The sequence below is a fragment of the Pseudonaja textilis genome, chromosome 1, assembly GCF_049901715.1.
Source record: "Pseudonaja textilis isolate UNSWEBS1 chromosome 1, rPseTex1.2, whole genome shotgun sequence".
In the NCBI taxonomy this organism is placed as follows: Eukaryota; Metazoa; Chordata; class Lepidosauria; order Squamata; family Elapidae; genus Pseudonaja; species Pseudonaja textilis.
The window spans coordinates 96,874,124-97,018,302 of record NC_141990.1 but is presented as its reverse complement, the minus strand read 5'-3'; the positions used below and the strand labels follow the sequence as shown (position 1 = coordinate 97,018,302).

The 144,179-nt window shown below is 37.6% G+C and overlaps 3 protein-coding genes and 1 long non-coding RNA gene across 5 annotated transcripts in view; 1 reads left to right on the top strand and 3 right to left on the bottom strand.

The window, feature by feature from the left end:
- FRK (fyn related Src family tyrosine kinase) overlaps nt 1–51,472 on the bottom strand; it is a 60,162-nt gene extending 8,690 nt beyond the window's left edge. The window contains exons 1-5 of the mRNA XM_026726587.2: nt 50,549–51,472; nt 21,023–21,144; nt 17,700–17,863; nt 10,399–10,567; nt 4,070–4,228 (exon numbers count right to left, since the gene is read on the bottom strand). Coding sequence (XP_026582372.2) covers nt 4,070–4,228; nt 10,399–10,567; nt 17,700–17,863; nt 21,023–21,144; nt 50,549–50,931 — 997 coding nt within the window. The 5' untranslated portion in view covers nt 50,932–51,472. The remainder of the gene's footprint in view (nt 1–4,069; nt 4,229–10,398; nt 10,568–17,699; nt 17,864–21,022; nt 21,145–50,548) is intronic.
- A 17,310-nt stretch (nt 51,473–68,782) lies between these two features.
- NT5DC1 (5'-nucleotidase domain containing 1) lies at nt 68,783–143,967 on the top strand. Its single transcript, XM_087912742.1, has 10 exons — nt 68,783–68,989; nt 70,137–70,243; nt 73,364–73,443; nt 74,739–74,820; nt 122,198–122,372; nt 124,362–124,459; nt 132,564–132,682; nt 133,163–133,321; nt 136,300–136,468; nt 142,266–143,967. The coding sequence occupies exons 1-10, from the start codon at nt 68,898–68,900 to the stop codon at nt 142,364–142,366; spliced, it is 1,182 nt and encodes a 393-aa protein (XP_087768868.1). The 5' UTR covers nt 68,783–68,897; the 3' UTR covers nt 142,367–143,967.
- On the bottom strand, nt 76,075–85,350 carry COL10A1 (collagen type X alpha 1 chain). Of its 2 annotated transcripts, none has more exons than XM_026726585.2 (3): nt 85,253–85,350; nt 84,599–84,761; nt 76,075–78,700 (listed from the first exon to the last, which is right to left on the bottom strand). In XM_026726585.2, exons 1-3 carry the CDS (start codon nt 85,256–85,258, stop codon nt 76,893–76,895), a joined length of 1,977 nt encoding a protein of 658 aa, XP_026582370.1. In that variant the 5' UTR covers nt 85,259–85,350; the 3' UTR covers nt 76,075–76,892. The 2 variants fall into 2 exon arrangements, with proteins under 2 accessions (XP_026582370.1, XP_026582369.1); XM_026726584.2 differs by having other exon boundaries at nt 84,599–84,834; nt 85,253–85,327.
- LOC148127734 (uncharacterized) lies at nt 90,375–103,834 on the bottom strand. The gene is made up of 4 exons (XR_015741052.1): nt 103,775–103,834; nt 99,675–99,743; nt 95,655–95,829; nt 90,375–91,152 (listed from the first exon to the last, which is right to left on the bottom strand). It is a non-coding gene; the product is annotated as an uncharacterized LOC148127734 (long non-coding RNA).
- Nucleotides 143,968–144,179: the final 212 nt, after the last annotated feature.

The following is a 144,179-nucleotide window of genomic DNA, read 5'->3' as shown; positions in this document are numbered from 1 at the left end:
GCACAGCTGCTGCAGCAGGAACTTACCCTTTGTAGCTCTGTTGCCACTTTCTCAACAATCTTCTCTAGAAAGGAAAAGGGAAGTGACTGGACTCTAATTATGTAATAGAGCTGGGTCCAATTCTCCAAATTTTTCCAATAAAATTATTGGAGGTTTGTATTTATTTATTTTATTTAAAACACTGTCCCTCCTATCTCCAACTCTAGGCAGTTCCCAATCAACAATTAAAACACTAATAAAACAAAATAATTCATATATCTAGGAAAACCATAAATATTAAAAACTGGCAGCAGAGTTAAGGTTCCACATGCAGTCCCTTGTTAAATCTTCAAATCCACCTCACCTTATCCCAACGCTTGGTGGAAAAGTCAGGTCTTAAGGTCCCAAAGTGCTTCTTCAAAAAGCAACTGGATTTTGCTTTTTCCTTGAAGATGTTTCACTCCCTGAACCAAGAAGCTTCTTCAGAATTGAACTGAACTGAACTAGTTTCTTGGATAAGAAGCAAAATGTCTTCAAGGAAAAACAAAGTCTAGTTTCCTTTTGGAAAAGCACCTTTGGGACAAACAATGACCTGGATAACTGAGAATCTCCACAGACATCTAGGTCTGAAAGGCTTTCAAAAGGCTTAGAAGGGTGGGCCTTTTCATAGGGCTGGGTCTGCCATGGAAAAAGCACACTTCCTAGATCCCACAAAACGGCAATGTTTTTATCTAAAGGCTGTTGCTGAGGGTTTACTGCACATTTTCCTTTTTCACCTAGCCAGACTAAAGCAGCAACAGGATGGTTGTTCTTTATGATGTTTTGTTTTTTAACTGCTGAGGGAAAGTAGAACAGCTGGGAGACAAGAATAGACATGAGTGATAAGCACTGTAAGTGTTTCAGCAGATATCAAAGGCTAAGTAGCAGAAAGAAGGCATTGTAATCACCAACTGCTACTGTTCCTTGAGATATGGGTACTTGCTTTTTCCCCTGACCCTTTTTTCTGCTGCACTAGAATTTGTTTCTTTCATTAATTCTCTTTAGTGAAAGCACTGCAGCACTTGCTTCAGCTTCACCCAATTCTCTGAATAACCAGATGCAGCCATCATGTTAATACTACAGCTTGGGAGGTGAGAAGGAAGGTGGACGAGGATTTGTGGTTTTAAGAATCAGATGTTATACTCAAGTTACAGTATAACAGAACTGAAGATTAACTACTAAGAGGATCTTACAACAGTCCTATTGTAGTATGCAGTTGGGAGGGAATACGTTGGGGTAAAGTAATACGTTGGGGTTAAGTAACTGATGAACATTGTGCAAACTATCCCACTGTTAGTATTGCAAGTCAAAGTGGGACTGAATTTTCCCTGCTATTGAAAGTTGTATTTCTATCTATTAGCATCCACTTTCTCCCACCCCCCACCCTCCAATTTTTTATGGTGTAGATCCCCATGGATTTAACATGTTCTCTTTGTATTGTATTTGTAAAGTCCCACTATACTTCTTTTAATAGATGATCTAAAGGCTAGAGCTGGCAAGGAGGAAATGAGAAGCTTGAGACTCATCATGGCTGTTTTGTAAACATTGCCCATCTACAGCCAGGCTAGGGTGAAAAATAGAGTACAAACAATCCAAAAAGCGCGCGCACACACACACACACAAACGTGCGCGCGCGTGCACACACACACACACACACACACACACATATAGAGGCTTCAAACCTCAGAGAGGTGGTGGTGGTGTGTGTGTGTGTGTGTGTGCGCGCACGCGCGTGTTTATGTGTAGTACTTCTCCTGGGGAGAAAGCCAGTTTAGTATAATGGTTAAGACACCAGGCTGGAAATTAGGAGACTGTGAGTTTTAGTACTGCCTAGGAACAAAGCCTTCTGGATGTCCTTGGGCCAGTTACTTTCTCTCAGCCTTAGGAAGAAGAAAAGGGAAAGCAACTTTTAGTATCTTGCGAAGAAGACAGTTGCCAGAAGTCAACACTGAGTCAAAGACACAAATAACTGTCCATCTATCATCCAACTACCGGTCTGTCTGTCTGTCTATTTACCTGTCTCATGAGATATATCTATGAAATGTATCTCATTCTGAAATGTTAAATCAGGTGAGGAAGAGTCCAAGAACACAATATGGATCAGAAAAGCCTGAATCGGGGCCTCTTTCCAGTCATGCAGTTTTCTGGATAACTTTGAAGCAACCAGATTCATACACTGATCCAAAGTAAAGATTGCTGTGAGGATGGTCTACCCTTTAATAAACTTCTAATATAATACACAGCAGGGCTCCTCAAACTTTTTAAACAGGGGGCCAATTCGTGGTCCCTCAGACTGTTGGGAGGGAAGGCTCTAGTTTGATCTGCCTAATCAATTTTGATTTGTTATCAGATATGGAGACAAACAGACATGCATCTGCATAAAAATAACATGCAAAGTTGCATCCTTTTTCTAGAAATCCTTTCCCATATATATATTTAAGTTTACATAGCATTTTTCAGGCTTTCTGTGACAGCACATCCGTATATTAGAAAGAAAAAGAAAGGTATCTTCTTCAGATTGTATGGGAATGTCCCTGGGACATTCAAAGAAAGAGTTTATACTATGTAGAATCTGCTGTTGGATAAAGGACTTTCTTACTAACAGACCCCAAACAGTTAGGATTGGCAGCTATTTTTCCTCCACTCTTGCTCTCAGCACTGGCTCTCCACAGGACTAAGTGCTGAGCCCCCTTTTGTATTCACTCTACAACTATGACTACACTCCCTCTTGTCCCACTAACCCTATAATAAAATTTGAAGATGACACCACATTGGTGGAACTCATATCAGGAGGAGATGAGACGGCCTATAGGTCAGAGGTTATCAGACTGGTCTTGTGGTGCAAGAGTCATAACCTCACCCTGAACATCAAAAAGACTAAAGAATTGATTATAGACTTCAGAAGATGCAAAGCAGAGCCTCTCCCACTATATATCAATGGAGACTGTGTGGAAAGAGTTCATAGTTTTAAATTTCTAGGAACTCATATTTCCAACAACCTCACTTGGTCGATCCACACTATGGCCACTGCAAAGAAGGCCCAACAGCACCTGCACTTTCTGAGGTTACTGAAAAATAGTTGTCTGGGTGAGAAGTTGCTGGTTACTTTTTACCATTCTACCATCGAGAGCATTTTGGCATACTGTGTGTAGTATGCTCTGCAGTAGATAAGAAAATGCTCCAGAGAGTTATAAACACAGCACAAAAAATCATCAGTTGTTCTCTTTCTTCTTTGGAAGAGATTGCAAAGACCAGACTCCTCTCTAGAACACTAAAAATCTCCACAGACCATTCTCATCCTGGACATTCATATTTCGAACTGTTACCATCAGGGAGGTGTTATAGGTGTCTTAAAATGAGGACTAATAGATTGTGAAACAGTTTCTTTTCCAAGGCAGTAATTGTCTTCAATCAAACAGTGCATTTGTGATTTAGTCCTATTATTATAATTATTTTAATTTTTAAAAACTCTATAGTGTGATTATGATGTGGTATTTGGGCACTGTGGTGGAGTAGCTTTCAAATTTCATTATATTCATGGAATGCAATGACAATAAAGGTATTCTATTCTATTCTATAAATAACAATGACCTTCTACTTTTGTTTGGTTGGGAGAGCAATTTGTGCTGTCTCTCAGTAGCTATGAAGGCTCCAATAGAGGGTTTACTTACCTTCCTCAAAGCTTTGAGAGGGACTTTGCAACACCATTCCAAAATTCCCATTAAATTAGAATGCTAAATGAGACTGAAGGGGCAGAAGGAACAACCGTACTGACTATTTTATTTCACTTTGTTAAGATTAAATCTACTCTGGCTTTTGTCTGCCCCATCATTTCTTAGTATATATCCCTGGCATGCCATTCAAAGTGTAAGTAGTTTGGGACAAACACACCATGTCAATCCCTGCCAGTCATTACTGGCTTCATATCCAATCACACTAAATTGATCTGCTCATCTCTCCATCGTCTCCCCCCTCCCTTTTTTTTAATACCAATGTGTTTGCTTTACTGCAGATTGCCACACTCTATCTAAATGAAATGTTTCCTACTCACTTTGGAGATATTCTAGCAGACTCCCATGTCTCATCAGCTCTGTAACAATATAAATTGGATCCTGTAAAGTGCAAACAGCATAGAGCTGTATAAGCTTAGGGTGTCTCAAATTCTTCATTATCTGTGCCTCCCTGAGGAAGTCTTTTGGATCCATTGAACCTGAAATGAGAACAGCGGCAAAAGAAAATTAGTGTGTGTTATTAAGGGCTATTCTGGTTTGCCCCACAGTCTTGTGGAAATAACCAGGGATATTGTCTGCCTCTTTGCTAATCAGCATAGATAACAATGCAAATCCACCCCCCTACATAATTCAGATATGGAATTTTATGAAATTGAAATAGCAAAGGAGAACATGTTACTTTTTGCCCTAAAAATGAATTCTAAAAAAAAAAATTCTGCAATAATAGCCATTGTAGTTTTGGTCTCCAACTTTCCTCCATCCCCACATAAATGCTATAATAAATATAAATATTGGTTATTACCGAAGATGAAATCACAGCAGTATTGTTGGTGGCACTATTCATCTGAATCCTCAAAATGGAAGTGTGATCAGAAAATGTGGGGTAATTTTCAACATTTTAGCTATCCAAATTCAACCTCTAGCCACAGATTTAATCCATAACAAAGATTTCCTCACCATCTTCAAGATATATTGTTATAACTCATTATATTTTGGAATCATTGTGTGTTACATGTTATAATAAATAAGTACTGTAAGTTTTGGTATCGAGGAATGAAACACAGTCTTCTGCTGCCCTCTCATGCAGTAAATCCATGCCAGGGAAAAATCAGATTTCATGACAATTTAGTCAGGTAGACTAGATTAGTGTTACATTGAATTTTTTTTCTACCTGTGTGTTGTCAATATAGTTCATTTAAGTGAGAATGAAATTCCTTTGTTGTTGTTATTGTTGTGGAGGTTCTTGGGTTGGAAAGAAATGTGAATAGCTCCATTCTCTTGCATTACTATCACAGTCTAAAGGTGAATCCATGAAGCCAGAAGTATCATTAATAGATGAAACTATCCGTTTCAATTTGCTCAAATTCTTATTTTATTCATTTGGAATTCTTTATGACTCAATTGCAAACTTGCCCCAAAATAGTAACAATCCACTTGCAGATTTGTTTGTATTTTCATGAATTGTTTTCTGATATATACATATTCCAAATATGTGCATTTTTTGAAAATAATACACCTTTAGTATTTCTTTTTCTTCAATAAATCTATTTAGCACTATTTTCATATCTGGAGCATCTATATATCTTGGATTTTTATATTCTATCTGGCTAAGTTCTATCACTTCTGGGGCTACAAAAGAGAGTTTCAGTTTGAATAAAAATGATAAATAAATATATAAATAGAATGTTTAGGTCAACACAGCCATCTACCAGGAGATTTTGGAGCACTTCATGTTTCCTTCTGCAGACGAGCTTTATGGGGATGCTGACGTCATTTTCCAGCAGGACTTGACACCTGCCCACACTGCCAAAAGCACCAAAACCTGGTTCAATGACCATGGGATTACTTTGCTTGATTGGCCAGCAAACTTGCCTGACCTGAATCCCATAGAGAATCTATGGGGCATTGCCAATAGAAAGATGAGAGACATCAGACCGAACAATGCAGAAGAGCTGAAGGCTGCTATTGAAGCATCCTGGTCTTCCATAACACCTCAGCAGTGACACAGGCTGATAGCTTCCATGCCACACTGCATTGAGGCAGTAATTGCTGCAAAAGGGGCCCAAACCAAGTACTGAATACATATGCATGCTTATACTTTTCAGGGGTCCCATATTGTTCTATGTACAATCCTTGTTTTATTGATTGCATGTAATATTTTGGTTTTCTGAGATTGTGGATTTGAGGTTTTCATGAGCTGTAAGCCATAATCATCTCTATTATAACAAATCACCACTTGAACTATCTTGCTTTGCATGTAATGCGTCTATCTCATATATTAGTTTCACTTTTTAAGTTGCATTACTGAAATAAATGAAGTTTTGCACGATATTCTAATTTTTTGAGTTTCACCTGTAGGTGTGGTCTTACTAAGGATTTATAAAGTGGTGTACCTCACTTGATCTTGACTGTATCCCTCTGTTAATGCAACTTAGGATGGCATTGGCTTTTTTGGCTGTTGCTTACACACTAATGTATGACTTTGTGGCATTGTTGAACTTCAAATCCCAGCATTCCTCACCATTGGCCTTGCTGGCAAGAACAGAAGGAATTTGGGTTCAGCAAAACTAGAGGGCTGCTTTTAATCTTCTTCTGCATTAGAGCCAAACTAAGCTTCACAGACGTGTGCAATTTCCCTTGTCCTCTTAAAATATTATTGCATGAGCAAATATTATATGGAGGTTTTTAAATTGACTCCTTATACCCCTGTGCTTAGAGATATTGTATTTAAATTTTAAAGTTATGCTTGGCACAATATGGTCATATCTATCAGGCATTCTTACCAAATACTGACTAAAATCTCATTGCCAAATACCTTCTACTTTTCTTTCCTTTACTATCCCTCCCTTCCTTTTAAAGGGCATCAAGAAAATACATCAGCAATAAGAAAAGTCAAGGTCAAACCTAGTATTGGAGTGCATTAAAATGTAAAATGGTTAAAACATATAATGAGTTAGTAGACTTACAAATGCAGTTGGCATGGTTTTCAAAAAAAATTACTCCAGTGCTGATATGATTAATATCAAAGATCTCGCAAATGCTTCATGGGACCTCTTCATTTCTATGAAGATTGGTGCCAGTTTAATTTGGCATTGTGTGTGTGTGTGTGTGTGTGTGTGTGTGTGTGTGTGAGAGAGAGAGAGAGAGAGAGAGAGAGAGAGAGAGAGAGATTAATTGAAGGCCTTTCTAGTGTAAAAGCTGCAGTTTAATCATTTGTCCTTTTTTATAACATTGAAAAGATCAAAGATCAATTTTTAAGCAAATGGAGAAAATAGCTAAATAGCTAATGGCTAAATAGCTTTATCATGTGAAACTTTTCAAATGTGTAGCATTCAAGAATCCTACAGATTATTATCCTTATGTCCTTTTTTAAATAAATAGTTCAATTGCTCCCTATGTTACAGTAGTTCTCTATCCTACAATAACTATTTAACCATGCCTATCAAATAGAGCAAGTATTTTGTTGGTTAGTATAAAAGGTTTTTTTAAAATACTCAAAATGAAACCTATTCATGATATCCACTGCTTGAGCAAATATAACTCTCACATTCAAACTCACTATTCACTGTATAGTGCTATGAAAGTTTTGATTAAAAATTCTCAGCATCCATCTGATTTTTTTAAAGGTTTTTTTTCTTTTTGCCTTCCATTTTGACAAAAAGAATTTGTCACTAAAATCCCATGGTCAATATTTCAGTCCTAACATTATTTGATTCAAAATAACACCATTGCCACTAATTCCATTTGGCATTACAAAAGAATTTAGGAATAGAATAGAATAGAATAGAATGGAATGGAATGGAATGGAATAGAATAGAATAGAATAGAATAGAATAGAATAGAATAATAAAGCTAGAAGGGACCTTAGAGGTTTTCTAGTCCAGCCCTCTGCTCAAGCAGGAGAATCTATACCAATTCACATAAGTGACTGTCTAGTCTCTTCTTCAGTGATGGAGCGCCCATGATTTTTGAAGGCAAGTTGTTCCACTAGTTAATTGTCCTCACTTAAGACAATTAGGAAATTTCTCCTTAATTCCAGGTTTTCTTCTTAATTCCAGTTTAATAGGAACCGAAGGCCCTACTGGTGTTTCAGTAAAATAAATCTGGGTTTGCTTTTACCAATCTGTTATGGGAAAGTTCATTTTAAGCAATCCTTCTTTTCTTTGCTGTTAGTTCTGTGGGAAGATAAGGAGCTGTGCCCAGTGGTGGGATGCTGCCAGTTTAACAACTGGTTCGGTGAGTGTGCTTAAGGTGCTTGCGCGCAGTGCTGAAAATAGAACATTTAGAAACTCAGCTGCTTACCCTCCAAGTCAACAATGGTAAGTGTTAAGTGGGCTCGCAGAGTGAAGAGGCAGGACACGGCAGGAGCAGGTAAGAACTTTTATTTAGTTGCTGGAAGAAAAAGCGTTTAGCTGTTGCGCCGCCTTATATAGTCCAATGTCCAATGTTTCAGCCACTGACAGGACTTTATTTCTCCCTCCAATGGTCAGTCCAATGAGTGGAGTCTGAAAGCAGACTCCACTCCTGTGACCATATTAGGCAATACTTAACAGTAAGTACCATAGAACAGCGAGGGAGGGAATCAGCTGTGCCACGCAATTCAGATGAGCTACAAAGCAGGAAATAAGGAACAGGATAAGGCGGGGCAGGGGGAACTACCAGTTCACATGAACCAGTCCGAACTGGCAGCATCCCACCACTGGATGTGCCCCTCCTCAGTGGTATCAGTCTTCCTCATGCACCTCAGGCCTGGCCCTTGATTGATGATGGTAAGTCATATGTGTGAATTGCACACAGTCATTTCAGGCTGCTGAGTCAGAAGTTCATAACAAAGCAACCTATGTTTAGTAATTAGTGCATATTAATATTATATTTTCTTACTTGTAAGGAATTGATTTTTGTTTACTTTTATACCTCAGAAGTCAAAGCTTTGGGAGCCTTGAAGGGTGTGGGGAGAGAACTGTATACTTTTCTGCTTTATGCTTTATGTCCAATGCTGTCAAATGCCTTGGTCTGAATCCTGATTATTAGGAAAAAGGGGTATAATATAAAATGTCTTGCTACCTTAAGAGAAACTGAAAATTTTGCTTGGCAACATTTATATTACACATTTCTCCTTGATAAGGAAATGAAGTGAACTGCACAAGAGAATACTTATAACAGCCAGTACTACAAAACAGCTGCATAATACAGCTAAGTTTTATTTATTCATTCATTCATCTAATTTATATGGCCAGCTATTTATCCAAGGAACTCTAGATAGTAAATAAAATAAAGAGAATTTCATTAAAAGCAAAAACTAAAAATTAAAAATGCATCAAAGTTCACTAGAAACATGAAACCATTAGAGATCTATGCCAGTTCTCCCATGCTGGTATTCTCACCCCAATGTCTGTGGGGAAAAAAACTAGCTCTTCACAGCCTTGAAAAGTCAATATTTCTTTAATCTGAATAATTAAAACATCCCCAGATAATACCAACTTTAATTTTAAATTATTGCTGTTTATTTTTATTTTTAGAGAAGTGAACACATTAATTTAGTGAAAACCCACTTGCAAATATAAAGTAGCCTAAGGGAACTTTCACAGTTATCAATTTTTACCTTCTAAAACTTGAAAGTGTGCCATGCTCGCTTCAGCCCTGCTATCCTCACAGTTATCAGAGCTACCAGAGCTTCTACCAGAGCTTTCTTCAACCACTTAATGGGGTAGCACAAAAATTAGCATCCAACTTTGCCTTGACGTTGTTTGTGCAGAAGAAGAAAGAAAACACAATATGCACTTCTTCTCTAGTTCAAAAACCTGTTGGAATGGTGCTAAAGCACCAGAACATTTTGATTTCACCAGGGAGAGGAAGGAGCTGTACAGCTGGGATGCTGTCTGAGTCTTCATCATTGGGAAAAAAATGATCAACCTATAGGTCAACAATTAAAATTGCAAAATTATCTTTGCAGCATCAACACTAAAACTGAATTGGATGTTTAAAGGGTTTCGTTGCAGAAATGCTTATGATGTTGACAACATCAGAATTGTGTGACTGTCTGCTCTGACCCAAGCCTTGTTCAAATCAAAGAAACACAAATTATGTATAAAAGCAAACCTTTTTAATGCAGTGCTGTGAATTCTGTGCATTCACAGCCAAGAGTCATGCAAACCTAATTGTCCCAGATAAGAGCAAAGCCCTTTCAAGGTTGCAAAAGGCTGCAAAGAATAAAAGACTAATTGCAGATAAATATCCAAAGCCAGAAGTTTCAAAAAAACAAGGGCTTCAACGAGAACTCTGAGTAGAAAGAACTTCTTTAGCTTCCTGCAAAGAAGCCAACCCGAAGGCTGGCTTTTATCCCTTATGAGAGGGGCCATCACCTTCCAGCCTTACTCCCAAGTCACCCATGCTGCTTCAGCTGCTCTCGCCTTCTAGCAGCTCTATGCACATGTACACTGGGAACAGGCTCCCTCAGGTCCTCTTCATCACTGCTTCCAGACTCCACAGTCTGCTCCAAAGGCAGCACTCTCCAACAGTCCTGGCCCCATCCCTGCATCACATGCAGGCTCCTCATCTGAGTCCTCACTGTTAGAGACCTCAGCTGTCCGCACCTGCTGCCAGCAAACCACAACATTGTCTAAGAAAATTACAGAAGGGTTCAACATACCTGGTTTTAATGTTTTAACTGCCACTGGTGTTCTGTTATTCCATAATCCTTCCCAGACCTCACCAAATTGCCCGGAACCCAATCTGTTTAAAAGTTGTAGAGAATTTCGGTCAATCTCCCAATGATCTACAGTTTGATATGATAAATCATATGGAGCTGGGACTTCTGTCTGGATAGAAATAAAACAGCATATATAAAGATCCATTTTTTGCTTTGCCTAAGAATGTCAAAAGGGCAAACTTTGCAGGTTTTCATTAATAATCAGTCCTCTAAACAAAAAGCTTTGGACAACAAATAAAGCCACGCTTTTAACAAAAAGATGTCTATTCTTACAATGACTTCCTACTGGAAAGACAGCATGTTGCCTTGCTGAAAGTCTCATTTTACTAAAGCAGCATGAAACAGTTGCTTTGAGCACTAACTTCCAGCAGGGAATGCTAGGTTCTTATTGTCACACTCTCATTTTATGCTTTTTTTATTTTAAATGTGTTTCATTTCAAAGCCAGAAAACATTATTTTAATGTCTTCAAATTCTAAAATATCTAGGATGAGCTATGTGTGTTGAGGTGCTTCCAGACAGATGGCTCCTAACATCCTCCTTTCCCTCCACCCCAGTTTTACTGGTGAGATGTTCCATATTTATTTCCATAGCAAAATTGTTTTCCTATCTAGAAAGAAACAAATGGAAATGGTGGGAAAACTGAGATAGTTCCAGCTAGAGGATCATGTCTGAATCGTCTATAAAATTTAGTAAAGGGAACAGGATGATGACTTGACTGGGTGATTTAAATTCATCCAATTGACATCCTTCATAATATGGTAGCAGGTGAGAGATGAGTATTCATTGTTTATGGCAGAAGATGACATTGGGTTCTTCAGTTGCCATAACAACATTGAAGCCATCATTTCATCATTCATTTCTGAGCTTCTGGAGTCCTCTCAGGGCTTCCTTCCTTTGACACTGGTGTGGAGATGCAGAAAAATTCCTGCACAGTTTGAATATTTTTCATAATAAGCCTGAAAGTATATGTGAGAATAGTGCAATTGCTATTTCCTTTGAAATAAGAGAAGAACTTGGTCAAGATAATCGATAGTTAGTGTAGAAACCAATGATCTCCAGAAAAAAGAAATCAGACCTATCTCCAATCCACAGAGTATGAAGTCTGAATTAATTATTTCTACTTAATAAATCATGTAGAAAATCTATCTATGTGGTTGCTAGGACTCGAAAACGACTTGATGGCAGATAATCAATCAAACAATTAATCACTTGATAAAACCCTGATATTTCTCAACTGATTTTCCTCCTTTCTGAAGACTAATTAAAAGTTGTACAAGCAATGAAAACAACTTTCCAGACTGTTTTTTTTAATATATAAAAGGTACTTACCTATGCCTCCACACATAACCTTTTTGTGCTACAATTTTATTAGACACATGCACAGAATATTAGTAGTACTTTTTTGCAATTGCAGAAAGAATGAAGACAAAGATATCAGATTCAGAGATGGCAACAAAGGTGGCCAGCATTATGAAAAACAAGTTTTATGGGGAATGTTTGGAGAAACTAGAACTCTTTGGTATGAATAAAAGGTTGCTAAGAAGATACGAAGAATTACTTCCAGATAAACACTGGAAGAGTTTATCTCTGAATATGCATTAAGCTATTACCAATAGGTAGACAACAGCAATCTCTAGGGCATTTTCCCACTGCAGAGTTATAGCACTATCCATCCATTCTTGAGTCAATAGAATGCTATACAGGTAGTCCTCAACTTACAGCAGTTCATTCAGTGACTGTTCAAAGTTAGAATGGCACTGAAAAGGTGACTTACAGCCATTTTTCACACTTATGACCATTGCCGCATCCCATTGGTCATGTGATTTACATTTGGATACTTGACAACTGGTTCGTATTTATGACAGTTGCAGTGTCCCAGAATCAATGATCACATTTTGTAATCTTCTGACAAGCAAAGTCAATGGGGAAGCCAGATTCACTTAACAACGGTGTTACTAATTTAACAACTTCAGTTAACAAATGTAGCAAGAGAAGTTGCAAAATAGGGCAAAATTCACTTAACAAATTTTTCATTTAGCATCATAAATTTTGGGCTCTATTGCGGTCGTAAGTCGAGGTACCAGCACAAAACGTCCTGTGCCATGGCCTACCCCATCTCTCACTTCTGTTTCCTATCAATGACAGAAATTCAACTTTTCTCCAGAGTAATAATAATAAAGCCTAACCAGTTTTATATACCTGGGATGAAGCTAATACCATAAAAACACAGCAGGGGGGGAAAGGATATCTTTAGAGCATGTTTGTGCCATGTTTAGATGTATGTGAGGAGCAAAGTCCAACATTTTTTAAAATCTAACTAAAATAAGGCAATTGAAATCGAATCAGTCCTACCATACTAAAATTGGATGTCAATAATTGTCCGTCCAATCAAGAACAGAGCTTGGCACCATCAAACTGATTGCCCTTTTTTTCAATCACCATCTGCATTGCATGGAGATGTTCTTGGATTTATCATTCACTAGAGGTGCAAGGAGCTCTGCTGTTCAGTCACTTTTCATCACTTATGAGTAATGCTGATCATGTTATTCCTGAGACATAAGTAATCCTCTGGTAATTACTTCCACTTTGATCCTTGCCTGCTTTGCTTATTGCATTGTGCTTATTGCAACATGCTTGTGGCAAAGCCCTTTATGCACTGAAAATGGTTTAGAATCTTCACTTATTCTGTAGCCAGAGCCCATTCAATGCAATTACAGTGTGACACTTCCACTAATCCATCTCTTAAATCAATTCAGAACACTGGTGTTAAACTTCACATCCCTAAAAGGCATTATGTTACCTTTTGAGGCCAGGCTGTCTGAAGAAGGGTCTATGACAATTCCTCACAGCCAACCAACTCACCATGGCAAGCTCACCATGGCCAACTTCCATGACATCAAACATGTAAACAAGCTAAATGCACTACTAACATGGGCAGCATCCTGCCCACACACTTTTATCTTTCTTGGTGACTTCAAACTACCTCATATTAACTGGACCCTAAACGAATGTACAACTGAACCCATACATGCAACCTTCTACAATCCTGTAACAAATCTGGGACTGGAACAACTAGTAACCAACAATACTAAGCTTAACAACTGCCTCGATCTCATATTCTGCAACAGTTTGAATTCAATTTACAGAATACAAATTAAAGAACCCTTTTCCAACAGTGACCGCAATATGATTGACTTTTGTCTCAACATATGTCTGCACAAAAATCATCACAATGACAAAATCTCCAATTATAACTTCAATAAAGGCAACTATGATCTTATAATCAATGATCTCTCTTCCCTTGATTGGCAATTTCTATTCACTGGATGCAATACTGTTGAAGACCATTACAACATATTCTTACTAGAAATCAAAGGAGCCATCAAACTATATGTACCAATAACAACTCCCAAAACCAGGAAAACAGATTACCCATAACAATAAGGAAGCTTCAATCCAAAAAGAGATCACTTTGGCGAAAAAACAAATCTGGTCACGTTGCCAACTTCAAAAGCTGATACAATAATCTATGCCACCAGATAAAAACTTGAATGCACTAATTATCACATCAAACAAGAGGAAAACTTTCAGCACACAAATTCCACCTGTGCTTTCTACAATTTTGTAAATAACAAATTAAAAGACTCAAGGTCCATCCCCCCCCTGAAAGGACCTAATGGCAAAGACTGCAACAACGACACTACCAAAGCAAACCTCTTTAACACATTCTTTGGCTCAGTATTTGTAAACAGCAATGGATCAAGCCCAGTACTTCCTAGTCAACCACAGAAAACTACAATGATCTAATACATACTGATTTTACAGAAGACATTGTTGAAAAAGCACTGCACAATCTAAAACTATCCCTATCTATTGGGCCAGATGGAATATGTGCCTACTTCTTTAAAAAGCTATCCACTGCCATAGCCGAACCTTGAGGCATAATCTTTGAAAAATCTTTCCGCTCCAGTTCCTTGCCAAAACTAGCCACGGTCATCCCCATCTTCAAAAAGGCAGACCCCAGCCTAGTTGAAAATTACAGACCAATCTCCTTATGCTGCATCACCTGTAAAGTTATGGAATCAATTATTAATCAATCCATTATCCTCCACTTAGAGACAAACAACCTACTCTCTAATAAATATTTTGGTTTCAAATAAAAACTATCCTGTAATCTGCAAGTCTTACACTGCAAAAACATATGGACTACACAACTCAATCAGGGCAAAGCAATAGACGCAATCTACATAGACTTCTGTAAAGCCTTTGATTCAGTGGTACACAACAAACTACTACTAAAACTAAAATTGCATGGTATCTCTGGACACCTACATAACTGGATAGAAGCATTACTGTCAAACAGACAACAAATGGTCAAAATTGGGAGCGTCCTATCAAATTCTGTACCTGTCAACAGTGGTGTCCCCCAAGACAGTGTTTTTGGACCAACTCTCTTCATACTAAGAAGAGTTGTCCACTCCTCTACTCATTGCAGAATATCTTATCCACCAGACTTGAAACTCTAGACCTAGAAAACCTAGAACTACACCACCTCCAGTCCAATCTAAATATAATATATAAAATCATACATTGCAATGTCCTACCTGCAAATGAATACTTCAGCTTCAATCATAACAATACAAGATCACACAAGAGATACAAACTCAAGGTTAACCGCACCAAACTTGACTGCAGAAAATACGACTTTAGCAACAGAGTGGTCAATGTCTGGAATACTCTACCTGACTCTGTGGTTTCTTCCCCAAACCCCAAAAACTTTAACTTTAGACTGTCTACTATTGATCTCACCCCCTTCCTAAGAGGCCTGTAGGGGCATGCATAAGCGTACCAATCGTGCCTACCGTCCCTGTCCTATTGTTTTTTATTTTTCTTATAAGTATCCATCTCATGTATTCAAAACTATATTTATTTTTATACCTGTATCTTGTAAGCGATTGACAAATCAAATAAATACTAAAAATACTAATACTAAACTTGCCAAGGCCAACTCACTGCGGGACCAGAATTGCATTAATATCCAAGAAATGGTGGAATAGTATCATGAAAGAAAGGATGCAAAAGGAGGGACAGAATGAAATGTGAATGACAAAAATTAAAATATTTTTTCATTTATTTTTAAAAATTAAATTGAATTGTTAAATTGTTCTGCGGCAAGTTTCTCCCATGGCAAGTTGGCCATGGTGAGTTTTCCCATTCCATTGAAGGAATCCCTCTTTCACTTTTTAGCCTTGTTACCTTTCATGTGGGTCTACTCAATAAAGCAAGCAGTGCTATATCACCTCTGTGAAATATCCCTGTCAAATAAGTTTGCTTGATACCTACATTATGGCATTTCCAACAGTTCCTTTTTGTCCTTTATTTTTTCAGGCTACACACAGGCTACTATATGTACCTTGTGGCTTCACCTTAACTTTATCATAGGCTGTTTTATTCATAAAATGGTAGATGACCTTCAACTGAGAGATAGACAAGGTATTATATTCAGCGGAAAAAATAATAATGGAGCATACCTACAAGATGAGGAATTCATGGCTATATCAGAGCAGACATGGTTGTGGTCACTAACTACAAGCTGTCAACAGTGTGAGATAGTTCTACAACAAAGTTATGGGATGCTTCAAGAAGAAATACTGTGTCAAAGACACATGAAATTCTCCCTTAGTAAGATTATTAGACTACAGTATGAGATTCTGAGTGCCACATTTCCATAAGAGTATTGACAGTGAGAAGGTGCGGACAACTAAAGTGATACAGAAACTTAAAGTCTTACCCTATAAGGACAGATTGGCTGAGGAGCTAAAAAAACCTGGAGAAAGGGAAGAATAATATAAGTGTTTGGTTGTATAAAAAGGGTCTTACTGGGAAGATTGTGAAAAACTATTTTCCATTGCCAGAGAAACTAGGACTTGAAGCAATAGGCAAACATTTTAGATACCTAGATTTCTTCCTTATTTATACATAAGGAGGAACTTACTGATTATGAATCTGTACAACAGTGGAATAGTCTGCTAATAAAAATAATGGGTTTTCCATCTCTGGAGGGTTTTAGGAAGATGTCCAGTAAACATGAATTAATAACTTAAGTTCTCTGGATAATTATAGGTAAGTCAAAACATGATTTATTTAATTAATCTGATAAATAACAAAAAGGAGGAGGCATTGCAAGAATCATCTGGAAATATTGGTTATCGTTTTTTTCCTCTTAATTTGTGAATTTAAACCGTTGATGTTAATGGAAATCAATTTGATTTCTTCCACCATCTTACTCTGTAGTTGTTTCTTGTTGAAGCTTATTTGCTCTCGTTTGGTGTCTCGTTCTTACGCCTTCTTTTTCCACTTCTTCCTGCTCTTAGGATTTGCATATCCTGCACTGCATGAGGACTGGGTGTTTTTTAATACAGCACCCCTCAACTTGGACAGATTTATATTTTAATGTGAATGAATTTAATTTATATTTACATCCAACTGTTAAACTCTGAGAACTATAGAACCTTATGTTTTGTTTAATGTGTGTCTTAGGAGAGATGTATATAAAAGGGCAGATTTGTTTTCATCAAAATAAATATCAAAAGTGGATGAAGAAATAGGTTGTAAAAAAACAATTTGCTTATTCATTGTGCAGCCTGAAAAATGCAAGGAGTTAATCTTCGTGCTGTCTACACTTCGAAACAACTCTTTTGATTCAGTGAATCAAAAAAATAAATGTGAACGCATTCACATCCTGATGCAACTGCATTTGAAATTATCTATAATGTAGGAAAAGCTTCAGATATTCAACTAATAGATGATTTTGTTCAAGTGTTTCTTTTAGTATCTCAGAGATTAAAATATCCCTAGATGGAGACAGAAGAAAGCCAGCAAGCTTTAAAATATATTTAAGTACTGTCTCTACAACCCTGATCGGATCTGTGGTTTCTGTTTTCAGGCACCACTTGGAGACAGAAAGAGTTATGAGCTTAGAGATTTCATCTCAATATAAGTTTATACTGTGACTTCATAAATCACACAGTGACATGCGTCTTTTCCACCTCAATTGCACATTTATTTGCCTGAAATGATATGATGATGAAATGCCTAAGGAATGGAATGATACAATGAAGTGCATTTCTTAGAGTAATGATCACAGCATGTAGGGGAATCATACCTGTATTAACTCAATGATCAAATACTAATCTCTGTATTTTTAGGGGGAGATGAGAAACATTCTGACTTACTGTACCTTTATGCAAGGCCTGCCAAGCCTTACACACAGCCCGTCACTGGATTTACTGTAGTGCATGACAAAAGCATTCAAAGTGTGAAATGTTGCCCTCCGTGTCATAAAAAAATCACCGTTGTCCATTCGTTTGATTCGGTAGTGCTTCACAGTTGCTCCATCCCGAACTAAGAAAATAAAAGGATACAAAAATGCCATCCCTTGTTTTTCCAATGCCTACAAAGAAATCAGAGAAGGCTGTTGTGTAGTCCTCCTCCACAATGGCTTATAAAAACTGAGTCCTTCAAGTGAGCTTCTACATCAGGGGTGTCTAACTCGATTTCATTGAAAGCCGCATCAGGGTTATGTTTGACCTCGGGGGACCGGGGTGGGCATGGCCAGAGTGGGCATGGTCAGCTTGACATCACTTGTGTCGGGGGCACCTGTGGCGGCCCAAGGGCTCTCAGAGCGAAAATGGGCTCCCAAGCTCCATTTTTGGGTGCAACAGCCTATTGCAACCCTCTGCCAGTGAAAACAGGGTAATTGGATTTTAATAGCTCTAATGCTCTAAATCTAAGTAGCCAGATAAAAAGGCCAGGTATACAGGTAATAAATATAACTAAATAAAGTAAATAAGTACAAATGTGTTTATGTTTTTAAAAGTCCGCCCAAAAGTTAGAGAAAGGGTTAAAATGGCACTGCTCTTCTCTCTAGAGCACAAAGCTGATTTGGTCTACTTAGCATGGGTTAAGCTCTTCTAAGGGTTTTCCTATATACCTTGTTTCAGGTTGGTCATTAACCAAAATAAAGTTATCACTCACTGCATAACTGCCTTGTTCCACAAAAAATTGAAAAGAAAGAAGCCAAATGTGGCATCATGGTGCAGAGAAAAAGATCAATAGTATGTCACTGTGTATAAATAATTTTATTCATACAGGATATTAATCACAGATATAAATATAAATGTATCAATTGCTACACATTATCCTTACAATTTTCACTGACTGATGTGGAGAACAGCATCCCTGTTTTTAACTCAGATTGGATGCATAACTTATATCTTTAATATATGCAGGGTTTCACAATAATTCTATATTAATTGAATTCTTAACCCTGCTTTCTTTAAACTGATTATTTTATCAGGAAAGCCTTGATTATCTACTCTTGTTTCTAATTATAAATATATATGTTTTAAAAGAAAGTCAGGAGTAATTTCTTTGTATTTCTTCATCTTTTCATTCTGCACCTTTGGCTTTGCTTTCTCTTTAATTCTTTACTTTTTTTCTCTTTTCCATCTTATTAATTTGTGTTTGATTTTGTCTTTAGTTTCAAAAATCTAATAAAGTTATCTGAAAACTGAAACTGAAAACAAGGGAAAATATGCCTTGAACATGCAACTTCCATCATCTGCCACAAGAGGGTGCATGTCATGAAAACCTATTGTTGTACTTTTAAAGTTTACTTCCAGTTTTCAAATGCACATTCTACATCAATAAAATAGGGTTAGTGAAAAGCATTGAATTATAGCGTCTTTTATTGCATATCACACTTACATACACTTCATGCTGCTAGAATCAGGATAAGCAATATTATACAAAGCACAGAAAAAGGATAAGAAATAGTAAGCCAAAGAAATTAAAGAGATGACGTCAGAAAACAAAAGAAAATACACTTAAGCTGAGTGTTTATTGTATATTATTTCTCTCCAAAGAGCCATTTAAGGTGTTGGTTAAGGAGCCAGTTAAGGCATTAGGCTAGAAACAAAGAATCTGTAAATTCTAATCCCATGAAAACAATTGGGTGTAGGCCAGTCATTCTTTCTCAACCCTAGGAAGCGGTTAAGGGATAACCATTTTCAAAACACCTAGCTAAAGAAATCTGCCAAGAATTGTCCAGGAAGTCTCCAAGAGTCAACAATGACTTGAAGGTATTCTCACCAAAGATCTTCCTAACCTTGCAAACCATCCTTGTTTCCATACACTTCTTCCTATCTTCTGTTTTTTTTCTTAAACTTGTTACTTCTGTTGTTTGTCATTTTAGCCACACCAAGCCCAACTAGGATCTCTAATCCATACATAGGCTGTCTTGCAAGCCAACATAAGTGACCTGCATTCTGTCAGAAAATATAGGCAATAAACTAACAAAAACTCACGATGTATTATCCATATTCCCTATACTCTATAGGCTTGGAAAGAAACTATAAATATTTTAAACATATTGATTTTATTCAGAGTAATTTCAAAGCAACTGTTGTTACTATTTTATGGCGAGGGTGATATTAGAGAAAAGCATCAAATTTGCCAATAAAAAAATATTTCTGTTTTTTTTTACATTTTTATTGGACTGATTATTTATTAAAGTCTTGAGTCAAGACTGATTCCCAGTGAATAAATGTGGACACAACTGTTGTTTTCTTTCTGTTTTGCTGTTTCTGCTGTATGGAAATAGTTTACCATTGCCTTTTTCATAGATTAAAAAAACAATCTAACCTTCAGCAACAATTACATGTAGATTAAAAGGTTCCTGAGATGAATCAATTTATAAAGCTTCATTTGCAAGGGTGCTGGAATGGAAATATTTTCATAAAGAAAGCAGGGCTACAATACCTGGGCTGTAATCTTATGGATAACCACTAGATGTCAGCAAATCTTAACCCTCTGCTGCCATATAATGATTGTCTGGATTTGGGGGACAAAAATCCTTGTAGAAAGGAAAGCAAAGGGTTGGGATATATTTTGAGAAAATATTTTGGGTTAAGGTTGGGATAAACAAAATTTTCTGTAATTTAGCTTCCCTGTCCCAAATGATTCAAGGAAGGATCACAAAGCTTATGAGGTAACTTTTTTTTCTTTAAAAGAACCCAAAAGCAGTTCTGCTAAAAGCACCCTCTGCTAAAAACCTAAGGAATAGCAATAGCATTTAGACTTATATACTGCTTTACAGTGTTTTACAGCCCTCTCTAAGCAGTCTATAGAGTCAGCCTATTGCCCCCAACAATCTGGCTCCTCATTTTACTGACCTCAGAAGGATGAAAGGCCGAGTCAACCTTGAACCTGGTGAGATTTGAACTGCCAAATTGTAGGCAGTCAGCAGCAGCAGAAGTAGCCTGCAGTACTGCATTCTAACCATTGTGCCACCGAATAACAATCTTTAAATGCTTCTCAAAAGCATTCATTCATAGGCATTCAAATCTGTATGTATGTTTGCTTCTAAAGAATGACCCACTCACCAGATAAAAAATGTGTATGATCACCAACAACAGCTGCCAGTTTATTTAAACCAAACTAAGAAAAATTTAATTTAATTTAATTTAACAACATTTCTAGGACAGAAAAAGTGGAGGGTACCTGAAAGGGAAAATTCACCCTTTTGACTTTCACTCTCTCGGATTAGAAAGGCTCCTGTCTCATTCTCATGATAAAGGAGCTGTTTCTCGGCATCTGCTCGTTTAATAGCCCCAAAAAACCACCTAAAAGAGAAAGAAGTGGGTACAGCTAAATTAGTAGTTAGAACTAGATTTACAAGAATAATCATATGTTAAAGCAAAGGACCAGATCTGAACAAATTATTTATCTATTAAGAATCATCTTAACAGTAATGATACAGACAGGAGGTCCTTCCTCATACAGGCTGGGAACAGCACAAATGAATATGCAGCAGTATTTTATAAACACATCTGATCCCAGTTTTTCTCAGCCTCGGGAAGTTTAAGATAAGTGGATTTCAATTCCTCAGCCAGCCTCAACTTGTTCAAGACCCATATCTTAAATGTTGCCAAAGTTGAGAAACACTGTGGAACACTGTCTTATTCGGTGTGCATCAGTGTCACATCAGCTATATAACAATTACTCTTCCTCCAAAATACAAATTAACTAATGAGTAAAAGAGCCTAGAAGTAGACACTCATGCCCTAATGTCATACAAGCTTCTTGATCTAATTTCAAAAAGCAATGCCAGATATCTTATTCACGCCTCAAAAAAAAAAAAAAAACCTTTCCTTTCACAGTATTCTGGACATTTTTAAAACTTTTTCTAGGGTCAGGATATTATAAAAAAGGCGTACTGAGCTCTTGCTTTAATAATCCATGTTGTTCTGCTGTTTTCCCAGTTTATGGATGCTGACTGAACTATAAGTAGGTTAGTGAAAATTCTCTTGGAAAGTAAATCACTGCAATAAAGCTGATAAAATGATCAATCCCTCTGTAGCTTCAAGAGATCACGAAAGCTAGTTATTTTGTTGAAAGATAACACAACGCTTTAAATTAAAATAAGGAATTAAAGGTGGAAAAGAAAACAACTTAACTCTGCGTTATCCTAGCCTGGTTATAGAACAATGTATGCCTAAACAGAATTACTTTTAATTAAAAGAAATTAGTAGAAAGGATTACAAAAAGATTTTAAATTGTTTTAGAGTAAATATACTTAGTTTTGCACAAGTTTTTTTTAAATGAGTTTTCTCACCGAGCTATGCTAAAATTTAACATTTATGATAGCCTTTATTCACAAAAGAACATTGGGATTTCCAACAGTATCTAAACTTTGTAATTTTGTAAAGTACAATTTCCTTTGCTATGCTAAATAACAATCCAATGAAATAGCATCAGTCTAAAGCTGAAGTTTTAAAGCTCCAATGAATAGGAAAAACACCAATGAAAATTAAAGAAATTGGAGGGAGGGGAGTTGACCAGAAGGGAAAAAATGATGGACCGATTTATGGCTTTTGCTTATTGGAATAGAATGATGGGTAAGATGGGGCAATGAAGGGAGGACAGAGGATAAAGGAATTATGATTTATTGTTCCAGCTGTTAACGAAGATGGTGTCAATTTTGAGAGAAACTGAACCAATTCACAAGTAGCAACTGAACAGATTACCAAAATATTTTGGCAAGTTATTAGGAATAATGAGGTCTGCATGTGAGATATTGCTTCTCAAAAAATAATTAGACTCTTAACAATAGTCTCTGTTGTTGGATTTTAGTTTCTGGCATCTCAAGATGGAGAGACAAGCAATTTTATTTTTGAAGTATCTTGAATAATTATTTTGTCCTGTGCTACAACTTTCCTTCTCTTTTGACCTCCTTAAAAATAAACTCTTTTTGTGCTGATCTTTTCTATTTTTTGTAGGGCTATTGCTTGGGGAAGTTTTTAATTCTTTTAGACACTTTCTGTGTGTTTTAATAATGATCTCAAAAGACTGAATTTTTCATTGGAATTTTTCATGGAACATTAATTTTAATACATTTTAAATTGGCTTTCCTTATCGTATGGTTCTGGTTTAATGATCACTTTCCATAAGTTATCAGAAAAAAATAAGAATTTAAGTCCTCTTTTCACTTAATAAGGAATCAGAAGGAGGGGGATTGAGAGAAGGGGGAGGGGGGAGGGGAAGGGAGAGGGGGAGGAGTAGATGGGAAAGAGAGGGAGGAAGGCATGGGGGGGCAGAAAACAAGTGTCCATATACGTTTCTGGATTTTTCCCATTTATTTTAGTCCTGCCTATCTTGAGATCCCAATGTACTAACCTTGTGAGAAGGAAGACCTATCAAAAAAGTAATTGGCCACCCAGCCTAGAGGAAAAAAAAGGATGATTAGCTTTTTAAAAGATTAAAACATACTAGTGGGAGCTAATCTAGTTTTACATTGTTTCCTTATGCACATAATTATAGAATTGTGTGTGTTGTATATGCTTCTCTTTCAACACACACATTCACGCACACATTTTTGATGTTCCATCATACAACTGTGTCTCTCCTGCTCCAATGTAGACAAAATATGCATATTTTGCAGGACTTTGAGTTCCTGTACATTGAGTCTCTATATCCATAATGGCAAACTATGGCACAAGTGCCAGAAGTGGCACATGGAGTGAAAGGTCACCTGGAAGAGCCCCACTGCGCATGTGCGTGCACCACCTGCCTGACAGCTGATTGTTGGGTATCTGGCATGCATGGGGGGGTGGAGGTGCACAGGAGATGCGTGCGCATGCACAGAGTTGCACAGGGCACGTGCGGGGGATCTTGTGTACATGCGCAGAGATGCTCCGTGCACATGGGGGGCTCACACACACACGTGCAGGGGGTATAGGGGGTGCATGCATTGCCTTCTGGGTGCTGGCATGTGAGCACGCGTGCAATTTTTAGCAAGGAAGCCCCAAAAGGTTAGCCACCACTGCTATGTATGCCTGACAAAGAAGGCATTTAGCCTCAAGACATAATAGAAGTATTCTATGATATGACATTGAATTTCTTCTACTGTTGTAAGTTGGCTGCCTTTAGAATGGGAGGAGTCATTGAGAACCTTAGAGTAGGTACTATTGTTCTGCTTTGAAACTAACTTTAGAAAAAGAGCAGCTGATTATTTTGACTGAAACTTGAGTGTGTAGGAATTCAGGTATTTTCGGGGGTGGGGAGAGTTCCAGGTTCCAGTCCTCCCCTAGAGATGCTCACAGGATGACTTTGGGCTAGTCAGTCTCTCTTAGCTAAACCAACCTCATGGACATACAAATGCAGGGGTAAATAGAAGTTGGGAATGTTTTGTATATTTCTTGAGGCCCTGAACAAAAGAAAGGCAGAATATAAATCTAACACATAAACAACCATCTGGCTTGGTTACCATATAGTGTATTCTTAAGGAATGTTCAGAACTATTGACTTGTGTAAAACCAACAAAAAAGTAGTGGACAGGAGTGAACAGGTTCAAATTAAATCAAGACAAGACAGAGGTGTTATTGGTAAAAGGAAAATTGACAAACTGGAATTGTAGTTCCATCTGATTTGGTTGCTGTGTAGTGTGTTCTTAAGGAATGTTCAGAACTGTTTGCTCATGTAACACCAACTGACAATGCCAAATGGTGAACAATACAAAGATTTTATTCTATTGATGAAAGAGTTGCCCTGGTTGTCAATTGTTTTCTAGACTTTTTTTTTCAAGAGGGAGTGCTGATTTTTACTCTTACCAAACTAAATAGCTTGTGGTCTAGTGTCTGAGGGACTACCTATCTTGATATGAACCAGCCTGGATGTTAAAATGAGCAAGAGAATCTCTTTATATATAGTCGGACTTTCTCAAGTCCATTTGTTATGATCACACTTTCAAACTATGCTTTCTTTGTCCTTTTAGTGAAAAAGTCCAGACTTTTCTCATAAGCTAGGTTCTTATGATTTAAGGGAATTAGTACCATGCTTTCTGAAAATAATCTATGTTTTGCCTAAATAATCAACTCTGAATCGACACTGGGCAGGTCAGTTGCATTCATTGAGAAGAATAGAAGGCTATTGAAAATGAACAGCTAGGCAGGAGGTTCCAATGGCTGTTGCTAGGAATATAAGTCACCTAACAGTTGGGTTGGAAATATATAAACCAGGATAGATATTTTAATACTGTCTCTTTAAGGGAATGCTAAAATTGTAATTGGGTGTGGTTCCTCAAATGGCCATAAGATGGAGCCAGAAACCTGGGTTGTTAGTTCTAGAGAGTGTTGCCATTCCTGCATTTCCCTATTGGCTGTTGCTGATCGTCATTATTCTTGGATTGATGTGAGTCTATTACTGAACTTTTTTGATACTGGACTTTGTTATTGGATTATCCCTGGACTGAAAACTGACTGCTATAACCATGTATGACTTGGACTGCTTGTTGGACTTTCCTTAACTGTTTACTGGAAGTAAAAACCTACATTTTACTATACAGTGTAGCTGTGTGCTGGTTGTGTGTTATTCCTCACCACTCTCACTACGTCTCCCTGTGTGCACTCATTTGCCTAACGGGGAATTACCTCAACAGCTGTAGACTTCATTGCTGATAAGCATGGATCCCTTTGAGGACAAGCTCAGCCTTAGCAGATGTTTACCTTCTGAATTTCAAACCATTCTGTAAAACCAGGATGATTAGGAGACTGGAGGCTAAAACATATAAAGAACGTTGCTGGAACTGGGCATGGCTAGTCTAGTGAAGAGAAGGACCAGGGGAGACATGATAGCAGTGTTTCAATATCTGAGGGACTGCCACAGAGAGGAGGGGGGGTCAATCTATTTTCCAAAGCACCTGAATGCCAGACAAGAAATAATGGATGGAAACTGAACAAGGAGAGATTCAACCTTGAAATAAAAAGAAATTTTATGACAGTGGGAGCAATCAGCCAATGGAACAGCTTGCCTTCAAAAGTTATGGAAACTTTCACTGGAAGCTTTCAAGAAGAGGCTGGACTGCCCTCTGTCAAAAATGGTGTAGGGTCTCCTGCTTGGGTGGTGGGGTTAGATTAGATGACCTATGAAGTCCCTTCCAACTTTGTAAATCTGTTAACCTATTAATTTCTCTCTTTCCTCTCTTTACTGTGCAGCAGCTACTCCTTTCCCTCACCACAAAAATTCTAATTCCTTCTTCTTGATTTCTTCTTCTTGTTCACTATTTGTGCCTGAAGAAGAGAAAGGAACATATTTGTGTAATATATTTTCATGCTTTTGTTCATTGGGTATGGTTGGTATATGGGGATGGGAATCAGTTCACTTTATAAATTGGGTTCGTACAGGCAACTTGTTTTAATCAGTTAGGAATTCATAGGATTAATGTTTGGGGAGTATGATTTCCTTCCAGCACATAACTTGTACATAAATAAATTCACATTTATTGGGTAGATTTATTTTCAGATGGAATTTGCAATGTTAGATTGACAAGGTTGAAACGCTGGGAATTGCAAGTGACTTTTTCTGTCTTCTTTCTTTATACTCATCTTAAATGCTTAAAGGTTGCTGTCCTCCATTGTTGTTTTATTACATTGCAATGTAATTGTTTATGTTTATGTTTTTCTGGTTAACTCCCTTGAGGGTCCTCTGAAGAGGAGAATGGGCTACAAATCTGATCAAATTAATAAAATAGTTAATCAATAAAACTCTATATAGTGCTAGGTGGACTGTACTAAATATGTCTGCAATCCAAGTCATGAGGTAATCCATGTTTCACAGATAGGAATAATGAGGTCAAAATGTTAATTCTATGAATCAAACCTTCCTGAGAGTAACCTATGAAAAAGCCAAAGGGGCATCAACAAATTTAGATTATAACAGAAACATGAACACAAATCTGATTCCAAGGTGAAGCCCTTGCAATAACAATGATAAACCCTTGCAATAACAATGATTTGTTTCTTTAATCAAGCAGTTGAGTGAGTACTGTTGATGGGGTGAGGTGAGGAATGAGGAAATACTAAAAGATTAAATGAAAATAGAAGATTACTGGTTTCATCCTTAGTACAGTAAGTGGTTTCTAACTTCCTGTCATCTTATGATTTAAAGATACACTTTGTGGTGAACAAACTGCAACACACCTTTTTGTTTTATTTATAATATTATAAAGCTGACATTTAGAAAAGGGAAGATGTATCATAATCTTGACAGAGAAAGGCATGTTTAGGCTTTAAAAAAAATAAAACTTGGAGGGACACAATTGAGGTATACAACATGGTCAGGGAAATACTTTTCTCCTTCTCTCAAAACAGTAAGACTTGAAGTCATCCAGTGAAGCTGACTGAAAAGAGAAGACCTTCTTCAGACAACACATAGCTAGCCTGTTGATTCATTCTCGTGACAGCCACAAACCTGGACAGTTGTAGTAGCAGACTTGATATATTCAAGGGGAATAGGTCTATCGAGAACAATTAGAGTGTGTGGTCTTCTGGTTGGAAGAATCTTCTCTCTAAAGGCCAGTTTCAGGAAAACTACAGAAGGATGTCCTGCATGGAAGGATCTCAGAAACATCTGGCAGGCCACTGTGAGAAACAAAAGGCTGAACTCTAAATGGAACTTGACTTGCAGTGTGACTCTTGTGTTCTCATCACAGGCCAGCCTCATTCTACACAGTAAATGGAATAATACTATAGATAGATTATGCTAGTCTATGATAACAGATAATCAGAGTTGGAAGGAACCTTGTAGGTCATCTTGTCCAGCCCCCTGCCCAAGCAGGAGACCCTACACCATTTCTGGCAAATGGCAGTCCAATCTCTTCTTGAAAGTTTCAAGTGATGGTGCTCCCACAACTTCTGAAGGCAAGGTGTTCCGTTGGTTGATCGTTCTCACTGTCAGAAAGTTTCTCCTTATTTCCAGGTTAAATCTCTCCTTGTTCAGTTTCCATCCATTATTCCTTGTCTGGCCTACACGGGCTTTAGAAAATAGCTTGACCCCTTCTTCTCTGTGGCAGCCCCTCAAATATTGGAAGACTGCTATCATGTCTCCCCTGGTCCTTCTCTTTACTAGACTAGCCAAGCCCAGTTCCTGAAACCATTCTTCATATGTTTTAGTCTCCAGTCCCCTAATCATCCTGGTTGCTCTTCTCCGTACTTTTTCTGGAGTCTCAACATTTTTTTTGTAATGTGGTGAACAAAACTGGATGCAGTACTCTAGGTGTGGTCTTACACTAAGGCTTTATAGAGTGGTATTAGTACCTCCCTTGATCTTGATTGTATCCCTCTGTTAATACAATTTAGGATTGCATTAGCTTTTTTGGCTGCTACTGCACACTGCTGGCTCAAATTTAGCAGGTTGTCCACTAAGACTCCAAGATCCCTCTCACAGTTACTGCTATTGAGCCTCGTTTCACCCAGTCTATATGTGTACTTTTGGTTTTTCTTGCCTAAGTGTAGGACTTTACTTTTCTCTACATTGAATTTCATTTTGTTAGATATGGCCCAGTGTTCTAGACTGTCACAATCCATCATAATACTTATTTGATTTGGCTTGATTTAGGATCAAAAGAGAGAAGTTGGGTAACTGAAACATCTGCAAGCAAACAACCAAGCTCGGAAGGCAAAAAGGACTTCACAGTTCAACCCTGAGCTACAAGTATTCTCTTCTATTGATAGAAGAGTCTAAATAGTTGCATTCTGATAAAATGAATGGCAAAACGAATGGTAGAAGATTGAGGGGACATCTACATTTATACTGAACATTGAGCTGACTTTAAAGGTAACAGCAGGGTATGGAAAGAAAATCAGAACCAAACTATATATTTCATTTATAGTTGAGCAAGACTGTTTCAAAGAATCTGCCACCAAACTAGCTGAATATAGTAAGATTATTTTCTTTTCATTATTCATAAAAGTAATGAAAAAGGGGTTCTTTTAAAATCTTTAAGACCAATTCAAAAGCTATTATATAGTAACCAAACTTACAAAATTCAGAAAGAGGGAGACCTTATCTCAGAACTCAGCAGAACTCTCTCTTCCTCCAGCCAGTTACAGACTGAAATAATGCTCAGTGTAAATATTTCCAGGTTATGAAAGAACAGGTTGTAATTGTATTCTTTTTTTTCCTCTTTTCATCAGCTCTGTTAATGTATAAACACCACATATTTCCCTCAATAAATCTTTGAATAGGAGTCCACCAAAGAACTGTATTTTTAATGCTACGCTCTTTTATTTATTTATTTTTAGCTGAATCCATTCTTCTGACTCATCTTTTGTGCTTCTTTCAGATAAATATTTAACCAATTTAATGCAACTGTTTTCCTCCTAAATAGTCAGTGAGGCCAAGTGAAATGAGATGAGGTTTTTTTGGCATCTGGAAATTGACAAACAGGCACAGGAAAATGGGTATCTGCAGCTCCAGCTGCTTTGTTTAAATGATTAAAACTATATGATACTGTAATCTCAGTCCAGTTGGGGTGTGTAATGATACACAACAAAAAAGGCAGGGGTTGCATCACAGTGGCATGACATTGCTTTTGTACTGGCAGTTTGCCATGACTCTGCCTGGCAAAAATTGCTATGTGTCAAACAGGCCAGTGTTTGTTATTGATAAAACAGTCATTGCTGAATGACTACTCGTTCAATGACTGTTCAGAGTTAAAATGGTGCTGAATGAGTGGGTCTTATGACGGAGCCTTGTAGTTGTGGCTATCACAATATCTACAATCACACAATCATGATTCAGGTGTTTGGCAGCAAGCTCACAATTGCAATGGTTGGAGCATTCTAGAGTCACACAATCACCATTTGCAATCTTCACTGCTACTTCTGAGAAGCAAAGTCAATGAAGAAGACAGCAGAAGATCACAAATAGCAATCATGTGTTAGTGGTATATATTCTCTAACTGTGACAATGGCAAGTGGGAGTACCATAACTGCCTTAAGTCAATGCATGACTTCATGATTTACAATTATGTTGCTTAGCAATGGAGTTGCTAGACCAGTTACCATCATGAAGTGAGGTCTGGCTGTACATAGAACAAGTAAGGAAAGTATGCAGTGTTTCTTCACTTCCTTAAGAACAGTTTCATGCAGGATCACATGACAATGAAGGAAGGAGAAGGGGGAGATTTGGAATGGAGCAATCAGCAGTATTCTAGGTCACTGATCCATTGATATCTTTTTCTGATCTTTTTCCTCCATAGTCCCAAAATGAATCTCGCCTACATTTTTAATCTCTATCTTTCTTTTGCTTGTTTCTCCTTTCTCACCAAATGATGGACACATGGATGGAGAGACAAGAGTCCAAAACTTCAATACAATTTTGCTTAACCATCCCATTGTGATGAACAAAAATGCTAAATTAAATGATGCTGAATGTGGAAAGAACATGGACCAATTATATCCTCATTCATGTGTCTAGCTCATCTCATATTTGTCAAGGGAGACAAATGTCTCCATAGTTACAGGCTTGGCACTGCAGGATCCTTTTCTGGAATTACAATTTGCACTTTGAATGGCTGAAGTTTCCAGATAGGCTACTGGTTCCTTGCATCATTTGTTTGTTCCTTCATTCATTCAGTTTTTATAGTCACTGGTCTTAGTCCAATTGACTCTGAGCTGCAAGCAATATCACAATGGGCTTCCCTTGAGAACTGAGTTTGTTTTGGTACTTGCATGGTATCTGGACACTGAAGCTTTCCAGCTGAAATCCTGCACCTGCATTCAGGTGATACAGCTGCTGATCTTCCTGTTCCAAATTAGTACAATAGCTTGGACTTCTATCCTGGGCTTCATTCCTCTCTGCCATTTGCCCTTGACCTTCAAATTGCATCCTTGATCTATTTCTAAGCTGCTTATTTTGACTCACCCAATTGTGACCTGATAATAATGCATTCCATTGGGATTGTGCCTCCTGGAAATAGCCATGCCTTCTACATGTTCTGCAACATGTAAAGGAGCAGACAAACCTGCATTCAAAAAGTTCTATGGATGCAGATTGTTATGAGAGTTCAGAACATGCTAAGATGAATACAGCCGATTACAAAATATCAACAAACAAAACACTAGCCACAGCTATCCAAAGTTTTATTTTCTAAGGATGCCTCTTGAATCTGTGAGGTGGTCCCAGAGACATTGCTGAAAATATAGATTAGGCTGAATGGTGAGTCTTTGCTTTGTATCATGATAAGTTTCCTTTTTAAAAAACACAATATATATTTAAAAATTAGCTAGAAGAAGGAGCAAGATAGGCATCAAGGAACATAACTGTTAGAGGTATCCCATGTTGTGCATGCTTTCCCTACCTTCTTCTGTGGACATCATCAAAACTGTAGGCATCATTTTCATTCTTATTTTTATCAGATAGCAACATCTGGTCTATTTCAACCAGCATTTCTTAATCGTTTGGAAGAAAACTATACTGTATATATGAGCTACTGCAATATAGATATTCAGCTGAAAGAATCACAAAAGATATGAGTCAGAAGAATGTAAATAGCTAACACAAAACCAAGAGCATAACACATATCTTTTTAGGTGGATTCATGCTGGGATCACAGGGTGTATTGACTTTGTATAGAAGTGACGAATAATGTTACTGGGCATATGGGAAATTGTACAATCCCAACTGCCAGTGCACATTTAGATTTTTATTGGCAATGGATTTTGGCTAATATTGTGATGTTTAATCTGTACTTATTGAATCTAAGTTTGCTGGTAATATCTAACACCTAAATTTCACTTATTATATGCCCATGCCCCCAAAATATTGACTGAGCATCTGAAATTTGATAAAGATTTGAGACAAAAGATCATCTGCATAAATTGACTAATATGTGAGCTAAGCGTCGTCCCCTGCCTCTGGTTTTATGCATTTCTGATTTCTGGATAATGTTGCATTTTGAGCAGGGGTGGTATTCAAATTTTGTAACAACTGGTTCTGTGGGTGTGGCTAGGTAGGCGTGGCTAGGTGGGCATGGTCATGTGACTAGGTGGGCATGGCTTTTTTTCTTTTATTTTCTTTTTGGCAGAACACCCTCCCCCCATTTTCCCTCAGGGAAGCTTCCAAGGAGGGCAATTTTGCTCCCAGAAGGCTTCCCTGGGGCTCAGGAAGGAAAACAGTGGAGCATGGAGGGGCACACACAGCAACCCCCACACGCTTTGTTTGGGGGCTTCCTGAGCCTCAGGGAAGCCTCCTGGGGGGGGCGTTTTTGCTTCCAGGAAGCTTCCCTGGCTCCCAGGAAGGAAAAAAAAATGCAGGGGGTGGGGAGAGCTGTGCCCCCCCTCCATTTTTTGCCTTCCTGGGCCTCAGGGAAGCCTCCTGAGAAAAGCAGTAAGTAAGCAAGGAGAATCCTGGCACAGCTGATCATAAGAACAGCTAATCATCAGGAGGGGAAAAAAGAAATACCTTAAGAAGTGACTAGGTGGGGAAGAAGACAGTCAGCGATGTCGTGCATGTTGTGCATGCACGATAAGGACTGACTGGGCGGGGAGGAGAGGGGCAGGCAGAGAGGGGCGGGGCCAGCCAGGGGCATGATTTGCCAGTTCTCCGAACTGCGCAGAATCATAACAACTGGCTCTGTAGAACCAGTCCAAGCCGGTAGAATCCTAACCCTGATTTTGAGTGAACCAGTTGTTGAACAAGGTAATGTAAATAACAGTGATCCTACAGTCTATATGGCTATCACCAGCATACACTTCAGCAAACAAATGAAAAGGCTGGGTTCAGGTTCAAAGGGAAGATCATTTTTTTCCCCCGAATTGTGATCCCAACCATTTCTCCTGTATTTCCTAGATTGGACTGTTCCTCATTCTCAAGAGCTTTTTATAATAAATGATGATAATGTGAATGGTTGTATGGAGCAATATGATAACTAATAATAATGCACTCATAAAAATTTTATCCCTTTTCCCATAGTTTACGCCATTATTCTTATCTGTATGCTTTGGCAGTATCTTAATTTATTAATGACTAACTTGCAGCTAATTTACACTCTTTGATTTGTGGACCTTGTTCTTTCATAGCCTGTAGCTGATAACAAGAAAGGACCCAGAGAAGTCCAGAGAAATGTGTTTCAAAATGTATGCTGAAGACTCAAAGTTTAAGAACTGGCTAAGAGGAGGTCAGAGTGGAAAACAGCTGATCTTTCAAAGAAATTAACTAAGCCTTTTCCAGGAAAAGCATAAAGAGCTATTAAAGGAAGAAACTTTAAAACTGCCAAATGGATCGTTTTGATTATTTAAATCAGGGGTCCCCAAACTTGGCAACTTTAAGACTTGTAGACTTCAACTCCCAGGATTCTCCAGGTAGCTATGAAGCTTAAAGTTACCAAGTTTGGAGACCTCTGATTTAAAAGCACGCTCAAAGCAGAAATTTTGATATTAAAAAACACTTCAAGTATTCAGACATAGGTAAGTCATGACTTCACCTTTTTTCATATCAAGTGCACTAGCTAGCTAGATAAAATTGTGAACCACAGAATTACAAGATCATGACTCATTCAGTTGAAGCAGCCAAATAAGAATTGCAAAAAAATAATTCTGTGCTTCTCAAGCAAGGGATCTAGAGAAAATTAATCATTACCACCCGCCCAAGAGAACTATTTTTATCACAAAGTGGGTGAAGACAGAAAACAAAAGGAAGAGAGTGGGAAGAGTAACACTGAGCAATTCCAAAAAAGAAGCAAAAAGAAAACCAACGTCTCTATTATTTTCATCTCCCATTCGCTATACTAAAAGTTTAATTTCTCTCTAAAAACACCAGTAAAAACAGATTGGATAGAAAGTCAATTCAAGATCTAAATGAGATGGTTTCATCTCAGAGCAAAAGTATTGACTGCACTGGGTCTTCTTGGAAAAAACACACAATTATGCAGGTCACACAGAAGTTGCAAAAAAAAAAATCTAATAGATTCTTTGTCCTGTTATCCCATGTTATTTTCCTAATGAACAGGAAGCACAGTGGCTCATGTGGTTAGAGATTAGAGATTATGCTGGGTTTGAGATTAGCAAACCCACATTCAAGACCCATGTGCTGCCATGCGTGTGTGTGTGTGTGTGTGTGTGTGTGACCTCCCATCCTTCACTCCGGTTCCTGCTGGGGACATGAAAAAAGCCCCCAACTCAGCATCTCCCAGGCAACAGTGATGTCATTGACTAATCCTTTCAACCCTGGAGCACCTCAGTGTTCCACACACAAGTGCCCTAGTGAATAGAATAGCAGCCTGACAGTGCTATACAAACTTTATTCTTTATATTCAAACAGTATTAACCACAGTTTACAGAATCAGGGTTTATTGACTCAGTCATAGGCTAGGCCTAAATTAAGAATCAGCATTGTTCTCCAAGATGTTGCAGTTTAGTTACATTGATATCTCCTAAGAGTTGTAGGAGCACACTCACCGAATCAGTTGTTATACTGGTTGAATTGCATCCCTGATTAAGACCTTGGAAAAGGTAGTCAAAGAGCAGTAGCACTTAGACTAAAATACTGCTTCATAGTGCTTTACAGCCTTCTCTAAGCAGTTTAGAGAGTCAGAATATGCCATGATGCGTGTGTTTGTGTGTGTGTGTGTGTGTATGTGTGTGTGTGTTGTACCTACAAAGATCAGAAATGTGTAAGACATGGTACTCCCTGTGATCCTCTATGGAAGCAAAAGTTGACATTTGAAGAAGCAGGATATTGTAAGCAGTATCGGTGCTTTTGAACTTTGGAGTTGGAGAAGACTCCTAAGAATACTGTGGACAGCCAAGAAAAGAAACAAATGTATCATTAAACAAATGAACCCAAAGTTCCCAGTTGAGCCACAAATGACGAGGTTCAAATGATCCTACTTCAGACCTATTATGTGAAGACCTAGATCTCTGGAGACGTCTCTAGTAATGGAGGTATTGTTGGAATTGCTGAAGGACCAAGTTAGGGATAAATCATCATGGAGGAGAAAAAAAACCCTATGTGGTCAGTAAGAGTCAACATTTTTTGATGGCACATAACAGGATTTACAATAAACTTATAGAAAACCTCCCATAGCTTCTGAGCTGAATCAATCATGGAATGCAACTGAATATAAGTGAGCATTTCAGTGCCCATTCTTTCTTCAGAATAATAGAGACATGTACAGAGTTACTGCAAATTAGATAACATTATCTTATGGTGCCCCCTAACTTCTCTGTTGTAATCAGTAGTGTAATTCTGTGAAGTCTGCCTAATCATAATGAAGTCATGATTCCACCATGAGTCATTATCTTAATCTGAATTCACATGTTGCTCATTTTAATCAGTCAATTACATTCTTAATTCCTTGCTTACAATAATCAGATTTAGATTCTGAATTTTTTTAAAAGAGTCATCTCTCCTGTTATTTCATTTGATAGAAAAGCTTTTAGGCTCATTTAAAAAATCCAATTTGCAATGTGAGGTAAAGTACTCTGGGATAAATTACTGATACCTTAAAGTAAAAGTTGACACTGTCTGCTATTGAAGAATTTAAACCAGCTTCTTTTTCTTTCTGACATTATGATGTAACCTTCCCTATGTTAGCATTCATGAGACATATACACACAAAAATTCTGCCTGATTAGCAAATTAAAGATCATAGATGATTATTATTAGTTAATATGTGTTTGATTATGCTACTAATCAATCAACTCACCTGTTTATTAAAAGGTTAAAATTTACTACTATCTTCCAATATTTGATCTTTAGCATAGCTACGTATTTGAATATTCTACTTTTCAATTGCTCAGTCTTTAGAATATTTCATTTTCTCCAGGCACAGATAATTTAGCAATAGTTATTATACAGCTGAACAACTCTTGACACTATCTAGTTTTTGTATATGTCACCACAAATTGAATGAAAAAGTATTTTCCAGTAAGTCTTTTAATTGTCAGGTTAATATTAAACCACAAAGTTTAGTTTACTTTCTTTTAGAATTTAAGCTTGAACTGACATATTCAGTCTGATTCCAGTGGAGCCCATGGACTCCCTCTTTCCATTATCAATTGACATTTATAAACAGAATAGAACAGGAGATGTTAGCATGTTGTGAAGTAATTTCAAAGGATTACTTTTACTACTAAGACTAATTTGGGTCCTTTCATGGTACAATGGGCATCTCTGGAAATTAAAAGCAGGTTTGTGGTTTGGAAGTGCTGTCCCAACCTAGGTAAAAATCATATAAAGAAAACAAGGAAACTGTAGCATAAGATTATCAAAGGAATTGCTGGGACCTGATCCTTATCACCATTTTGGTTCTGGTATATTGTATTTGGTCACTGACCACCACCACCATAGTGGCCATTTTATGAATGGAGAACTACAACTCTTAGTTTATAAAAGAGTAAGAAAAGAACCCAGAGGATGTTCTTAAAATTCCAGCCACGCTCAAAAGGCTTCAAAAGGTGAGGGCACTTGGAGAGATTTTGATTACTGTAATTCTATTTTGACAAAATTAGATCTTAAGGCAAAAGTAATATAAAATATTTATGCTCTTTCCACATACCATTTTCTCAAACTTCAACATTTAATAATATTTAAACACTATATCCAGGCAACCATGATACCCTTACCCCGCTGCTTTGCGATGATGCTTCAGAAATATTTTATCATCTTTTTTTTTTACATATCTGTTTATATCTATACATTTTTCAGCTATCTTTCTTTCTGAAATTGAATTACGAATTCAATTCTAGTATTCCAGATACTTGTACCAGAATGATTTTTTACTTCCTGTATCATGACTAAAATCTTAATAAGAACTTAACTGATTCAAATAAGGTAAAATTGCTCATTCAAGTTGAAAGCATTGCTTGGTAGATAAAATATTCATTGGATATCCAGCTGTATACACTGTAGCATTCATTTCCCATATAGTAACTACCTGAGAAGTAGATTTCCATTTAGTGGTATTTGTTTCAAGTTGCTGAATTTTTATTGTTATATAATATTTGTTCAGTAGATTATTATATTGATGTTACTGCTGTTATCACCATGAGCCACTTTGGGGAAATGTAAATGTAAATTTGCATTAAAAACTTATGCAATTATTCAAATTAAAATTGCTAGAATTTTATTTCACAAATGAAAAGAAAACACAACTTTAAAAGCGCTTCTGAAAATATGCAGAATGTTGTTATTTTATCATCATCATCCATCATCCAGATAGCCCTCCATCTCAAATAAAAGTGACTTCTGGTGATAAACAACAAAAGAATGCTTTTCCTTTGCTCAGAAACATTCTCACATTCACATATGTGATTGCCTATCTCTGAAGTTACAAGTTTCAGCATTCCCTTTTTAAGAATCTGCCTTGGGCAACAATCCCATCACTCCATAAATTAATTTCAAACTCACCGTTCCTTGTTTCCCATCTGCAGATAGCCCTCCCTTAACAACCATTTGTTCAGCCACCATTTGAAATTACAGTGGTACTGAATGAATGGTATTTATGATCCGTCCTCAAAGTTATACACTTCAATGCCCCATGGTCACATGATTAAAACCTGGTTGCTTGGTAGCCTACCCGCACAACCACAGGGTGCAATTCAGCTCCACCCATTCCCCTGTCTCTCTGCATCTCTGCCATTTTGGATGCCCTGCCCTTGACTACCACAGCTGCTCTGTACACTGCCCCCCTTTGCCCTGCCCCCTGCTCTTCACCATCCCTGCCATCTCCCCCCATCGCTCCAGATGACTTTTTCTGTCTTCTTTGTCCTGTTGCTGACAACACTGTTGTGTAGGATAGCAGAGTAGTGGGGTACGGGCTGACTGAAAAGGCAGAAGACAGGCAGGGGGGAGTTGAAGCAGAGATGAGTGCAGCAAGACAGAAGAAATGTAAGATCCTGGCCTAATGACTGCAATCTACTGAAACTGGGTCAATCGATCAGAATAGAACTGGAAGGGACCTTTGAGGTCTTCTAGTCCAACCCATTGCTCAAGCAGGAAACCTTATACCAGGTCAGATATGTGGTGTCCAGTCTTTTCTGAAAAAACTCCAGTGATGAGGCACCTACAACTTCTGAAGACAAGCTGTTACACTTAATAATTGTTCTCACAGTTAGGAAGTTTCTCTTTAATTCCAGGTTGCATCTCTCCTTGATTAGTTTCCATCCATTGTTTCTTATCTATACCTGTACCTTTGGTTTTTCCTGCCTAGGTGTGAAAACTTGCTTTTCTCCACATTAAATTTCATGTGGTTGGAAAGGGCTCATTGTTCAAGTCTGTCAAGATCTTTTTGGATCATGAGCTAGTCTTCTGGGGTGTTGGCTATTCCTGCCAGCTTAGCGCCATCTGCACATTTGATGTGTTTCTTTTCTATTCCCTCTTCTAAGTCATTTATGAAGATATTGAAGAATGCTGGCCCTAAGCTGGAACCTGGTGGTACCCCACTGCTTACTTCCCTCCATGTAGATGAAACTGCCAACACTAAACAGTGAAGTCATGTTGATGTTTTAATTAATGATTACATCACTTAACAATAGAAATTCTAGTCCCAATTAGGGTTGTTAATTGAGAACTATCTGTACAAACTGATAATTAATGTAATTTTGATTTGGGCAGACTGTTTTTTTTCTGAGTTTGTATACTACTAGAATACTGTCAAGCATGAAAGACCAGGACCACAAGCAAAGTGCCAGTTAAACTGATTTATTATTACTCATACCTATGCACAAGAATCTACTCAACTAACAGATAGCACTATTTTATGCTAGATAAGGATCAACAGAATTCAAGAAGGATTCAGGTTCTGACACTACTTCTCCTCCACCTCCAATATAACCATCTCTGTATATCATGTCTTTTATCTATAATTATCTCCGCTTGTACAGATATGCTCTTCAAACAATTAATATTCCCTTTAATGATTGCATGCTTATTTTCTCTTTTCCCCTAGGTAGTCTATTCCCAAGTCTCAAAATTCTCTCCAGATAATAGCCCTTATAGCATTGAAATATTCTTTTCAATATGGTAGTTCTTTCCATGGGTAGAAAAACAATTGTGATTATGGTTTTTCTTTTTCCTCCTGAAAGGAGAGGAAAGGAGACATGCTTGATGCAGAAATGAAGTCTTATTTTTGCCTCACTAAAGCATGCTTGCAATATATTAAATTTCTTAAGAATGCTTATTTTCACAGATACCCCTTGTCACAATATAACATCAGTTTCCTTTCAACCTAACCGCTCAAATTTGCTTGCAAAAAAAAATAAAATCAAATACCCACAGTATGCCCTGAAAATCATGGAAGGTGAGGGGAGGAAGGCTAGCAAATATGTAAGAAAATACATTAAGCCTTTTTTTCTCCTTCATTTTTTAGAAAACAAAGGAGGATTTGTTGTGAACCAGCAATCCCTACCTGGACTTGGTTATTACCGCAGTCCAGCTGGACAGCATTTGTTGTCTATAATACATTGGCAGAGGGTTATTATCATGTTTAGGTAAAACAATTGTCACTAATACATCAATGGAAGGTGGCTTATTGTTTCTCTGATAGTTGTTTTGTACAGAATATTATAAAAAGAAATGAAGGATGAAGAAGGAGGATCAAAGTTTTAATTAGGATTTTGATTAGGACTTTGATACCCCGAAGTGCTAATTTGCATGCATTGTTAAAATAAATCTATTGCTAGAAAATTCAGGCTTTCCTTCCTTTCTGAGGACTACAGATAGTTATGATACTTAAAGTAAATATTACTGATGGGCTTGAAATAATATATACATTAAATCTATATCCATACCAATCTTATTTAGGTCATTAAAATAAGTCACATCACAGATCAAGAACCTATCTCTAGAAAAGTTCGTGAAAATCTGAAATATTAGCTGAGTGAGTGAGTAAAAAACGAAGGAATGAAGGAATGAAGTAAGTTAGTTAGTTGCTGGGAAATGAAACAACCCATCCATATCAGAAGACTGAGATCATGAGGATGTGTTGTGATCTTGTTTTTTAACCAGCTTTATTAAATTTCAAAAAGCGACAAATCCAAAATAACCACAAAGGGTATTAGGAAGGGAGGCGGAAATCAAGAGGAAAGGTGTTAAAAAGTGACAAAAAATAGAATAAGATGATATTTTATGATATAGTTGTAGAGCTGTTTTCATTGTCATAATTGTATATTTTGTATTATATTTTTATTTTACTGTAGCAATAGCACTTGGACTTATATCTTGCTTCACAGAGATTTACAGCCCCCTCTAAGAAGTTTATAGAGTTAGTATATTGCCCCCAACAATCTGGGTCCTCATTTTACTGACTTTGGAAGGAAGGCTGAGACAACCTTGAGCAGGTAAAAATTGAACTTTCAAACTGCTGGCAGCCAGCAGTCAGCAGAAGTAACCTGCAGTTTTTCATTCTAACCACTGTGCCACCACAGCTATGTAGAGTAATTGGTTATATTATTATATACAGATTTATATCTTTACTGAATAAAATCTGAATAATATATGATCTTGTGAACCAGCTTGTGTAAAATAATCTTCCCTGGAAAAAAAATGCATTCAGACATATTTAAAAAGAATCAAAAATATATTTTTAAAATATGTCCTTTGTGTTATTTTAAATTTGTAGATAAGTACCGGTAATTGAAAGCCATTACTTAAGAATAGCCCTGCTCTTTGCCTCAACTGGCCAAGTACTTTATAAGGCAATTCTACTTTTGACCGTACAATAAAACTTTAGTTTTATAATAAGCTGAGTTAAAACTGTAAAATCATCATACTCTTTAAAAACTCTTATTAGTTATAATAATATTTCATGGTTCCAGTATGTAGTTTTGAAAATTACATATAATAAATTACTTATATTAGTAAAATCTTCAATCTCTGAATTGGCTAATACAGACAAAGTTCTCCAAATCCCTAATAATTTGTCACTCAACCCTTGGAAAAATGGCATTCTTTCACCCTTCCTGTATTTTGGTACATGTTTCTACCTACAATAAAAACAGTGGAAGTTATTACTAGATTTCTAAAGCAGCAGGGTGGAAATTGCTTTTTTCTTGATGAAATGGCTACATACACCCGGATCCCCAATCTACCCGCATGAGGATAATACACAGAGCTAATATATAAATGCTAAACAAATGTGAAAGAAAATAATCCCTATTTTTTTCAACTTTTCAAGCCTGGTCAGGGTTTGTTTTCCAGTTGCAAATAATAGAAGACAATGGCATCAATAGCAGGATGCAAATACAGATGGTAACAGAGCTTTCTCTAGATTGGTCCTTGTCAATCTATTGAATAAAGTTCCCATATCCCCAGCCAATTCAAAGAAGAAACTCCTAGAGGTCACCCACCTCAGCTACTGATATATTCAACATACAGCTAATAAAGTGTTTCTCTCTGTGAAATAAAGATCAGGAGCGATTAGAAGGAAGTGTTCCTTTCACGGAGAACAATTTTATACATGCATAGATCCCTTTCAGATCCAAGAATGAGAGAGGGAGTGTCAGGGGCAAAGAACTATTTTCACATAGAAACACTTTGAAATTACTAATTTATTGCTCAAGCCTACGCACTAGTCAAACTAATGGTTTGCACCTGTGTAAAACTAAGGTTCAACATAATGGTGGGATTCAATTTTTTTTTTACTACCAGTTCTGTGGGCATGGCTTGGTGGGCGTGGCAGGGGAAGGATACTGTAAATCTCCAGTCGGAGGCGGTATTTGCCAGTTCTTTAAACCAGCAGTTACCAACCGGTGGGCTGTGGCCCACTAGTGGGCCATGAGAAAATTTGGGTGGGCCGCAGAGAAATCTCACTCCCAGCATACCCCCACAAAGCAATTAATTCAGGCTGTGCAGAAACACAAGGCTGCGCCGCTCACATGGCCTGTGGGAACCCTCCCCGCCCACTCACTCCTTATCTGGTGAAATTGCCTGCTAAATTGCTATTTTTCCTTTTTCCGACCATCATCTGTTCTGCTGCGCCAGGAAATTTAAATTAGCTAGGAAATGGTTGGATTTCTTGCTTTCTAGCTAGTCTTTAGATTTTCGGCTCAGCACAGCCAAACCTCCCTTAGGACTGAAGGTTTGCTTGCAAGCAAATTCAGTGCAGACTCATGGCAAGCAAATTTGAGAGACTGAGCTAGCCAATGGCAGATAGATAGATCACTGAATGATTCTGTGAGCAACTCAATCTGCCTGCTTTGCCTGATTTTGGGTAAAAGTTGCTCTTTTTTACAAAAAATCAATATTTATATAAATATTTATAATATTTACATACAAGCCATGCCCAGCCAGTCACATGACCACCAAGCCACACCCACAAATTAGACCACACCCACAGAACTGGTTAGTGGTCCCTGGGATTTAAAATTATGAGTTTGGTGGTCCCTGAGGTCCAAAAGGTTGGTGACCCCTGCTTTAAATTATTCCAAATTTCTGCTACTGGTTCTCCAGAACTGGTCAGAGCCTGCTGAATACCACTTCTGGTTCAATAGCATTCAAAAGGGGTTGGAACTTAGCTCTCTTGTGACTGTGTAGAGATTCTAAGCTGATTCCCCTTTGGACCCCTTCTCCTGCCTCTGCCAATCTCTCTCCTATGAGGAAAGACAGAAGATATACTGTAGTGGTAGATCCTACATAGACTACTCATGAATGACATAGTTTAATCAATTTCTTGGGCATGGACTCTCTCATTCCTACATTTCATATTGCATGGAGTGATTCTTCAGCAGTATTTCTATCTCTAGCCAAGTAGCTGATTCTACACAGCTCTTGTTAGGAACATGTACAGGTAATCCACAGCTTGCAATCATGCATTTAGTAACCATTCAAAGTTAGAACAGCACTGAAAAAGGTGGCTTATGACTGGTTTTCACACGTACAATGATTATATCTTCTCCATGTTCACATGATCAAAATTCAGCTGCTTGGCAACTGGCATGTACTTATGACAGTTGCAGTCTCCTGGGTCATGTGACCATCACTTGTAACCTTCCCAGCTGGCTTCCAACAAGCAAAGTCAATGATGGAAATCAGATTTGCTTAACTGCATAATTTACTACTGGGAGAAAAGGTCATAAAATGGGGTGCAATTCACTTAACAATCTTGCTGAGCAAGAGAAACGTTGGCCTCACTTGTGAGTGTAAGTTGAGAACTAACTGCACTGATGTAGGTACAGGTCTATAATTAGAATATTAAAATATTCTTTATTGGCCAAGTGTGATTGGAATTTGTCTCCAGTTCATAAGCTTTCAGTGTACCCACAAACAACATAAGATTGACATATGATAAGACATAGATCATAAATCATAAGGTCATCATACATACATCGATGCAATCATACATTGCATCTCGCAAACAAAATGCATGAAATCCTCATCTTATTAAGCACGACCACATTCAACATTACATTTTTCTGTGAGACATGATTAAATGCATCTTTTCCAGACTCCATTACCACAGTCAGAGAATATCATGTTTATCGGTCAGATCGCGAAATCTGTAGAGGAGGTGGAGTTGTTATCTTCTATAAAAAATCCCTAAATCTAAAAACAATTCAAATTACACAGAAACTTGCTCTTCCAGAGGCCATTGTCTGTGAACTGTCATCAAATACCACAATTCGCTTCTTACTATGCTACTGAGCCCCTGATTACGGCATAATTCATGCAAACACTGGGCTGCCTCTTGCCCACACCCTCTTATATTCCTTGGTTACCTCAATCTACCTCTTATAAATTGGACCCTAAATGAATGTACATCCGGACCCATACATGCAACTCTGTACAATGCTGTTACTACACTGGGACTTGATCAATTATAACTAACAATACTAGACTCAACAACCTCATCTGCAACACCTCAAACTCAATATATGGCCTACAAATACAAGAACCCTTTTCAAACAATTTACGCCTTCACAAAGAAGATCATAATGATGGATCCCCAAAATGCAACTTCAGAAAAGCCAACTATGATCTCATAGATGCCGACCTATCATCTGTTGATTGGCACATTCTGTTCTCTAGCTGTAATACTACAGAAGACCATTATAATGCATTCTTATTTGAACTTCAAAGAGTCATTAAACTATATGTACCATTAGTAACCCCCCAAAAGAAAAGAAAAACAAATTACCCAATCAAAAAAAGAGATCGTTATGGCATAAAAACAAAACTACCTACATAACAAACTTTAAAAACCAATACAACACGTTATGCCAACAGATAAAGGAAGAATGCACAAATTACCACTACAAGCAAGAGAAAAATCTCTTATGTACAAAATCCACCCGTGCCTTCTACAATTTTGTAAACACCAAACTTAAGGACTCAAGAACCATTCTACCCCTAAAAGGACCAAATGGGAAAGACTGCAAAGATGAAGCCATTAAGACCAACCTCTTCAACACATTTTTCAGTTTAGTCTTTCAAACAGCAATGGCTCATGCCCCACATTTCCTAGTCATACCACAACTAGCTGTAATGATCAACTACATATTGACTTTACAGAAGATAATGTGGAAAAGGCACTACATAACCTAAAATCATCCTTATCTATTGGCCCCAATGGATTATGTGCATACTTCTTCAAAAAGCTCTCCTCTGCCATAGCGGAACCCCTAAGCATTATATATGAGATGTCATTCAGAACCAGCTCCTTACCAAACTTATGGTCCTTAGCTACGGTCATCCCTATCTTCAGAAAAGGTGACCCCAGCCTGGTTGAAAACTACAGACCAATCTCACTGTGTTGTGTCACATACAAAGTCATGGAATCAATCATTAACCAATTCATCATGCTTACTTAGAGTCAAACAACCTAGCCTCCCAAAAACAATTTGGGAAAAAATTGTCCTGCAATCTTCAACTCCTACACTGCAAAAAACATATGGACTACCCTACTTGACCAGGGTAAAGCTATAGATGCAATTTACATAAATTTCTGCAAAGCCTTTGATTCAGTGGTAAATGACAAACTACTGTTAAAACTATACTCTTACGGCATTTCCGGATCCCTTCATAAGTGGATTATTGCATTCCTGTCAAACAGGCAATAAATAGTAAAAATAGGGAGTGCTATATTAAACCCTGCTCCAGTTAACAGCAGTGTCCCCCAAGGCAGTGTTCTAGGACCCACACTCTTTATATAAATTACCTTTGCGATCACCTTATAAACAACTGTGTCCTCTTCGCGGATGACGTAAAACTATTCAACACCGCCAACAATGCTACTGTCCTTCAAAGTGACCTTGATTATGTGTCTGAATGGTCAAACAATTGGGAACTCCAAATCTCGACCAACAAATGCTCCGTCCTACACATTGATAAAAAAATCAGTACACCAAATACAACTAGGTGGATATGACCTCGTTGATGATCCTCACTCTATGAAGGACCTTGGAGTACTCATATCAAATGACCTAAGCACTAGAACTCACTGTAACAGCATTGCCAAAAAGGCATTAAGAGTTGTAAATTTGTAAATTTAATCTTATGAAGCTTCTCCTCTGGAAATATTGAATTGCTAACTAGAGCATACAAAATTTTTGCTAGACCAATACTCAAATACAGCTCATCAGTCTGGAATCCGCACTGTATATCAAACATTAATATAATTGAGCAAGTCCAGAAGTATTTCACAAGAAGAGTACTACACTCCTCTGCTTGCAACAGAATACCCTATATCACCAGGCTTGAGATTTTAGGCTTGGATAACCTTGAACTATGCTGCCTACGATTGAACTTAAGCGCAGCACACAAAATTATCTGCTACAATGTCCTACCAGTCAATGACTACTTCAGCTTCAACCATAACAACACAAGAGCAAACAATAGATACAAACTCAATGTAAACCGCTCCAAACTTGATTGCAGAAAGTACGACTTCAGCAATAGAGTGGTCAATGCCTGGAATGCACTACCTGACTCTGTTGTTACATCCTCTAACCCTCACTCCTTTGACCTCACCCCATTCAAAAGAGGTCTGTAAGGAGTGTGCATAAGTGCACAATCATGCCTACCGTCCCTGTCTTATTGTCCCCATTTATTCGTACCTATTTCCTGTATTCCTACTCATATTTATACTTATACCTCTTAGCTTATAAGTGAGTGACAAATCAAAATAAATAAATAAAATAAATCATAAAATACCAATAGGAGAGGGTAGTAGGAAGGATAAGAAGATGAGAAAAACAATAGCAATACAGGTCTAGGTAAATATCTTTAGGCATAAGGCGATGCTGTGGGAGTTAGTTGTTTAGCAGAGTTGTTTACCATGGGGAAACCAGAGATCATGAGTTCTAGTCTCATCTTAGGTATGAAAGTTGGTTGGGTGACTTTGGGCTAGTCATTCTTTCTCAGCCCAACCCACCTCACAGGGAAAACCAAAAGAGAAAGGAATATTATGTATGTTCACAGCCTTGAGTTACTTATAAAGTAATAAAGATAGGATAAAAATCTAATAAATAAATCTATTTGGGCTCTTGGCAGAAATTGCCTTGCTTAAGAGAGAAACAACACTGCACATATACTATCTCACAATATTGTATAGATATTATAAGCTAGGAAAAGATACAACAGCTGTCCTTAAATAACATGATTTACTTTGTAACTTAATCATAAACATATCAAACAGTAATTTTATGTTTTTTAATTGCTGAGAACTCCTAAATCTCTGGAGCATTAGAAAAGATTTGTTTGGATATAAAATTCATCCATAAGCCCATCCTTCCTGTGAATTGCATGTCTTCGTTAACAGCTCTGAATAGCACTCATGAAATTGTGTGACTCCCCAGGTTTGCCCCTCAAGTTTAGATAAAGACAATAGCAAAGGAACTGTGTAAATAGGATGTTATGAGCTCCCTCAGCCACACAAGGGAATGAAAATCCTGAAGTTAGTGAAAAATATAACACAGCTACTTCTGTAGCATTTTGTGAAAAAGAAGCACTTTATTGTTTAGCTACCCTGATATGTGAAAAGTCTAAGATACAGCCTTCTCCAGCTAGGCATTTGAGGTGCATGTTGCTTTACACCGCCCATAAAAACATCCATTTTTTTTGCATCCACATTGTGTTCCTCTTTATTACAAATGACAAGAGATGAATGAGTTTCAGATGTATCTTATTTATTGTTCTGTAATTTTCTTGTCATGGATCAATTGCAATAGGTGCTAAGTTTTAAAAGGTCGTTTCTGAGATACACATGTGCTTGCATCAAACTCAAATCCTGATGGATGCATGGGGACCTCACATCCTTTATCTAACCAAAAATAACAAAGAGGTTTGCCATTGCCTTTGCTCAAGATTTTTTTTAACTTTCCCAGTCTCACCCAAAGTAGGACCCAGGGAATTCTCTGGACCAATACTGCTTAACCTCTGAACTGAGGTAAGATTGGACTGATAAGCCCATATCTGAGAGCTGGCAACATGCAGAAATGGTCATTATGTAAAGAGTATTACTTCCTTTCCAGGAATAAAAGACTGTGCTAAGAATAAAAAGTCATTATAAGCATTTTTTCCTAATGCATTTGTCTGCAGATGCTTCCATTGGCATCAAACATTCCTGGAACAGCCGAGCAACACACACCTGGTATGTTTCTGATAACAGCAAGAACACCTAGCAGACTACTGATATCAACAAAATCTTGTTTATGTGAGGCACAGAACAGGTGTGTTGAATTAACTTCAGCCAAGTGGTTAAGCAAGAAGGCATTATTTCATACAATAATAATTTATTTATTTCTCATTTATTTTATTTTTAAAATGTACTATAGATGAACATACTTGCAAACAAATATTTTCCCAGGGAAGCTTACAAAATCCTTAGAAACCAACATGTGGAGAACAAAAAAGGAATGGGAGAAGAGGAGGAAGAAAAAGAGCAAGACAGATAGCATCTACAAAAAGCAGTAAGTAATCTTTTGAAAAGCATTCAAATATATGCCAGGAGGAAACACATTAAAAAGTACAATTGTAGCATAGATTAAAAGTTGGTATGAAAATCCCTGTTTTAACAGTGGCTAGAATTGTATTTGCTAAGAACTGGAAAAATGAAAAAATACCTATGCAGGAGGAAATTATTAAGACAATCATGGACTGTGCCAAAATGAGTAAATTGACATTTGAAATTAGAGAACAAAAGGATAAACAATTTTATATGATATGGGATTTATTTTATCAATGGTTAGATAAAAAGACATGGTAAAGAAATAGACTAGTAAGCCTTAAAATAAAAGTTAATAGATTGATATAGAATACAGTATACAATATATAACCATTGAATGAATGTATAAGATTAAATCATAATGAAAATTAGAATATCTCGTATAAAATGATGGAAAAATAGTTATATGAATGTTTAATAATTGATATTATATAAGCACAAGCTAGATCGATAGGGTGAGAATTTATATAACTTGTGAGTAATGGTTAAAAAAGGATAGCACAAAAGATTGTAACCAACTGACACACTGTATGTATATAATTGAAAAATGGTTTTATGTTTTTATGTTTTGTTCGTATGTTTGTTGTAAAAAATAAAAACTTTGTTAAAAAAAAGTTGGTATGAAAATCCCTCAGAGATAGAATGTCTTTTCCTCGGAACATCAATTCTCAAAGTAAATTCCAATCCATCTCTCTAGGATAGACTTAGCTGGCAACATTAAGATGTATGGACTTCAACTCCCAGAATTCTGAGAGTCAACATCTACACACCCTATATTTGCCAATGTTCAGAAATGCTGCTCTAGAAAAGAATTCCAGAAACAAAGGAGCAACACTGAGAAGGCTCATTCATGGCTATCCATGACCTATGGCTTACGTAACAGGAAGCCATAATAATCACAGGCTGCTGAAGATTGAGGCATGACCAATGAGCAGGATTTATGAAGTCTTAAAGCTCCAGACCTCCATTTGGCTTAGGGCTCACACATAGTATTGAAATGTGTACTGTATAATGACAACAAATTATATTTATTTCCTTAAGATTTCAGTCTACCCATCTTTTTCTTTAGAAGGTAGCTTAAACTCAAGGAGCTAAACAGCTCCATATCTTTGTTCCAATGAAAATAGTAGAAACTCATAACTTCTAGTGACTGGGTTTTTTTTTGTTAACTGATTTTATAAATGATTTTAATCCCAATTAAAAGCTGGTGCTCAAATTTAGCAGACTGGAGATAGTTCTTGACTTATGACTGCTCATGAATTTTAAAGCAAGAAGTTAATCTATTTCGTTTCTGTAACTCTATTGAAGAAAATTGGAAATTACTTTTCCCCTTTCTCTATGACTTTTTCTTTTAGTTCTTATGCCATGACTTATGCCACAATACATTACTTTTTAATAATATTAAAACACATTTGTTTTAATTTTAGCGTATAAAGTTGACTACACAGACATGCACAGCACCTAAATCCTCAAATGCCCTTAAAATCAGAGCAGACGTGCACCAGTGAATCATATCCACTTCTTAAAACTCCCTGTAGTAAGACAATTTCGTTCAGCAATTTCGTTTGCATTATTGAATGCAAATTGCAATAAGGAACTTAGAGCCCTGATTTATCTATGCATGCAAATAAAACCTCAAACTTTGTGGACTAAGGTAAACAAAGAGCAATCAAGCTTCAATTAAGTCTCACCAGTTTTCTAAATATTTGAATAATTAAAATAGCAATCCTAAAACTGAGGAGATCTGGAATGCTTCACTTTCTAAATGGCCTAGATATTGTATTCCCACTTTAAAAGCCACTCAGTTTTGGCAGTATGACTCCAAGTCACAGCTAAATAGAAAATTGCTCTGTTCATGCCTTTGGGTGATCCCAGGGTGACAATTAACTTTTTCAAGTTATGATGGCAGGAAAACAAAAACCAAAGAGTTTTGCAGCCCAGAAAGTCTGTTCAAAGAAGGAAAAATCCACACCTTCCAGAAGGGGTTCTCTTTATTGCTATCTAGGTACCTCAGTAGTTACTGTTAAATGAGGTGTGTAAGAGATTCCATTTGTCCTGTTTACTCTGTACTTCATCTCTAAAGCAGCAAAGAGTACATCTGCACATACCTATCCACACATAGTAATTCATTAGGAAATAAATTCTTTCTGAGAAAGGGAAACATTAATATTATTTTTTTAAAAAAAACAAAATCAATTTGTATATACGATTAATATAATACCAGTCCCAATCTCTGTTGAAAATAATGGATGAATTAGGTCTACACAAGTGTCATGTTAGCCAAAAGCCCCACAACAACATTTGGCTGCTTCTGGTTTCTCAAAAGGGCATTCTCCACATATTTAGCTTCACATATATATGGCCATTTCCCCAAGACTATTTGTCTGTTTGGTGATTGCAATACAGTACATTATCTAGAAATCTACAGGCAATCCTCGACTTAGAACAGTTTGCTTAGTGACTGTTCAAAGTTACAATGGCACTGAAAAAAAGGACTTATGACCATTTTTCACACTTATGCCCATTGAATCATCCTATAGTCACATGATCAAAATTCAGCCGCTTGGCAACTGACTCACGTTTATGACGGTTGCAGTGTCCCACCTTTTGCAACTTTCTGACAAGCAAAGCCAATGGAGAAGCCAGATTCACTTAACGATCGTGGCAAGAAAAGTCATAAAATGGGGCAAAGCTCACTTCACAATTTTCTCACTTAGCAACATAAATTTTGGGCTCAATTGTGGTCGTAAGCTGAGGACTGCCTGTATTTCCTCTAGCTCCAGCTCTACCTCTATATCGGAACTTACGGTTCAGCTTCAATACTCTGGTCAGGAGCGACATAGTTAGCTGGGATATAGCCTTGCAGTTTTTGTCCAGGTCTGGCAAGACCATTCTCCACAAGCAGGTTTGCAAACCACCAGCCCTCCTGAGTGGTATCCAGCACTTCAAGCTTATCTCCAGGTTGAAAACTCAGATCATCCTCAGTCCGGGCTTGGTAAGGAAACAAGGCAACAAATCTGCAGCTCTGTTCTACCGTTCTGAGTGGAGGTGTTATCACTGGTCCTACCGAAGAGCCATTTGTATCGTCGCCTGTCGCCGTCTTACCTCCTGACCTGCAATCACAAACTTTGAAAAGCCAAAGCACGTAGGACTCCAGACTTGCACAATTCTTGTGGCAGCAGTTCCCCATGCTGTGGCTCCTCTTACTTGCTAGCTTCAATTTCTTCAATTTCTTTCTTTCTTCCCTCTCTTTCTCTGGTTCCCCCCGTTAAGCATTCACAAATCCTTGAAAGCTATTTCTTTCATTATCTGTCATTTCCAAACTCATCCTTCGATCCTTTTGAACAAGATAAAAGCCAAGAGGCTTTGCTGGGATTGGGGAAGATCTTTTACTTGGACTTCTTTCCTCTCAATTTCTAAAAATAAAAAGTCTTCCCTAAGAGTTTCTTCCTCGTCTTGTGGCTACTCGCTCAAGATTGAAACCTGAGTAATGAAAAGCAAATCTTCATCTTTGTGTCAGGGGAATTTTTCACTTCCTCTTCTGATCATTCAGAGAGACCTGAGCCATTCTCTTGGGAGCCAAAAAAAAAAAAAGATAAAATAAGCAAACAGAAGCAGAACAGATTTTTTTTTCCAGCTAAATCTCCCTACCTTTCTTCCGCCTAATAACTCAAAGATATACTGTAGCTTACTGCAGAGAGACCAAAACCGTGTCACTCCTGGTAATGAATAACCAATCAGATTGACCTTTTGTGCTAATAAGCTGAAATGTGGACAAACTTCTTTTGTACGAACTTCCTGGTTTCTCTTCTTTCTGCCTCTCTTTTATTACACAGAGAGTGGCGTATTTTCCCTTCTGTTCTGCATAGCACAAATAAAACAATCTGCAAAATCAAAGTACCATATAAATAAATGTGCTGTTATTATCATATTCGGAATGAATTCTCTTTTATATGATTGTATTGAATGTTTTAAAAACAAAATAAAAACTAATGCAAACTAACATAGAGTAAAAAAAGAAAAAGAAATAAAAAAGAAAACTAAAAGTAGGAAAAAGTAAAAGAAAATATAAAAGAAAAAAGATACAAAGAAGTAGCTTTCAATTTTCTTTATAACAGGCATAAAATTACTTCTTACTCTCTGGTCACAGTGTACCCTTCTTCTTTCTATTCTAATTATCAAAACCATAAATGATACATTATGTTCATTTTATAATGGGCTTCCAGTCAGCAATAAATGTGGTTTATTGGTGTTTTTTTTTTCCTGATCAGGTAAGTCAGTTTAAACATCTTAGCAAGATCCAGCTCTCATTTTAACTAACCATTCCTCCTCTGCGGTCAATGCCCAATTTTTCTGTCCAGGTCCATACAATAATCTTATTACAGTTATCATGTACAAAAACAAAGTTCCATGATATGCTTCCAATTGTTTGTCTGTCAATCACAAAAGAAAAACCTCTCGTTTTCAATTCTATAGTAATCTTTAAAATCCTCTGAATCAGTATATGTACTTGAATCCAGAATTTTCTAACTTTTTTACAAGTCCACCAAACATGGCAAAACATCTCTCTCTATTTCCAAAATAAATTTTAAGCACCTTTATACATTCTACTCAATTTCTCTGGTGACATATGCCATATTTCATTTTATAAAAATTCTGTTTAAGATGATAACAAATTTCAATTCTTTCAGTCACATATTTTCCATTGTTTCATCTGTATATTATAACCAAAATTTTAGCCTACTTTATCAGACATTCATTTGCATACTTCTGTTTCAACTTTCAATATCCCCTGCCACCAGTTCTTCTCTTGATTTTATTTTACATTCCCCCTTGACAAATTTCTAGTTCACAAATTAGCCAGTTGTACTTTCCTATTATTTCTCACCTACAATATGCTTTTTGTGTTGAGAGGCACAAAGGGGTTTTCAGGCACAATCTGGAGTTATATTTATTCCATATTCTCAATATGGCATGCCTAACATAATGGTTTTTAAAAAATAAACATTAACTTTGTTTTTGTTGTACCACAAATACCCATGCCACCCAAATCTCGGATCATATCTTTCTAACTATAGAAGTCTTTTGTTTCTCAGCAACACTTACTGTTTCATCCAAACTAACAGCAAACTGCAAAACACACATTGAAATCTGGTGAACCCTCTCTTTCTTTTGCTTCTTGTAGCACATTATACTGTATTTAACTCATGCTATTTTCCCATACAAACTTTAGATATAACTTCTGCCACTCTTTAAATGGTGCACCAGTTGTCAAAACAGTAACTTTTGAAATAAAAAGTCATACTATTCAAGACATTCATTTTTAATTACAAAAATTCTCCCTAGCAATGAAAATTGTTGTTCCTCCCATATTAACATATGTTTTTAACTTCATTCCATGTCTTAACATAATTATTTTGAATTAACATACAATTTATATTTATCCTAAGGATAACCTCATTTTTTACTTAATTTGCTTATCAATTCTGTTTGATCTTCCATTTACATATTTTAGCTAGTATCTTCATCTTCTGTTTATTAAAACTTGCTAAACACCGTATTCCTTTAATGTGTCCATTCATATTTCAATTCATTTTAAGGAATCTTCTAGAACCAACACCATCATCTGCAGTTTCTTTTTTAATCTTTACTCCCTCAGTTTTCTCATCTGTCCTATATCTGTATTCTATATAAACAAGAAAAGAACAGTCAGTATTCCTGTCTTGTTCCTTTTTGTATCTCACAAGCTTTGTTAGATCTCCATTAAAAATCATTTGTGCTTTCTGTGAGGTAGATTGATCTCATCCATTTTATGAAGTTCTGTCCAAAATTCATATCTTCCAGAATCTTAAACAAGAAATCCCAGTTCAAATTGTCAAAGGACTTTTCTACATCTAAGAAGATCAATACAGTTTGTTTTTTATTATGTACCAGTCTTATTGATATTTCTTTCAAAATGATACTTGGAGGCTACATTCAGTATCTCATGACATACCTTTTCCAAAGTCACAGAGCCATTGTACAGCTCATGGAAACCTCTTGCATTCTTGAAAGGCTTCATTTAGTATAACCTTCTTAAACTTTCTGCCACCAGATACATAGCTCCAGGATAATAATAGAACTTAGACTTATATACTGCTTTACAGTACTTTACAGCCCTCTCTATGCTGTTTAAAGTATCAGCCTATTGCCCGCAACCATTCCTTCCATCCACTCCTGTTCTAAATAATGACAGATATGGTTGGCAGTGATAAAAGAAAACTCAGAAAACAAGTTAATTGAAAACAGAATTCAAGACAACATTAGTATCAAGCAGCAGAAAAAGGAGAAGAGGCAAGATAATTTCTGCATGCCCACAATTACATCTATTATCTAGGAATATAGATCACTCAGTGCCGGATATATGATGTAGTACACCTTAAGTAAAATCATAATATGGCTCTAATATCACAACTGTGGAGTATCCATTTAAGTCAATTTTCCTGTAAAAATATCACTGCCCTGTTAAAATACATTTTAGCATTTTGACCTATTCGCAGGTCAAAATTCTTCTACAGAATGATGGGCCTTTGGACTGAAAAGTGTAGCATGTTTAATAAATAATTGTGTCCACATCAAAATGTCCCATATTTTAGACATAGGTTGGTATTTAACAGAACTGGGATTTGTTCAATTTTTCTATGTACGTAACCCACCGAGCAATTCATACATATATGGTTGAAAAGGCAAAAGATATATTTAAATGAAGATATGTGAGTTCCAAAATCTCCTCTATTGAATGCTGTTATAAACTGTATAAATAGTCTTAGGATGCTTACACATAGTGGTTTTAAGACAGTTTGAAATCTCCTCCCTATTTCCCTGAACCTCCCTATTCCCCTGACATGGACAGAAATTAGAAGCTGAATTGTTTTATGATCAACTCCAGAGTTGTGAACATAAACTCACTGCAAAATTAGTCTTTTTTTCTTGAAATACTTCCACTCTGAAGAACTTCAGAACAGTCTCTTCCTTCTTTGCTGGAAACTTTGATCTTTCTGATTCATTCTGCTTACTCTTTCAGAATCATGTCAACTTTAATGAATCGATTCTTTAAACAGTAGTTGATGTTTTAATGAGGTGGCAGGAAAGTGCTGTGTGCATGCAAGGTCCAAAGCATTTCTTTCAAATTATTTTTGAATTATATACAACCATACTACATATGTTTTATTTATGAAAAAGCCAAGCATAGTAGGCAGCAAAAAAAAAGTCCTATGCAGTCAAATCAACTGTGACTGCATAATATCTTTAGAAAGAACAAAGATTGAACTCTCTCTGAAACGTTTTTCTATCCTCATCAATAAAAAGTAGAAATCTTATTTTCAAAGACGAGAAGGAGGAATTGCAGCCTTTAGGGAACATTATTCTTTGTTAGTTAATTTGCTAAGCAGACCTCTCATTAGTTTACTGGAGTATACAATCCTTTCATAGCAACTAGAGCATCCAAATTCATAGCATTGTAAATACTCTTTCATTGTAGGGCATAAAAAAATCTGAGTCATTTTTTTTTTCACTCTGAAAACTTATTCCCCAAATCCTTATTAACATAATGAATAGATGTGATAAATCCTGTTTTCTGCTACTTGCACTGTGAATATGTTTCGAGATCAGTAGCAAGGCTAACAATACACATGGAATTCCAGCTTATAATTGTTCAGAATCTTCAGACTCCAACACTAGAGACAGTTCTTTTCTCATCTAAAATCAGAAATATTTTATACCTATTCTTTTATTCAGCTAATAACTTGATTGTCTAAGATGCTTACATTACAACAGCATGTTTTCAGTGCTCTGAGAGGTTCATTTACAAGCAAGTATAAATTAATGAAATCATAGCAATAGCCTGGCTTTACCATATAATGAGATCTAGAACTGTTAACATGGTGTAAAACTTCAAAGCTATAGTTATACAATATTAGCTGCCACACTGTGTTGCCTTAAGGCTTGGCTACCCATTTGGTAATATTGGCAGAGTAGATGGCACTCCCACTAAGGTTCCTGCTGTTTACCTAGTTTAGTTTTTATCTCAGCCACTCTCTAATGAGCTGCACCTTTTGTTCCTCTTTCACTTTCTAAAAAGAAAAAAGAAAGAAAGAAAAATGTGCACTGAGCATCTGTGTATCTCCAGATGGCCTTTGGAGAAGAGAAGGCCAGATAATTTTTGTACATTGGAGTACTATAGTTCTAATGTCTATGGAGATGCTCAGTCATCTAGGTCATGGTTATCTCAAAGATGTTTTTTTTTCAAAAGGCAACTTGGCTTTCTTTGTTTTTCCTTGAGTTTCACTTCTCATCCAAGAAGCTTCTTCAGTTCTAAACAGTAAAGAATGAAAGGATGTATAGACCTTGTAGTCATCTGGTTGTTAGCACTCTGAGAATCATTGAGAACACTTGGGGGTGTATCTGTGACCTCAGGGTCACTTGAACAGCCCAAATGGGTGTGGAACTTGCTTGGAACTATTGAAATAATTCATTCATTCAATTCAATTCTACTCTACTCCATTCCATGCCATTCCATTTTTCTGATTCGATTCTATTCGATTCTATCTAGCTACCATGTTTCTCCAGCAATACACCCCCCCATAGGAAGACCCAGTATGTTTTCTAGGCATAAAATGAAATTAAGCCCCTCCCCCCAAATTTAGGCCTATTTTAAAACATGTGAAATTGGGGGGGAAGGCGGGGGGAGAACTTGCCATTAGGAGAGCCCCATGGGCAGCTACGCTTGCCATCAGTCGCTCCTAACAGCCGTTCATGGTGGAGCGCAGAGGGCTCCCTACTCCGACCAAGCACCTTTGCTGCAGACCTGGGTCAGCAGGCGGGTGATGGGGATGTCTGCCAGCAGCATTTCAGCAGTTTCTCAGGCCTCCATAGCTTCCATAGTTCCCATTGGTGCTGGCGCCTCTCTTGCCAGTGCTGTCTCGAACAACAGCGTCTGAGTCGCTCCCGCTTCCCCCCATCCCCATTACAACAGGAAAAAATTTTTTTTGAGGTACCTGGGAGTGCCGTGCACAGCATTTTGGTTTAATCCCAAGCGGCTGAGTGGGCTTGAGAAGAGCCGAGCGAGCGTCTCTGCTGCTGCTACCCTTGGTGCTCCAGCCTCAGGCTCTGCAAGCTTCCAAAAGTCCCAGTGCACAGTCCGTTCCTGCATTTCAAGTGCACCCAGGCTGAGCTGCAGCTGTCCCTCTCTCGCCAGCACCATCTCCAACAACAGTGGCAGCAGCGGCAGGAACCATAGAAGTTATGGAGACAGCTCCCCCACCTGAGAAGCAGCTGAAATGCTTCCACAGTTCCCGCCGCTGCTGCCGCTGTTGTTGGAGACAGTGCTGGTGAGAGAGGGACAGCTGCAGCTTGGCCTGGGCGCGCTTGAAATGCAGGAATGGGCTGCGCACCGGGACTTTTGGAAACTTGCAGAGCTTGAGGCTGGAGCACCAAGGGTAGCAGCAGCAAAGACGCTCGCTCGGCTCTTCTCACGCCCACCCAGCCACTCGGGATTAAACCAAAACGCAGCGCACAGTGCTCCCAGGTACCTCAAAATGATTTTTTTCCCTGTTGTTACGGGTACAGGGGAAAAGCGGAAGCAATTCAGATGCTATTGTTGGAGACGGCGCTGGCGAGAGAGGTGCCAGCACCGGTGGGAACCGTGGAAGCTATGGAGGCCTGAGAAGCAGCTGAAACGCTGCCAGCAGACATCCCACCACCCGCCTGCTGACCCAGGTCTGAAGCAAAGGCACTTGGCAGGGGTAGGGAGCCCTCCACGCTTGGCCATGATTGGCCGTTAGGAGTGGCTGGTGGTGAGGATCGCTGATTGCGGGGCACTCTAGGCCAGGGTGCGTGGGAGGGAGAAATTAATTCACCCCCAAAAGGCATCCTAGCCATTTTTTCGGGGCTCAAAAAAAAAATAAGACGCGGCCTTATTATATAAGAAACACGGTAATATCATTCTAATGAGTGGTTTTACCTTTTGGGGGGTAGGGGAGCACCAGTACTTACAAGGATGTTGAATTGTGCCAAAATACGTATTTATTTATTTTATTTTATTTTAGATTTTTAACCCTGCCTTGAGTTATTTTTATAAATAAAACATATAGGAAAAGGGAACATATAGGAAAAAATAGGAAAACCAAAATAGGAAAACCTCCTATTTTCCCCTGACTAGGGAAGGTCCATACATCTTAGAGTTGCCTTGTTGAGAAATATTGCTCTACTCAATTTGAAACTCCTTGTACAATTGCATTATCTATTGTTCATATGGAAGGCTTTCCCATTTGACTTACATGTTGACATGGGATTATAGTTCTTTGATTATTCTTCTTGAACATAAGAACTGGGTGGCCTGAATTGCTACTTTAAACGGAACATAATTAAATGGATTATGCAAAAATGTAATAACTGTTAGCAATTCAAGAGTTCAGATTTCTATGTAGTGTTTACTGCTGTTAGCATTGTGCATATACTCTGTTGAAAATTATAGCATTTTAAGTTGTTTTAAATGCACAGTTTGTGGCTTATCGGTGTGCATTCTTTACAAACATTTTCCTGATAAAAGCCTGACATTACCTCTAATTCCAATAAACCCTATTCCATTTAACACAATATCAGCTTAGGTTGTTTACTTATACAAAATAACTATAATAATTAACACAGCTCTAAAACATGCTTTTCTTGACTAAGCAAGGGACAACAATTGCATAAACAAATTAGATGTTGGTTTAATGGAGGAAAAACCTTGAATGCATTTTTTAAATGTGTTGTCTGTATATGTGTGCTTAATTAAATCACAGTTCTAATATAGCTGAAACAGTTGCATTTCAGGAATATATAACACTTATTTGCACATTAATTGGCGCCATACTTTACAATGGTATTTGGGAAAGCAGTAATAAAATGGCTTCCTTTGCTATGTGAGACTCTTTTTAATTTGCATTTACTTTTTGAAATATCCTTGAGTAAATATCCATTATTATCAGGTTTACTTTTAGATGATGTTACGGAGAACACCGAACTGCATTTGCAAAATGAATACTAACCAATGCTACCAATTACCTAAGCCGGTTTGTATGTTCTGCATTTAAATCATTTAGCCCACTGCCATTATAATGTAGCTGCAGAGAAGAGGGAAAAAGCAGAAGCAAGGCTATTTTATCATTTCTGCCAGCTGCCTTGGGCACTTTCCTAAATCTGACTTTGCCAGCAGCCATTCCATCATGAAACCTGTATAAGAATCATAACATTCAGAACTGGGATTTCTTTTGCTGTTCTTCTTTCTCCATCATCTTCTCCTTTGTGGACCAAATATTTCAGACTGTAATCCTATTGCAGAGACCACCTTTTCAAAATGTGTGCACGGTGCTGTTATATAATAGAAATGCTTTAAATTAATACATTCAAATTGCCTGGTTTGAAGGGTTCCGTCTTATGCCTCATTAAAAAAATCATTTATTTTCTCCAAGTGCAGTTTTCAAGGTGTATCGAATTAGTCCAGGTTAGGAAATCAACTTGGAACGGATCTAGGATTAGCTGTTCAAAGTTATGACAGAATATCCCCAACCCCTCCCCTCCCCCGAAAAGGTGCTTATGACCACTTTCAAAGTAATGGCTGCTGCAGTTCCCCTGCCATTGTTCATCTTTACATTTGACTACAGGGATTCTGAAGTAAAAAAAAACATCTTCCCCATCCATCCCACCGTGGTGGCACAGTGGTTAGAATGCAGTATTGCAGGCTACTTCTGCTGACTGCTATTTGACAGTTCCAATCTCACCAGGTTCAAGCTTTTCATCCTTCCAAGGTTGGTAAAATGAGGAGCCAGATTGTTGGGGGCAATAGGCTGACTTTGTAAACCACTTAGAGAGGGCTGTAAAAGCACCGTGAAGCAGTGTATAAGGTTAAGTGCTTTTGCTATTGCTATTCCTTAGGTTTTTAGCAGAGGGTGCTAAGGCAAGGGAGCCTAAAGTCAATCAGCAGAAATGACCAGCAAATGGAGGGATGAGGACTATTTCTCATCCAGCCATCCAAAGGACTTCAAGGACTTGGCGTCCTCCTCACCCAGCTCCAGAACCCAGCAACACCCAACTTGCCTTTTTATTTTTGCAGAAGAACCTGGGTAATGCTATATGAGGTAATATGAAGCTCAGCTGCTGGCCTCTCCTAGCAGGTAGTACTTCTCATGAGACTCTGTAGGGTAAAAAAAAAACCTCTGTTTTTTTAAGGAGTCTCCAGAAACTCCACAAACATCTCATTTTGGGAGCCAGCTGCCCCTGGGGAACCCTGAGGTACAAGGGAGCAGAGCACCAAGTGCCTCGGGGGTGGGGGAAGGATGGGCCTGGACCTGTGCTAATCCTCCATTGACCTCCCCCATCTCTGAAGCTCTCACTTAATGATCCAATAACAATTGGATCAGGCAGATTAGAGATAGGGAAATATTAAGGGAGAAATTTCACTTAATGGTCATCACAATATGCAACCATAATGAACAGACTCCATTATAAGTCAAAAGTAAAAGACTACCTGCATGTCCTTCTTGGAAAGCATCTAAAAACAAAACAAAGAATGAACGTAGGTGTTTCCTATTAATTTTAACTTTACAGGCAAACCATATCAGATGCAGCAACAAAGAGGGTGGTGACATTGTCCACACACTGCAGCAAGCAATGACTTGCTTAATCACTGTTTGTGGGTGCTATAAAGGAAATTGTGTTGTGCAAGAGTTAAGGGGATGATGCAGTGGCTCAGTGGCTAAGACGCTGAGCTTGTCTATCAGAAAAGTCAACAGTTTGGCGGTTCGAATCCGTAGCACTGTAAAACGGAGTGAACTCCTGTTACTTATCCCAGCTTCTGCCAACCTAGCAGTTCAAAAGCATGTAAAAATTCAAGTAGAAAAATAGGGACCACTTTGGTGGGAAGGTAACAGCATTCTGTGCTCCTTCAGTATTTAGTCATGCCAGCCACATGACCATGGAAACAGCGCTGGCTCTTCAGCTTTGTAATGGAGATGAGTACTGGTCCCTAGAGCCGGAAACGACTAACACGTATGTGGGGTGTGGGAACCTTTACCTTTATTATAGCTTGCTATTTTATTGCAGGAATTCCTCAGAACAGTTATTTGACTGCTATACTAATGTTACCTAAATTTGTTGTTTTAGTTACAAAGTGGATTTCCTTCAGAGAGCTTGTTTAATTTAATGGATAAAAATGTAAGCTGAGGGATAAAAGGCTAGGCTATTGGAGACCAGAAATTCCTCAAATTAAATTTTTGCCTAAGGCCCGAGTTGCTGATTATATATAAAGGTTCTGCATTTGTCCATGCAATTTTGCTTTTGACCTTTGAGATGACATAAATGATGGCTGTAGCACAAACATAGAGTATATATTTCCGTCTTGCTATCCTCAATTCAGGGGTGTGTCTGTGTGTGTGTGTACACACACACACACACACACAGTCTTTCATGATTATAAGCCATCCAGAGATACCTTGTGCTAAGATCCCAAATGTGCTTTTTCAAGAGGCAACTGGACTTCCTGATTTCCGGAAAGTCCAGTTGCTTCTTGAAAAAGCACCTTTGGGACAACCATGACCTGTATGACTAAGAATCTGTATAGACACCTGTGGTAACATGGGTGGCCAATAAACTTTATAAATAAAATAAAAGAAACGAAAGTTTTGGCATCATAAGCAAAATAAGCTAGCTCATTTGAGTGTTCTAATATTCTTTTGAAGAAATTGGCTTTTTTTAGTTCTTTTTGTTCAGTTTCCAACAAACACTTATCACATCGCAGAAGAAATACATCCCATTATCAGTCTTAAGGGTATTTAAGCTTTTGTCATTTATTCATTCATTCATTCAAATAATAATAATAACCTATTATATAAAGGCCTGTAATTGAAAACATATAATTAAGTATGTCATTGAATATATGACTCATAATTATATCTTTATCTCCGCCTCAAGTGAAATGTCAGAGGATTGGGATTTTAATGTTTCATTAATTAGCCTAAAATGCATTTGCTGGATTTTATTCTGCAAAAAGTAGAGCGTAGCTAAAGTATGTAAACTATTTACAAAATGGTATTTGACCACTGATCTGTTTCTGAGTATCTGACTACTGTATCTGATCTGCAAAATCCAATCATTCTTTGCTGCCATCAAGTGGTAATCTGGGTTTTTGTAGCCCAGTTATGGTAGAGCTATTTAAATGTTGGGCTCAAGCTATTCCAGCAAGATTCACGTCCAGTTAGCGGCTGCCTGGCATGGAGTAATCAACAGAAGCATTATTCTTCATTGCATATGCTATTCTGACCAAGGCTTATGGAGACACTAATAAACACGTTAGTCCCAAAACCTTTTTATTTCAACGGCTGTGAATTTTAATCACTCACAGCCCACCAGTCCCAAACAGTTTGTAAATAGTCCCATGGAAGTCTGCCAAAGTACTTCAAGATAAGTCTGATAAGCATGCACTTTTATTTTCCTTGAAATGCTGCCAACAACTAAATGTCCAATTAGTTACAGAAGGCCAAACTGGAACGAAAATTCAACATTGAGCTTCAGGTTTCAAACCGACCAGTATGAACAATGTTGCTTTCTGCAAAGATTCATGTCCTTTTGCTCCTCCTTTATGTCTTATGGGAGGGCCAATTACCTCCAAGCCTTACTCCTGAGTTATCCCATTTATCTTAACTTCTTGCCTTCTGGCAGCTCTGCGTATATGCACACTGGGAATAGGCTCCCCTTGCTCCTCTGCCTCACTGCTATAAGATTCTGGAGGCTATAGAGTCAGCACATAACTCCCAGATAGCCCTGGCCCCATCTCTATATCAGACGCAGGATCCTCGTCCAATTCTTCCCCAGACTCCTGGACTGGCCTATGTTCCTCCCCACTGTCCGACTCTGCTGCTGTCTCCGCAGGCTGCCAATGGACCACAACAGATGTATTCTGCAGCTGAATAACAGCAACATGAAGTTACTGTTGTATCGTAGATGTTTATTGTCCCATGTGGAGTTGCACTTCCCATGAAGGAAATGTTGTGCAATCTTGAGTTTATCCTGGACCCTTGGCTCCTATTAGAACAGTGGTGGAAACCATGGTGGGGAGTCCCTTTGATGTTTCAGGAGATTCCTCCAATTGCTTCCTTTTCTGGACCAGAATACGTTGAAGAGATCATGGCCATTTCTAAATTTATTTTCATCAATAATCAAGTACTATCAAATCATTTTATCCTAGATAAGGTTTATCCAGGATAAAATTACTTGATAGTACTTAATTGATTACCAGTATTAGTGAAAATATATTTAGAAATGACATGGTTAAGATTTATCCCGGATGTTTCCAAACTGGCTCTTAAATATACCAACTACACAGCTATCACCATTGTAATTGAGCCTGGAGCTGCTGCCTATTTCTTCTACTCCTTTTCCCAGCATGATGGAATTCTCAGGGGATATAGATCTTCACCTGATACCCAAATATAGTAATTTGAGCTTCATCGTTTGTACTTTTAACTCTGGATAGATTTGTTTGATGATCCATCCGTTTCTTGGCTGTCCATGGTATTATTAGGAGTCTTTTTTTCAATACTATAGTTCAAAAAGGTTGATATATTCTTGGTCCTGCTGCTTTAAAATCCAAGTATCCTTCCTTCCAATAATTACCCACAAGGAGCACCAGTGCCTACATAAATCTGATCTTTGTAGGTACAAGCACATCGCAATATTTGAGTATTTTTTTCCAAGGCCTGCATTGCTACTCTTAAAAAAAATAGCCAAGTGTTATTTTGTAGCATATTTCTTGACTGCTGGTTCCCTTTGCTGTTGATAGTAAATTGTAAAAGGCAGAAGCTATTTAGCACTTAATTGTCAGTTCTAAAGGTGGTTGCTGCACTTGTTATCATTAATCTGGTTCAGTTTATATTTTAGACTGAATACTATTTTTACTGCACTTCTTGACTTTTATTATGACAGCTTGTGAATAATTTGCATTTTCAGCTATCAGACTAGTGTCATCACCATGGCAGAGGCTAACAACATTTCTTCCTCCAATTTTTATTTCAGTTTCCCTCAATATATATTCAACACATAAACTGAACAAAAAGAATATACAGCTTTGTCCTACTCATTTGCCAAACTGGAGCCAGTCTGTTTCACCATAGTGAACTATGACTCTCTGACATGTGTACAGGTGTCAAATGAGAACAAGAAAATATTCCAAAGTTTCCACTTTCCAAAGGAGATTCTGAAGTTTGACTTGGTCAACACAACTGAAGACCTTTGTATAATCAGTAAATCTTTTTCTCTTTTTTTATTCGTTCTTTTTTTCTTTCTTCTTTTTTGCTTCTTCAGTTGTCTGGGCATCCTTCAGCAATATCTCGTGCACTTCTGGCTTTTCTAAAATCACTTTGAACTTCTGCCATTTCTTTTTCCATGTAGGGCCCTAATCTGTTAGATAACCCTAAACCAGCGGTTCCCAACCTGGGGTGCTCGCAGCCCCTGGGGGTGCGAGACGATATTCCAGGGGGTGCGAGAAAAGTCCAGGTAAATAATAGGATATTGGCTATATGTTGGCATTTTTATTTATTATGCAATGGATTAACTTTGTTTTCATTTTAGAGTTAAGTATTGTTATTTAGTGGCCGTCGCATACATAGCTGAAAAGATTCAATCCTACCATATATTTAACAAGTTCAGTAGTTCCTAAAGTCTAAATTTCAGGGGGTGCGAGGTTCAAGTGAAATTTCTTTAGGGGTGCGGGGCGAAAAAAAGGTTGGGAACCACTGCCCTAAACATTATGTTGCTATGTGAAATTAAGGAAAATATGTGATAGATTGAACAATCTGCTAAATCTCTTTCTCTCTTTCTGAATTGATATATAGGTTAAGCTCTTCCAGTTAGCCACTACTGTTCTCCAGATTTACTGGAAGTTTGGTTAGCTTTACTGATTCTTCTTCCATTGCTTGCCATATTTCTATGGATATTCCATCAATTCCTGTAGCCACTTAATTCATAATGATCAGAATGCTGATCTATCATCATCTTCTTAACACATTAATTCCTTAGAAAATCTAAGATACTTTAGAAGATATTCCCTATTTACAAGAATAAAGGTTCTTGTAAATATCTTCTGAAGTATCTTAGATTTTCTGGACAGAATTTTTGTACTCTCATCATTTTTCTTTCAACTGCTTTGAATCAGTCACTACTGTCCACTGATATTCCTTTAGAATACCAATTTAAGGTTGGAACCTATTTCTTAGACTGGAAATCATTTGGAATATTTTTCTGGTCTTGGTTCTATCTTTAATGTCTTTACAGGCATTAAAATCAGTTAAGATTTCTGTGGGCTCTGCCTGGTGATAGCCATGTATATAGCCATTGTTTTGGTTGTTTGAAAATTGTGATGGCAATGAAGCACTAATAACTGAATTGACCAGGAATTAGTAAGTGGTTATATTTCATTTGTATTTCCTAGATCACACAGTCCAAGTACATTTTTTTGTTTCCTATTTCCAGTTTTAGCATTTCAGTCTCCAAATGCAAGAAGCACAACTTGTTGGATGTTTCTGTCAATTCCATTGTACACACAGTTGACATTGAAGACAACTTGGCACACAATGCAGCTGCCCATCTGACTGCCAATATTAGTTGGTTAACTCAAGATCTGTTCTATAGCAGCTGCACTGCTTACCAATAGATTCTGGCCCCATTCAAGGTCCTGGTGGTCAACGTTACCTTCAAGTTATCTTCTGCAGGTAAAATTTACATTATATAATTTAGCAGAAAGTGTTCTGGGTGCCCAAAAGATTAGACTGTGTGACTGGACCCAGAGAACAATATTCTTAATAGCAGACCCCTCTCTGAACTTGAAGCATAGTTTTCTTGAAGTCTGTGTGGTCCCATCCTTCTGCCCTTCACAAATATGGCAGACAATCCTTTTCCAGAGGGCATTTAGACAATAAGATCTTACTTGGGGTAATGGTGTTTACTAGTTGACTGTTAACTGTTCTGTTGCAGAATGCATTTTATATATTGTAAGTCATTTACTCATATGAGTAAATGAGTAAATGTTTTGAGTTACTCATTAAAAATGTGTCAAGAAAAAATTAAATTTTAAATCTTCTACTCGCAACACGCAAGTCAACTAGCAAAGTAAAAAGTTCATTCTAAGTGTACATCTTCATTTTTATTACTGTTGGATGATAGTATACTTCTGAATTTTGGTTGTGAATACGAACAAGAAGACACCAGTGATCTATTTGGGTAAATTTGGCAGATAGGAACAAGCTAAGCTTCAAGGGTCTTCTTCCAATTTTCAACTACTCTGAAGTGGAAAAATATGAGGTATAGCTTATCTGAAAGGTCTGTCATGAATCGAGGGCTATGCATCCTGCCCAATGCACCGTTTACTCCAGCAATGAACATTTAAACCCGGTTCTGCTTGCAAATGAAACCCTGACCAGCGTTTCAGCTACTTTCTCTTCCAAAACTCGCGGAGTTCGTGCTAGTTGGAAGTAATACGATCAGCTCAACTCTAGCTCTGAATGCCATCGCCGGTTCTCTAGTTTCCAGGCCTTGGAGGAAAGGAAAGGTGAGGCGAAGCAAGACGAGAAATCAGCCTCTGCAGGAAACGGCCGCTGCCGTCGCATCACCAGTTATTCACGCAGAGCCGGAGCTGCAGTTTCCTCGCGGAACGCGGGAAGGAAACCGCGCGCTTGCTAGTTCCCGCCGCCACTGCCGCTGCCGCCATGGCCCAGTTCTTCTCGCTGGCCGATTGCGAAGTGATCGGCTTCGATCTGGATCACACGCTGTGTCGCTACAACCTGGTGGAGAGCGCCCGGGTGAGTGGCGCAGTTGGAAGGCAGGCCGCCCGGATTTAGCTCCGGCTAGGCTTTTGCGAATGGCCGCCACAGTCCAGCAACCCCCAACCCCGCGCAAGAGAGAAATAACCTTGGGGAAAGCCCGTACGATGATCGCTTGGTTGCAGGGGTTCGCAGAGGAAGCCTCGGACTGGCTCTGTGGCTACTCCAGGTTAGGAGGAGGAGGAGGAGGAGGAGATCTAGGGTTCTAGCGAGCGTGGCCCAGCCCAAGGTTTGTACTGCGAGTACTCCTGCCCGCTGCGAGCGGCGCTCTGACATCTTTTTGAGCGGCTGTGGTAAAGCCCGCAGCGGAGGAGGGGAACCGACTAGCGTTATTTCAGGAAGCGGAAAGGGACGAAAGAGTTTTTGCCCGGCTTGAAAGCGGCCTTTCCAGGAGACCCAATAATTTGGGGATGGGACACCTCCACTCCGGCTGCGTTCTGTCCAAAACGCATATTATGCCCGGAATTAAACTGCACCGTATGAAAAAGCAACGAGCTTAACTTCGGAATGCCTAAGATTGTGCTATTTATATTACAAGCTTCTATATACTTTCACCAAATAGTAACTCCTACCAAACCCGGTGGAATTTTTGTTGTTGCGAGTAGATACGCGTAGGCTTTTGATAATAGTCTTTCAAAATTTATGTTCTCTCGGAAATTGCATTATAGTTTATGACGTTTACTCCCAAGGCAACATTGGCCTTCTACCAATGTCTCCAAACTGGTTTCTGAGTGTTACTACTGTACCTTGGTTGGAAATTGTATATTCTGTTTTTTTTTTTTTACTTTTTATTTATGTTAGGGTAATAGGTTTTTATTTTTAATGCAAGATATTTAATGCAATTAATTACAGACACACTGCAAGTGTGGCAATGTTTTATATATAAAATTTTGGAAAAGAAGTTTTAATTCCGTAAAATGGAAAACTTGTCTTTTTGCCAGTCTCTTCCTTCCTCTTTTTGTTAAATCAGTACATAAATGTCCAGACAAGCAAAACTATATCTTTCTTCATGTAGTGCTCAAGTGTCTCTCTGCAATAGAAGTTCAACCCCTCTTCTGTTCTTAGATAAGGCTAAGGATGGGTAGCTTTTTCCGCAGATTGCAGGAGCGGCAGCAGTTCCAGAGATCTAATGAAAGTTAGAGTGCCATCACCCATATGCAGTTCAAGTGCGCCTATATCAAGAAACTCATCACACCCAAAATCTAATAAATAAAGAGAATAAAATCTGCCCTTACGCCAGTACTAATATATTTTTCTAGCTATTCAGATTTCATGACTTCCTAAAAGAGAAACTCTGGAAAAGATAATGCTGAGAGTTCCCTTTTCAGAGATAGAACTTCTGTAATCTAACTTCTACAGTTCTTTTAGATGATGGCATGATTCTTAAATCAGCCATCGGATTTTATGCATTCTTACACAAGAATAAGTCCTAGGTTGGGCTTGGTTTCACATACAGTACACATTCCTGGGTTTGTGAAAAGTAATGAAACAAATAACCGTACGTGGAATTACATTCATGGTTATTTAATGAGCCCTGGCTCATGTATTTTAACCAGTTTGCTATGTATATATAATACTCCATTTTAAACTGTGAACTGATTTCAGCTGCCATTAGGATTAGAATACCCTGAGGGTAGAATCCTGACATTTCTGAATATGTTGATCATTAAAAGCTCATCTACATTGCTGATGTTTTTACATACAGAACATTATTTCTGTTGCTCATAAGGTCCTGAATGTGATCCTGAATAGTGTCTCAATATAATTTTGCACAGCATTAAACTTCTTTTCTTAATTTGTAGCTTATATATGAACCTCCCCCCCCCCCCCTGATGTATGCCTGAACTGCTCAGTGATTACCTCACCTTTGTCATGGCTGAAACAAAACAAGGATACCCAGAAATAAGGAACAAATAGGTTACTGAGGATGTGATCCTGCCCAGAAAATTTCTGGGGTTTCTCTGATTTTTCATTGCTGTCAGCTGGATTATCCCTTTTTAATTACCTTCAGTTCCCAATTGGCCTTTACAAGATTGACTTCCTGGAAGAGGGAGGATCCAGTCTCCTGTATTTCTTGATTGTATTGATTAGAAACCTGCACTTTTCCCACATTGTGCAAGTTATGCTAAGATCATCTAACACTAAAGTGCCCTGATTATCTCTATGGCCCTTGTGGCATTTAAGACCACAGTCTGTACCATAGTTTACAGCATCTCTGTGTATTTTGAAGCTTGCTCATAATGTGCCTCTTTTTCCTCTTCCACTGATGAACCTGAACTCGCACAGCTGCAAGGGCTTGGTGCTGGACCTGGAAGAAGGGAACTTTCTTAAACTTGCAGATAATGGAACCATTTTGAGGTAACATTTAAATCCTTGACAAAAGTTTATGTTATACAGCTTATTAACTTTCTCACAATATTCTGTTTTCAAAGTACAATCATATCATTCCTCTGCTATATATTGAGGCCACAGGACTTGAATTTCTATTTCGTATCAATCATGTCATGATTCTAGTATTGTTTTTGTAATTCTGAGCAATCTAGAGATCACCAGGTTGGGGAGGCTGACGCCCACTTAACTGATCATAATAATAATGACTTCTAATAGAAGCAGTCCTTGGGTTACAACAGCAGTTGGGACCAGGAGTGCTGTCACTAAGTAGACAAAGCAATTATCAAAATAATAGCAAGTATCACTGAAAGCAAAGAGTGATATGCAGTGGTGGTATACTATCGGTTCAGACTGGTTCAGATGAACTGGTAGTAAAAAAAAAGCCTCTGATGATCAGCTGAGAGGATGAAAACATCAGCTGAGAAAGAAGAGAAAAGTACAAGATTGGTCCTCCCACTTGCCCCTGCGCTTTTCTCTTCTTTATCCTCTCAGCTGATTAGCAATGTAGGCCTCAGCTGGTGTGTGGAAAGCTGTGCATGTGTGTTAGGTGTGTGTGCGTTAGGTGTACGCACAATCACCGAACCTGTAGTGGAACAGGTAGGATCCCATACTGGTGATATGAATTGTGAATGATGGCAAACATCACTATTAAAGATCATTGATGTTTTTAAAGAGCAGCCATTCCTTGAGAAGGTTGTTTTGCCTAATATAGTTAAATCTTTCAAAATTCTTAAATAAATCCTCTTACTTTTCTTTCCTTGCCTGTTCAATTCCACCTTCCCATCGGTTTATCTCCAGCCAATGCTGCTTTTCCCTTTCTTATCTAGCCCAACTGCCTTTTATTAATCCATATTTTGCTTTCCTCTTCTCTGCTAGTACTACTGGAAGGAGGAAGGGTGCATGTGTTTCTATGACGAAAATTTTGTGTGAGAAGGAGACAATAATTGGTATATGTAAATAAGAGACATACTTTTACAAATAGGTTTCATTTATTTTATAGGCAGTCAATTTTAATCTGTAAATGATCCTTTTTTAACATTTACATTATAATGTTGAAAGAAAGAAATCAAAGAACATAAAAGATAATAACATATCTGATTCTTCCCTTAAACAGGGCAAGTCATGGCACAAAACGTATGACCTCTGGAGAGATCTTGGAGAAGTATGAAAGGAGGGAGTGGAAACACTTTAAGACAATGAGTGGAATGGTTTCTCGTTCAGGTATTACATGGACATGGCCTATAAAAGAGGTTGATGCTATAGTGTTGTATTTGTGGCATACCTGGTGCTCTACTAACTTGATAGTTTTCTTGTAGACATTTCATTACCAAACTAGGTAACATCATAGTGCTGATGAAGAGTAAAGTTTCCTCTCATTTTATATTCTAGTGACTTGCCCTGTCAGTGTTGATAGGAGTGGTCTTGGTGGTTCTTAACTGGGCTATTGTTAGCTTGTTTGGCAGTTCCTTGATCAGAATATTGTTTGCTTCTTGATTATTGGTCTAATGTTAATCTTGATATAACTTTGTTCATCTGAGTCTTCATGGCAGGTGAGGTGGTGTTTTGGTCTTCTTTCTTCCTTTTGGGTTTTTGATTGCCTCGTTTTAAATTGCCTCACGTAGATTTTGTTTATGTGCCTGTTGATGGCTGATTTGTCTCATTTCCAGGTTTCCAAGAATTCTCTAATGTTTGTTGGCTTGGCTTGGTCTAGGATGGGTGTTGGCAACCCTGTGGCTCTTTCAGCCCTCTGCTACAACTACTAACATTGCTGCTGTTGCTTTCCATGGCCTTCCTGCTGCTCTCGCTGTGCCTTGCGCAGCATCGTGAAAGTTAGTACACTTCACAATGGGGGAGAGAGGGTCCTCTTCTCCTCCTGGAGCCCATTATGACACAGAGCCACAATGTGACTCTGGCCCACTCGCCCCTGGCAAAGCAGCAGCATTGGCCACGGGGCATGCCATTGTCTCAGGGCAGAGAATAGGTCGCACGTCCAGCATCAACCAAGGCCGGAAGTAGCCATCTGCTGTTTCCTGCTGCAGTCGGGCAGTGAGAGCGAGAGACAGAGAAAAAGAGACAGATTCAGCTTGATTCGGCTCTGTCTACTCCCCTCTCTCCACCTTTGCCCAGTTTTGCAAGGAATCAGCGGACGCTGCCTTGGTGATGGGGGTTGTCCTGTACTTTACCTGCCAAGCATCTTTATAGCCCAGGGACTATATTTTCTGGCCACTTTGGACCAAGTTGTAGGATGCGTATGCGTGTCTGTGTGAGTGTGCTGCTGCTTGCAATGATGCTTCACTGAAGTGTGTTCAGAGATCTAAGGCAGCAACCTTGTGGCGCTGTGATGTAACAGCCTGACAGTCATTCTTTTTGCAACGCAAGGTTTATTTTTGTATCTTTACAGAGACAGAGACAACATGGCCGAATTTCCTTAGTTATTTTCTGGTTGTGTGGTTGGGGAGTGGGGGAGAGAGAGAGGGAGAGGAGAGAAAGAAAAAGAAAAGAGAGGGAGGGAGAAAGAAAGAGAAAAAGAGAAAGAGAGACAATGACACACAGAGAGAGAGATACAAAGAAAAAGAGAAAGAGAGAAAGAAAAATGAAAGAGAGAGAGCAGCTGGGTAGGCATGGCTGGGGAGGTGTCATGTGACTGGGTGGGAGTGAGTGACGTCAAGTTGGCCACATCCACGCAGTCACACTGGTTGTTAAATTATTTGTTCCCTGTGTTTTCTTTTCTGTGGGAAACTGGTCCAAATGGCTCTTTGAGTGTTGAAAGTTGCAGGCCCCTGATCTAGGATGCTCACAGTGTTCCACTTAAAACTATAGTTAAGTCTATCCATGTGTTGTGGAATTAAGGAGTTTTCTTCATGGCTTCTGATACTAGTTAGTGTTCATAGATGTGCTCTGCCAGTTTTCTTATCTATTTGCCCTACATAGTGGCTTTTGCAGTCCTTACAGTGTAAGTTGTAGATTAGTCTGTTTTTTTTCTTCTGGGGATGGGGGTATTTTGGTCTACTTAGGATGTTTTGGAGGCTTTAGTTTATTCATTGTGTACGGTCAGACAATGTAGTTGTAATAGCCTGTTGGTGGTTTCTGAGATTTTTGATGTAGGGCAGCATTATTTTTTTCACAACTTGTGTTGATAGTGCTATGTTGGTCAGGCACTTTTTGATGAAGTTGCATGGATATCCTTTCTGTTGGAAGATGTTGTATAGGTGACCTGTTTCCTTTTCTGATGTTCAAGGTTGCTGAAATATGTTTGTGTTCATATAAATAGTGTTCTTGCACAGCTTATTTTGTGGAAGGTTGGGTTGTTACTTTGGTAGTGGAGCACCTGGTTGGTATGGGTGGTTTTACAATAGACTTGTGTTTCTAATTTGCTGGCAGTGCCAGGAAGGTTACCATGTTGTTTTCTTTTTCCCTAGTTTTATTCCTTTGAAGATATTGATGGTTTTGTATATTTTCTCTAGTTGGAATTATACATTAGACCAACAATCTAGAAGCAAACAAAACCCCAATCAAGGAGCTGTCAAACAAGCTAACAGTAAACAACAGCCTAGTCAAGGAACCACCAAGACCACTATGACCAACATTGACAGGGCAAACCGCTAGTATGCAAAATAAGAGCAAACCCCACTCTTTACTAGCACTGATGATGTTACTTAGTTTGGTAATGAAAGGTCTTTGAGAAAAGAACAAAGTCAGAGAGCACCAAGGACCCCAAAAATATATTTTTCCTATAATTAATGTGTCACAATATTAAAACTAAGAAGTTTTCTTTTTATGAAGATTTATTGAAACTTCACAATATATAAGTAAGAGTTTGAAAGCTTATTCTCAAAGCTGATGAAGAAGTCAGGCTGAAGTTTGCTCTGTACATAGTCTGAAATGATCTGATGAGTGGGAGAGCCTGAGATGGATAAAAGTTGTGAGGGTTTTCTTTTCTTTCTAAAAAAAAGAGGGGAATAGCCTTCAGAAAAGCTCCAGCTGTTTTGGAAGCAGACATTGTGGGAGACTGACAAATCTTTAATAGGAGTTTATTCCAGAAGTCTAGTTCCAGCACTAAAAAACAGTGTTTCCAGACTTTTCCCTCACTTAACCTCCTAGAAATAGATAACACATCCCAGAAGTCATATATAAAGTTTGATTTCCTACCGTGATATTGGAAGGCAATTCTAACTGTATGATTCTCCAACATTTTGATGTATCGAGCAATATCCTACTTGTGATACAAAGGGAAATTTTGCAGATATCAGTATTGTTATAATAAATAGTAATTCATTCTCACAAAAATGTTGATTTGTCCACTAGGTATCTAATAAGGAATTCAATTTCTTGTCTTTGCAGCTAAATATTATGCCTATGACAATTACTTTGATCTGCCTGGATCACTTCTTTGTGGACGGATTGTGGATGGTTTAGACAAAGTAAGTACCAATCAGGTTTGGAGCTCATGGGAGATACATTTCAATTAATGTTCCTCCTGCTTCTTCTTCTCCTACTCCTCACATGTTACATGAAGCTTGAACATTTTTTCAGGGATCAAATTCTTCACCCTTGCTTTACAGCAGTGAGTCACAGCAATTAGCTAGAACTGAATCACATATCTACAGAATTCTGAAAGAATTCATTTCTTTTCTTAGGGAAGTAAATAGTGTCCATGCTTGTCTCTGTTTCTGTTTCAGACAGCCCTACCTATAAATAGGGCACTGATTCTGTTTATTGGCTTATCCCTGAAACTCGGTCGTCATTTCTAGGTTCAGCCCTAATGAATCTCCTGTTACGAAGCTTTATGGACTAAGCGGGCAAATTCTTTTTTTAGTGTGTTTATTACTGTATATGTTCTACTAACTTGTCATTATTGCTTCAAATGTATTCTTCCTCCTCCCCCCACCCCTCCTCTTCCTCCTCCTTTTGTATAAAACCTGAAAAGATAGATAAAAATGTAGGTCCGATAAGGGGAAGCATGTCCTATGGCAAGCGTGAAATGAAATGATTTTAATTTTTTGATCAAGTCTCAAAATTTATTAAGCCTATTCCTTATTTATATTGTCTTCCATATTCTTTTTGAGGCCAGTGGGCCCATGTTGCTTCATCCAGAGACCCCCATGAAAAGCAAGGCTTTTATGTTCATGTTAGGCATCATTAAGAAGAGAGTTTCCCAAAACAACCATCTGTAAACAGATAGGATTCATTGTAATGATCAGCAGCCATCATTTATGTACTGTAGTGTTGCCTGTGAGGAATCAGTTTTACATAAGATTCCCTTCATGTGATGGAAATAGTGTTTTTGCTTTTGTGTTTTTAAATATTAAAATGACTGTTTCATGCAGGGAATTGGTAGTTCAAGAGGAAGAGAAGAGTAAAAAAAAAAAAAATCAAGTCAATAATGCAATAATGAAAGGGCATAATCACATCATTGCATCACATGAGTGAATCCAGTCCTACATATTAATTAGTCATTTTTTTAATGTGTGTTCAAAGGGAGACGTTCCCAAACATGTCATTGATAACCATGCATGTTTAGTTAGTTGGGGGAAGAACAGAAACAGGGTGATGGAATGAATACAAAAGGAATTGGCTGGAATCCTGCATGAGAGAACCCTACGTGGCTGCATTGTATTTCAGACTGTGCTTGTGGTTGTCTTACCTTATTTTCTTACTGCTTGCTGGAAAAACTGCTTACAATTAAAAAGGCAATGGGGTTTCTTTATGCTTGCAGCACAGCCCTAGGAGAAAATATGACTTCTGGAAGGATATGGTTGCTGCCATACAGTATAATTATAAAACGTCAGCTTTTAAAGGTGAGTGGTTTCCCTGTCTTTCAAGGGCTGTTTCTTTGTTGAAGGTGCTTTTCATGTACCTGTCAAAATGTAACTGGCCCTTCATAATGCGCGTGCTTTTTCACAGTTAAAATACATTGATGTGGATTGAATTGGAATTATAGCAATCAAGCAGCAAACAATACCCCAGTCAAGGAACTGCCAAGTAAGCTACCAGTAAGCCCAACTAAAGAACCTCAAAGACCCCGCCCCCCACCAACACTGACAGGGTAAGCCACTTGTAAATAATAGAGGAGCAATTTCTGGCTTATCCTGTGGGAGGGGGCCCTTAGAGGGGAAGTCAGACATAAATAAGACGAGTTCTGTGGGTGCCTAGAATATGAAACTACTCAAACCTTCCTACATCTGCAAAGAACTGGGTGTATTGTTTTGTGGGAATGGGAGTCAGGAGACAGAGCTATAGCCTAGACCAGAGGTCTTCAAACTTGACAGCTTTAAGACTTGTGGACTTCAACTCCCAGAATTCCTCCTCCAGTCATGTTAACTCAGGAATTCTGGGAGTTGAAGTCCACAAGTCTTATACTTGCCAAGTTTGAAGACCCTTGGCCTAGCTAGACAATGGTCTGATAAGAGAACCTTGAGCCTGAAAAAGAAAAGGTGATAAAAGCATCTCAGAAGGGACCTTCCCTAGTCTTGGAGAAAATGTAAACATGAATGAAAGGAAGGATATTTTCAGATTGCAAGATTCTGTTAATGTAATATTACAATAAAAATGGAGCTAGTTAGTGCTCATGGTTCTTATCTGGACTACTTTGCAAGGCTAATACTAGAAATTTGGTTTATGTGTTAGGTAGAGAAAAAGAAATATTTTTGCGGGCATTATGGGATGAGCCACATGAAAAATTTGCAGCATCGAATTGTTACACACTTTCACTTTTTCCCTGCTTTTGTAAATATCCTCCTGCCTTTCCTTGACATAATAGGAATCCAGCACAAGATTGAACTCTTCTGTATCCAAATGTATATATTCAACCTGTTAAAACCTGTATTCAGAAATTCCCAGGGTAATGTAAACACCACAATGCAGTAAAAACAATTGACAGAATTATTTGTATCAATACCTTTTGAAAGAAATTAAATTCTATTTTGATAAAAATTAGATAGATAACAATTATTTCTATCACTATCTTTTCACTAAATTCACTAAATGATCAGACAAATTGAAAGAAATGTTTCATTTTTTATTTATGATTTTTTTTAAATCAAAATGGACAGATACAACTAGAAGTTTTTAGAACAAACTGTAAGATGCTGGCTTTAGAACACAGTACAAGCCATTTATATTGATTTCATACAAATGGTTTGGAATCAAGATGTTGCTGTGGGATGAAATGTAGACCGCACAGTGGTACATTTAGTTATTAATAACTATTCACACTCCATAAGGTTTAACGTTTTAAACATTATCTTAGCTGTAGTTGTATCATTCTCTGAATGTTGTATGTAAACAGACATTCTGTAAAGGGTAATATTGAAATATTTTATGAGGATTATAATACTGTCAATTTAGCATTAAATATACCTACAGTACTCATGATCAGCCATTACTAGTACCTGCACATTTGGATATGATTACCACTTTAGATGCTCACCTGGGGTACCATGGAACCAAATGGGTTCATTTTGTGATGCAAATATTTCATTGAAAATGTTGAGAGTTATAGAATTAACACAACATATTGCACTTCTTGTCTTTTCTGATTCTGATTTTTAAAGCTATGCACACTTGTTTGTTTTGGTGGCATTACCACCTACATATCTATGAAAAGAGTTTTTGATAGTGGTGCCCTTTTGGGGGGAATAATCATGGTAGAAATAATCTTAATTAGCTTTTCAGTATGTGGGCCAGTAAAATGCATGTCTCAGTGTTTCCATACAGCATGATTGTACCTTGTGAATATTTTTTTTAAAATCATATGCATTATGAACTTTAGAAATGTAATGTTGTATGCGGGTGTAATTTTGTTAATTCCATTGTATATGTAGAAGTACGTACACATATATCTGGATGCGTTTTTCTCTTATGCTGAGTATTATACTTGTGCAAATAAGAAACCTGAGAAGGAGGAATGGACATACTCTGAAGAGTAAAGGCCATTTGTGTCATTGTTGGGCAGCTGTAACCAGACTTGATCATTTTCCATGAGATCAACAACAGCACTTCCAGAAGCCTGATCAAGGTATCCTTTCTTGTACTCATCAAATGTGTACATGATGGGTGAGCCATTCTTGTACAGGCCAACCCAAACATGTGTGCCTTTGACATGGACATGATAAGCAAAGTAATACAGCCCCGGTATCCTGCAGGTGAAGATACCTGATCTGGGGTCATAGTGTTGTTGCTTGTTGTACAAAATTATGTCAAATTGGATAGGAGTAGCAGAGGCAGGATAAGCTTTGGAGAGAATGGCAGTGAAAGCGGACACCGGCCTGCCAGTGAGACCTTGAGTTGCACCAGATTTTATAACTGGCACCCCTGCCAGGGCTTGCCCTGGAAGACCAGGTGGGCCTGGAGGGCCTGGCAATCCAGGCTCTCCAGGATAGCCTTTGGGACCTGGTGGTCCAGGTGGTCCCATCGGTCCATCTGTGCCTTTCGATGAAATGCCAGCTGGACCTGGTAATCCCGGTGCACCTGGGTCCCCTTTGCCACCAGGGAGTCCTGGAATACCTGGAGGACCAACTGGTCCCTTTATACCAGGTATACCAGGTGATCCCCTAGAGCCTGGCCCACCACTGATTCCTGCTGCACCTTTGGGTCCTGGTGAGCCCATTGGTCCAGGTAAACCGGCTGGCCCAGTGGGGCCTAGATCTCCTTTAGATCCTGCCACACCTGGATGGCCTTTGGATCCAGGAAACCCTGGCTTCCCTGATTTGCCGTCCAATCCTGGCAAGCCTCTTTCTCCCTTTATCCCTGGGAATCCTGATGGACCAGTTGTGCCTCTTTCCCCTTTGAGCCCGGGTCTGCCACTGCCACCAGTGGTCCCTCTTAGCCCTCGAGGACCTGTTTCCCCAGGTGGCCCGATTGGTCCAGGCCTTCCAGGAATACCAGCTGGGCCTTGTTCTCCCTTAGCTCCTGGACCGCCAGGGAGTCCTTCAGGCCCCCTGTTTCCCTTCATCCCTGGCAATCCCGGTTTTCCAAACCCCGGGAGACCAGAGGGCCCAGTTGAGCCAGGTGGACCTGGAGGTCCTTTTGCCCCAGGGGTTCCTGGGAGGCCAGGTGACCCACTTGAGCCAGGAAGTCCTTTTCCAGGCATTCCAGGTTTCCCGGGAGAGCCTTGGGGACCTGGAAGTCCAACTGGGCCTGGTAAGCCAGGTAAACCCTTGTCCCCTTTAACACCTGGTTGCCCTGGAAACCCCCTTTCCCCAGGCCTTCCTATCCCTGCTTGTCCCGGAGGCCCCTGTGGCCCTGGCAGGCCTTTCTCCCCTGGGCGGCCTGGAACCCCGTGCCCGTTTTCTCCCCTTTGCCCTTTAATACCAGGAGGGCCTGGAAGACCTTTTTCCCCGGGGATGCCTCTTAGTCCTTGGGGTCCTGGGAGTCCTTGCTTCCCCACCATAGAAATTCCTGCAGGACCAGGAGCTCCCGGGGGACCTTTTGGCCCTGGAAGACCAGCAGGCCCCATGCTTCCTTTTTCACCAGGGAATCCTTTGTCTCCCGGTCTTCCTGGCAAGCCTGCGGTTCCTGGCTTTCCCGCCGCTGAAAATCCTGGGGGTCCTGGAGGTCCTGGAGGCCCTTGGCTGCCATAGCTTGATTTTCCTGGTTCTCCTGGAGGTCCTGGGAAGCCTCTGGGGCCAGGGGGGCCTGCCGGGCCTTGTGGGCCTTGTTCTCCCCTTGCCTGTGAAACTAAACCAATATTAAGACAGTTAACATCCTGTAGGAATTAAATGATTCAGAAGGGCAAGTAGCAACAGCACTTAGACTTTATATATCGCTTCACACTGCTTTACAGCCCTCTCTAAAGTGGTTTACAGAGTCAGCACATTGGCCCCAACAATATGGGTCCTCATTTTGCCGACTTTAAACTTTTTACACATTTTTAACAATGTCTATTTAAAAAAAACTATCCCACTTAAGGTACAGTTCAGTTACAGTCATAACATCATGGTAGTTTATTTACATTTCATTTTGAGTCATTTGGGGAGGGAGGGAGGGAGGGAAGGAAGGAAGGAAGGAAACTTGAATAATTTTTGACCTTAGAAAACAAAAGCGCAGTTGCACTAATAGCAAAAAAAAACCCCAAACTAAATAGTGAAGGTTTAATGACAATTCCATGAAAATAAACTGAAAGCAGTTCATTGGCTTCAATGTGCATGAAATTTCAAAATGTTTAGATATGGCAAAAGGCTGCGAGTTGCTCCCTGTTCATGATTTTAATGGACTATTTGGATTTTGGAGCCTGCAGTACTTTCTCATAGGAAAGAAAATCACCATAGTAAAGTTCATCTTTGTGATAAAACAACACAGATCTGTTGGTAAAGCATTTGTTGGCCACAGATGTTGTGTTCCTTAGATGCTTGGTGAGCACTTCTTTTCTTTTTCTTTCTTTTGCACTTGAGATTCTTGGAGTCTGATTCATTGAAGCAGAGAAAGTGTAAGAGCCTGAATCTCTGTTTCTTTTAAACTTGTCTACATTTTTCTGATATAGAGCAGGAAGGCAAGTTTCACAAGCACCTTGGTTGTGTGAATGATTGTGACCTCTTTAATTGAAGAAGTTAAATCGTACAAAGCCTTGGGTGGGCACAACAAATAAGTGTGGCAATGTTTCAGGAGAATTAATTACCTGATGTGATTGATTTATTTAATGGATGGAACCTGATATGAAAAGATTATCTTCATTCCCACATAGGTAGTCCTCAAATTACGACTGGTCGTCTAGCAATTGTTTGAATTTCACAAACCTACCGGGAGGGGGGGTGTACTTACAATCTGGATTCAAAAATCTGATAGTCACCCTCCTGTGCAGTGATGTGACTGTACTTCAGACACCTGCCAACCAGGCTGCATTTACGGCCGTTTGCAGCATCCTGCTACCGCATGACCAAATTTTAACGATGGTTTTGCCCCAAACTGGCCTTTATTTATTAAATTTATTTACTTCTGGCTTTCACCAATAATCGCACCCCTAGTGAACTGTTGATTTGCTTAATGCCCGTGGTGATTCACATAAAGACTGCCACACAAAGGTCATAAAATTGATCGTCGCAAGTTGCAACTGTGATGGGCAGGCTCCTTTACAGTCATAATTCAAGGACTACCTGTACCTGGTCCACCATGATATTTCCACCAGGAAGAAAGGAAGGAGGTGTGGTTCAGTCAGAATAAGGACAGGGACAGACTGGTTAATGTGTTGGTTGACCAAGAATTTCTGAGATCCAATCCACCATCCTTTCTTCTCCAGTAATAAGAACATCCTGTGGAAGGGCAAGGCCCTTCAGAGAGCAGTCGTTCAAATTCACTGGCAACTCAGTTGAAAGTAAAAGTGTACATATTATTTTATTTGTTTGATTTTTTTTATCAAATATTCAATCATGCACATTCAATCAGGTTGTGGATGTAATGTTCTCTATGTCCCTTGTCCTATTTTTATGACAAGAACCCTGTGAACCCTATTTTTCCAACAAGAACCCTATCGGCTGGGCAGATAGAGAGAATAAGTGACCCAAAATCATAGGTCACCTTTCCTGAAAATGGTAATTCAGTGAGTTGAACATGATCCTTATGTTTTAATGCAGCCCCTGAAAAATAATTTATTCTATTATTTAAAAGACAGAAGAAAATTCAGAATGGACTACTCTTATGTGGTTTTAGAACAGGAACTTCAATATTTTTAATATGTTTTTGTTTAAAGCTTCTAATATTAATGCAGGGGTTTTTTGTATGTTTAAACCAGTAGAGGGAGCCATGCAACCATGTATAAACCAGAGGGGGGAAAAGGAATGTTGTCTGCAGAGAAATACAGAATCTGTAGACAGAAATGCAAACTTAATCAGCGTACATACATGCATGTATGTATGTATGTATGTATCAAGGTTGTGTGTGTGTGTGTATTAATTAAATTTGATCTCAAGATTATTTTTTTCATAATTTAAACCAGCTTTCCCAACCAGCTGCCTTCTGTGTTATTGGATAACTGTACCCAAAATTCATAGTCACTGGAATTCTGGAAGTTGTCATCTTAACAGACATGGAAAGTTTCAGGTTAAGTATGAAACTATGTTTTGCCAGTGCACAATTCCAAATGTTAACAAAAAGAACTTTTCTAAAAGAAAAGAACTACTAAAAGAACTTTTTAGTAGTTAGTGAAGGCATCTGTTTGGATACCATGGATAGTTTTGAGCACATGTTTTGCCGGAGACCACTTCAGAGTATTGGAATCATGTTTGGCAAACCTAACATAAGGGAACATCAATAATAAACCAAGTAAGTGAAATGATTTATGTTGTAAAAGTTTGTAGATGTCTTAGGGGTTGTTTGTGTAATTCCTTCATTATTTATGTTGGGAAGAGCATAGCCTTACAATGATTAAGATGTATTCTCTTGATAAATCTTTGAGCTTACTACAAAATAGCAAAGCCGCATACACATTCTTCACATCTTTGTCAGTTGGGCATTGGGAAGAGCTAATCCATTCTTGCTAGTCTTACGTGTTTTTAAGGAGATAGGTTTACCTTTTTGGGCATTTAGTAAATCTACTTAGTCTTATTTTAATTTGAATCTAAATATGCCTTGTCAAAATTCTTTCCAGGAACTGCACCCCCCCAAAAAATCGCATGAATCTATGAACATTATAATGTGGCTGCCAATAGTTCATTGAACATTAAAAAATTTCCTGCATCCAAATTTAGCATATCCACAAATACTTAAAAGCCATTAAGCTCAGTAGGAAACCTAGCATCTAGAACAGGGTTAACTAATTTTGGCAGCTTTAAAACCTGTGGACTTCAATTCCCAGAATTCCCTAGCCAGTCATGCTGGGAAATTCTGGGAATTGAAATCCACAATCTTAAAGTTGCCAAGGTTGAATACCTCTGATTTAGAACTTGAAAACTGATTTTAACATTACTTACATTACATTGCTGGGAATGTTGTTTCAGGATGCAACCAATTCCTCAGTATCAGCCCTGTTCACATAGCTTGTATTAATATATTGGATGCTTGGGCATTAAAAACCACTACTTCCTTGAAAAAGGAACGGAGCATCTGTGTTGGAAGCATCCCAAATAATATTAAACGAAAATTTGTGCTCCTTTAACTTAAGCTCACGTGAAGCCCTGCTGTCTCTAGCAAGTCCTGCTGTCTCTAGCAGACAGGAGCAAATCTTTGCCAGCAGAGGAGAAACACACCTCTGTGGGAGGAGTCACTGTTGGCTCCTCCCGATTTGAGGAATCAAGACTTCCTTGAGTGGTGCTATGCTCAGAGGAGCTGCAATGGGAGATCCTCACTCTCCTCATCATGGTGTAGTTCATGTTTTTCAAACTTGGCGACATTAAGATGGGTAGACTTCAACTCCCAGAATTCCTTAGCCAGCATTCTTGTGTAATGTGTTCTCATTTCCCCCTGCCATTGGGGATGACAATTATTAAATCAAATAAGGCATGGTTTTCAGCCCAAGGATTGTCCATCACTTTCTCAACCTTTATACTTTCAAAGTAGACTCCTGCCTAACCACATTAGAAATTCATACGTTTAAACCTTAACATTTTGTTTTAAGCTTTAATTCCCATAAAATGGCAAAAGTATAGAAGAGTCAGCATGGAATTGAAGTTTAAGAATCTGAACAAAAATCTTCATAGCATCCTACAAAGAAGTCTGAGAATTGCCTGTATTATTATAATTATTGCCTAATTAAAAATCTTTTTAGATACCTGGTGTTCTGTAATTTCACTATTAGGTATTTCAGAATAGTTCCTTTCTTGTAAGTCTGCCATATTATCTAGCATCTTCTAGACACTACAATTCTTAGTGCCCTCAGTTAACATGGTATAATGGCAACAAAGGATAAAAATTGTAAGGGATGTACCAGAGAGCTACAATTACCCCACCTGTGGTGGTGGTAATGATTGTGATGATGGAACTATTTATTTGATTTATGCAATTCCTTCCTACCCTGATTGTTAACAAAACCTTAAAAACAAAAATGGAATATGCAGTATATAAAAAAGAAAAATATAGCTTTCATCAATTAATAATACATAGCTTAAATTTGAAGCATATGTTATCATTTCAAAATCCATCTAAGAAATGAATTTCTGCATCAAAGTTAGACTATTATGATAAAACCTGAAGTTAGAACTTTTTCAGAAAAAAAAAATAAGAAAGATTTCATGCCTAATATTCCTGTTACTATGGTGAAATGTGGAATTTCAGCATTGCCATTACCTCTCATTAACGGAATTATATTTCCATTGAACTGAATGAAGTGCTTGGATTTTGCATTCAAAATAAATCCTCTTGGATTCCTTTGTAAAATTCACTTCCTAAATAGTATTACCTAAATTAATGGAAAGCTAAATCCATGCATGAATGGCAGAACAGGACAATAGAGAAGTCTGTATGGTAGCTTGCTGAATATTGTTGACCTTCAGTTTCCATTAAATCGAGACTTGCAATTCACCATCCTTTGAAGTTCCACAAGCTGTCTATTGGTTTTCTACAAAGTTGATCACCTGGTGGTCAGATTAGATATTCTGTAGCTGTCAATGTTTTACAGAGGAGAAAATATATTTATTTAATTTTTGCTTAAAACCTTAGTATTATGCTAAGAAAATAATCTTATTTTCCATTTCATTGTTGGCTATTCTTTTGAAATGGGATGGATAACAAATCCATTGTGACAAATCTCAGAGCTCAGTTTTAGTGATAGGTCCTACTGATAATATTTTCATGTACTTTTTGCTATTAGTACATATTTTATATTGTAATCATTATGTTTTGAGAAAGAAAGAAAGTGAAAAAATGTTTTCAGTTTGCATTTCTCCTGTTGTGCCCTGAGCTTTTGGGACATTAGACCATAAATGTGTATTGTGTCATAAAATCACAATTAGAATGCCTTAGAATACATTCTACGTTGCTTTCTAGTCCTTCATCATCAGTTGAACATCTGATAATAAAACTGAAGAGCCAGTTTTGTGCAGTGATAAAGCTGCTGGCCTAGAAACCATCATACTGGGAGTTCCAGTTCTTTAGGCATGAAAGGTGGCTAGGTGTTTTTGAGCCAGTTTCTCTCTCTAAACTCAGTCGACCTCATAGGGTTGTTGTGGAAAAATGGGGAGGAGGAAGGAATATTAGGTATGTTCACTGCCTTAAAAGAGTTACTTGTAAAGTAATAAAGATGGGTGAAAGTCTAATCAATAGTGAGCTTTGAAAAACCACACAACCTACCCCCTCTGGGATGAACTCCTTTAAAATATTTGGTGGCATGTATATTTAAACAGTTACTTATAATTGAAATTTTTCTCATGAAAAATAATGTATCAAAGTGATTTTCTTAACAACCTAGTTTTCTATGCATGGTCCTGAAAAGTTTATAGACAGGGCGTTCAAACAGTTCAATATCCTATATGTTATTTCCCTGCAGTTATTCCTCTATATTCAATTTTATAGTGATAATTGAGGTATCTTAAAAAGAACAAGTGTAGTTTACCTTTTACAAAACAACACTTATGGAATAGCAGGTATCGTGATCGACACTTACCATGAACATTCTTAACAAATTCACTTTAAGAAGTAAATATCACTTACCAGGATTTTTTACGTTGAAAGGCAGAAAAGGTGGCCCCTTGATTGGTGCACTTGGTTGTTTCTGATGTCGTTCAGGATAAAAGTGTTCATCACCCCAGACTATATTCATGGAAAGCAGCATCAACAGAAAGGATAGGTGTAACTTCATATTCCTAAATCCACTCTTCATCGAAGGAAGTAAAAAAATACTATTTTTGTACATATTTGGCGAATTGAGCTTTGGATTCTTTCTATCCCTACAAAGTTGAAGTAAATATGTAAACAGTCTGCCTCAATGCAACTCATTGGAGTACAGGGTTTAATATTTTTTTTTTAATGTAGGAGCAGTAAGCATCAGAAATCTAGTTATATTTTGTTTGCATGTTCAGCATGAACTGCATAATACCCCATGGTATGGAAATACATTCAGAAAGAAAAAGAGGAGAAAATTACAAAGCTGCCACTCCTGTCTCCAGATAATCCCCCTGAAATTTTCAAAAGCAGGCTCTGGCTCCCCCTGTTTCAGAAAACAAACCCAGTTAATAACTTAGGCAGATGTAAGCCTTCTGCACTAACTTTAATTAAAATATTCTCAAGTGCCATTAGTGAGCACATGAAAAGCCTCTGTCCCACTGAGAGGTCTTAGAAGCCAAGCCAGATAGAATTGTAGCATACCGGCATGTTGCAGAACTACAAATGTGCAGTGGAGCAGTCTTGGCTCATGAGTCCTCCTACTACAGGTGTGCAGAGCAGAAGTTGTTATTTCAAGGAACATCCTGAGTCATTTATACTGTTTGTGCATTCAGTGATGAAGTTGCACTGCGTGGTAGCTCCACCTTCAAACCAAGAAAATGCTAATTATGGTGGAAAGTTTTCTTGGTCAAACATGTTGTGTCAGGTAGGGTTTCTATTATTATTATTTGGGATGCCAATCTCCTTTCCTGAATTTACTTCAATTGTACTAAAATTGAGAAGAGGTTGGTAGCTTTTCGTCAGCACGTGCCTGAGCCTTAAAAAGAATTAGGGTTAGTTTTGATTGAAATTTCTCCTTCTTCTACCACAAAAGAAGAAAAGAGTGGGTAAACCATGCCAGGAGGAGATTATTATCTTGAGGGAGGGGAATTGACAGATAATCCCAGCAAATAAAGTATGATAAAGGATAGACCAATATTTAAAGATTAGTATGTTTTCCTTAATGCAGTTTGTCTAAGCCAGGGGTGTCAAACTCGATTTCATTGAAGGCTGCATCAGGGGTGGGGGGCATGGCCAGCTCAATGTCACTCATGTTGGGGGTAGCTATGGAAGCCAAGTGCTAAGGCAGGACTTCCCTCAAACCCTCCCTCCCTCTCATTATAATCTCCTTCCTTTTCTTCTTTTTTCTTCCCTCTTCGTCCTGCTTTCTTCTTCCTTCCTTTTCTTCCTTTTCCTTCCTTGCTCTCTTCCCATCTTTCCCTCATTTCCTTTGTCTTTCCTCTTTCCCTTTCTCTTTTCGTGTCCCTTCTTGGATGCTCAAATGCAAAAGGGGAAACATTTCTCCTTTTGTTTTGTTTTTAGTTTGGTTTGCTAGCCCTCTGCCAGCGAAAAAGAATCCGGGGGGAGGGGGCTCCTAAGCTCCGTTTTCGCTGACAGAGGCACCACAGGCCATTCCTTCATTGTTTCCAGGGTGGCCCTGTGGGCCAGATGTAAGCACGCCTTGGGGCTTGAGTTTGACACCTCTGGTCTAAGCCTAACTCATCCATTTTCAAAGTTGCTTTCCTCAAAGTTTTGAGAAAAAGGTTTCTTCTGTTTCTCCATTCTCCTATTAGTAATTCATTCAAAAAAATGATATTTTTTGAATTAAAAAGGGAGCATTGCAAAAACTTAGCATTGAATTGTGGTAATACAAGGACTCGTTTATCCTATTGAAATAGGCAGTTTCTTGCTTTTCTGTTAGAGGAATTTATTTTGCTCTGTATATGTTTTTAAATAAGAAGGGACACATTCCATCAGAATAAATTCTCCAAGCCCCAAATTCCCAGTGATTGAAACAAGAAAAACTTAATCAGAAGGGTGCAGCTATGAGACATTTTATTATTTATTTATCAAATAAAGTATTTGGAAGAGGTGCAGTAGTTCAGAAACTCTGCTGGCACCAGTGAATCACTCCTTTTTGATGCATTTAACTAGCAGTACTCTTTTAAAAGGCTTACACAGCCTCTTTCAAACTGTCCTTGGCTGTCAATGCAGGTGTGCATAGGCATAGATAATACTGACTCTGAGACTCAGCAAAGCATTGTACATTCTTATAGAAATGGAGCCAACAAAGGAGAGGCTTTAAAGTAGCCATGTAGCAGGGAGGCCAGTGAGGAGAAGAGCACCACACTGATGTGTCACAAACTCTGCACTGATTTGACAAAGCATCCATGCATTTTGTACATGTGTTGGGATGTCATATCCCCATATGAAAGAAGCAGCGGATTCTTTAATGCTTTGAGAAGGAAGGATATGGCTTTGCTTATAGGTTTTAAAGAGCCCCTTTTTCATATGCTGCCCTAGTAAACTATATCCTACACTCAAGTAACTGTGTCCTACCCTAAGGCATATGATGATGTATCCATGCCTGATAAAGCAGCCTCCTTCATTTCCATGGAGAAAACGGGCTCGTGTTCCTCTTAATATTTGCATTTCCATAACTCAATAGAGTACTTTTAAGGTTGTGTTCCAGATTTGAATGTACAGTAATGGAGGTATAATTTGAAAGGCCTTGTTTCCAGAGCATAGAAAAGTATATTCATCTCTGTCCAAGAGGCTTTGTGTATTGATTACTCAACTATGAGTCATTTTATCATAGACATTTATTTTTTCCTCAGTGCAATTACATTATACATTAACTGTATTTATTTCTTTAATACATTTATAGGCTGTCTATCCTATTTCTATAACTTTGGACAGCACACAATCAAAAAACAATAAAAAATATTAAAAACAACAAAAATGACATAAAAATAGCAGCTGAGAAGATTCATAAACACTCAAATAAGCCATGGCAAAGGGTCACCCATGTTATTAGAACCCCAGGTTCAACGGAAAAACCAGGGTTTTAGAGCCCTGCAAAAGGCCAGCAGGGTCAGGGCAGGTCTAATTTCTGAGGAGAAGATGTGCCAGAAGATGGCACTATAGCAGAACAGGTTCTGCTCCTTGGCACAGACAGACAGAGATGGCACAGACAGACTCAGAACATGTCTCTGCTGCAAAATCTAACAAGGGGTCCCCAAACATGGCAATTTTAAAACTCGTGGACTTCAACTTCCAGAATTCTCCAATCAGCTATGCTGGCTGGAGAATTCTGGGAGTTGAAGTCTACAAGTCTGATCTAACAGGATAGGTAAACAGCTATGAAGGGCTTTAGAAAAAACCACCAGCATCTTGAATTGTTCCCAGAAGCATACCAAGAGCCAAATACTATTCATGGAACAGAGATATCATATATACCAAATGCCCAGCACCATAACATCCCATACCACCACATTTTGCACCTGCTGAAGTCTCAAAATACTCTTTAGTGACAGCTCCATGTAAAGCACATTGCAGTGATCCATTTAGGAGGTGACTTAAGGCATGAATTCTGAGCAGGGCTTCCTCAGTCCAGGAATAAGTCCCACTACATCACCACACAATGCCAGGCAAAGTATATGAGCAAATATATGAGTATATGAGCAAAGTATATCAGCCTATGGAAGCACAGGAATTCTGCTTACTCTACTTGAAACAGCTTCCTTATCTGGAAGCCTTATTTGTAGTTTTGCTCTGTGCTTTAATGCAACTATAATCTCCATATTCCATTCACTGAATATTAGGTGCATGGATCTAAGTAGGTAGAAGTTCCATTTATCATCATGAGTGGAGGCCTGTTGAAGGATCAATCATCTTGATCTGTGATTTATTGTTTATGATACATTGGAACCATCATGCCATAAGTGCAGAAACCACACTCCACACTTGGCCTCTGTACCCACAGCAGCTGAAGGGACTGTCTGTCAATGCTTCATGTGTTTCTGCTTTTTATTTTCAAAAATTTCTGACAGATTTCTCACAGCAAACAAAACAGAAAAAAAGTTTAATAGTTTCTGTGTACATGCATTCAGTCAAGACAAAAGTACACAGACCCATGTTGACTTCATTTCTTCCCCTCCTATCCTGAAGTGTGTCTTGTACCTGACACAAATGTAGTTCTTTTGTAGGTTTGTATGTGAATTATGGGACTATTTGTATTACTGCTTTTGATTGGTAATAACTGTTTTAGAAAATGCACTCCCTTTCCCCTTTTTCTTATTTGAATACTTGACAAAAAATACCATTTTTTTTAAAAAAAATCCTAACCTGACAAACTTATATTAAGGAAGCAGGGCAAGATTCTATTCTTAAATCATCTTTTATTTCTTAATTATGTCAAGCTTAGCCCTTTCCCTGCCCGTATTAGTTTGAAAAGTCTTAGTACAACCTGATGCTTTCTGGATGTCTTGGATTAAAACTTCTCCAATTCCCAGTAATAGTTGCAGGAAACAGTATGGAATATGAGACATCGGGCTTAAGGAAAATGGAGGTAAAATGGATGAGATTTGGGTGCTCTCATCGTTTATCCCATTGTTAGGATCTGTCGTGATATGCCATATGCTTGAGAGCTAAGGAGCACAAAACCTCAGGAATGGAATTTCACAATTGAGGCCAGATTGATGTCCTCAAGGCCTCTGATTAAACATAGTTATTGCCAGTTTGGATGACCTCAGAATCTGACTCATCCAGCATTTTTGTTTCATAGTGGCTCGTTAGTTAGGACATGAATGTGAGTGGACCTTTTGGTTGTGTTTCTTGGCAGCTGTATTCAGAGGGGAAAGTGGCCATCCAATACTTCCTTTATTCACAAGTGACAACTGAACTTCCATCATTGCAGCAACATACTCTTATTATCTATTTAAGTAATTTGGAAGTCATGTTTTATGGTTTTATTTAAATAATCAGCATTTATTGTCCTATTTTAATAAAGTACATCATTTATATTAATAGCATTATCTATACATATTTCTATTTCTGTTTATATTCATTTATGATAATTTAGATTTAAATAATTTATGGGCTGCTTTTCAGAACAGTTTGTCTAATTTAGACATGATGTGGTAGCTATGCAAAATATTATGTGACGGAAGAACATTTTAAAGGTCTGTTAGTTGAACATCGTAAAGAGCCAGGTTGAGTAAAGAAAAGAAAAAAGATAGACGGTATGTTGATAATATATTTCATTCATTAACCCCTTCAGCACTGAAAAGAAATTCAATAGTTTTAAAAGCTTCCCAACAATGTTAACTTGCCAGGTCTGCCTGCGTGCGTGTGTGCGTGTATGCGTGTTGTGTATTGACCTTTCACAGTTACAGTGATGATGAAAAAAATTAATTTTATAACCAGTTCTCATATATAACAACCTTCACAGATCCATAAAGCAAAGGAAAGCTAAAGTAAAATCATAAGCTCAGTTGTGGTTTCACTTGGTGACCATTTTGTTTAATGATTGGATTGCCAATCTCAATTGTGGTTGCTAAACAAGGACTTCTGTGAGCGCCTGATAATCAGTATTTTTTTGCTAGCCATAGCATAGCCATAAGGCCCCATAGGGAATCCCAGCTGGCAGAGATGTCAGCGGTCTCCAACCTTGGCAACTTTAAGACTTGTGGACTTCAACTCCCAGAATTTCTCAGCCAGCAAAGCTGTTCACAAGTCTTAAACCAAAGCTGGCTGAGAAATTCTGGGAGTTGAAGTCCACAAGTCTTAAAGTTGCCAAGGTTGGAGACCCCTGACCTAGAGAGATAGTTCCCTACACCCAGCTAATATAGCAGCCTTGTCCTATGTTGATTAATAACTTGCTTTTATGGATAAAGTGAAGTCTGTCAAGTATCTTATTTTAAATTGCAGCTATTGTGCTTTTGCTGGGTGATCATGCAATCCCATCTAGTTTTACTTCATCAGTTCTAATGTATTGAGGTCTCTTTGGATTGGTTTATTGAATACCCTACAAGGCTGCAATCCTGAAAATTAAATTCATAATATAGTAACTTCAGTGGGATTTCTGAGAAAAATAACTACTCTGCAATACTTATTAAAAGAGGTATAATTGTTGTTCAAAGCTCTTACCAGACATCAGCAAAGAAAGAGGCTTGTTAATTTTTGGCATTAAATACATAACTTGAGTGGTCATTTAGGTTGATTCCTTATCATAGCACTTTATGTAGAGTAAGGATATTTTTATTACATCCAGCCAACTTCTAATAGCATAGTTGTTTTTCTAGAATCTGTTTACCTGCAACCAGTTATGATGTTGAGGCTTAGTTTAAATAACATATGCACTACATTTCTATATTTAAAAAGTAAATAGTGCCCTTAGTTTCCCAAATATACACAAAACTGCTTAATTAAAACACATATTTTTATCAGTTTATGTGAATAGAAGAGCTGGTGGATTTAACCCTGGTAGACAGGTTCTTTTGGATGTTGGTTCTTCCTGTGATGCTGTCATAAGCCAAAATAGGATGTGCCAAATTCTGTTCCTAGAATAGGAAAGATGACCTCGTTAGGAGTTCTGCCTTACTAGACCCATTTGTGCTTTGATATTTTCATTGCTACTCATTTGTTACTCCATTCCTATAGGAGTTCACACAGTTGCTCAGGCTGAGAATATCAGGTAAGCAGGAGAGAATATAGTAAAAAGATATCACAATAGAAAGCTTTAATCCTAGCCTTGATCCCTAAATCTCCAAGACCAATAATATGTCTTCCATCAACTGCCTTATGACCAGACTACAATTAATCATAGAAATTTTATTCAATCACAATTAGATTACTTTCTAGTATCCTTTCTTGCAATAGGCTGAATTGATAGTTATCCTGCTACAGGTAATTTTTGTTTCTATTAAGATATTTTTTTACCGTACTTGATTTTTCAGGTTAAGGTCTGGTTATGACTTGGTGCCACTGATGCCAACTGAATTTTAACTTAACTCTTCACAACACTGATAGACCCTGGCAGTAATTTAACAACACTGTTAGACCCTGGCTTGTATGTCTTCTCATTTAAAATATTTTGACCTCTGTATCTTGACCTCTAAACCCCTGGAAAATGACCAACATTTGTATCATTATGTTTTCCATGTGGAAAAGTTAAATTGGGATGAAAAGTCCACATACTGAGTTTATACACACAACCTGTGTTGATACAAAGTGAATGAGTTTTAATACTCTCCATAATTTCACTCAATCTTTCAGCAGAATATTAAACATGCAGATATAGGCACCACATACAGGAGGAAGACAAGGCCACATGTTTCTTCATGGGCAAATCTACACAGCCATTTTGCCATACAGTAGGGACACTGCTTTAATGATTCCTTGAGCACATGCCTTATACTCTGTCTCAATGTCTTCCTGAAGTGCCACACTTTGGAAGTGATGTTTCCCCCCACCTTAAGATATTGCATGTAGGCAATATAGGGCACACTGATGTGCATCAGAGAGGGGTCCTAAAAACATGCTCTGAGCAGGAGTTTTAAGACTACAGTAGGTTTTGAAGGTTTTCTGTGGGACTTCACCCTTTTTGCCCATACTTTTGTCTACAGAAAAGACAACCCCTTTTGTGTTTCTTGTTTAAATGGCTTGTTCAACTTTGAGACTGTTAAGCCTTGAAATTGACCAGGCACTCAAGGCATGTGATCGAAAGGACTCAGTTTTTGTATTTCTGTAGCCTGCATGGTGGGAAATTCCTTTCTCATTGTCTGCTGCTTCCATGGAAGCCCTGAGTTCTCACTTCCACTCCTTATATTATGTTCTTAGGTAATGTAAAGGTCTCACATAGATTTCCACAGCTAAATCCCGTTTTTAAACTCCAGCTCTTCAGGAATAGTTGTCTAATGGCTATATCTTTGCTGCCCAAATCCTGACTTAGATGGCAGCCAAGAGATGGAAAAATCCTCTTCTATGGTCATTGGGGTAGACAGTTCATCGATTGACCATCATCACAGATAAATCTGTTGTTGGGACAACAGAAAACAAAGACACAAATTGTAGATTACTATCTTTCTTCCTTTACTTCCATTTCTCTTTGTCTGCACCACAGTTGAGATAGAAGAAGAGCACAATCTGTGAAAACCCTTCGTTTCTCTCTCTTACGAGGAGCAAAGAAGGCGAGTGGAAGATGGAGATTTGTAGAAACTGCAATGCTTGAAAATTTTCCAGCATAAAAAGAAAGACTCCTTTGAGTCACATAATAATAAATATTGGAAAGACTGTTTTTGAAACACAAATGGCCAAGTAGGTTGTCTTTGTTTTTTAAGGGAATAAGCAGATAGTGAATATTAATTTTCTTCTTACTTTTAAACATCCTAATTTCCCTAGTTTTATTTTTGTCACTGAAATCTATGTACATATATCCAAGTGGTAAAATAAGTATTTGGTAATTTTGATTTATGACTATGCCGATCCACAAACAAAAAGTAGCCTTTCCCCCCTTATTTCTAAACGAGGATCTTGCTTTCTTTCTATGTGTGTTCTCCAGTGACATCCTGAGTACAAGTTATAGGAGAGGTCATGGCTAATTCCAGTCTCCTTGGAGGTAAAAAGGTTCAAGGTATTTCCTCAAAAACCACATAATTAAGAGAAATCTTCCATCACTGTTGCAGAGCTATTTCTCAAAGTGCACTTTTTCAGCAGGTAGCAAAGTTCATGAATAGAAACATTCATGTCTTTCAACCTTGTCCCCAGCAAACATCTGATTCATGAAGAACACCCCCTGTGTAAACAGGTACTCAGGTATTTTAACAAAATGTTTTAGCTCCTTTCTTTTCTAGCCTAATAAATCACTGTTTGAATGTGTTTTTTTAAAAAACAGGATAGATTTTGAATATCTGTGTATTTTTAAAACCAGGATCTGTGTTTATTGAATGCCCTGTATCTTCCTCCCTGCTTCTCAAGAACACCCTTGTATTATAGAAAATTCTATTTCCCCTGTAAAATTCGTATTACTGTTATATTTTGTAAGATGGATGCATATTTTGTTTGCATCTGCATATATGGGAATGAATTGGACTTGACATCTGAAGCAATTATTTCATGTCTGCTGTATGATGAGCTTCAATTACTAATTTATTTCATTTTCATTTCATATTTCATATTTATTTCATATTTAATTTCATATTTCAGAGAACACTAGCACTCTGTCTATAACCTCTTAGGCTGAGTACCTGATCAGGATGCAGTATTATTCTCAATGGAACTGTGGTTTCTAAGTAACTAGAGATACAACAATGATAATCCACAAAATACATGTGTAAGGCCATCTTTAAACCTTTTCTATTACATAGCAACTTTCAATGCCAAACAATTTTTTCCAGCTATATCTGCTAAGAACTTTAGGTGAATTACTTTTCAAATATATACTTACATCTCTTTGTAAGATGGAGGCAAAAAAAAAAGTTATGTTCCTAACAGAGTAAACTTTTAATTTACACTCTGTAATTTTCATTCTGTAGCTTTTGCTGACATGCACAAAATGCTAAAAGCATCTTTGATACTACCATTTTCACTCAAATAACATCCTTATCTATCCCAAGATGGTAGCTTTCAGAAGTATCTTTCAAAACTACATGCCTCTATCTTTAAATGAGATACCAATATTGTTCCTTTTTATTTTTGGTTAACACAATAGAGTTTCTCACTACAACTGCTACTCTTCCTGACATTTTAGTATATTTTAACCACTCTGAAACTTGTTTCTTTCTTTATTTGTCGTGTTTACATTGTATCCACTTTTTTGAATGAAAATAATGTTTTCTTTGGATATATTGAATTATCTTTCGTCCCTTAAATATTATTTAAAAAGAACTTTAAATGAACTACAGAATGTTCTGAATTAGTTCAGTTTTGCACAGACAAATCCTTACTTCCAATTCTTTATTTTTATACCTTCCACTAAATCTCAGTATTTTCCCTCTTTCCATGTAGTCCAACAAAAGTGGAAACAACATGGAAAGTGCAAAGTACAAGATTAGGTTTTCTAGTTTGTCTAACCAAGAGTTTACTTTCTCACCATAGTGGTTGTCCACCACTTACGCAACTGTCAAGAGGTAATAGAAATGCAGTGGAAATACACGTGCCAAACTTTATTTATATATCAACACTTGGCATTGACGTACCATGTTTAAAAGCCCATGAAAAGCTGCTCGCACTATTATTATGTCTCTGGTATTTGAAAATCAGGTTAGACTTATTCCTGATGCTGTATTTATTTACTAAAAAACTAAAAGTTTTTTTTTTAAGTTAAGCTTAGCTAAGCTAAAAATGACAATGTTTTTTTGAACACTGGTATTTTGCCAGAAACTGACTTAGGCTTTTTTTCAGTGCATCCAAGATGCTGTTCAGAATAAAGGTTTCTCTTTAGCAGATCATATTCCCTTACAATAGAAGAAATTTTACATTAAATTTTACTATTGGCTGCAAACAAAATGTCATCATTAGAATGCCATTGCTTATTTTCCCTTTGTATCTGCCAGAATTTGGGCCTTACTTCATAAATATTATTGAGATAGGTTTTATCTTGCAAGAATGATTTTGCAAGTAGGTACATAAGTCCTCGATTTATTGTCATAATTAAGCGCAAATTGCTTCTTTCATTGTAATTACACCTGAGTATTATAAAAGGCAATAATTGTCTTGAATCAAACAATGCATATATGATTTAGCCCTATGTACATAGTGGCATTTTTTAACTGTCTAACTTACTATATGTTTTAGATAGGTTTTAGACTAGGTTTATTATTATTGTTGTTGTTGTTATTTTTAAACACTGTAGTGTGATTGTGATGTGGTATTTGGGACACTGTGCTTGAGTAGTTTTCAAATTTCATTGTATTTGTAGAATGCAATGACAGTAAAGGTATTCTATTCTAATGAGGTAAGGAATAGCAATAGCACTTACACTTATATACCACTTCAGAGTACTTTACAGCCCTCTCTAAGTGGTTTACAGAGTCAGCCTCTTGCCCCCAACAATTTTACCCACCTTGGAAGGATGAAAGGCTGAGTCAACCTTGAGCCTGGTGAGATTCGATCTGCCAAATTGCAGGCAGCTGGCTGCAGCAGAAGTAGCTTGCAGTACTGCCCTCTAACCACTGCTTCCTCCAAGGCTTTAATATAACAATGTTCCAATTTTTTTCCAAGTTCCTTGTCCAGTAGTCCTAAAAGAAAAACTTCTGCTTTTAATTTTCTATTCATTTTAAGAATCTTCTGCATCTGGCCCCAATATATCTTTGCTTTATCACAAATTCACCAAGGATGATAAAAATTTCCTTCTTTATAATTAAATTTCCAACATACATTTGAAATACCTTTATATATCTTTGACAATTTATCAAATACTACCAGTAAATACATCATTTTGTAGAAATTTTCTTTTAAATTATAGTTCAATGTAAATTTTCCTGATATCACACCAGGAAGCATTTTTTAGAAAAGAAATGATGGTCAGACCAGACTGGTGGATTGATCTGGTACTCAGATAATATCTTTGAATCAAGATGAACATAATCTCAAGTCAAAAGAGGTGGAATCAGAAAGGTGTGTTTGTCACTGGCCTACATACTTAGAGCTGGAAGAAAGTTTTAATTTAGATTAAACAATCTTTGAGGTTTGAAAATGCAAAAAGTGAATTTGAAATTGTACTTTGTCTTATGAGGAACACATTATTGCCAAGGTCTATAAAATGTTGTTGAAACTGAATTTGGAAAATGAATACATGAAACATTGTATGATTCAATGGGCAAGGAACTTTGGGTATAATATAATGTTTGAGTAATAGGAAAACATGCAGACGAGAAGTTTAAAAAACAAAAACCCAACATTCTCTCTAAACATTATCAGGATTATCACATAGTCAGCCTTCCATAGGTTGTATATATCTAGAGATGAAAGAAATTTGAAATCTCTCTTCAAAAATCTTCTTTGAAACGGATAATTGCTGCTTGCACACCAAGCATATCAAATGCTTCCCAGAATATTTAGGAGAGAGTCTTTAAACTTCTCTGAGGTTGACGAATACATATGGCATGATTTTTTTTAGAAAAAAAATCTGCATTCTAAGTTTTTACAGCAATTTAGGGTCTTTTACTGCTTTTATTTATTTTCACACTGTCAGTCTTCTATTCTGCATGTTTTATATTAGATAATATTAATTATGTAAATTTAAAAAATAAATTATGTTTGTGTACACCTCTGTATACACCATTTAATTTGGCATCAACTATTATGTAGCTACCTATCTCTTAGCACTAGGGATTAAAATAAATGATTTTTAATTTGTAAATATTTATTAAAAAGTAAAATTGCAGAGTATTTATTTTGTACAGAAGTACAAAAAAATAAAAGATTAATAGAGAGGAGAGAAGTTCAAAAGATGTATGTACAAGGAGAAAGCTGTTCAGTGAAACACTTGAAACCAGTACCTATAAATAGTATTATTGTTTGGTCACCATGTATGTTCAATGGCTTGAATGTGCTTATTTATCCATATTCACATGCCATAAAGTTACTGCCAGGGATTGAAAAAGTAATTTGAACACTACATAAAATAGGAAGTATATTTGTGAATTACTTAAACTGAACTACTTAAAATTCTTTACCCACAAACATTAAACTCCCTTGAACTCAGTTGGATTGGCTTTTAAATAAGTATATATAGAGGAAATGAAAAAGTATAGGTACTTTTATAAATTCCTTTTGATCTGTAAATAGTGTAAGGCAATCCCTAGAGAAACAGTGCCATTCACTTTTCCTGAAATGGTGCTTTCATATATTTTTAAAGACTTTTAAGTGTTTTATGTGTGGTAATAGAATTTTGTATCACCTTAATTATATACTTAATTTGATATTCTGAAACAGAAAACAATTGTAGCAAATTCCACATATTTTAAAGAAAGAATAGCAGAAATGTGTTATGAAGAGTTTTGTACTGTGTTATTAACTGCTTCCTATTTTGTGTGTGTGTGTGTGTGTGTGTGTGTGTGTGTGTGTGTGTGTGTGTGTAAGGGGAGATATATTTTATTCTTTTTCACTTAAAGGAGTGTTGGAAAAGGAGATAGATGATAGATAGATAGATAGATAGATAGATAGATAGATAGATAGGGCCTGTCTCTCTGCTTATCAATGTGATAATTCACCAAAGTAGAAGAGAATGGGACCAAGTTTGATGTGGCTGAGGGAAGGAGCCAGCAAAAACTCCAGATATAAAAATGGGTCAGATCTATCCAAAGGCTATAGAGAAAAAAATCATAAGAATTCAAAGCCTTTATTGTCATTGTACATCATGTATACAACGAAATTGGTTATTCTATCAGTGGATCCCTGTAGGAGAAAAAGTTGGGCAGTGTGTTCAAATGCCACATTCCGATAAAGAGAAGTTCCCTGAAAACGGGCTCCAGCACCAATCCAAATGCTCAGGACTAAACCTCTGGTCCTGGTGACTGACCCAGATTGAATCCTGCGACATTATCCTGAGACCTGTGTATTTGCTTTCATGTGTTAGAATGGTACCATCTGTTCCATGCTTAAGCCCTCTGGTCTCTTGGTCATATGATCCTAAGTGGAGTTGGAAGGAATTCCCGAAGCAATGGACTGCATGCTTTCCTTATCATGTGCCCAAGGAACCTTGATTATAAGATGGATGGATTGATGATGGATGAGCAAGCGGGCAGGCAGGCAGGCCAACATAGTAGATAGACAGATAAACATGCTTAATTGGAAGAAAGTCCCCAATAAGTGCTGAGATGTTCCAACACCATATAAGTGTTCTGTTTCTACAAGTGGAAGGAAGTATTGTGCTTTCCAATCCTGATGTCTAGACTGAATTCATTTTTTAGAACAGGATCAAAGCAACTATTCCTTGGCTGTGCCTATATTGACTTAAAGCCACCCATAATCAAACACTTCTCATAGGTGTAAATAAGCAAACCCTTCAACTGTTGCTTTCAGAATAGGCAACACCTCCAAAAAGTCATCTGTGTAGAGGTGCTTGGAGAAACAGTAAGCCTGAAAACCAACCTATATTCAATGTCAGACACTGCTTCTATTCATGGTCCTGGCAACCTCTGGACTATTTTTTCCCTCCCTAAAACGGGCAACAACAAAATAGCATTTCAAAATTAGAAAACAAAATACCTGTTGTGAGAGTGCTAGCCAGGTACAGAAAGAAACTCGGGATGGAAGATTTATTTGTAAGTGCAAATATATCCTCCCACTCTGACCTCCTGCATAACCTCAAATCAGGGTTTCATGCCAGAACAGCAAATCCAAAAAATTTTTATCAAGGAAACTGAAAGGCAGAAGAGGTCATGGCGCAACTACATATTAGTGTGGGAGCCTGAATACAACTTGTGTGCTTCAGCTAGTCCCATAATCAGATCTTGAAATAACTTTAAAGCTAGTAAAAGCTTGTATTTCACATTTTTCTTGATTTCCTTCATTTTTCAAAAATCAGTATACAGGTAGTTCTTGATGTATGACCATAAATGAGCTCTGAACTTATGGTCAATCATAAGTTGAGACATCGTGTGACCAGACTCAATTTTTTTTCCATTTTTTTGTGACAGTTGTTAATCAAATACCACAGTCATTAAGTAAATGCCATGGTTGTGATAACTTAGAAAATTGTTGCAAGTAGCTTTTTTTTGGGGGGGGGGGGTGGTGTCTGTCGTAACTTCAAAGTTAAAGTACCAAAGGTGCTTTTTGGACTTTCTTTGTTTTTTCATTGAAGACATTTTGCTTCTCATCTAAGAGGTTTGCACCTTTGGGACAACATGACTTGAATGATTGAGAATCTCCGTAGACATTCAAAGTTAAAGCTAAATTCAGATAATTTTATACAAGTACTTTGCTAGTGTTTTAGCTGGATTTAAAACAAATCCAAATATATGACAAGTTCATAATATGTAGTCATATCTGGTTTGCTGACTGGAGATTCTTTGATCTGGCCAAAGTTTGCATGCTAGAAAATAAGGAGCAAGTATGATGGCGATTCCTCCTAATTTACCTTTCTTTTGGCAGCTCTATGTACCTTTTTTCCAAACTTCCTCCAAAGGATTGGGAGCCTATGTGGAGACTTGAAAAAAAAGAGGCACTTTTGACAATCACCTTTCTGAAAATTTCTGTTTTGCTAATTAAACAGAGAGAAACTATTAGATAACACTTACAGATTTTCATATAGGTTTAATAAGGATAACATAAATTTTATATCTTAGGCCATCATCCCTCAGCTTGGTGCCCTGCCAATATATTAGAGTTCCCAGACTTCTCAACAAACATATTCATAATGATTGGGAATTCTAGGACTTTGTTTCAACAAGCCTAGAGTACATCAGATTGGGAAAAATAGCTTAGGTATGCGTGTATATACATATATATTTATTATGTATATAACAATACTTATATGCCATCAAATCTGGAAAGCAGAGTAGAAAGCCACCAATTTTGGAGGGCATAAAGATTAACAACACAATTGTCAAAAACATACAGTTACAATTATGAAATAATATAAAACCCAACACAAACCTAAATGTAAAGTCAGATAATCAGTTGCATCAGCTCTATCTGTGTAAAACAGCTAACTCCATTTTTAAAAATCCATCTTGACAGCCTTATGAAATAACACCAGGGTAGATGCAGTTTGGACCTCCAAGTGGAGGAAGCACCATGGACAATTTTGCTTCCAAGTCCCCTCTCCTCTTTCTTTTAGTTACAAGCAAAAAACATCCAGGTCAAAGACATAGGATGGGCCAATTTGACATAGAGGAGATAGTCTTAGGGATACCTAGGAGCCCAACCACTTTGGCCTTTGTAATTAAAAGGAGAACCTGAAACTGTACCCAGAAACTTGAATTGTACCTAGACCCTCCAATAATGATGGCTGAAGTAGCTGTCAGCCAACCAACATGTGAGCTGCTGCATTTTGTACCAATTGCATTTTGAGAGTTGTCTTTAAAGGCAGCCCCTTTATAAAGCTCATTGGAATAGCAGTGAGAGCATGAGGCTGGGCAACTGCTGGTGCATCAGCCAAAACTAAACTTAGGTGCTTCTTGCTGCCATATCCAACCAAAAGGGCCTAGCAGGAATCTGAAGCAGACAGAGAACCAGGTGGTTTCATGACAAACAAGAACTCCTTATTTGGATTCAGTGTCAGTCTGCTTTGTTCCATCCTGATCTCCACAGCCTAGCTAGGACTTACCCAGTGTTTGCAGGCTGCCTAGTATTTACCTTTAAATTGTTCAAAATGGGATAATTAAATGGAGTCTAAATATAAATCATGTTCTGTATGTGTACAAGAAGAGGCAATATTTAGGAGAAAAAATGTTTAACTAAAATGGTTATAAAGACAGGGCTATTATTTACATTGCTTATGCTTCCTTCATTTTAATAATTTAAACTCTTACACTCAGTTTTTAAAAGTGGTTCCAAGCTTAAAAATAGCACTACTTTGCAGCTTTTGAATAATGCAGTATTATGCATATGTTCCCGTGATTTACTGCAGAGTTCCCCAACATTTCTGGCTTTGTGGGGCTTGCAGGAAGGGATCTTTCCACGCAAGTGGTCAGCAAGCACATCATACGCACGTAGCTCCAGTTGCACTAATGGCGTGCATTTGTGCCTGTTGCTCATGCAAATGGTGCCTGCGCGCTCACCCATTGCCCAATACTCATCAGCTGTTTCTGTGACCCAGTTGCAATCCCCGCATGACCCACAGATTGGGGACCCCTGATTTATAGAGTTGCTTTTTTATTTATTTATTTACTTTTATCCTGCCTTTATTTTTATAATTAATCTGAAGCTAGTGATCCTATCTAATATTTTTCCTCGTCCAATTTTTCCCCCACAACAGTCCTGTGAGATGGGTTGAGCTGAGAGAGTGGCTGACCCAAAGTCACCCAGCTGGCTTTTGTGTCCAAGACAGAACTATAATTCAGGGTCACTCAGTTTCTAGCTTGACGCCTTAACCAATAGACAAAATTGGCTCTCTTTATAAATGTAAATATACATATAAATGTACATTTATATTTATACATTGTAAACTTGTAATTTCCTCTGTCCAAATGAAATTTGGCTACAGAGTGTAGCAGATTTATTTAGCTTCACCTGCTTTATAAAGAGGTATATTTGTATATAAAGTGCTCAATACATTAAGCAAAGTACTGCATTTCTTTCTTTTCCTTGATCAGTATGAAAAAAATAAACATAATTAAAATATTCAAATAAAAACTTGGTTTATTGGATAATTTTCCTTAAACAGTTATATAGATGATAGATTTAAATCCAGTTCATCTACTTCACAAATGTAGCCTTAGGCTTATGACCATTTGTTTAATGGCTGTTCAAAATTTACAATTGGTCATCATACTTATTACCATACTTATTAGCATGCATACTCATACTTATTAGCATGCATTTATGATAGTTGCATTGTTCTAGAATAATATACTCACCACTTACAACCTTCCCAGCAGCTTTGGACAATCCAAGTCAATGGGGAAACTGGATTTGCTTCATGACCATATGATTCATTTAATGACTGTGGCAAAAAGGACTGTACCACTGGTTGTACCAAAGACCTTGGATGGAAGTGAAGTGGATTTTTATATCTCACCATCAGTTACATCTGTTCTTTATTTGTGCATAGCCTACCTAATCTTTTCTTGGAAAATTTTAAGTTTTCACCTCCTCTAATGTGAAACAGGTTGCTCATTTTAATACTCCCCTCCAAATTTATGTTATTGTATATGTCTTGCTTTCACATTCTAATCCAAGTTTGCTGAATAATACTTATCGCTCACATTACATTCATTTTATGGGTGATTCTAGATTAACAAAAGGTTCAATCCAATTTACAAGCATCACGGTTTCCAGGTTAAGCTATTTTGCTGATTTTTTTAAACGTATTGGTAAATGCTTACTAAAAATGGAGATGAGAGAAGATTGAGTGTTCATCAGTTGTCATAAATTTCCATAAGTTCAACCTGTGGCAGGTTGAAAAAATATTATTTAAACCGTAAGTGATAAACTATGGTGTGAGGGAATCAAAAGATTAGAAAACAAGCAAGCTATGTGTCCCATGCTTACATAGTCTTTAGCTGAAGCAATAGAAAGCATTGAAAAGAGAGCCCTGAGTAAACAAGGATGCTGCTTGTATCAAAGATGCTTTTTCAAAAAAGGCAACTGGACTGTTGTTGTTTTTTCCTTGAGGAGGAAGAAGAAAACATTTCACTTCTCATCCAAGAAGCTTCATCAGTTGTGATGGTGGCAGGATGGAAGGATAGGTATCTATCCACCATCACAACTGATGAAGCTTTTTGGATGAGAAGAGAAATGTGTTCTTCTTCCTCAAAGAAAAAACAACAACAGTCCAGTTACCTTTTTTGAAAAAGCACCTTTGAGACAAGCAGCATCCTTGTTTACTCAGAGCACTCTTTTCAATGCTTCCTATTGTTTCAGCTAGAGACAAAATAACTTGCTTGTTTTCTAATTTTTTACTTCAGTCTAAGATGGTTTGCAATTAGCATTACATATGTGCCTAAACTGATTAACTTGGGAAATATTCTTTGTTGGGATAGCTTTATAACCCATCATTTGAAAGTGGCTAGTTCTATTATTAAAATTAACAATTGGATATAATGATGTAATGTGTTCTTGCTAATTAAAGCAGAAACAAATACTTTCAAATTCATCACGGAAGAGAGAGTACAGTTTCCAACTTATTAAACATCACTTGCTTCATAGTGAATTTGGACAATGTGTTCTAATTTACAGACAGATTTCCACTTAATTTTGCTTATTAATCTTTTTGGAATCATGAGCATAATAGGGATTAATTGTAATATTGAGAAAATGGCCTTGAGATCACTCTTTTCTTTACCTCAGATCATTAAAAGTCAGAATATTTTTAAACATCAAATCAAAAATGAAAATCTGGTATAAAAGAATATAAGATTTAAATGATATTGAGACTGCAGTCCAAATGAGGACTACGCTCCCACCAATCAATTAATTTTGGAGGAATGAGATTTTTTTTTTGTAGTTCATGACAAAAGAAGTACAAAGAGTTGTAACTAAAAATTGTTTTAGACAAGAGCAGCTGTCACTCACCTGATAGTTGGAAGATCAGTCTTTCCACATCTATAAAATTCTATATTAAAACGTGTTTTTTCATTCTAGTTGTTTCAAAATAAATATTAGGTCACCCTGGAGCCAAATTAGAGAAAGAGTAATTCTCTTTCTGAGGGAATGAGTCGAAGGCTGTATATAATGGTTACTGGTGTGATAATTGCTTTTTCCTCAAAACAGGTGGAGGGAGCAGTAGGAGAAATTATAATGGTTTTACGAAGCATTACTTCCTCTCCAGAACACCTACTCCTAAAAGAAAATATTTTAGCTAGCAAAGTCCAGAATATGGAACTTGTCTTATCATCCTTTTGTCTTCCTCCTCCTTTGTAGATTTTCCTTTATCAAATATTTACTTTTATGCTTCAGATATGTATGAAAAATGTATACGAATGATACATTTTAGGCTTTTCAGGCAGAGATTTATCTCCTTGATTTTTTTTTAAAGCACCATTCCCACTTAGAAATGCATACACCTCACTGCAATCCACAATAACTAATGCATTACTCTGTTTATTTCTGTTGAGTTTACCACATCTTTGGGGCATGCAGTTATATTTTTGATCCTGTGTTTATTGATGGGCAGCCGTGTTTGTGACTGTATACATATACCTTACTGCAAAAAAATCCATCAAAATTTAGTGGTGTGTGTCCCCTGCCACTGGCTGATAACAACCACTCGATCATAGTCCATTCTGACTCTGTAAAACCAGTTAGAGAGGGCTGTAAAGCAATGTGAAGCGGTATGTAAGTTAAAGTGCTATTGCTATATGTTGCAGTGTTGAGTCAGAAAAAGAATGTCTAGAAATTGTGTGTGTGAGAGAGGGGGGAAGAGGAGAGAGAGAGAGAGAGAATAGATTTACATGCTTAATTGCAAGTCTTATCAAGTGTTAAGATGTTCAACACACCATAGAAATGTATTCAATTGATTCATACACATTTTCTTATATGTGGCTTGCTCCCTCTGGTGGTACACAGAATTCATAACTGAAAATAGTTGGACTGATTTGCAAGTAACTTAGAAGGGACACAAATCTGAGTGCTAATACTGTATTCAATGTAAAAATGAAGCCTGACACATACTAAACAGTGTTTTTCTCCGTTAAAATTGTAAGATTACATAGATTCTGAGACAAGTAGCCTCAGGAGCCTTCCTTAAAAGTTCTAAAGTAATATTTTATATATCCCAAATATATATTGCAATAAGGTCTGCTGACTTGAGTAGAGGGAGGGAGTTGGACTTCCAAGGTCCCTAGCCCTATATTTCTATAATTCTATACAAACCTTTTTAAAAATATATATATATAAAGTTACCGAAAGGCTTCCGTCATTTGTCTACAACTTCAGATTGTACTTTTTGATATCCTACAAGAGTCATAAATAAATTCCGATTTAGAACATGCAATAACAGCATATCTAAACAGAGTGAGTAGAATATTTTACTTAGATAGCATATAGTCATTATGATCACCAACATAATCAATAATTAATAGCAATACTATCAACAAACTGCATCAATGTTTAATGTATTATTTTATTTATTGTTGAAGTCTATGTGGAGTGGTTCTAATAATTAGAGTCTAATTAAAGCAGAAAACAATATTCATTTAAAACCATGAATTCTACAAATTGAACTCCAACTTTCATCATCAACTTTCAGCATGAATGAGATAATGGTAATGAATAAGTAGGTGGGTCTTCAAAAGAGCCAATTTAATCTAATTGTTAAGGCAATGGATTAGAAGCCAGAAGACTGAGTTCTGGTCCTACCATAGGCATCCGATGACTCTGGGGCAGTCACTCTCTGAAGGCTGCCAAGCTTTACAGTGTTTCTGCAGATTTCCATGTGGAAAGCTAGATAGCTTGAAAATGCCACCCCTTTGTATAAGAATTAATGTAGTCTAGGATAGTGTAACTCTTCTCTTCTGTTTGATCTTATGGAAAATTTCAGAGGGAGAGCTTTAACTTTTCAGTAGTTTGGGGAAACTGCAACAGTAGTCTCTTCTTCTAAAGTGTGAAAAGTGATTTTAAAATTATATTAGTTTTTATACTGTTGCTTTTATTTAAATGACTAACTATAGCTTTCTACACAGATAATAATAGGAATAGTAAGCTAAGAAATATTTCTTTGTCTTTCCAGGAGAACAATGGAATACATATAGCCTTGCTCACTTTTACAATGATTTCTGTTTCCTAGCTGTTACTTGACAACATTGCTTTTAAAGGTTTACATCTCAGTACTTTGTTACATATCAGTTGAATTTGAATGTATGTGTTTTGTTTCGTTTTGTTGCCAAAGAGACTCTCAGTGGAACACAATAAACAATGTTTTTCTTAACTATATAGGCACAATGAACAATCATGCTTAAATGATTGAGCGCTTAATACTAAAACAAATTACTTTTCTATTTTCCAATTTCTTTTTTTTCCAAATGACTCCTTAGATTAAATGGATGCTTTCCTTTCTCATCCACAGAGGTCATGTTACCCTTTCTGGCTTGATAAGTTAAATAACCTTCAATGTACGGAAAGTCAGTTGCAATTTTGCTTATGGCAGTGAACTGTTAACATCAATCCAGACTAGTATACTTAGGCTTCAGCAAGGCATTCGACAAAGTAGCCCACATCCTACTTTTTGGTGAGCTAGAAAAATGCGGGGTAGACAGCATCACCAACAGATGTATTTGTAATTGTCTGACATACTGAAGTCAACAAATAGTCCTTAATGGTACTACATCTATATGGAGGGAAGTAAGCAATGGGGTGCCACAGAGTTCCATCTTAGGTTCAATACCTTTCAATATCTTCATAAATGACTTAGATGCAGGAGTAGAAGGAGAACTGATTAAATTTGCAGATCACACAAAGCTGGCAGGAATAGCCAACTCCCCAGTCTTGAACAATGGGTCCTATCCAACAACATGAATTTTTTTTTTTATAAATTTTATTGAATTTACAATTAAAAAATAACATAACAACATTACATATGCAACAGAGAGAAAAAAAGAAGAAAGAAAGAAGAGAAAGAGAGAGGAAAAGAAAAAGAAAAAACGCTCGGTCTTGCGACCGAGAAAGGAGAAAAAGAAGTATAAAAGAGAAAAAAAACAAAGAGACGGAAGAAAAAAGAAAATACGTTAAAACCAAACAGATATTCTTTTTGACAGTCTGCAAGATCCAATTCTCCTACCTTACTTTAAATATACACATCTTATTACTATTTATGCTTAAATTACCCATTATTCCTTGAACAGTTTATCTCTGATATAACCAATTATACCACGCATTCCAATTATTATCAAATGCTGAAGACTCTTTATTTTTAAGAGCTATGGTTAAATTGTCCATTTCTGCGCAGTCACATATTTTCTGAATGACCAATTGATCTGTAGGTAAACAGGATGATTTCCAGCACTGGGCAAATGCTAATCTGGCCGCAGTTAGAATATGAATTATTATATATTTCGTCTTTTTAGGAAAATGTTTATCAGAGATCCCTAGTAGGAAGAACTCTGGTTTGTATTCGATTTGTTCTTTGGTTATCTCCTCCAGCCATTTTCTAATTTTTGCCAGTATTTCTGGGCTTCTTTACAGGTCCACCACATATGAAAGTAGGTTCCCTCTATGTTTTTACATTTCCAACATTTTGGACTAGAGTTTGGGTTCATTTTCGCTAACCTCGAAGGGGATAAGTGCCATCTATATAACATTTTATACATATTTTCTTTGTACGCTGCAGATTTCGTAATCTTAATGATTCTATTCCAGATCTTTTCCCATTCTGTTAATGTAATGCTTCTTCCAATATTCCTACTCCACATTATCATGTTCCCTTTCACTATCTCTTGCTCTAATTCTACCTCCAATAAATATTTATAAAATTTAGAGATATTCTTTTTATTTGATCCTAATAAGATTTTATCTAAGTGTTGTAATTTGCTATAGATTCCAAACTCTTTGATATCTTGTTTGTATCTACTATGGATTTGTATATATAACCACTGATCAATTTTAAATCCCTGTTCCTGTAAGTCCTGTCGAGTTCTTAATTTCCCTAAAGGGTCTAATAAATCTTTATATTTAGTCGTTTTTGTTATATCCAAATTGTTGGGATGAACCATTGCCTCCATTGTTGAAAGCCAAATCGGAATTTTTAAATAATGTTTTTACATATTTTTTTCCAATTAGTTAATAGTGAATCTCTAATAAGATGTCTATGAAAGTACGCCTGTTTAGTTTTCCCCACATCCCATAGAAATGCGTGCCATCCTCTCTGAAGGTCGTGCCCTTCCAAGACTAGAGTTCTTTTGTTCCGTAAATTGACCCATAGATCTTTTAAATTTAACTCTCTCAACATTTCCTTACATGCCGCAGAAAGTTCCCTTTTCCCTTTCTTGTTTTTCCCCATATTACTATGGTCTTTCTGGTAGTCTGCAATGGAGTTAAAATCGCCAATCAAGCAAATGTTCTCTTTTTTCAAAGCCTACTATTTTTTGGTGAAGGTGTTTAAAAATTTCCCCTGGTCATCATTTGGGGCATAGATTGCTACAAGTAAAAATGTGATGTGGTTTATCCAAACTTGTATAACCAGAGTTCTTCCTTCGGGATCCGACCAGATTAATTCTGCCTTTACATCTTGTTTTACGTAAATTGCAATTCCTTTTTTCTTGTGTTTGTCGGCCGGTGCTGTAAAAGTTTACCTAATTTTGGACAAATTAGATGTCTTTCGTCATTTTTCGAAATATGTGTCTCTTGAAGACATATTATATCTGCGTTATGTTGAATAAGTTTTGAGAATATCCTTTTTCTTTTTGATAATGAATTTAATCCGTTTATATTGATGGAGAGCAACTTCTTCCCCTCCACCATTTATCTACTTCTGCTTAGATTTTTGCCTAGTAATGATTCGGTTCTCTTGTTGTTGTTGTTGTGGGATTTGCTCTTCTCTCCCATGTTGTGGATTATCACTTCCTGAAATTGGAGAAAGTCGTTCCTTTTGGGTTCTGTGATAATATCGGACCTCCTGTGGTCTTGTTTTAGGTTCTTCTTTGGTGGGTTGACTATTCTTATCTGTGAGCTGTTGATGAAAAACTTGGGCCTGTTCTAACGATTCTATTTTGATTTTCCTCTCTTTCCATGTAATTAACATCCCTTCCGGGATTAACCATTTAAAATGGATTCCTTCTTTATTTAAATCATTAGCTAAAAATTTATAATCTTGTCTTATCATCCTCACTCTCTTTGGAATTTGTTTTAAAATCCTCATTTCTCTGCCTTTATATGATATTGTTTCCTCCCTAGACATTTTCAAAATTAAATCCCTCAGACATCTCCTAGAGAAGCGGATATGAATTTCTCTTGGACAGTTGTTACGCCTGGCGTAGCTTGTGCTAACCCTATATACCTCATCAAACTCTTTAATTAGATCATCTTTTTCCTTTCCTAGCCATTCAGCCAATATTTCTGCCATCAAATGTTCCAATTCTTCATTTTTGGCTTCCGCCACATTCTGGAATCTTAAATACGCCATTGCTTTGTCCATCTCGAGGTGGACCAGAGAGTCTTCCGTTTCTCTAAGTACATTTTTAAATTCCTCATCCATCCTTTCAAAGTTAGTCTCCATGCGTGTTGTTCTACTCTCTATATCTTTTATTTTCACTTCGTTTCTCTCCATGGCCTGCTGTAGAGACCCTATCTTACCCTCCACCTTCGATATATCCGCTTTCATTTCAGCCTTCAGTTTCCCCATCTCATCTTTCAATTCGCTTATATCTGCTCTAGTTTCTTTGTGATTTTTAATCATCATTTCTTGCATTTTAGATATAGCTTCCTGCAAGACTAATATGGAAGTTTGTATATTAATATTGGGGACATTGGGCTGCTTTTCCCCTATTAAAGACTCCTCGATAGTTTTTTGAGATGTTGGTGGGGTGGCTGTCAACGTAGTCGATAGGGTCGGGATAGCCTTCTTTCCTGTTTTTAAGGCCATAGTTGTTGTGGATGTCATCTCTCTAAGTATTTGTTTTTGTTGATGCACAATTTTAAATATATTATCCCAAATCACCATTCAGTATTTGGGTCCTGTACTTGAAAGACTATTCACGTATTTCAATTTTATATCTCACTCCACAGTCTTTTCCCCTATATCATAAATAGATATCTGCAACAATATTCTAGTCTATGTAATAAGAAAATTGGTCAGCAATAGTACATCAATTAGCACTTTAAGGGCTTAATCTTAAATGTCATAAGTAGTCTAAATAATTTATAAATAGATTATATCAACAAAGTTTATCCCTTTTTACTATTAATACAACAGTAAACTCTTAACTCTTTGATAATAGTGTATCCTCCTCTTTCCCCCAGTAAGTAAAATTATGTAAAGTATTTAGGAGATACAATAGGGAGGCAGGGGGCAAGATAATAAGAGAAGGGGTAGAAGAGAGATTACCACAGCTTCAGAAAATCAACAAACAAACAACAAGGAAGTCATCTTAAAGAGAAAATAGTACCCACTTAGTAAACTTAAGTAGTACCACGTAATAAAGAAAGCAAATTGGGTGAGCTAAAGTTCCATCTTCCAGCTAGAGGTTTCTTTTCAGCCTTCCAATCAGCAAATGGTGAAATGTGCTGACTAATCTGCAGTCCCAAAACCGTCTTTCCCAGCCTACTGTTCGCCTCTGCCTTCTTCCTCTTGCTGCTGCTTCTTCCTTTGCTTTCCAACTTTTAAATCCACATACAAATCTTCCAAAGTCCAATATAATGCTCAATTTATCTTCTCCCCAATATTAAGTAGATGTAATAGTCATGTTATGCTCAGATCTGAGGATTCATAAGACTCAATCAATGTCAATATTCTTTCACCTCCATCGCCTCCCTCTTCTCAAATAGAGTCAAAAAGAAAGGTCCAAGAATCAAATAAAGCCCCTCACCAGTTCCGGACCTCCGATCTCCAGGTTTTAGCAATCTCCCTTTTCCCCCAAAGCTTCCCCTTCACAGGGAAAAACTGTGTTTTCCTTCGCTCTCCATTATAATCTTTCCATTTTCCCAATTGCTTTTCTGGCCGCTCTCCGCCCGACTTCCAAGAGGTGCTTATCACAACCAGGAGAGAAGAATTTATGCTATCATTCTTCTGTCATTCTACTCCCTTCAGACTTCAAAGAATCCAAGATATAAACCGTTTCTCTGTTCCTGTTACTCGATCTCGCAGGCTGTCACTGCTTTGCTTATTCACTCAAGTGGCAGACCGGATTGGAAGCCGCCATAAAATGACAGCTTACTCTTTAGCGCCGAGCTCGGGAGCTTCCCTCTTCACTGTCGGGGAGTTGCCTTCCCCCCTCTGCAGCTCGAGGATCTCCACGTTGACACGAACCTCTCCGGGGTTCATGTATCCCTGGGGGATCGCTCCTGACGCCAGAAAAGGTGTTCGAAGCCTGCACCAGACTTCTTCACCTCCGTTCTCCTGTCCTGCCACTCTGCTTCTCCTCCAACAACATGAAATTTAATGTAGAGAAATCAAGGTTTTATGCTTACAGGTTGCCTAATCTGTACAAATACAGATTAGGCAAAACCTGGCTTAAAAACAGTAACTGTGAGAATGACCTTGGAGTCCTAGTGGATGATCACTTAAATAAATATGAGACAGTAGTGTGCAGCCGCCGCCAAAAATGTTAGCACAATCCTAAACAGGCATAGAATCAATATCACATGAAGCATTAGTACCACTTTATAAAGCGTAAGTAAGGCAACATTTGGGATATCGCATCAAGTTTTGGTCACCAGACTACAAAAAGATGTTGAGACTTTGGAAAAAGTGCAAAAGTGCAACTAAGATGATTAAAGGCCTGGAGACTAAAACATATGAAGAACATTTGCAGGATTTGGCTACTAGGGGGTGACATAATAGCAGTAGTCTAATATTTGAGAGGTTGCCACAAGGAGGAGGGGGCCACTTATTTACCAAAGCCCCCGTAGGTAGAAGAATCAATGGATGGACACTGATCAAGGAGAGAAGCAACCTGGAATTAAGGAGAAACTTCCTAACAGTGAGGAGAATTAATTAGTGGAACAGATTGCCCTCAGAAGTTGTAGATGCTTCATCACTGGGGGGTTTTAAAAAGATACTGGACAGTCACTTGCCTGAAATGGTATACGGTTTCCTGCTTGAGCTTGGACTAAAAGACCTCTAAGATACCCTCCAGCTCTATTCTGATTGAGAACATTGACTCAAAATATTTAGTAAATTCAGAACACTGTCACAAGATGGCAGTAAAATACATATTTTAGTGAAAGAATAAACTTGTAAAGGAATGCATTTTTTTTTCTTAATGATTTTCAAATTTCCTTTTCTTATCTAATGCAGAAAACCTTGTGCCATAAACAGGCTCAAGAGCCTAAGAGATTTAGCTCCCTTTTCCATCTCCGCTGATGTTATTAAAAGGCAAACCTTCAGACAGAAGTAGAAGAGGGGGGGAAAAATCCCCTTGAAAATGGGACCAAATGGATTATGCAGGAAGTACAATGAAGAACATCAGCAACAGTTTGAAATGCAGATGAGTGTTGCAAAAAGCAGCCTTTTTGTTCCGCTTTTGATAATAAGCATTTCATTTTGTTTTCATTTGAAACAGTTTTGCATTTACAGTATATTAACCTAGCAGTATCATGCAACATCCTGGGAATTCAGTGAGTTGCAGTTTTTTTAGTATTTTGTATCTGTTTGCTATCCTTACATTTCAACAAGGCTGCAATTGCTCAACTTCTTCACCAGGCAGAAAGTGTATTGCCATAAATCCTTTCCTGAAAAAAAGAAGACAAATAAAGCTCTGTTTTCCTTAACTGTGTTATTATGAGATGTGTATAACCAGCAGCGGTTTGTAAGCTTCTTCAGCATTTAAAATCCTATTTTTCAGTAGAGACATACAGTATACAGTATCCTCAATTTACGATGGCAGTTGAGATACGAATTTCCATCACTAAGCAATCCCAGTTGCCTTTGTTAACTGAATCCCATGATCGTTAAGTAAGGCAACTTCCTGCTGGCTTCCCACAATCAAGTCAGTGGGGAAGCTGGTAGGAAGTTGCAGATGCCAGGCGAGTCACAAGCAGGCCGACAGATAGGTTGGTGGCTGCTGCCGAATGTGGGGTACATAAGGATATGAGGGAGGTGTGACAATCCTTGGGGTGGTATGCAAGGAAGGTGCAGCAAGCCTTGGGGAGGGGGTGAGGAGGGTGCACAAGGGGTTGAGTAGGCCGTGGCAAGGCTCGGAGAAGGCACGCAGGACTGTATGAGGGTCTGAGGTGCAGCAACGCCAAGGGAGGGCGAACAAGGGCACATGAGTGGTTGGCACAGCATATATGCAGAGAGGCTGGAGGAGGGTGCCTATCACGCCAGTGATTTTTGACCTTTCCTATCAACTTTCCTCTTGGCAAAAATGGTGAATATGTGATTACGGGCACTGTCACCAGTCATAAGCAGGGGTGGGATCCGACAGGGTTAACTACCAATTTGGTCATTTACGATGTGTTTCCCTGCACACTGCTGGTGCGCGCCTGTAAATCGTCATCAGCATGCTGCGTGCAGAGGAGCAGCCTTTCAAAAAGCCCTTTTTTCCTGCTTTTTAAACTGCAGCTGTGCCTCGCATGGCAGCTGAAGTTGAAAAAAATCAGGAAATAAAGGTCAGGTAAGAGCCCAGGTGGGCGGGTGGACAAAAACATCAGCAGACATAGAACCGGTTCTATGTCTGCTGCTCTTCAGAGCTACCGGTTCTACAGAGGTGGACAGAACCGGTAGAAACCCACCCCTGGTCATAAGTGTTCCTAAACTGCAATCATATGACGGCGGGGTTGCTGGAATAGCAGTTACAACCACCATTCATTCAGTACCATCATATCTTCAAACAATCACTGATCAAATGATTGTAAATCAAGGACTACCTGTTCTGATTGTAATGCTCCTTTAATAGTTGTTAAGAAACTATTGGAAATGGGTTTTACTGTTATAGCATTGGTCTTGCTGGCACAGGGATGCTTGTGATGCTATTAGAAAATAATTAATCCTTTACAGAACTGCATTTTAACTCCAGCCTTAGGATCCAGTAGCATTGCCAGAGTCATTCCATAGCAGCAGCATGACATTGTCCCAAAAGAGGACAGTCCATGAATGCACTGGCAGTTTTGCAGATGCAACCAGTTGGCCTAGGCATGTGTAGTAAGTTACAACAGTGTTAAAATATTTGACATATGCATCCTGATACCATTGTGAAAATGATGTGCCCATATAATTGAAGCCATTAATTTGCATTCTAACATCCGATCCAACAATTTGAATTATGTTATTAAGTTGCATTATGATGCAACTTAATGTTAAAATTTACCCTGCATTACCACCAACATTACCACCCAATGGTCACCCATGCTGGCTAAGAGTTTACATTGCTGGGCATCTCATGTCTCCAGGAATCTCCTTGACAGTTACTTTGGAGTCTATAGGAAAGTGGTTAAAAACATGGAGGAAGAAAAGTAAATTTGTCAAGGATGGTTGGACAGCCAGAATGCAAGATAAAGTGGGATAGCCTCCCACCTGAGATTGAAGAGATCCCTATTCTTTTAGCCTTCCAGAAGTCCACAAAGATCTGGCTCTTAACCCCTTGCATTGTCTAGGATGAGGGCTAAGCTGGGAGTGGTTTGGTCAGGCATCTTTGGTGGTTTAGTTCTTATTCTTTTATCAATTGTGAGCTTCCTAGGCTCCTTATATGAGATTGCAGATTCCATCAGCCAAAGATTTCGACTGATGGAATTGGAAGATGGGTCTTCTCTGTTAACTGCCTCTGCTTTGTGCAATATTCTCCCTTTGGAGATTAGAAAGGCCCCAACGTTGTGGCCCTTTTGCAAGGCTCTAAAAACTTGGCTATGTACTCATAGTTAGGGCTATGGATGTGTTAAAGGCCCTGTTTCTTGATTTACTGTTAGTTGGTTGTCTGTTTTATTTTCTGGCTGATTGTTTTTAGTTGTTTTTAACAGTTTTATAGTTTTAGAATTGCAAGCCATCCAGAGTCACTTGGTTGAAGTCGGAGAAGACAATTTGAAATATCAATTAGCAGTTTGGGGCTAACCTCAGATTCATATTTGGCCTGAATACAAGACATTACTTGTGCAAACATTATAGACTACCCAAATGTGATCTGAGTTAGCATCATATCATTGTTTTATAGAAATTTCAAATTCCTCCAGTTGTGTAAAGGAGGTAAAAAAGCAATCAGATACACTGAGGAATATTGTTATGCCTTAATGCAGCCAAAATATCTGGAAAGAAAACAATTATTATAAGTAAATCCTTGGAAAAAGTAGGCTACCCCAGTACCTCAGATCTCATGTTAAAAGTTGATAATTATAAAGTTCATTGTAAGCATAATAAAAAAGTTAAAAATAATAGACTTGTTTCTGTTTAATATCCATTTTAAAAATGATTGTAAGTACAAATACACAGTCATATAAATTAGTAATTGTTTAAAAATAATGAAGGTAAGCTGTAATATTTTACAGTATATATGGTGGGTGGTATTTGTATTTCTGCTACATAATGTTTTTCAAATCTTGATCACTTACCAGATAAGCCAAGAAAAATTTGCAGAGCAAATTTAGTTTCTGATTTTGTTGCTGAAGTTTTAAGTTCTCCACAGAATTCTTAGCCTCAAGATATTAAAATATTTGGTGGCCATTATGGAATATTTAAAAGTTATCAAATCGTAGCGGTAAATATTTCAACTTGGTGTATGAGTAACAGTTTTGCTTATATTTGGGGGGAAAAAATCTTTCCTTGAACTATTTTTCCTCTGACAAATCATTCAAATATTTAACATCTTCCTTTAAATGTAACCAATATAACAAATGTGATCAAGTAGCAAAATCAGGCTAAAAGACCAAGTAGTAAACAAGTTCAAGCTAATTTTGCACCATTAACTGAAATATCTGAAAGCAATACAGGTAGTTAACAGCCATTTAAGAGGTACCATGCAAGTCAAGACAAAGTCTATAGGGGCAGGGTGGGTCAGGAAGGCTGTGGAAGGGTGGCCAAGAGGTGCCACCTGGGATGGGGAAAGCTATGCAGGAGTGGAACAAGTTGGGAAGGGTGTGGGGGGGGGGGGGAATAGGTCAAGAAGGGTGCACAGAGGCATACAAAAAGGATATGCTATCTCCCTGATCCATCCTTCCTTCCTTCCTTCCTTCCTTCCATCCATCCATCCATCTATCCATCCATCCATCTCTCCCCTCCCCTTCCCAGCAGGCAGGTAAGTGGTTACTGCAAGGCGGAAAGAAGTGCAAAGGATTGTGAGATTGGCTAGGTAGGTATTGCAGAACATTGAAAATGAAGATCACATTACTGCATAATCAGCCAGTTGCACTGAAATAGCCACAACTTTCTCAGATATCATTCCCTCGGGAGTCCTGGCTCCCAGATTTGGGACATATTCTGTAAGTCAGTCGATCTGAAGTACCTTGGTTCAGAAATCGTTGCCCTGGGGTGCACTGTTTTGCTCAGTTAAAGGTCATGATGAGAGCTGTAATAATATATAGCTAAGTTCCAGCAAGGGAAAGAGGTAAATGCCAAAGAAAGTATTTAAAGCCATGAAGAATTTGAGTGGTTTTTTTGTTTGTTGCTGTTGCTATTTTATTGTTTGGTGGTGGTGGTTTGTTTGTTTTTGCAACAAGTAGTGATAGTTTTGTAAAATTCCCATGGTAAAAAAAATGTCCTTGAAGCATACTGAATACATCAAAATATTTGCAAAAATATTGTCTCCGTCCCTGTCCCTCCTTTTCCTCCTCCTTTCTAGGATTTTATCTTTCTGAAACCATCCTAGTTCTTTGATTTGGGTTACGTCTCATTTACTATTAAATGTTTCCTGTAACTGCCAAATACCAAAGTTTTCTTGCTGCTCCTTGTTTTGTTGCATCTCCTAGTGTTGTGGTTCTCCAGCAGCAGGTGCGGACAGCTGAGGTCTCTGACAGCGAGGACTCGGATGAGGGGCCTGCATGTGATGCAGGGATGGGGCCAGGACTATCAGAGAGTGGGGTGCTGCTTTCAGAGGTTGTGGAATCTGGCAGCAGTGACCCCATGGAGCCTATGCTCAGTGCACGGGCACACAGGGCTACTCGAAGGAAAGAGCAGCTGAAGCAGCACAGGCGACTCAGGAGTAAGGCTGGAAGGTGATTGCCCCTCCCATAAGGGATAAAAACCAGCCCTCGGGGATGTGTTCTTTGCAGGAAGCAAAGAAGTTCTTTCTGCTCAGAGTCCTTGTTGAAACCCTGCTTACTCTGATTTGTTTTTTGAAACTTCTGGCTTTCGATATTTATCTGCAATTAGTCTTTTGATCAACCTTGAAAGGGCTTGCTCTTATCTGGGACAATTAGGTTTGAATGACTCTTGACTGTGAATGCACAGAATTCACTGCGCCAGATTAAAAAGGGTTGCTTTTATATATACTTTGTGTTTGTTTAATTTGAACAAGGTTTGGGTCAGAACACCTAGAAGGTATAAATAGTAGAGATAGAATGAAAAAGTTAAATAGAGGGGTACATTAATTGGCATCTGGTTTTCAGGCCTAGAATGAAAACGGTATAAACGTCCACCCACCAGCAGAGGAGATTTTGCAACATCTCAGAGTCTGTCAGCCTTCAGTGCTTACTCATTTTTGCTGTGATTGTGCAAGTGCCCAGTTTGAAGCATCTGCCAGATGGTCCCTATTTCCTATTGGAGCGCTATTGGCAACTGTTGTGGCTCTTGCAGCCAGTGCTGCCGAGAACTCTGGCTTTGCCTTTTGCATTTGTGCTTCTTCCTCCTCCTGTTGTGATAGTCAGACTCTTGGCCTGGCTGGTGCCTTCAGACATGAGGTAACTTTTTCCAAAGGGAGCTGAATGATATGGAAAAGTCATGCTGAATGGCAAATAGGAATCATCTGTGGGTTTCGTTGGAATCAGATTTATAATGTTTCTTTCCAAAGCATTTTATAAATAGATAGTTTTTCCCCAAAATAATGTAGTGTGTACATTCCTTTACAACACAAATCTTTTCTAACACATTTTTTTTCTATCAAAATTCATGTGCAAGGTAGCTGAGGAATTCTGGGACTTAAGTCCACAGGTCTTAAAGTTGCGAAGTTTGAGAATAAATAAATATTGTCTTTGAGTTTGTTTTTTGGCTCCAGGCAACTGTCTGGATAAGTTCCTGCTGTTTTCAAGTGAAAGTTTCAGAATTTGTTTGCAATTGCTTTCTTCTTAGGTCTAAGAGAGTGACTAGCCCAAATGTCTTCAAATAGAATAGAGCTGGAAGGGACCTTGGTAATCTTCTAGTCAAACCCCTTGCTCAAGTGGTACCATTTGCTCAAACCCTGTACCATTTCAGACAAGTAGCTGTCCAGTCCCTTCTTAAAAACCTCCAGTGATGAAGCACCCACAATTTATGAAGGCAAGCTATTCCATTGATTAATTGTTCTCACTTTTAGGAAGTTTCTTCTTAATTCCAGGTTGCTTCTCTCCTTGATTAGTTTTCATCTATTATTTCTGGTTCTCTGATGCTTTGGAAAATAAGTTGATCCCTCTTTTTGTGGCAGCCCATCAAGTATTGGAATATTGTAGGTCACCCAGCTGGCTTTGTATTTAAGTCAGGTCTAAAAGTTACAGTATCCCAATTTGTACCATGGTGCCTTAACCATTAGACCAATCTGGCTATCAAGTTTGAAAAACACTGGTCTGAATGGATCAATCTTTCAAAAAAATGTTAGAAAAATGCAAGTAGTACTCAAAGATTGAGACAATCAATCAGGAATAATGTGGTTAACAGTAGAGATGGTTTTATTTTAAAAAAGCAAAAGAAGGTCATATGGACATTTACAGTTCAGGGGAAAGGTTTTCCCAGTTTTATAATTCAAACAGATTTATGTGGAATAAAAGGATTCCAAGCTTTTAGGAATGTAAAGGCTATAACCAGTGCTGTGATTTCCACCCAAAAGCAAACTTACTAGCAACTGATGCAATAACAGTGTTATATGCTCTATTTTCTTTCAAAGCTAGTCAAAATATTAGCATAATTTGGACTAGTTGCAGTTGCTTAAAAAAACAATCCTGTATAGAATGTATGATTAATAAAATAAACTAAACCAAAAGTTGGCATGTTTCTTATTTGTTTGTTTTTAGCCGTGATGGCGAACCTATGGCCCGCGTGCCACAGGTGGCACGCAGAGCCCTTTGTGCGGGCATGCGAGACCCAATCAGACAGGCCAGTTTCATCACTTCCTGTATTTCCAGAAATACTGGAAGTGATGAAAGGGGGGCATTTTTCAGCTTCCAAAGGCTGCAGAGGCTTCCCTCGAGCCTCTGGGAGGCCAAAAAAGGGGTCAAACAGGCCAAAAATCAGCTGGGAGGCATGTGCAGTGAGGTAAGGAAGTGGTGAGGGGGCGTGGGGGGGCACGTGCATTGCCTTCTGCGGCACAGGAGCCCATAAAGGTTAGCCACCACTGGATTATAGTAATGTTTAATTTTTCATTAAATGTCACATCTTTTTCTACAATGTAAAGAACTTCTAATAGGGTCTCCCAATATTTAATTTGGATGCTTAATTTTAATTAAGAATTTTTCTAGGCCAGACTAACTAGGTTTTTGAAATAGTTCTTCATAGTATTATGCCCTTTATCTTAGGTTTCAATCTATTAGAAATACCAAATTAAAGGAAAGTTTAAAAAAATTACATCCCAGTACAAACATGTTAATTTACTTTCTGAGTAACTTAGAAAGATCTCCAAAAATAAGTTTTGAGACAAGTCTTTATTTCAAAAAGCATGCACATTTTAATACATTTGATTATTTTCATCAAGTTATAGGTTTCCAAAATAAATAGTAGACAGATTATACTAGACAGTAGTTTCTTTTCCAGATAAAACTATAACATCCTTTCTAGTAGAGAAAAAGTATGCTTTCATTGTTATTAAAACTCATAGACTATATTTGGATTTTTGAAAAACTGTGGCCTACCATTTTGCACAGTATTTGGATTAGAATTCACTCAATTAAAACGTTTCCATCGATCAGGAAACTGGTAGGCTTACAAGAAAGATAAACTGGAAGAGGGAAGAGATTATTATTCATAAACATTTCATTTGCATATTCATAAACATTTCATTGTAAAGCCTAGCTTGCAATTTGAAGCTTGCAAGTACACCATCAATCTATCATTTCATCTATGAGTTGTAAACAAGACAGAACAAGTATCATAAAGTAAAACCATAAGCTTAATCTGCCACCCACTCTAAATCTTTTCCACTTGTGAAGTCATGATTCCTCTCTGGGTTTTTTTTAACTGAGGATTTTCTAGATTTCTCTCCCATAGTGTCCAATTCTTTGTATGTAGGAATGCTGGAAAAAAACACCAGTTACTACCAACCTGCCTTCAGTCGAGGACCTGTATACTGCACGAGTCAAAAAGAGGGCTGTGAAAGTATTTACAGACTCCTCACATCCTGGACATAAATTGTTTCAACTCCTTCTCTCAAAATGATGCAATAGAGCACTGCACACCAGAACAACTAGACACAAGAACAGTTTTTTCCCCAAAAGCCATCACTCTGCTAAACAAATAATTCCCTCAACCCTGTTCAACTATTACAAAGTCTGCACTATTATTACTGTTAAATCTTGTCATCACTCCTTATCACCCATCCCCTCCCACTTGTGACTGTAGACTGTAACTTTGTCACTTGTATACTTACGATTTATATTGACTGTTTCCTAGTATGATTGATTGCTTATTGTACCCTATGACTATTATTAAGTGTCATACCTTATGATTCTCAACTCCTGGCCTATGTATCTTTTCTTTTATGTATACTGAGAGTATTTACACCAAGACAAATTCCTTGTGTGTCCAATCACACTTGGCCAATAAACTGTTCTGTTCTATTCTATTCTATTCTATTCTATTCTATTCTATTCTATTCTATTCTATTCTGAACTTTAATCAGGCTGAGGACTGGATTTAGAGTTTGAATAGTGCTGCAAATTCTATTCCTCAATAAATGGGGCTAATACAAGCCTTTCAACATTTCATTTAAATGTAACCTGACCACAGGTGTTTAGTGGGAAAGATGAATATGTGTAGAAATATTAACTGATTTGGTTTGCAAGTTGCAGTCAGAAGTGTGCATCTTTAGTAGCCATTGGAAATTCTGCCAAGTGTAATTCAGGTATCTAATCAGACGATAGGAATTGCTGTATTCATTATTCTAGATTTCATGTGAACCTTTGCTTGTTGGATACTGAAATTTTGCATTTTTATGATGATGTTTAAGAAGTTTGTTAAATTCCAGTCAAAACATTTGTTTTTAGTGTTCAGCTTTGAGGAAGAGTTGTAAAATTATGTTCATACTTTCTGTTCTGTACTGGACAGAGTCTGCCTTATGGAGTACTTAGATATGATGAAGTGAATCTCCCTGCGAAAGTCAGAATAAAAGAATTTGGAAAAAAATGGAAGCAACAGTTTCATTTCAATTAAGAGATCCCTGGAACTCAAAGGTTAATTCACATGGGGTTTCACACAAAAAAAGGAAGTAATATATCCTAGGAGACAGGCAGCAGGCCAATGAATAATCATTGTTCTAGTAACTAATTTTCTGAAATGAAGGAGTTTATATCTCAATTTCCTGTGTCCCATGAAGCATGTAAAATTCTGCTAATGATCTGTTGATTTTCACTTACAATATAAGACATATAAACATTGCATAGTCTAGCCAGCAATAGAACTGGTAGAACCTACTGTTTATACTCTCTGAGATTCTAAAACATTTCTTTTAGAATTAGAATTGAGAATCTGCAGGTACAAGAACATACTTCTGACAGATTAGGGTCCCTGTTCACCTCAGGGCTTCCAGAAGTATAGTAGCTGGTTTCTCTTAGTTAAGAAATAGCTAAGGAAATTCCAGTTCTTGTTCTAATTAGAAGGTTTTTGAAGTAACAGAGAAATTATACAGGTAATGTTGAGGCTTTGTCTGTATTAACTTCAGTTTGCTTAGGAAACTATATTATTAATTTTATAGTTTTGACCAGCAATATAGTTTTTCCAGGTACGAACTATGGATTGTAATTCCATTCCCTTGCTCTTTTTAGCATTCTTTAATAGATCACAAACCAGGAATGCTCAGTTATGCAAATTCCATCCGCCCACTAGAATATTTATGGCAGCTCCCTTTCAAATATCTTTCCCAAAGGAATTCTATCAGCTGCTTTATTAAAAACTTAAGCATTTTTAAAACTGAGTGGTGTTTGAATTCAATGGATGCTGAAACGAATGCTAAAAACAGATTCTTGGACATTGATAGGTCAAACATGTGGCATATTTGACCATAATCTTTACTTTCCACCTTTCAGAAAACTCTGGGATGTACTTTCCTGAAGTGAAAAGGAACCCAGGAAAATATATACGGTCTTGTCCTGATTCTGTCAAAAAATGGTTAAGAAGATTGAAGGAGAGTGGAAAGATTCTGCTATTAATTACTAGCTCTCATTCTGACTATTGCAGACTATTATGCGAGTACACTTTAGGGTAAGTGAATGTTGTGTTGCTTCAAACTTTTGTCTGCTAGTAGTGTAGCAGTTAAAAACAGTTCGTGATAGTGAAATCTTTCTTCTTGCATGCTCTGTTAGTTATTTGGGGCATTCCTCTAAATCTCTCAACCTGAGTAAGGATGGCTGCAAGCCACCAACAATATTACTTGAGGTTGCTACTTCTCCTTCTTGAGAGAGAGGGTTAGAAACCTGTCCAATAAATCCTTTTATTCCACATGTATGAAAGAGTTAGAATGAGATGATTATTATAAATAGATTTCAAGTTCTATTATATCTCAATACTAAATATGAAGTTTGAAACCAAATTGCTTCTTTCTTTCTGTGTAAGTAGAATAAACTCCTCAGAAGGCTACACAGGACACTAGCTTGACTCCTGTCATATTAGTAATCTAAGTAATATTCAATACTAGGGCCTAGTTTGGTTGCTTTCATTACAATTTTGTTGAAAGTCAGCAGATTCAGCAGAAATGTATCAGAATGGAAAGGCCTTACAGAACGCATTTTGCTTCCTTTTTCCACACTTCTGAATTTCTGTACACAGAATATTGGAAATCCCCCAGATCCCTTCCAGATGTTTCATTCTTTTTCTTTTCTTTTTTGCAATGATTCTGCAAACATATTCTGCATATTGTACAATATTGTCAGGCATCCTCAGGACCAATCTAGAAAGTATGAATAACATGGGGGCTCAGATCCTGTGTGCAGTTATTTGGCTGGAATATCTATTGGCTTACTTCAGTGGGGTATATTATATATCTGTTTCGGTGGTTTGCTGCAGCACCTTGGTGGATGCATTAAGGCAGGGGTTCCCAACCCCTAGGCCATATCAGTCTCTGGCCTGTTAGGAATCAGGCCGCAGAGCTAAAGTTGAGCAACAGGGGAGTGAGCAAAACCAAAACCATCTCCCCCTCCCCAATCTGTGGAAATTGCCTTCCACAAAACCAGTCCCTGGTGCCAAAAAAGGTTGGGGAGGATGCTGCATTAAGATTATTCTTAGTTCTATTTTTGTTTATTTATTTATTTATTCAATTTGCATGGCTGACTGTCTCACCTAAGCAACTCTTTTAAGATCCTTTATGCATTTTTGTGGCTTGTCATTAACCTCCCAGAATTATGTATTTTAAGATGGGCAACCACATACAATTACTAAGTAAATAATGTAAGTATGTGGCCTTGTTATTTGGTTTGCTAGCAGCTAATTAATCTAGATTGTTTAGTATGTCGTTAACAGGAATAATTTATTGGAAAATAATATTTATTTCATGTTTTGTTGAATTTTTACTACTTCCCTGATGTGTTCCTTAAAAAAGGAGGCGCAGTGGCTCAGTGGCTTTATGACACTGGAGATAACCTCTGTTCCAGCAGTTTGAGTCCTTGCACTGTGTAGCAGGGTGAACTTACGCCACTCGCTTCAGCTTCTGCCCACCTCGGCATTCAAAAGCATGTTCAATGTAAGTAGATAATTAGGTACCACTTTGGTGGAGCGAAAAGCTGGACCTTTGTGTAGCGGTTAGAATCCTGCCAGCACGGAACCTTCCTAGTTGTGATGCTCATTTACGAGGCAGCTTCAAGGAGGAAGAAAGGCGTTGGATGCTGCTGCAGGAAAAGCTGTTCATCTTTCTTTCTAGCATGAAGCTAGCTTGCCTCTCCTATGGCGCACTGTAGGAAGCATGCAAACATGTACCTAACAGTTTTGCTAATCAAGCAGTGGAGTACTACTCTGCATTAGCATTGTAGTCTCCAGGCTACTGTTACAATGCCATACGCTATTATTTTTAAAGTCCTTCAAAAGACTGAGTTACATGCAGATAACCCATATAAGATATACCTGTATATATCTAGTCTTTAGCTGAATATATGGTTTATATTATCTCAACTTTCACCAAGGGAGAACAATAATTGAAATGTTGTTTGTGCTTACTCATACAGATGAAAATACCATTTTAATTTATTTTTGTTGTTGTAGGAATGATTTTGAAGATCTTTTTGACATTATAATCACAAATGCCCTGAAACCTGGTTTCTTTTCTCGGACATCAACTCAAAGACCTTTCCGGAGTCTGGGTAAGCTAGAATTAAACATATTAATATGGAGGTTAGCAAAGAAGTTGTAAGCAAATTTATTGGCCATCTGATAGTTGCCCTCCTTTTATTTTGTCTTACTCCTTTTCACATTAAGCTGCCTAAATTCCTAAAATATCTGGAGAGCATAATGTTTCTAGTTTGAGTGGGGAAGGCATTTGTTTGGCTCACTGGTCTGTATTAAAATGGGAGGAGGGGTAACCCTGCAGTTCCTAAGCTATAGGTAAACTAAAATGCAGTGAGCCTTTGCCTTAACACTTCTCTGAATGTCAGACAAAATTGCGTACCAAAATGTTTAAGTTTGGGAAGCAAAAATATAGAAAAGAGAAACATATTCAAACACATGTACAGACCTTTTACCAAAATACCTGCCAATAAATGCAGAATAAAAGATTAAATGAACTTGTGCTTCAAATTCAAATATTGAATAAAGCCAAAATAAGTGTGTATATATGTTTAATCTATCCTGGTTAAGAAACTTCTGAGTAGACACACAAATGACCTACATTGGAATTATATAATGTTTTTATGCATGCAAACAAGAACTTAATTCTGTTTATGTAGTTGAAGCAGAATAGTGAATCATACAAAGCAGATATTGAGAATGATGTGGAAGGCCTGACAGATTAAATTGTTCCACCAGAGACGTTAATAAACAATGTAATATTATATCAACATGGTTCAGACTCAATAAATTAATTTTTAAAAATGACTGCAGCATAATATTGAGTTAAATGTAACAGAAGAATACATTAATGAGGTACATATTATAGCTTTTCCTAAGATCGTGCATACCTTTTATGTCAAAATTATTGATATTGTTCAACAGTTTGATAATTTATCACAGTATTTTATTAATTTGAGTTAGTCCCATAGCTTCTGTTAAGCTAATATTTCTCTGAAAATTAATATAATTGGGGTTTAAATTGGTTTTTCAACCTTACTTAGGCCTCTATAAATATAAAATATTTTATTGGCATAAACAGAAGTTTAAAAATTCCATCCATATTATATGAATGATCTTTTTGTTATCACTATGGATCAGATAATTAAAACTAGGAACTTTAGTCAAGTTTTAAATGCTTTATTGAATTGGATAATATCCCACCTACATCTGATTCCTGTGTATGGAAAGCATAACAAGCTTATATGCTGGAGCTTAAATTTGAGTATGTGTGGTGACTTTGAAAACCTCAGCAACAACAATTCATTTTCTTTTCAGTAGGGCATGAAAGTTGCTCCTGATTAGATTTTTTTTATATACCTTTAAAAAAAATTTTCTATTATCCAACTTGCCTTAAAATAGACTCTGACTAGAAGTTTCAGTCTCTCCTACTGGAAATTCAAATAAAGCATAATATAGAACAGGGGTCCCCAACCCCTGGGCCGCAGCCACTACTGGCCTATTTTTAATTGGGTGCCATCCCATCTACCACTTGCACAGCCCAGTAGTTTAAAGAGAACATTGAAGGTTGAAAGCTCTTGTTTTAGTTGTAAGAAATGGAAGGACAGGTTTTATACTGACCACAGATACAGGAAACTAAAGGAATTCCAAATGTAATGCCTCTAGCAAGAATAGAATGCCATGTGTTGTCCGAACAATATTGTACATTTCTAAGGCTGAATAATGTATTTTAAGATGTTTACATTAAGGTAGTCAGGTGAGAAACACTATTTGCAGGGACATGCTTGATTGGCACATTAGAACATTACCCAAAAATAAATTACTTTTTTTTCAAGTTCACTTGTTCATATTATGATAATTATGTAATTATATCATTTCACATATAATGTATATTATCATGGGTTAGAAAGTATACAATATCATCAAGAGAGTAAAAGAATTGAAATGGAAATGGGCTGATCACGCAGCAAGAAGGCAGGTGGACCAAGGCAGTCATAGAATGGATCTCACTTGATAGAATGAGTCCATGAAAGAAACCTAAAACGAGATGGAGTGACAACATCAGCAAGTATTATGGGTCCAATTGGCAAAAGAAATCTCAGAATCGTATTGATTGGAAACATGTGGAAGAGGCCTTCATCCTGCAGTGGACAGACTGGCTAAGATGATGATGATGATGATGATGATGATGATATTTGATATTTATATTAGCAAATCCCTGAATGAAATGTACAGCTAAAGGAGAGTATTTCATATACATGCGCTTGCATTGGCAAGCTCAAGGGGATAGAAGAAAGTAATTATAACTGGATCACTGATCTTTCTAGAACTGAAATTCAAGTAAGCAAGGGTTAATACAATATTTTTTTCTTTTTATTCATAAAAAGTCAGTGTGGTATAGTAGTTAAGGTGTTGGACTAAAACTAGAGACATTCAGGTTCAAGTCCCGCATTCAACCATGGGAACTCACTGGATGACTTTGGCCTAGTCACTTTACCCCAACTCAGCATGCCCCAGACAGTTGTTTCTAGAAAGAAAAATTGAAGGAACAGTTTGCCCTGAGGTCCTGGAGAAATAGTTCCATATAAATAACAAAAGAATAAGAGCTTCCTCTTACTTGTAAGAAGGACTGAAATCCAACAGAGACTCCCACTGGAGAAAGGGTGAATAAGTAAAGATCATTCTGAAGCTTTGCATTTCACACAGTTGTCAGATGACTTCCTAAGTTTTGGAATGGTTTCTAAGATAGTGCAAGAGCAGGAATTAGTAAACATCTCCTCCCTCTCTTAACAGGCCCATTCAAGGGCAATGTTCTGTTAACTGAGCCAGAGATTCCAACATAATATATTTAATACTATAAATTTTTCTACCATATTCTGCCAGTGATTCCTCCATTAAATATAACTGCCCCTGCACAAACAAACACACACACACATGATATAAACAGCTGTGTTTCATATTAAATGTTACATATGGCATTAGAGCAATAAGAAAGTTGTGCAAAATCCATTAAATTGCTATTTCTTCCACAGGACTGAGTACATTTCTAGCTTATTCAACCAAGTGTTCCTAAAATAAATGTTCCATTAAGGACACAAAGGACCTCACTTGAGAAAGCTACAGTATCAAAAGTTGCTTATAATCAAATTATAATCCACATTAGTGGAGTTCTTAAACTGTCTAAGCTTAGTTATTTGCTTGTAAATAGTTCGTTGTCTGACTAGGTACCATCATCAGTGCTAGGTTTGTTTCCTGTTATATACAGTAGCTTACCCTACCAGGGCCAGGGAAATAGTCAATAGAAGAAAAAAATCAGGAGTCATGTACAATAGACAATGTAAGGGTTGTAACAGTATTATCTAGGACAGTCAGGCAGAAGACTGCAGAGTGCATTGACAGAATGAAGATTCCTTAATCTCATAACACAGAGACAAACTTGACCATAGTCTCAGCTCAGAAACTGTGAGCATTCTATACCAAACTAAATCCAAAAAATCACTAGGGAATCCAGGAGGGTTGGCATTTGAACAAATTAGCCCTCAGTAGACACACAGACACATTCAAAAGAGACAATAAAACACTAAGAGGGAGACAAAAAAAACTTCATAACACATCCTCCCTAGCATTCGGATAAGTAGGGATTATCCCCAGACAAACAAGCAGAAAACAATAACTAATCCAGAAACGACCAGACAAAATAACACACATAACCCAACATTGGCAGCACGCACTACTGTATTAACAAACCCTGACCCCCATTCACTGGCACTGATGATAAAACCTCAGCAATAAAACATCTCAGAGCTCACCAAGAACTCAGTTCAACTCAAAGCCACATGTATTCTCTTGTATTCAATTACAGCAGTGATCTGCAACCTTTGTAGTTAGGCAGAGGGGGGGGAGAGGGGAACTGGGCCATGCAAGCTGTGGGATGACATGCATGCACACATGTTGATCTGCACATGGCTATCCACGTAGTGGGCTGCAGCCTGGGAGTTGGGGACCCATGGATTACATGATTCTGATCTTAGTTTTGTGTGCATTAGAAGCCAGCTTCTTTCTTTCTATAGCCAACTACTTATTTCCATTTTCTAAAGTAGCCACATTTTCTTCAACTATATACAAATATAATTTTACAGTTTTATATAATTTTAGAGACCCAAGTTGACATTGTCCCCCACATTCAAACCTGTACATTACAAGATCATATTTAATTTATCTAGCTTATTTTATAAAATAACTATGGGCAAGATGGGAGTGCAAATCATAATGACATTGTGAGTAGAAAATCTAATATTTTGGTTCACAACCTGAGAAAATTAGATTGCCCCATCATCTCTGAAAATTATTTGCCCTGAGAATAAAGTTGCTGTTTCTTCTGACATAAAAAATGGTGTTGCATTAACAGAAGCAATGCATTTGGAGGAGGTGAAGTAACAGTTTGATGGAACTCTGCACTGATTGAAATAGATGTGGAGTTCGGCCATCAGTTCTAGATCCTATTCTTTAAAAGGGATGTGAAGTGGGTTCAGAAGACAGATACTGTGATGACCTGGGGCTGGGCATGGAAGCATGAAGGCTTAACTCCCCTTTATTGCTCCAACTCTCCCCCCAAAGTCCCATCGTTCACTGCAAGTCCAGAAGCCAAGCTCTAAACATGCACCTCCTGGTATTAGTCCAGAGGAGAAGCACAGTTCTGAGAGCAGCCACAATTCATGGAATTGGTTCCAAGGAGTCCTCATCACAGGAAGAGTTTACTGGGACTGCAACACAACCCGGAGCAGAATTGCATCACTGTGCACTCGCACATAGCCAGGCCAGGCCAGGCCAGGCAAGCAAGGCAAACAGGGCAAGGCAAGCAAAGTATCCAGACATCGGTAACAACATGTGAGACTGGAAAAAGGCAATGCTTGTTCCTGACAAGTGCCCCTCCCAACAGTGTCTCTTTAAATCTCATTCCCTAGGTGAACCTTGTGAAGAGGAGCAGGGCACCCGAGTCATCGGGTCACCCTGCACTGATCCCGCCTCCTCCATTCTCCGTGCTCGGGGAATCGGGCGGAGGTAATTGCTCATTGCTGGAGCTCCTCTGCTCCACTGCCTGCCCTCTCCTCCCCCCTTGCTTGGTCATCCTGTGCCCTATCTCCTTCACTGGCGACCCTTCCCAGGCCCAAAGGACCTGGAACTGCTTCATCCTGCTCCCCTGTCATTCCTCCATTGGCCCTAGCTCCATCTCCTCCTCCTTGGACCCAGGCTCCAACGAGGTCATGACAGATATAAGGAAGATAAGGAGTCTGAATCCAAGCTCTGTGCATCACAGTTAAAGAAGCTGGTATGGTTAGATTGCAACTAATCAATAAGAGAACCAACTTAGAACTAAGGAGAAATTTCCTGATAATGAGAACAATAAATCAGTGGAACCACTTGCCTCTAGAAGTTGTAGGTGCCCCAACATTGGAGGCTTTTAAGAAGAGATTGAACTACCATTTATCTGAAATGTTATAGGGTTTCCTGCTTGAGCCGGGGGTTAAATTAGAAGACCTCCAAGGTCCCTTGCAATTCTGTTAGTCTGCAAAAGAGAAAGCTAAGGGGAGATGCATGTAATAGTCTACAACCAATTAAAATTCTATCATGCACTAATGAGGGCTGATCTGATAACTGCTGAAACTGATCAGTGGATTGACATTAAAAGTTGAAGCAGAATATTAGGAGGCGTGTTCTGGTGGTAGGAGTTGTTAAGCTGTGGAAGAATGCCCAACACAGTAATGGATTTTCCCTCAATAGAGGTCATTAACGGGGACCTAGATAGTCTACTATTGGACATGATTTAGTGAATGCCACTGAACTCAGTGGAGTATACTTTTAAGGACTGACTCCCTAATGTTCCAATGATTGTTTCACTTCTTGCTATAACAATTGTGTGTCAGACAAGATCTCATATGCTTTTTCATACTGATTTATCTGACCTTCATATTATTTACCTACACATAAATGCATACATACTCCAAGATCATAGCTATGTCTTGCTGTAGTTCAGAAATATAAATAAATTATGTCTTCCTATCATTTTTAAACAACAGTTTTCTTTAGCAATAACCAGGATCATGAGAACAGTGCAGGACTCTTAAATATTCTTTATATTGAGGTACTGCAAGAACTTTGGTTTATACAGATTCAAATCCTTCCATGATATGCTGATACTGTCTTCCCACATCAGTTCTCTTCTCAACTCTCATATCCCCAGAACTACAACCACAGAGGTAATTGCTGGGCAACTTTGAATAGTTGCTCCTTTGTGAAAGAGAATACTCTCTCTTGAACCTTGGAGTGCCCTGTAGCTGTGTGCTGTCCTTTGGAGTACTTGGTGATTTCCCATTGGATTACCCCTAAAAGTTATTTTTCTTCTTTCAATATTTTAATGTTTCCACAACAAAGCAGTTTAAATAGCTCTGTTTGCAAAACAATGATATTAGCTGTACTAATACCATGTTTCCCCCGAAAATAACTCCATCTTTTTTTCTTTCTTTTTTTTGCTGTAAAAAAAGCACCAGGTCTTATTTTCTGGGGATGTCATCCACTGACTAACCTCACTCACCCCTGCCCTCCTTTTTGCTGCCAGAGACTTCAGGAATTTCTTCTTTTGCAGCCAGCAAGGCTTTCCTGAAGGCATCTGCAGTCAATAACAGAGCTCCAGATTGATCCGGAGCTTTGTTATCAGCTACAGAGACCTTCAGGAAAGCCTTGCCAGCCTTGCCAGCTGCAAAAGAAATGGGCCAGCCAGGCAGGTGTCGGGGTGTGGGAAGCCTGGCTATAACTGTCCAAAGGAAAGTAGTAGGGCAGCTCCACTGTAGCTTAATTTTTACCTGTGCACTCTGGAGTGGGCAGGATCTTAATTAGGGCTTATTTTGGGGGTAGGGCTTATATTAGGTACACATGTAAAAATCAAGCTAGGGCTTACTTTCAGGATAGGTCATATTTTTGGGGAAACGGGGTAGAAAAAAGATCTGATTGATGTTCCTGAATCAACAAGCGAAATAAATGAGGAAATAATAAGAATAATGCACCTTTGTCTATATCACCAGTGACTGCTTATAAAAAAAAAGAATGAAGTGAACGCAGTTTTCTGCTTATGTTAAAAACGAGATGTGTTGTTTTTTAGGGCTTCCCCTTCCTTTTAACCATTTTATACAGAACTCCTATAAACAACTGTTTTGTGTGGAACTACTCATTTTTCATGTTATAAAAAGTTTTAAAGTTTTGATTGATTTGAGTTTTATTCCAGTAAAACCAGCCAACGTACTCTGCATATTAGCAGCTTCATTCTTGGGATTCTACACTGTATATCCATTTCATGACTGTAAGATGCATTTGGGCTATGGCATATAATGAATGTAACAGTGAAGCATTTGTATCAAAAATGTGCATTTTAAACTATTTTTGGCACAAGACCTGCAAAGAATTGTTTTAAAATTGCAGTGATAAAATTGCACTGATAGAATGTCAAACCTGTTTAACCTAGACCTGTTTAAAAATCTGTGTCTTTCTCTTTAACTCGATATCTGTCTTTTTATCCTTCTTAACTGCCTGTGCCTTTACCATCTGCCCCATATCTAATTTATTTTTTTTACGTAATGGTTCTGTGACCTTAATTTCTAACATTGCTTTAAATTATATTGATACAGATATAAACCTCCATTTTGTTTTTTTATTAAATTATCCTAGCCCCAGTTCAGATCTTTATATATTCAATTTCCAGGACACAAAAATAATTTCTTGTATAATTTTAAGACATCTTCCTTTAAAGCTTTCTAAAGGAGGTTGTAAATGTTATTGGTGACTCCACCAGAAGATGAAAAACAGTGATGCGAACTATAATTTGTGGGATATGTTGCAGGTATCATATCAGGTATCACTCTTTTTTTTTCTTTAACATTTTTATTAAGTTATAAAGTATTATAAAATACAAAGTAAATAGAAAAGCAGTTAATGTTAATGTCTTATTTTACTGTAACAGAGAGTCGGAAATCAATGCTTCTTTTTTTTTCTTATCTTTCCTCACTTCTCTTTCCGCCATTTGGTCTATTCTCAAAATTAATTTTTTTCAGTGTGCCTTTAGTTATTTCAGAGGAGTGCTTTGTTTCTTGCATTTTCAATAAAATAGATAAATATCTTTTATTACTTCAGAGAATGATGAAGAACAAGAAGCACTCCCAACCCTGGACAAACCTGGCTGGTATTCCCAAGGTAACTCAACCCATTTGTGTGACTTGCTGAAGAAGATGACTGGCAAAATAGAACCAAAGGTACTTTAATAAACAAAAGTGAAGGCATGATAGCAGAGCCTCCTTATAAGAAGGCATTCTCAACATCAACACAAATTCAACTTCTTAGAAACCAATTTTTTAGAGATCTAGAAGTAAGCCATTGTAATAACAATAATATAAACATCATCAGCTAACAGGAAATACAAGCAAGCTTCATATTAATTTTTAATATTGAATACAAGATGTGTGTAGCTTAATTTAATGCATGATTACCTTTCAAAGAAATTCCAAATGTGTTTTAATGTACTTTATTCTCAAGTCTGTGTCCATTACATTGCAAGCTTAATTATCATTATTATTATTAACATATTTTAAGTCAGGGGTAATATTAATTAATTTGGGATTCACTGGTAGATCCTAAGCGAATTGAAGATGATCAGCAAAGACTCATAATGCTCTGAATGTCCAAATGCAGCTATTTATTTATTAGATGAAATTGCTATGTTTCCTTATTTCCAGGTCGTTTACTTTGGTGATAGTATGCACTCAGATATTTTCTCAGCTCATCACTATTGTAACTGGGAGACTGTCCTTGTTTTAGAAGAGCTTGGAGGAGATGGTGGTTTGGTACTTACAGAGTCAAGGTCTGAACCCTTAGAGAAGAAGGGAAAGTATGAGGTAAGGATAATCTGGTACAACTCGGCTCCTCCTCCATTATGGGAGAGGTTGACATAGCATTTGGAAAATCACTACAGGTAGTCCTTAACTTACAACAGTTTGTTTAGTCACTGTCCAAAGTTATAATGTCACTGAAAAAAGTGACTTATGACTGTTTTTCACACTTATGACTGGTTGCAGCATTTCCATGGTCATGCGATCAAAATTCAGATTGTTAACAACTGGCTCATATTGATGATGGTTATAGAGCCTGTCATTTTTATTGTAGTAATGATATAAGCGTTATCAGATATTAGAAGGCAGGGAAACTTCTTGAAGTCTTAATTCTCAAAAGCTTTTAGCAGTAGGACTTAAAATGGATGATCAGGATGCTGGCAGTTTTAATTCAGCAAATGTTTAAAAGGCCACAGATATATGGTAGCCTTCCCTGAATGGCTTCATATACAGATCTAACCATTATTTTTGTGCATTAAAAACAGAGTTTCAATGATTAAAATGTTTCCATTGGGTTATGTTTCAGACATATTTCCTTAACTAAAAAGAGAAACAAAATGATCATGGCTGGGCAAAAAAACAGTAAGAATAGGAGTGGTTTCTGACTTCCCGTCAGTTTTCCCATTGAATTTCCTTGTGGGACATTTTCAGGGAGGATTAGAAATATTCCTTTCCTTCCCTTCCTTCCTTCCTTCCTTTCTTCCTTCCTTTAACGAGTTACAGGTCATATGATTATCTTTTATGATCTTCTATCAAGCAAAGTCAGTGGAGAAGCCAGATTCACTTGCTGCCTCCTCAGCAAATAAAGGATAATTGTCTACTTCATTTCAAGTCATAGAATAAATAAATAAAAGTCAAAAAGCATTATATGCCCTAAAATAATTAGAATTTTGCTTAACAATTATCTTGCATTATTTACCTTTCATGTCATTATAAATGTATTTTTTCCTTTTTTTTTCTGAAGACATACATCAAAGTAGGAAGATAAATGAACTGTGTTCAGCTGTGGCTTCCTTCCTGTGTTTTGCAAAACTAGGAAAGAAAAGAAACATACCCTTATCCTTATTAAAATAAACACTTGTAGCACAGGATAATAAGTATGCTTTATGCGTTTCAGGAAGAATGCCCTGGATGGTTCAAAGCCATTTTCTGTTGACTTCTATACAAAGTTTACTTTAAAAATTATCTCAATCTCCCTGGATTTAATTGTACAGGAATCAGAGAAGAACACTTTTCTATTCTTAACTGTAAAAAGCCATTTGTTTCACAAGAGCCAGTTCTTCACATTAATTTACATTTCTGTCAGCAGTATTGGTAGTAGTACGTGATGCAGATTAATTGTAAGTCTCCCCTCAGTCAAAGATAGATGATTTTTACCCAGTCACTCTCTGACCTCAATTTATCCCACAAAATTATTGTTGCAAGGATAAAATGAAGGGTGACTTCATGCTATGATCACCGATAAACTAAATCACCTTGAGCTATAGAACTTAATCTGTCGTGTGTGGTTCTATAGTTCATAATTGCATTATTAAATTCATTTGAACATTGACTTAAAATAGATTTTGTTCCAGTGTTTTGGTTTTGAGCTAGCTAAATTGGAAAATAACATGCGATAAATCATTACCTATTATATGGAAGCTCCTGTGCACACAAGTGGAGAGCTCTCATCATTCTGCTGAGTGTCCTCATGCCCAAAGACTTTTCATTTCTCTTCAGAGAATAAGCTCAGAGGGCAGGCAACAGAAAAAACATGTCAAAAGAAGAAGAAGCAAGAGTACCAGCTCTTTGGCAGGTCAAGAGGTTTGAACTCCATTTCTCTCCTGTTATTAACATTGACACAGGATTGACAGCTGGAACTGGAAAAAAGAGGAGAACCACCAGAACACCATGCCCGTGTTATAGTCAGTCCAAAAGTATAACCTGATTGATGGTATCAAAGGCCACTGAGAGATCAAGGAGATTCGTTTGCTTGTCTGTATGTTTATTAAATTTAGAAACAACTCATCTCCCTCACTAGATAGTGCACAAATAAAATATTAAAAACACTAAAACTCAATATAAAAATTTAAAATAGAGCAGGCAATATTCAGGATGATTGCACGATCCCTGTCCTACCTCTACTAGAGACCTTGGACCAGTACAGTCTGTCTGAAACCCAGCTGAAAAAGATTCAGATAACTTATTTTCTACAAATCCCTCTGAATTTACAACTCAGCCACCTTCTCCCTAGAAAATGGGAAAGATATAGACAAAACAAAAGTGGCCAAAAATTTTATGTCCAACAATGGTCTTTAAGGGATGGGGTACACCACCTCCTTCCCAATAGGTAAAACCATTCCATCCACTGCATGGATTCAACCATGCTTCTAGAAGGCCTTGTGTGGCCAGATTAACAAGAATCTTGTCCATTACTTTAGGAGTTACCAGATTAAATTCTTCCCGGGTAACTAAACAAGACCATGTCTCAGTTCTTCAACCCAGATCTGCCTCAAATCCAACTCTGAACAAATCTGAGTTGATTTGACAGATGCCTAGAATTATTTTTATTTATTTATTTATTTTGCAACAGCCCTCTAGATGTTCTTATGGTCCCTTCCTCCCTAGCAGGGAACACTTTGCCTAAAAAAAGAGCTGCTGGCTGTATAGGCAAAATAAATAAATTAATACATTTTACACTTTTATTGTCACAGTGAAATCCCTAATATATACAGGTCATATAAGAAAAAATTGTTACAAGCAGAATTTCTTTAATTGACTGGAAGTGATTGAATTTGGAAATGTGATATTTTCTCATGCCTGGGGGAGGCTACAGAGTTTCTTGACTGACTTTATAATTGGGACTTTCCTGAGCATTCACCAAGCTTCTTTTTGTGTGCCCGGTGCCTTGAATATTAGAGAGATGCTGTTTACATAGAAACCATATGAAACTATAAGAGCACATATGGATTTTATGTTTACCTTAGTGTTTGTTTATATTCCAGGGACGTCAACCCAAAGCACTCCATTCCATTTCTAAACAGTGGGGTTCTTTCTTTGTGGATACTATTTCAGGAAAAGAAAACGAAGAGGAAATCTTAGTAAATACGTGGTCTTGCAAATCTGTTCGTACTTATAGCACAATTACAATCCCAAGTATTGAAGCCATAGCAGGTAAGAATAATGATCCTAAGCCAATCCCTGAAATTTTGAAACCATTAATAAGTCAAATTCATATTAGCATCAGATTAATATTGATGATTGGAATTCTAATGTTGTCCTCAGAATCTTTTATTGATTGGCTGCTCCAAGCTTACATTTGAATAAATATTCATAAGTTTTCATTGTTCTATTAAAGCATGGTATGAGTTTGAGACAGGGAAAAGAAACCAGTGAAGAGAAATCATTTGTATCTTTATTAAAGCATATTGATTCGCTCTTCACAAAAATGATTCCAATAGCAGACCCATAAACAAAATATTTTACCTTTTTTTTCCTAAAAATAATGCTTTGTTATGTAAAACATCAAGTGATATAGCATTGACAATCTCCATCTCCAATAATTAAGTTTTATTCCATAATCATAAACCATGTATTGACAAGAAGAAGGAATGGATATGGACTAAAATATTTCGCATATATTTTCTTTACATGTATTGCTCCTTTCCATTTTAGCAGTTGTTGATAATATAATAGTAGTAGTAGTAGTAGTAGTAGTAGTAATAATAATAATAATAATAATAATAATAATAATAATAATAATAATAATAGATACATTTTTAAATGTTCAGTTGACTAAGTTTCAAGTTTAATGAATATAATAATAATAATAATAATAATAATAATAATAATAATAATAACAACAACAACAACAACAACAACAACAACAACAACCCTAACCCAATTACATGTCCAGACTTAGAAGGATCTTCCATACAGAACATAAAAGGTAGTATAAATTTCTGGCCAGACACAAGTTAATGCTTGCCCCTAAATTATGAGAACTGTACTGTAAAGCAGTTCCAAGTAGCATTTATTTACTGCACACAAATTAAAAGTAACGTTGCACACAATATTTCTAACCACACTTTTTGGCTTATCCTTTCAAAATAGTTGTTTTTAACCAAAACAGACTTCCCTCTATCTCAGTTCTTCCATAATCCCTTCTAGATTGCTACCGTTTATAGATCATTTAATAAGTGAGGCTGCTAGGTTGACAAAAGGCGTCCCATTTTCTCTTGTCAGCCTCAGTTCTCAACCTCAGTCCCTTTATTTTAAAAAGACAAACCATTTTTCCTTCTAGTAGAAAAGTTAATCTCACTTTGTATATGACCCAAGGCATATAATTTTTCCTCCTACAGATAGATGTAGGTTGGGGAAATCAGCCTGCGAGGATATATACTAGGAATGTCTGTGCTTGACTCAAAAGAAAGGCTGGCCAAGCAATCTTGTAAAAAGAGGTTCACAATACGCAGTTTGATTGTTATACTTAATGTTTAATTCATAAACTGCTCCGAGCCATGACTCACAGAGGTTTTCAATAAAATAAGTTTAGCAAATACAGGAAGGCGCAGTCTGATAAAAAAAAAAAAAGTAGGGAATGCCCTCAATGCACTACAGTTCTCATAATCCCCGACAAGCTTCTTTGATAGACATGGCTGTCTGGGAAGGTAAGTAATCTGGAACATCTGGTGTACATCAGCTGCACAGTACAAAAGTACACATGCAGTGTTATCAATTTAGCTTTATTGATAAGAAATTAGACTGATGAACACAGGAATTGCATTCCCACATAGAGTACCATTATGTCAGGTGATCCCTGAAGGCAAAGCAGTGGCCTACAACCTTTCCAGCTCAGCAGGCCGGGAGAGGGATAGTTTTGTGCATGTGCCACTTTCACAAATGCAGTTTCACTCACCCACCGCTTCTGTGGCCCGGTTTTGAATAGACTAAATCCGGGCAGTAGGCCACAGATTGGGGGTTGGGCATCCCTGATCTAAAGAATGGCTTCTTTATTGATTTGGCAGAGCAGAAGGAAAAGGCCTTAGATAGCTCTGTGCTTCTGGACTTACATTTAAGTCCAGAAGCACAGAGCTATCTAAGGAATTTTCTTTCCATACAATGCTATGGACAAGTTTTATTTTCTTCATACTTCTCCGTGATAAAAATGTTAAACTTGCTGAGTAGTACTGGTGAGCATTCCATAGACTAAGCCAGTTCCTAAAGTAATTAAATCTCTAGAAAAATCATAGTTAACAGCCAAGCTTTTGTGAAGCCTGACCTTGTTTCAGTATTCTGCATGATCTTGAATGGTGATGTTCAAATTGCACCTGGTGTGTTCAGGCATGCATTATGATTGGGGGGGAGATCAAAAAGGACTTGGAATTTTTACAGCAGGGAGCCTCTTTTGGATCTTCTGAATACCGGATCAGATATCTCTCAATCATAACAAAATTCTGAAAATAAGGAAGTACTCAAAACTAAAGCATTTCTTGTTCAATCTTATGAGGCGGTGATGAAGTTGGGCAGAACTTCCTTATCAACAAAATAGAAGGGTGGGGGGAGACATAGAAGATGTGAGACAAAAAAGCTTCCAAAAGAATTGTGTATGGTCTATTAAGACACACTAATATTTACTGAGCAAAAAAAAACGCATGCAAAAAAAATTCAGCATCATTCTGTAACAAGTTGATATATAAAAGGAGACAATCCTCTGTTGTCAAATTCCTCATTAACCTGTTTCTATGCAGTTTTCTGAAGTTCTTGGTACAACTGATCTGTAATTCTTATTTTGTTTATTGTCATGAGGGTCATATCAGAGCAGGGCGTCAAACTTGTGGCGTCACACATGATGTATCACAACTTTCTTCGCCTTCGCTAAATCCAGGAGTGGGCATGGCGCATCCAGCCCACGGGCCACGAGTTTGACATCCTTGTATTAGAGCATTGATAATGTTAACCTAGTTTGGGTATTGAAATGTCTGCAAGAAAACAACCAAGTTTAGAGAGACTCATTTCAACCCTGAGCTACAAATATTCTCCTTTATTGTTTATTGCCACTTGGCAACCCTAAGCCTTCTTTGAATTTTGTATATTTATAAAGGGGAACCAAAGCACACCTTTACCATTCTACATTTTAAGTCTGTTGGATGCCTAAATATTATTTCTCCTGGACTAACTCAGATTACTCCGGTGGTTGTTTCATCTTCATCTGCCAGTTAGTGAGTGCTTTTGTAAAAAGCCAGAACATACCTGCAGAAAAAAAAAAAAAACATTTATTTAAGCTCTGAAAAAAGTAGATTATGTGGCTTCATCCTAATTTTACATTTACAGTATGCATTTGTATCCCATCTTTATTAATTTTACAAATAACTCAAGGCAGAAAACATCCAACACACCTGCCTCCTCCTATTTTCCCCAAAACAACAACCATGTAAAGTGAGTTGGGCTGAGAAAGAGTGACTGACCCAAAGTCACCCAACTGGCTTTCATGTCTAAGATGGGACTTGAACTGACAGTCATTGGTTTCTAGCCTGTTGCCTTATCCATTAGACCAGGAGTCTGCAATCTTAAACACTCAAAGAGCCATTTGGACCCGTTTTCCACAGAAAAGAAAACCTTGGGAGCCAATAATTTGACAACCAGTGTGACTGGGTGGGTGTGGCCAACTCAACATCATTCACTTCCACCCAGTCACCTCCTGCTCTGGAATATGGAGTGAGTCTCCATCCCCTGCCATCACCCTTACCTTCTCAGGCCAGGTGAGGAGTGACAAGGAGGGGAGGGGAGGGGCAGGGCCAGCCAGTGGTGGGATCAGCCAGCAGGGAGCCGCAGCAGAGGGCCGAAAGAGCCGCATGTGGCTCCAGAGCCACAGGTTTAAGACCACTGCACTAGACCAAACTGGCTCTCTGTTTTGCCTTTGGACATTTTAATCTGTTTTTTTTTTCAGTTGAATTTGAAATTTAAAGAACAGGATTGAAATTGGACAGACATTCCCATCAATATGCTACTACAGCCCACTATAATACTCAGTAACTACCAGCAAGCATCAAATCCTTGAGAAATAATATGATTTCAGTACCAAGTCAGTGACAAAGAATATAAGAGCATTTTTAAAGAATGCTTCAACTATCAAATAGTCATATTGGTTTTTCATATCTCGGCATTTCCATTTTAATATGACCAAATCTAAGAAAGAATAGAGTGTTATCAGTTCTTGAAAGAAAATCAATTATTCTTTTTTTGTTTTTTTTTTACAGACAAAATATTTGTGCTAGTATTACTGATGGGTAAAAAAATTACCAGCTAAGCTAGTTTTCCCCCGTCTTCTTACCCTGACTGTAGGGTAGGACAAACATAACCAGAAAGCCATACAAAATTTATGGTCACAAATTATAGATTCCACTCTAGAAACAAAATATTTCATTATGTATTTTTAAGTTTGGCGCTCAAGGAATGAGAGGCAGATGCTGGCGAAAGGTTAACAGGCTTTATTTTCCACAAAGTAACCCAGCCGGCGTACCACCGCTAACTCGGCAGCCGGCTGACGGAGAACAGCTGAGCCTGTTTGACAGCTCCCTTTTATAGTGACTCAACCAATCAACGATGGCTCCAGTTCTCGCTTTAGCAGCGGACCAGAGTGAAGACTGTCACTGGATATAACAATTTCATTCTTCCAATCCCTCAGAAACCTACATAGGATAATTATTAGTTTTACATGTTTATCTTCCAACTCAAAATTGAGCACTTTTAGGAGGTACAGGCTAACCCTAGAGAAAAAAAAAGTCACATTTAAATCAGCATTAATACATATTATTTCAGGCAAGCTGTGTGAATATACATCCTACCAATATAAACATCAAGGTAGATGTTTACTAAAGGTCTGTAGAGATAATGCTTACTAATGAGGAAGCAAAAATAGCAGTAGATTATTCAAATCAAATTATTCCATTTTATAGATAAAATGTAACCAAATGACCTGTTTCTAAACTTATATTATTGTGAAATTGGTAGATTTGTACTTGGAATAAAGAAAGAGATAATATACAATATTCTTGTAAGCAATAACAATATATAATATGTTTTTTAAGAAGACCATTTGAGTTTATCTTTAATATTTACATTAGTTACCCAAACAAATTATTCTGAACTTTAAAAGGTCTAGATGCAACTGGTATAATTTGTTGTAAATAATATATCAATTTTTAATTATCAAAATAATTCAGTTTTCCTGAAAATATTAGAAAAAATATGTTTTTGCTGATATTACTCTTTTTTCCAGACAATAGCTATGTAGCCATTAGAGTAACAACAACCATGGAAACCTCAGATTAATGATGTATTTTTTATTGTAAGAAAATAATGTCCAAGGTTGTAGATATAATATGATTATGAGAAACATAATATTGGTCTTTTAAAATTAGGATTAAATAATTAATGCAAAGTATTATATACAATCTAAACTTAGTTTTCTTGGATATGCTAGCAATATTATTATTAGCTATATTATTTATTGTCATGGTTCGTCCTTGCCTGTATAAGCGATACAATATGTTTAATTTGTTACTAAAAACACATATTTCAAATTATCTAGAATCACCTTTTGCTTTATTTTAAACAATGATATTCACACAGGAAAAGCAAAACATTCATTTTTATATGCTCAGACATGAAAACTCTAAACCAGGGGTGTCAAACTGGCAGCCCATGGGTCGGATGCATCATGTGCAGACCATGCCAACTCCAGTTCCATAAAGGGAGCGTGAAACGTCACGTGACAGCAACGTGATGCCGCGAGTTTGACACCCATGCTCTAAACACAAAACATGTAAGCTTGGGGTGTGATTAAATTGTTGCAATATTAAGCAAACAAATTTAAAAGCTTAAGAAACAAATGTCATTTTCTTTGGAGCTCCTGGGATTATTTAGATGTGATACAAGTATAATTCCTAATCATATGTGTTTCTTTCAGATTTACCACTGGATTATCAATTTCCTAGATTTTCTTCAAATAGCTCAATAACTACTGGTTTCTACCCCAAACCTCCAAAGTCTTTATCAGGTGTTGAGTGAATGGCAACCAAATAAAACATCTTTCAAGAAAAGCAAATCTGAATTTTCATCATGCTTAAGCAGAAATGTTAGAAGCTACTGAGAATCATGTAAATTAAATACCATATCAATTCAAAAGACAGTTTGGAAAGGACCTAACCAGGCTGAAGAAAAAGAAGCTTCCTATTTTCCTATTGTTTGTGATACATCAGTCTACAACAGGGGTTCCCAACCTTTTCTATACCCTGCACCCCTAGAATGCTTCTGATATATTCTCACACCCCTTACAAAAGTAAATAATTATATGCATGTAATTATGCATATATACTATAATTTTGAAACTTCTAAACCCAAGTTTTCGCACCCTCTAGAATATCATCTCGCACCCCTGGATGGGAACCCCTGGTCTAAAATGTTTTTTTTTTTAATCCTGTTTTCCGAAAATTTGCTGCAGACTTACAGTCATATCCTGGGTATCTTTGCCACTTCATGCATTACATGGCCACTTTGTATCTGTAATAACACAAGGGGAGCATGTGCCATTAACTGTGAGCAATATTCGAAGAAAGCTTTGTACATACTCGGTCCTGGGGCGTTTCTTCATACTGAAAAAAGTGGTATATATGTGTGAATAGGTCTGATAGACTGAGGATTTTGAGGATTATGCAGAAAGGGCTGAATTCCTCCACAACTAGGAAGGATAATAATTAGCCTTTCATTTCAAAGTCTGATTAAATTTTGTAGCGTGAAATATATTTTTAATAATCTGAATTGGAATCCAAACATGTCAAATTAAGAAAATCTGTTCTGAGAAATATATTAGCATGTTTCCTGTTCAGGGAAAACATAAAAGATTATATTTAGGCAGAACACTGAATGCTGAACACTGTTTTGCTGCTACACATTTACCTAATCTATGGACTACCTTCACCACTGGTATTGAAAAAAGCATGTAGCTTACATCCCCTTTTGTGAGATTACTTGCAGGACAGTATCTTCCTTTTTTACATCATCATTCTTTTTTATAAAAGGAAATCTATGACTATTTAGAAGGATGGCCTGGAATTCAAATTTGTAGAAAGAGAGAGAGAGAGAGAGAGAGAGAGAGAGAGAGAAAGAAAGAAAGAAAGAAAGAAAGAAAGAAAGAAAGAAAGAGAAAAATAGTATATTGGGATTGTGAAATTATTCTGAGTCTTCTAAGATTCAAAACTTAGTTTTTGCATTATTCTGATACTGGAATGTGCTTGTCTATTCAGAAAAGATTGCTTTTCAAACCCATTGAGTTTACTTTCTTACAAGTTAACATAGGAGACTACAATCTTATGAGCATATAGGGAAAAATTTGACGTTCATGTATAAGTAAATAAGTCTAGGATTATATCATAAGGAAGCCAATGTTTATGTCCATTCGTGTTTTCTCAATAAGACAAATCTCGGTATGTTGGATTACATTCAACTTTTCTTGCATGTGGACTACTCCCTCAGAAAGGGTGAACTGTTAGGATAAATCACAGTTCAAGGATCTGGTAGTATAAACGTGAAATGTCATTATTTCTGAAGCCTTCCATCTGCTTTGGCAGTTCTCATCTAAGAAGTTGAAAATAAAGGTTATTTATTCTTGAGCAGTTCTGGATTCTGTTACTTATAGAAGAAAAAGAAGAATCTGCGATGTGGAATGCAATAAATATAATTAATGACACTGATGTATTGTTAAACATTGACAGGTGCTTAGGAGGTACGAAAAGAAATTACTAAAACTACTAAAAGAAATTTTCTTCCATTTTAAGGACCTGTTATGGTCAGAAAGGGAGGGAATTAATGAAAAGTTAAACTG

Coding starts and splice junctions, on each gene's coding strand:
- COL10A1 (XM_026726584.2), bottom strand. CDS start 84,800: ATGTACAAAAATAGTATTTTTTTACTTCCTTCGATGAAGAGTGGATTT. Junction 78,701..84,598: donor TTTCAACGTAAAAAATCCTG/GTAAGTGATATT, acceptor ATATTGGTTTAG/TTTCACAGGCAAGGGGAGAA.
- NT5DC1 (XM_087912742.1), top strand. CDS start 68,898: ATGAACCTGAACTCGCACAGCTGCAAGGGCTTGGTGCTGGACCTGGAA. Junction 70,244..73,363: donor TGGAATGGTTTCTCGTTCAG/GTATTACATGGA, acceptor TTGTCTTTGCAG/CTAAATATTATGCCTATGAC. Junction 133,322..136,299: donor AGAAGAAGGGAAAGTATGAG/GTAAGGATAATC, acceptor TTTATATTCCAG/GGACGTCAACCCAAAGCACT.